Source organism: Phocoena sinus, chromosome 14 (genome assembly GCF_008692025.1).
Source record: "Phocoena sinus isolate mPhoSin1 chromosome 14, mPhoSin1.pri, whole genome shotgun sequence".
NCBI classification, from domain to species: domain Eukaryota; kingdom Metazoa; phylum Chordata; class Mammalia; order Artiodactyla; family Phocoenidae; genus Phocoena; species Phocoena sinus.
This window is the reverse complement of record NC_045776.1, coordinates 50001057-50109141: the sequence shown is the minus strand read 5'-3', so window position 1 is coordinate 50109141 and position 108085 is coordinate 50001057. Positions and strand designations below refer to the sequence as shown.

Genomic DNA, 108085 nt, shown 5'->3' with positions numbered 1-108085 from the left:
GCGCTTGGGGGCGCAGCCTCAGGCCAGGGACTCGCAGACCTGGGCCCCTGAACATATCCGAGAAGCATACTTCTGGAGCTGTCCCAACGGCGTGTGGTTTTGATGGTTTAACTCCTTTCTCCCCTTTTTGTCTTTCCTCGATTGGAGACGGTGGGCGAGGTTTTAGCACATGGGATTGCGTGCGGACTATCTTCCCACTTAAGACCCCACTTCTCAGCGGGTCCAATTAGCACCCTAAGCAAGTTCTCCTTCCAAACCCAGTCACCCAAAAGGAATCCATGCCTGGGCACTTCTAGCAAAGCGGGGGGCGGCGCCACGCAGTGGCCTGACAGTGTTGTGATCCGAGAGCTCCACGGGCAGTGCGTGGCTGTGGACGATGCCTCAGAGCTACCCAATCTCTGTTTTCTGTCCTCTCAGCCCACTTTTGGAAATGCGCTAGAACCGCACCATCTGCTGGCGGAGCCAAGCGTGGCAGGGAATGTGCGGACGTCAGAAGAGCCCGCCACCAGCCCGGGGGGAGGTTTGACCCAGAGGTGGGACCAGAGTCCGTTAAGTTCTAGGTGAAGTGAAGTAACAAAGATAAAGAAGCATCTACGTTTTTAAGTCTTACACTTATTATAATCTTTTTACATTTATTTTTGTTATATGTATTTCTGGTAACATTTTCCTTCCCTTATTAAAACCACTCAAAGCATCAGTCATTTCCATTTTGAAGGTAAGGAAATGCAGGTATGGATCTCTTCTCCGCACAGTGGAAGCCAGTTTACAATGAAAAGACTAAATATCCATCTGTAGCAATGAACAAACCCAGTGAAGGTAGGACCATGATGCAGGTGACATTCCCATCCCTACTCTACAAAGCCTCTGATTCAGTTACCAATTTGCCTCCCCACCTCCTCAGCCCTGAAATGTCCACCTGTCTGGCTGGGCACTGAAACTATAGGGATTCCCTCTGGACCTTCAGCCATGACGACCCCCTGGCCTCAGGCATCTGCTTGCTCTCAGGTGCCTGGTGCTCTCGCTGATGATAAGGTAGTATGCTTCATGCAGAGATACTCAAATTGTTGTCACTGAACCAGCTGGCAGCACCACCACCTGGGAATTTGTTAGAAATGCAAATTATGGGTCCCACCCTGGACCCACCAAATCAGAAAGCCTAGGGGATGAAGCTGCCCTTTTTAGTTTAACAAGCCCTCCTGGTGGTTCCAATTCACATTCCAATTCAAGAACTACCTCTGTAATGTATTCCCTGGATCCTGGTGGGTTAGTTACCCTTCCAATATTAGCAAAGTCCTTATGGGGGAAACAAACAAACAACCTTTACTAAATAATTGACTTGAATAAAGGTAATTTTAAGCACCACATGAAACATTTCTGGGATGGGCAGAAATTTTGATACCCAACAAATTGTCTACTATTCACCAAAATAGTAACTAAAAGATCTTTTAGCTATATATATTTTTTCTGGTTCTGTTTTTTTGTACAGCTTTGACAATATCCAAAAGGCTAGAATATATTTTAAAAATAAACTATCATATTTTGAAGAGAAATTTGTTTTGCTGATAAAGTAATCCATGCTCTTGGTGGAAACTTTGAAAATACACAAGTTTACAGACAAGAATAAAAAAGTCATATATAATTCCACCATTATGGATAATCTATGTCACATCATGGTGTATTTTCTTCTTCTCTGAAAATTGTTTTCACTCATAAAGAAAAAAAAGTTGCCTGCCATCCCAATTCTACAAGGATTAAGCCTTTAACCACTGCAGTTGCTAATGTGTGCACCCTGAGGGGAATTCAGGATGGAGAAAAACTGGAAGTATTCTGTGCATCGGATATACTGACCACTAGGTAGCTAAGATACGTAGCTAAGGAAAAATTTCAGAAAGACCCTAGATTCTTTCATCTTCCCCTACTTAGAAAAGCACTAAAATCATTAACTTGAAATGTCCGTTCTTTGTGATTAGCAGTGATCTTTTTATGCTTGATTACAAGTTTTTTTCCAAGCAGAAAAGTTCACATACATCCTGGTTCCTCCCTTACCTCTTTGGAGCAGTTTCTCAGAGTTCCTGAGAGGCTGTCTCCCAGGCTCTAGTCCTCAGTAAGGTCCCCAAATAAAACTTGACTCACAACATTTACATTGTGTGTTTTTTTTTTAAATATAGATTTATTTGTTTTTGGCTGTGTTGGGTCTTCGTTGCTGCCCATGGGCTTTCTCTAGTTGCGATGAGCGGGGGGTTAAAGGGGCGGGGGGCGGGGTGGCTACTCTTCATTGCGGTGCGCGGGCTTCTCATTGCAGTGACTTCTCCTGTTGCAGAGCATGGGCTCTAGGCGCATGGGCTTCTGTAGTTGTGGCTCAAGGGCTCTAGAGCACAGGCTCAGTGGTTGTGGCTCATGGGCTTAGTTGCTCCGTGGCATGTGGGATCTTCCAGTGTCCCCTGCATTGGCAGGTGGATTCTTTACCACTGCGCCACCAGGGAAGTCCTACATTGTGCATTTTTATTTCAGTTGACACATGGTTGAGGTCCTAAGAGAGACTTTTTGTTTAAATAATACTCAATACCACTGTCATTATAAACACCATTCAGCATTGATTGCATAAAAATAAAGGACCAAACAAGAGGATCAATGAAATTATTACATGTATGCATCTTTATAAATGTGCAGAACCATCCTCCAGAAAACACCTATGTATTCGAAAACATGTACGTGAATAATATATGGATGGGCTTTTTAAACAAGTGGGAACATACGGTATACAGTTTACAGCTTACTTTTTTACATTTAGCAATATGCTTTTCCACCTCAATACTTTTACTAGCTTTATGGATTTCATTGTGTGTATATGACATTTCTGAAGCTAGCACTGTAGGCCAGTCTCAGAGCTGTGCCTAAGTCAGTGAAATAGAGTTCACCACCAAAAAGTATTTCAAAATGACTTAAGCCTCAAAATTGCATTTCTGAAACATGGGAAGGGTTTGTATATCTCTAGTAATATTGTATAAATTCACCTTTCTTTTTCTTATGCCTCCTCACATTCCTGAGCTTGTCTGGATTCCACAAAGCTTTGCATCTTTCTGTGCGCTCTGCTTTCCTCATGGTATTGCATCACAGAAGTCTAAAAGCTATTGGACATTTTCCTTAGGGAGAGAGATGAGAACGTTGACCCAAAACAAATTTCTTTTTACCTAGCAGATGGAAGGGGAAGGCTAGAAATAGTCTGTTAATAGTTTTTGATCCATTACATAATTTATTTAATCAATCTCCTGTTTTATGTTTGGTTTGTCACTTTTGTTACAGAAAAAAGTGATGCAGTGAACATCCTTGTACCTAAATCTTTACAATCATATACAAATAGAACTGTCGGAAAAATGTATATATTGTTGGATCAAACGAAATGTGTATTTTAGTTTTGATTATTGCCAAATTGCCCTCCAAAGAGATTGCAATTGACACCTTTGCTAACAACATATGGTAGTACTTGATTCTACCTCTTTGCCAACACTTATCTTTGCCATTCTGTTAGGTGAAAAATAGTATCTGTGATTTTAATTATTTTGTTTCTTATTTTAAAAAATATTATGATGCTTTAATTTGTATTTTATTAATTATAAGTGAGATTAAGAATCTTTTCATACACTTATAAATTTTATTTCTTTTTCTGTATTCTTCATTTTCTGTTAGTTTTTTTTATATTGATTTGTAAAAACTATTTATTAAGAAAATTCACCTGTTGGTATAGCAAATGCACTGCAGAAACTTTTACTAATTTACTAGCTTGCAGGGTTATAAAAAATTATTCCATGTTTTCCTTTAGAGTTTTAATGATTTCATGAAGATAATGATCCATCTGGAATTATTTTGCTGCAAGGAGTGATGTAAAGATCTGGCTCTCTACCTCCCCCCAGAGCCTCAGCAATCAGATGGACACCTGCTCTTCTTAAAGTCATCACTGGTTTTTGTGTTGCCAAATCAATGACAACTCCTTTGTTCTCATCTCACTTGGCCTCTTAGTAACATTCAGCAGATGATCACATATTCTTCATAAAACATAGTCTTCTTTAACCCTCATTCTCCTGGGTTACCTCATTGGCTAAGCAACCACTGCATCTCATTTTCTAGACTAGGGATGTGATTTGAGCAGGATATTCATGTTAATAAAATTTTATTCCAATAAAATAACTTTGAGTTCTTCTAATATAGAAGCTTTTTTTTTTTTGCTGCTGCTGCTAGTAACTAAATCCTGCAAAGTAGGCAGTGATTCAAGTGGTCAAAGAAAAAAGAATGCCTAACCTCTGCACAGATTGCAAGCTTGCCTAGTTTCTAACTTGAAGGCTGAAATTCAATAATAGGAAATGAAGATAGAGCTGGGCCTTTGGGATACTACTGACTTAATCTGGTGATACCTGAGACCGTTCCTGTTGGACTCAGCATGTCTTCACTTTGCTCTTTTTTTTTCCCCACTTTTCCCTCCTTGTATTAGTCAGCTTAGGCTGCCGTAACAAAATACCATGGACTGGGTGGCTTAAACATCCGGAATTTATAACCCACGGTTATGGAGACAGAGAAGTCTAAGATCAAGCTGCCAGTGAGTTCTATTTCTGGTAAGTCCCCGCTTGCTGGCTTGCAGATGGCTGGCTTCTCATTGTGTGTTCACATGGTCTTTCCTTGGTGAACATATGTGGAGAGAGAAATCTCTCTCTTCGTAGAAAGTCAAGGAATCCTATCGGGTTAAAGTCACACCCTTATGACCTTATTTGACCTTCAGTACCTCCTAAAACCCTGTCTCTAAATAGTTACTTTGGGGGTTAGGGGGACATATAAATTTGGGGGAGGACACTGTTCAGTCCATAGCACGCCTCCTTGTGCTCAGGGCTGGGCTATGACTTTTGTTGGCTCTAAGTGCGTTTGCCTTTGGGGGCCCCTCCCTCCTTAAAGAAAAAACACTTAAAATTATATTTTACAACTGCATTTGGTATGAAGATGGATATAATCCAAGCTAATTTCATTATTATATATTTATTATTATTATATTTTTCTTCTGATTTTAAAATAAATTGATGTTAAAACATTTTATGAGACCTTGAAAGTGTCAGGGGCCCTAGGCACTAGGCCTACTGGGCTTAATGGAGAAGTCGGCCCCACTTTTGTAGACATTGTAAATTTTGCTAACAGACAGCCCCCAAGAAGGTCCAGGAAGAGCAGCTAGAGCTGACTCTAAAAGCACCACCTGTAGACAGTCGGAGGATGACCAGTTCAACACAGGAAACAGGAGAAGGTGACCAGCTCACACCTGTCTCCCTCCGTCCGACTACACACTGCGAACACATTTTGGTGAAATATAGGAGACCTTGAGTTAATACTTCTGCCAAACATCTAGGGAGTTTCAGGTTGAGTGTTTTTGACAGCCTCTTTTTGGTAATAGACTGTTTTCTTTTCTATTAATATATAACCCATATATAAAGTATATAAAACTTGCCTGTACAGTTCAATGAGTTCTTACATATAATATACTTATATTACCTATTACTTGATAACCAATTATCCCAAAATGTAGTAGATTACAAGAAGAAACATTTACTATATCAGAGTTTCTGTCAGCCAGGGATTAGTGTGGTTCTGGGTGGTTTTGGCTTGTGAGATTGTGGTCAAGATGTCAGCTGGGCTACATCATCTGAATGCTTGACTGGAGCTGGAATATTTGCTTGCAAGATGCTGCTGGCAGGAGGCCTCAGTTCCTCTCTGTGTGGGCTTCTCCACAGGGCTGTTGTGTGTTCTCAAGACTTGCAGCTGGCTTCCTCCAGAGTGAGTGATCCAAGAGAGAGCAAGACAGAGCCTCAACTCAGTGGCATGCCATCACTTTTGCCATATTCTGCTGATCACACCAAACAGTCCTGATACAATGTAGGAGGGGGACTATACAGGGACAAGAATTCCAGAGCATTGGGGACCTTCTTGGAGGCTAGTTACCTCAGATCCATGTAGCCACCAACCAGAGGAAGCCTATAGAACATTTTCAGAACCCTCATGCCTTTTCCCAGTCAATATCATCCCCTCCTCCAACCAAAAGATAGCCACGATTCTGACTTCTATCATCATAAATTGCTTTTGCTGTCTCTGAACTTCATGCAAACGGAGTCATATTCTTTTGTGTCTGGTTTCTTTCACTGTGTCTGTGAGATTCATCCACATCACTTATAGCAATAGTTCATCTTTTTGTATTGCTCAGTAACAGTCCATTGTATAAAAATGCCACGGCAGACATTTGGATTGTTTCCAGTTTGGGCTAATAGAGTTGCTATGAACATTCTTGTACAGGTCATTTCTTTGAAATAAGCCCTCAGTTCTTTTGGGTTCTGCAATAGAGTTTTAAAACTCCATACTTAAGCAAGCCAAATTTTACAGACATCTTCATTTAAAATAGCTTACAGACACAACTCATGACTTCAATGTCAGTGGTTTATGAGGGTTCAGGAATGGGTTATTTTTGGTCAGACTTATGGTAAAGTATTACTCACCATACTAAGGATACTTGAATTGGTGATTAATCCAGTCATGGGTTGTGTAGCTTACACTCGCATAGGATGCTATTAGCACGGGGATACCTTGGAACATGGCTGTCAGTGGTTTTCACTTGGCATTCCCTAATCTGGAGGATTCAGTCACATAATACAGTCTCCCTCATCTGGGGTGGCTTTTTTTTTTTTTGCGGTACGCGGGCCTCTCACTGTTGTGGCCTCTCCCGTCGCGGAGCACAGGTTCCGGACGCACAGGCTCAGCAGCCATGGCTCATGGGCCCAGCTGCTCCGCGGCATGTGGGATCTTCCCGGACCGGGGCACGAACCCGTGTCCCCTGCATAGGCAGGCGGACTCTCAATCACTGCGCCACCAGGGAAGCCCTGGGGTGGCTTTTGGTATTATCTTTCCTAAAGTCGGGAGTCTAACTTGTAAACAGAAGACTTTTCTAAGGCTATTCTTTAAAGTTCAACTGCAAGAAATAGGAACAATAACAGCATTTCCTAAAAATTAGAGGGTTAAATTCTAGTGAGGGAGAGAAGAAGAGACCAGCGATGGGAGAAGTCATTCTTTCTGTTGCCAGAGATAAAGCTGACAAGGCATCTAATAAAAACTGAAGATCTTGGGAATTCCCTGGCAGTCCAGTGATTAGGATTCGGCGATTTCACTGCCTAGTTGGGGAGCTAAGATCCCACAAACCTCAAGGCGTGGTCAAAAAAAAAAAAAAAAAAGCCTGAAGATCTTTAACTTCCTTCAATTGTTAAAATGTGACTTCACTTATATTTTTAAATTATCTTAAAATACTGCCAAAAAATAAGGGTAAGTCACTAGGAAAAGATTCTAAGACTTTCCAGGCCCACTAATGCATAAATTATTTAACTGAGGACTAAGTACAGTCAGAGAGCTTGGAGAAAACACCTCAGTTAGTATCTGGCTTCTCTCATTGTGTTTGGTAAGTTAAACAGAGTAAAGAGACAGGCCAGTCTCTCAGTCAGAGGGATGTGAAATAAATTATTCTAAATTTGCCCAGAGAGCAGAGAACATATTTTTTGTCTTATTTCGTTTTGATTTTGGTTTTTGATTTTCTCCGTATTTTGAAGCACATGGGTGTGAGCTGATGAGGGAAAATGGCATGAATCACCATCACACGGTGTGAGTCTGTACATAGCTGGGTCTCAGCGTGGCTCTACATGCTCATTTTTTAGCACCTTCTCACAGTGAGATAGAACTCACTAATTAAGACCAACTGACCAGCATAGATAAGTGTATTTTCTTGCACTTCACCAAGAAGTTAGTAAAACATTAACTCTCAGGCACCACACAGATCCTGCACAGGGTCCCTTGCTGGTGACAAGCAGAGGTAATACATTCTGATGGCTGCCAACAATTCCTAGAAAGTGTTAGGAGTGGTTTCAAAAAACAATTCTACCAACAGAACTAGAATCATTTCAAGTCAACCATTTAATTTATCATTAGCGGCAGGTCCTGACCAGACTCCATGCTTTTCCTCTCCAACACAGGGCCAGAGTTCTTTGACGACTGAACAAGCTCACCAAGGGCAAGGCTGTGCAGCAAAGGAGGTCTGGAATTTTCCGGCCCTAGTGTTTCATGGCCACACACTTCTTCATGGCGTTTTTTGTCTGCTCTCCTCTTCTTGAGACTGTCTCCTCCCTTGATCCACGTTTCACTTCCCACTCCTGTCCATTTCATCTCTTCTCCTCTGCTGATTCCCTTCTTCCTTCTAATTTCCTTCTCAGCTATTTCCTCTCACAAGAGTCTTTCTGGGGGACCTCATTTGTCCCATGACTTTGACCATCACTTCTACGTAGATGATGCCCAGATCAGGAAGAGTCTTGTCCTAAACATTAAGCTGCTGTTTCCAACTGCCTTCTGAAGTCTATTTCACACATTCTTCAAATTGAACGTGTCCAAACTCCCTCTCTCTCTGTCCCCACCCCAACCCTGCTGTTCTTTATTTCCTAGAGAAAATTTCACCATCCTCCATGTAAACCTTGTATGTGGGAAAGACTTAGCACAGCAGACCTGAGACTCCTGTCTATAGAAAGTCTTGCTTACAAGGTTGGCTGCTGGCTGGCATCTGGACTCTTGACTGGCAAATCGTTCCCTGCACTGATAGAAAACTTTCCCTAAGCGATAATGGCTCACGGTGCCTCTGCTGTCTACACAGACAATGTGGTTTATGCTAAATGCCTGATTTCCTTCTGGAATTCTGGTAAATGCTAAGGCAGCGGGTGCCTATGTGACTAGCTCCCAGTTAAAAGCCTGAGTGAGTCTCTAATGAGCTTCCCCAGCAGATGACACTTCGTAATGTTGTCACAAGACTTCTTAGAGGAGAGGACTCTTGGAAGCTTTAACCTGGTTTCCTATATATCTCCATTTCATTTCCCTTTCCCTTTTCTAATTTTGCTGTTTATCAATTTCGCTGTAATCTTAGCCATGAATATGACCATACAATGAGCCTCTTGAGCCTTCCTAGCAAATCACCAAACCTGGGAGTGGTCTTAGGGTCCCCTGACACACCTTAGTATAATTTCTAACTCTTCTTTCTTTTCCTCACCCTCTCTTTTCAATTAATCACCTAATTATCATTAGCTCTACCTCTAAATATTAAAAACAAAAAAAGTCCCATATTCTCCACCCTCACTGCCTTGATGCCATAACCGTGACTCCATCTGGGCACCATTCTCCCCCCTTTCCCCCACTAAAAAAAGCAAAACCCAAAGATCAGAGGGTTTAGCATTGGCCTCATAGCATTGGGAGGTTATTTCTTGTTAAAAAAAAGAATTCAACTGAGTACATTTGAAGACCTATTTGGTTTTATTCAAGGATTCATGGGAATTCCCTGGTGGTCCAGTGATTAGGACTCTGTGCTTCCACTGCAGGGGGCATGGGTTCCATCCCTGGTTGGTTTACTAAGATCCCTCAAGCCATGCAGGGCAGCCAACAAAATCAAGGATTCATGAATTGGGCAACATCCCACCTAGCAAGTAGAAAGGAGCTTTAGGAGCTGTACAAAATGGAAGGTTTTCAAAGGTAGAAAGGGGGTGGGACAAGGAAGTCATAAAAAAGAAAAATGGTTACAGTATTTCAGGCAAAGTCACCTTCCTTTGGGGGAAGGGCAGGGATCTATCATGCAGTTTACCTCACAGGTGCTGATGTGGTAATTCCAGATCGAGGGCTTAAAGTTCACACTCCTAGGAGTAGCTGAAATTGAAATTAAACCTAGGTTTGCTGTTCTGGGGGCAACTGACTCCATTTGGGGCCTGTTGTTTCTTTTTAAAAACACTCTTGGGACTTCCCTGCTGGTCCAGTGGATAAGACTCCTTGCTCCCAATGCAGGGGGCCTGGGTTCGATACCTGATTGGGGAAATAGATCTTGCATGCATGCTGCAACTAAGAAGCCTGCATGCCTCAACTAAGAGCCGGTGCAGCCAAAGTAAATAAAATAAATCTTAAAATAAACAAATCTTAAAATAAATAAATAAATAAACACTCTCAAAGCCCGTTTTCTCAGCTGCAAGATGACGATGACAATCGTGCCTGTTCCACAGGGTTGTTGTCAGGGGTAAATAAGAAAATGCGTATAAACTTCATGAGATTATCTATGTAAAGTGCTGAGCACATAACAATCCTTTAACAAATGTTATCTGCTCTTTCTATTGTTAGTACTAATAATCTGTAGACTCCACTTGTGAGGCTCAGCCGGTTCCAGCACCAAAACCACTTCATAATGAAATTAGGACCTCAGCTTCTCACCCCTGTAATCTGAAGCGCAGGCGCACCCCGAAATGCAGGCATCGCCGTCAGTTTCCAAGTAGCCTGGCATTTGCGGGGTTCTCTTTTCCTCTGAGTAGGTGTCCCAGTGTGGGGTAATGATGAGACATAACTCTTCTGTGGCTGTGAAAGAGGAGGGAGGGGGCAGGGCACAACATTTAAGGGGACTTTCCTAGCGGTCCAGCGGTTGGGACTCTGCACTTCCAGTGCACATGTCGCGGGGCACGGTAAAAAAAAAAAAAAGAATAAATAAATAAGTAAAATAAAATAGTTTATTCCCAAGCTCTCTTAAAATAAAACAAAATAAAATAAAAGAGCAACATAGCTGTTGAGAATACGACAAAAACTGGTTAGAACCGATTCGATCCAAGATAGCGGAGGATTCGAGCTGAACCTCGTCATACGCTCATTGTAATACATCAGCACGTTAAATGACATACTGACAGGCACGCTGACAGTTCTGAGGCTTCCGATAAAAGGCCAAAGAGTGGGCCGTGGCCCAATTCCTGGAAATCCCCGCCCCTTCCCCCAAATAGTTGAAATAATCCTCCCACTCCTCAGACTGTGAAATTACCCAACACGTAAAAACTAACCACCCCATATTTCGGGGCCTCTTGTTTTCTGAGATGGCCCACACTCTGTATGTGGCATGCGTTTCTCCCAGGGCTGCTCTTGCCTTTTGAGACAGACCGCATTCTGTCTATGGAATGTGTATCTCTCTAAATAAATCCACTTCTTACCTACTACTTTGCCTCTCCCTGAATTCCTTCTGTGCTGAGACATAAAGAACCTGAGCTTCATTAAGTCCACGTGACCATTAGACCACGTGTGCAATCTTAATTAAACGACAGGATTCAAGTCCCAATCTGGGTTTTGGCTGGGTTTGAGTTCCATCTGCCTTGTGCGGTTTCAGTTGCAGAGGGTGGATGGAACAGGGGAGGATCCCAGAACGGCCATGGAGTGCTCCAGATTCCTAATGTTACCGTTGCAAATACTTGTTTCCTAAATATGAAGTTGTGCAAAAATCCTCAACTATTGCAGAAGAAAGAGCCAATGCAAAGGACTGAAGAGCCAGGAGCATCATAGATAATACAAATGGATATTAAGACGTTCTCACACACACACACATAAAGATCAATATGTGAGGTGATGGATGTGTTAATTACCTAGCTGGGGGAATACTTTCACAGCGTCTACAAATATCAAATTGTCACGACGTACAGCTTAGAGTTTCATTTTCAGTACCTTTCGGTACCTTTCAGTACCTTTCATGACTATCCCAGGAATTTTTGTTTGAATAAAAAACCTTTTGGGATCATGACAAAAGTTCTCCATGGTAGAAGTAATGAAATCATAAGTCCATAAAGCTTAATCTTTCTCAGTTTCCAAATATCAATATATTTATCAACAGAGCGGAATTATTCACTCTAAAATTCCATACGATTAAAAATCACACTGAAAGAACTTCTGATTAAAAACAAACAGGGAAAAGGAAAAAAAAGGGAAAAAAAACAAAGGAACAAACAGGAAAAATCAGCAAAGGCAGATTGGGTAGTACGTTAACTTTATTTTGAATTATAACATGGAATTTGTCATCAAACAAATGAATGTAATGAAAAACTTTGGGGATTCAATTAAGCAAATAATTTGCATAGGAATTGCTACTTCTAAGTTTTAAGATGCAGAGCACTGAATTGTGAATTAGATTAACATAAAGTAAGAATCATCTACCTGTGTGCAAAATAAATGCAATTTAACTTATTAAAAAAAGTTTAAAAATGCAATTTAATTTTAAATAACAGAACTTTTGTTCAGTCTTTGGTGAGGGATTAACACAATCTTCTTCCCTGCTATGGATAATATTTAGACTCATTTAGACTAAATGTGATCCTTCTAAGCTAGAGACCTCTTACCTACAGTTAAGAAGGCCTCCTTTCAATATTGTTAAAGCTACTGAATTCATTCTTTATGCCCCTAATATTGGTCAAGAACATTATCCATTTTAAAGGATCTAACAAGTAGGCCCAGGACAACATGCTCTAGTGAAAAACATTAAGTTTGTCATTTCATCCCATTTTGTCTTTTGGAACTTTGTTATCAGTACCTATTATACTGTTTTGATTTATATCAGTGATGAGCAAACTTTTTTTTTTTTTTTGGTTGGGGAAAAAATAAAGCACTTCAGCCCACATTATTTTCCTCTTCAAAATGAATATAGCTTTATGAAATTCCCATAAAAGAAGATGTATTTGTACAACTTTGTTGAATAAAAGAAAGCCAGCGCGGAGATGGGCACTGCTTTTTAACTACTAAAATGTTTATATCTGGATGTCTTAGCAATACAGACAGCTTTCTAATTTTTTAATCCAGAAATTAGATTGCAGGCTTGTTGCCTGGGTGGTCGGGTTGTAGGCCTCTCTGGGGGCCCTGTGGATTGCTCATCACTGGCTTTGCTTGTGACATGGATTAAAATAAGCTGATCTTTGTTGGTTGATTGTTTTACTGATCATAACAAACTTTAAAAGAATATCTTCTAATTTCAAAATTATAACTCATTTACTGACATAAAGATAATACTTTTAGTACCACCACTGCAAGTTGGTTAAAAAAAAAAAAAAAAAAAAATATATGGTTTAGAACATTTCCCTCCATCTCAACATAGAACATTGGCTGGAAACCAGAGCAGAACATGAACAAGAAAACTAAAGATGTGTTTAAATAACAAAATGCCATCCGTGTTTATTATGGTAGATTATAGAAAGAAGGTTTAATTTTTGTGTGTGCAGTTAGGCACTGACTGAGGCATTTAGACACCATTGATTATAAAGTGCATTGAGTATAAATTTTGACCCCCTTCAAAGGAATAATTCAACAAAACCCAGGTTTCTTTCTTGGAATCAATCAACCCAAAAACACGCATAGATGAACACTTATTAAATACTAGTAACAGTCTTTTATTACTTATACTTCTGCAATAGTAATAGCAACATATTATATCACATTTTATCCAAGGACTCCAAAGTCATTGTATCAAGCAATTGGTGTTGGAAGCTCAAGATTCCACAGCATATTAAGTCTACTTAGTTACGGCACAGGAAATAGATTCCCAGCAATAGACCCAAAGTAATGGTTCAAAGAGACAAGCCTACATTTCTTGTGGTTTGTAATTTTCTGAATTTCCAAATTTGCCACTTGTATCCTATCATACCTACAACATTGACTCCAGGTAAAAATGAACAATTTTTCTTTTTTTTATAGTTCAACAGTCCATCTTTGAAAAGCACATGGTGGAATGTCAGAAGTGGCTTTTCAATAATATAACTTTATACATTATTGATTCATAGAGGAGAACATTTTACACTGGAATGACATACAAATATATGTAAAATACGATGGAGCCATATCTTTGAGCACACATACATTTAACACAAAAGCAAAAGTGCACCAATTCACTGAAGGTCAGACTTTCAGTCTTTTTAAAGGAACAAAGCTTTCTGCTTCCTTTCTGTTTCTATTTTTAAGACAGAGGGTTTAACTCTATCTTAGAGTTTAACTGAAAGACCCAAGTTGATGTAGTTTAAAACGAGTTTCTGTGGAATCCACGAACATGCCAGGCCCCCTGGAGTGGGGCTACAGGCCAGTGTGAGAAGCCCACTACATGAGAGGAAGGGGTCCCTGAGCTGCTCCGCTTTTGACTCAGGGCACAAAGCACAGCTCTCCTTGGTCAGGGACCCAGCATGGGCATTCTGGGCATTTTCTTTCTTCTAGGAATTTCCAACACTATTTGAAAAGCAATTTCTTTTTGGACAGTATGATTAAGGTTTCTATCTTTCAGTCGAATATGAAACTAAGTTAGTTCTTCCTGTGTCCTTCTTTACTTCGGAGGAGATGCAATATACGTTCATTTTTGGTTAGTTCTGCCGGAAGTTCATTGGCCTGAAAGAAGATAAGATAGGCATGAGTGAATTCCCACAGTTGGTGTGGTTTCAGGGACTCCAAAGAGGGGCCCCTGACCCACACTTGCTCCTCCACTGATGAAAAACCCCACTGGACTCAGCCTTTTGTATCAAGGCATTAAAGGTTTTCTTTAAATATATTTAAATATAAATAGCATCAGTCACTTTCTTATCTCATTGTTAGTTATTTTTCTTTTTACAATTTTTTGGAGTATAGTTGATTTACAATGTTGTGTTAGTTTCAGGGGTACAGCACAGTGCTTCAGATACACACACACACACACACACACACACACATAAACACATATACATATATTCCTTTTCATGTTCTTTTCCATTATGGTTTATTACAAGATATTGAATACGGTCCCCCGTGCTATACAGTAGGCTCTTATTGTTTATTTATTTTATATATGATAGTTTATATCTGCTAATCCCAAACTCCTAATTTATCCTTCCCTCCCTTTCCCCTTTAGTAACCATAAGTTTGTTTTCTATGTCTGTGAGTCTGTTTCTGTTTTATTAATAAGTTCATTTGTATCATATTCCAGATCTGACCTGTAAGTGATATCATATGATATTTGTCTTTTAGAGTGATTTTTCTATCTAGCCATATCCCTTACTAGGCTATAATCTCCAGGAGGCCAGGGTCTATATCTTATTAATCACTGTATCCTCATTTCCAGCACAATGCCTAGCTTATCTAGTATGTTGTCAATAAATAGATTTGATAACTTATTAGTTTATTATATAAGGCAGTCTGGCTGCTAGGGACTTGAGACCCATCTTTTGATGAGAAGGCAGAGTTAGGAAACACCCAGAGCGTAAGACACACGGGGAAGAACAGCTTCAGTGGCCCACACCCCACCTGATCCAGTCTCACTCTATGTCCTTTCTTTTCACAGTGCTGCTGAGACACATTCTGTAAGTGTTTACTTTGTGAGCGAGTCCCTATCTTAAGAAATAGACATTATAGGGCAATGGTTCCCAAACTTCTTAGTCTCAAGACTTCTGTACAATCTTAAAAATTATTGAGGACCCCAAAGAGCTTTTGTTTTTAACTAATCAAAACTGAAAAAAATTTAAGTATATTTATTAATTCATTAAAAATAATAAACCCATTACAGGTTAACATAAATAACATATTTATGAAAAAGAACTAAATTTTCAAAAACAGAAAAGTTAGAAGTGTAGCACTGTTAACAGTTTTGCATATTTCTTTACTGTGTAGCTTAAAAGAAGACAAATGGATTCTTATATCTGCTTCTGTATCCAATCAATTATCTTAAAGCTAAATTGCCATGTGGAATTTGAAACCATATCAATGAATTTTTCTACTCTGTTGCATTAAAATCCATAGGTCTGTCTATCTGCAGGTGGATTTTTTTACCTATGCATGTTTGTAACATCATGTACCGGCCATTTAGAAAATAGTAGCTCACTGAGTTATGCAGATCTTCCAAATGTTGACACATTTTATTATACAATCCTCAAAGCTCACATCATTCATTAATATTATCACTGATTCATCAGAAAAGCTACAGGTATCGGGAAGCTGTCAGGCTCATGTGATGGATACAAGTCCGTTCTTTCAAGTAAAAGTGGAGCTCCCCCCCAAAAGTGGCTGGCTCCCTTTGTAACTCAAACAATTGCACAAGTGCTTTCCCTGAGACAACCATGTGCTTCAGCCTACAGCGGAAGTGCTTGGCGCAAACTTCGAATTTTGTTACATAGTAAAAAGACATACAGCAAGGGTCAAGGTTTCATAAAATTAAAACTGTTTGCTGCTTCATCAAAGATATTCTTAGGTAAAACTGGTATTTTTATAAAATAATCTACAACGTGTAAAATAACTTAGAGGTTTGTAAAATCATTTGCCACTACAGTTTGTGACCCTGCTTTGATGTGTGTTAAGGTGCCAACAGTTTCATCCGCCATTGCCTTTGCACCGTTACGGCAAATGTCGGCACAGCGAAAAAGGGCAAATAGTGTCTCTGTATTACTAAGAATATTGTTTCGACCTATTAGAACCCTTGAAAGGGTTTTGAGGACACCCCAAGGGTCCACGGAACACACTTTGAGAACAGTTGTTACAGATGAATAAAAGGATGTTCTTGGGAATTCAGGGGAGAGGCAATTAAAGGGTAGAAAGGCAACCACATCAGGGAGAGAACTTGGATGTAGTTTTTTTTTTTCCCCTGCAGTTAAACCTGGAACCCCGTCTGCTCTATCTGAAACCCTGATCTTAGGTGAAGCTCCTGCAATACCTACCTTCTAGGCTGGATCCTGCCCTCTGACCCCCACCTACTGGCTGGGACCTCACTTGCTGGGAATGATGAGTTTGCCACAGTGGTCTGCTGTGCAGCATGTCCTGCAGCTGCACTCCTGCCCACCCAAAGGACCCTTGATGCTGGTGCTGGACTGACTCTAACAAGAGGTGCTATTCAATGCTGCCTTAGACCAGAGACCCCTCTGTGGGGTTAAGTCTAGTATTAGCTTAGTTCCTGCAGGAGCAGATGTTGTAGAGGGCTAATGCCTGGGGCTGACAATAGTGCTCCTGGAGAACAGACCTGAGCACCATCCAGTCTCAGAGTACCCTCAGGAAGAACGAACTGCTTTGCATCGGTTACTGGTCCTTCGCGACAGGCTGGCAGGTAGCCAGAGGATCCTCTGCAGTCAGGAAGAGGAGTGGGTCTAAGAAGCTGCACCTCTGTCTACAAGCTCGTTAAGTTACGGTGTGTGTGACCATCTCCATGAATGTCCATATCCATTGCCATTAAAATAGGCTTTATACTCTCAAACTGTGTTGCTTCAGTCAATCACATCGCTGTTCTGTGTGTCATCCATATAGTTTTAAAAACCTGGTCTCACTCCTCTCTCAGGAGGGTCCCCACTGAATTCTCAAGTTGCTCAGGTTATGATGGCTAGCGCCCAGGCTAGCCCCTAAAGGCCATCTTATCCATTATGGAGCAGGACCATAGGTCCATACTCATGACCCACAGCATCACACCACTCTCTGTCCCCGCTGCTCCTGGGAGAAGATGTGTTCTGAGTCCTCAGTTGGGGGTTATCAGGAACATGGGATCCCCACACCCATGGGGATGGCTACGGTGTGGGGAGAGGTTCTCGGCCATTGGTTACCCTCTCCTCTGGCATCTGCCCCAGAGCAGAAGTCCTGGAGCCCCTAGAGCAGAAGGGTGCTTCTGTACTAGCTGAAAAGTGACTCTCTCCAGGAAGCCTTCGATAGCGTTCTTCACTTCCTGCTGACAGCCCTTGTCACTGTGTGTTGCAATTGCTTGTTTAATTATCTTTATTCCCCAGTAAACTCTGAGCCCCATGAAGACAGACACTATGTGAATCTCTTTCACTATTATCTATCTCCGCATAGACAATGCTCACAGCACAGCGCATGACATCTAGCAGGCACTCAATAAGTGTTTGTTGAATGAATGAATAAAGGTCAAGGATACCCCCTCAAGAGTCCTGAGTGGCTGCTGGAATCCCAACACCCTTGCTTCTGGAGCTGCCTCTGAAGAGCCTGGCTTCTACAGGCTGCCTGGTGTGCAGGCGTGCAGCTTCCTGGCAGCTACTCCCGGCTCTCCAAGGGCTTCTGCAGGATGAAACTCCAACACAGGCAGCTACACAGACCCTCCAAAGACCAGCATTTTGGTCACTGGAAATTCCCCATAACCATTATTGCTGAGATTCCACGAGACACACAAGGAATTGCATCTTTCAGTTTCTATGTAAAGAAACTGCCTTAATTCAGTACTGGGTGGCTTAGCAACGAAGACTGATCTTTTTAGGACATCTGTGTCCAAGGTGCAAAGATAAGAGAGCAATTGTGATTTCAGTGGGCTCATCACACAGCCAGACCAGCTAATGGAAAACAAACCTATGTATCTCAGGAAGAAATAAACAGAAATGTTGTCTTCAAGCAGTTTCAATGGTAGGAACAGGGGAAGTAATAATTCCACGTGCTAAGTGGAATGAGAAAAGGTGGCGGCTCTTGGCATGTTGTCTAATTGCACTTCTTAATAGTTTCTTTTAAAAATATCATGAAATGTTATATGATTTTGGTTTTATTATTAATAAAATCTAACACAGTAATAGATGTTTATAAAAATTCAAACACTATCTAAGTATACAGTGAAAGTTGCTTTTCATACCCTCCCTTGTTAATAAGTCCCCACCATACTTCCTCCTTCAAAAGTCAGTAGTTTCAGTGTGCTTCCTCTAGACCTTTCCTAGGCTACTCTCCCACCCTCAGCCTCTACTTGTGACTGCAGATGTTGAGTAGGAGGAAATACAATGACAGTCATTTTTTACTGGGCATCCTCCCACCTCCAAGTTTGGCTTAATTGAAAACTAAGAAAATTTTTGAGCTATGAAAAAATATGGGTTGGTTTTGCTCAACTATACTTCAATTAAAAAAAATATGGGTTGGTTTTGGAACTGTGGGGCAAAGTCCTGTTAACAATATAAAAAGCAACATCTTCCCCATGAGGTCACCAAATAGAGCACAGGCAATTCTCAAGGTACCAGTATCCAACTCACAGAGGATGGTGATTAAACTACCGGAACTTTGACATTTTTAGGACACTTCTCTGATGATAGAACACTTACAACCTTACTCCCCACAACCACTGCCCCCTACCCCCGCCCCACTGTTACCTGAAAATCACTGATAATAGAGGGGTTTTAGTATAGTCCTCTGGGTCCAAATGTACTGCTCACTCATAACCTATGATGACAACATTTTATGCCCTTACTATGCCCAAGGATGAGGAGCGACTGGAGCCAAGATGCTCTCTTGGCTTCAGCAGACGCCGCCTTATCTCTTTGCACAGGCGCCCGATGGAGGGAAAAGATGACTAAGACGGTACCTTGTTTCTCAGGGCTGGGTCTGCCCCTGCTTCCAGGAGCAGCGCGACTGCCTTAATATTTCCGCTGAGCACTGCCACATGGAGTGCTGAGGTCCCATTCTAGGAGAAAAGGACAGTGTGCGTCAGGAGAGAGCTCACAGCCATCAGCACTCGGCCTGATGAGACGGTAATGCTAGAGTCTCACTCATCCTTATCTTCCCTTTTCAAAGTCACATCAGCACCTAGTACAGTGTCCTCAGGGACACCGTGTATGGTCAGTATAAATATTGCCAATAACCTTTTGCAAGTGAAATAAGGCATCTGCCCAGCGGGTACATGATTTCATGCTCACTTGGTCCATTGTAGAGGCATCAGAAGTTGCTGTGGGAAAAACAACAACGCTACGTCAAACTTTTTTTTTCTTAAGGTCTTTGTGCTTTTGGTGAGCACACTTCTGCAAGGCTGGAGGAATAGCCTGCTCACCTATGGGCCGAGTTGTCGACCCAGCTGTACACACTCCACACGCGCAGGTGGGCAGGAGAGTGACTGGGAGCTACACGGCTTAAGAGTAAGAGTAGGTGCGTTGAGGACCACCCCCAACCCCAGCCCTGAGTTGGAGCATTTCTGGGTACTGAGGGGTCTAGTGGATAGGTTGCTGACATTTTATGGAATTTACTGCAAATATTTATTGACATAAGGAAGCAGCTATGCGCAGCGTGTAGCTGGATTCTGGGAGGGGAAAAGAGAATATGACAAACCCAATATAAGAACGATGGGCAGTCACAAGACATCTGTTCTAGAAGGTACATATGTCTGTGAATAGTACCTAAATGCAAGCTTAGTTTTCAAATTAACTACTTCATATATATACGTAAAACACTTTCTGATCTTGTAGGCACGTTAAATATCATACCCAGAGAAAAACTCCAGCAAAGTAGCCGTTTTCCCTGTTTGCTTCACCATGTTTGCCATGGGCAGCAATACACTAACCTTGTAACATTTCACTTATCAAAATCTTAACCAACTTATCGGTGTTGCCGAAGTGCAGTGTGGCTAAGAATAAAAAACTAAGCCTAAAAGCTGTCTGCAACACGACTAGATATCGCAAAGTCCATTTCTGAAGCTAGTTTCTTTTATTCATAGAGAATTCATTTTCACAGACTGTTTATTCTTACTTGCTAAACAAGTTTTACAAGTACAAAGTACAGCTTTTTTGACTCGTAAGCTCATGGAAGATTAGAATTAGTTCCCTGGGGCAAGAGAGTACGGCATACCAACAGCAGCTCTGTATCAGCTGACAGCAACAACGGAGCCTTAAACCCATAAAAATCAGACAGAAGGCATCTAAAGGGTAAGTAGACTTCAGATACATCAATAAATCCAAAAAAGTGCTAAACTACTGTCCCAAGTTTAGAACAGGTTTGGTGTCCTCTATTTAACAAAACACTAGAGTGTATACCAGGAGTCAGCAAACTACAGCCCGCAGGACAAATCTAACTCCCCCCTCCCCCTGCCCCGCCTGTTTTTCTACATCCTGATGAGCTCAGCATTTTAAAATTTAAAAAAGACTATTTTGTGACACGTAAAAATATGAAATTTTAGAAATACAACATCCATAAATGAAGTATGATTGGATGCAGGCACACTTTTTGCTGTTGCCGTATTTTCTATGGCTGCTTTTTTTCTACAATGGCTGAGTGGAGCGGTTCCAACACAGACTGTATGGCCCACAAAGACTAAAATATTTGTTATCTGGTCCTTTATTGAAAAAGACTGCCAACCTCTGGTAGATACTCTAGTTGAGGAATATTTTAATCCAAAATGATCAACTTAAAAAAGGAGTTTTGGGGCTCTGTTTTCTGGAAGACGCAGCCCTCCAGAATGACACATTCTCTGACGTGTCCAGATGTTTGAGGCTTATTTCATTCCACCTAAGGTAACAATGTGGTTCTTTGCCCCAGATAATGAAGAGAAGGAATGTGAGTTCCTATCCCTCATGTTTTCTGGGACACAAATCATGTGTTTCATTTGTGGAGGATTTCACAAATCTTCCAATGATATATCAATATGGGTGATTTCCAATTTAGCAATTTCAGTACTATTGCTTAATTTTTTTTCCCCCTAGAAAACTAGGTACCTACAGACTCCGGTTCGCTCTTTTTATTACCTTCCCATTTCTACCAGTGCCCGGGAATCTCTAACATGGATAAGTTGTAGGCATGTTCTCTCAGTAATACAACTAACCATGCAAATGGTATACCCAGATTCTACTGCAGTCCCCAGTGTGGACTTCTTAAATTTCTATCCTCTCTCTTTTACAGGTTGGTAAAATTTTCTCTGTAGGTCTTACCTTCAAAATACCGAGGGTGGGTGAGAATTTCAGCAACTCTTTTATGACATCATTATACCCTTTGTTGGCTGCCTTCAGTAATGCTGTTGTACCATCCTTTACAGAGAGAGGAAAAGAAAAGTTGATTATTAACATATGTGTGTGTTGGATAATAATGAAATGTTGGTTGAGAACTGGGATGTGCTTGTCAGAAGGAGGCAAAATGTGTAAACTAAAGCAGAGGCCTGCAACGTCTCTTAATCTAAAATCATTTTAGAGCATATTAAACACTTAATTCTGCGTGAAAGAATACCAGACAAAATATGTGACTTACTCCAGTATCTTCAAACCCTGCCATCTGGGAATCCATGGTCTTCTAGTCCCTTAGAATATTGGGTACAGGAACAAGGAGAATTTCAGGAGGATATTCTTAGAACATAGATGGACTAAAGAGGCATTCTCTGCAGTTCATGACTTAGAAATTAATTGTTGAACTTTTTTTTTTTTTTTTAAGTATTTTTCACTGTGTGGCTTGTGGGATCTTAATTTCCTGCCAAGGATTGAACCTGTGCCCTCAGCAGTAAAAGTGCGGAGTCCTAACCACTGGACCGCCAGGGAATTCCCAGTTGAACTGTTTTTAATGATTTAAACAATTGTTGAACTGTATCTACTGTTTTAAATTTTTAAATTGCTTTTCTTTTTGCCTTCCCGTGTATACAGCCTTGCTCTAGTCTGTCCTGGGTACCTGCCTACCTGTGGTAGTGGTGATGGGGGGGAGAGTAAGAAGGGGATAGATTGAAATCTGTTAAAAAAAAAGAATGCAAAGACAAGTTCAAAAATTAATATTAAGCTCTGTCATCCTTTTCTGGCCTGAGAAGAGATTTTCCAATTCCCCCTTCCTCCTACTTTCACGCATCAATTTCTGTATTTGGAGGATTTTGCTCACAGAGTTCTGTAGTAAAGGAAACATCCCAGGCTGCTCTAAAGGTTTAGCTGGAATCAGGAGGAAGATGAGAATAGAGGATTTTTCCTTTCTGACTTCAGAGATTGTGGGAAGGAAAAAAGAGAGAGTGGAAGAGAGGACAGAGAAGTGGTCAGGAATGTGTCTTTTGGTTTCCCCCTTTGTGGGCTCAGACGGGAGAGTGGAGGTGGGTCACACAGGCAAGGTAATATTAAGGGCAAAAAGGCCAGATAGTGTAAAAAAAAAAAAAAATGAAGTGACTCCAACAGAGGCTAAGTGAAGGCCGATGGGGGATGTGGTGCGGGGGCCTGCAGCTCGGGGAGCCGGGGCACCGAGGACCCCAAACCACAGACCCCGCGAGCCAGCTGCACTGTGGCCTGGAGGCCAACAGGAGGCGCAGCGCCAGGCAGACCGGCAGCCGCTGGCGGACATATCCCCAAGGGCAGCGGAGGCCTGAGTCTCCTACCTGGTCCTCCCGGGTCATCCAGAGGTCAGCCCAGGTGGAGGAGGAGCTCAAGGAATTCAATACTTTCCCCTTACAGGGACTGAGCAGCAGTTGCTAGGTTTCAACTGATTCAGACCTTTCCCTTGTTTTCCTGCTGAAGAGCAGGAGGCGGTCGGGAGAAAACCCCGGTGAGCAAGAGACAGAATAAAGCTGCGTCTCCTCCGCACGTTTCGGTTGAGTTAAACTCGGAGGTCAAGGCTTCAAAGGAAGGCGTCCCCATCCGAGCCCGCGCGCGCGGCGGTCTTCGCACTCACGTGGCGGGCGGCGTCGCGGTCTGCTCCGCGCAGCAGCATCACCCGTACCACCTCGCTGTGGCCCATCTGCGACGCGATCCACAGCGGCGCCGTGCCGTCCTGCGGGGAGAGGACACAGCATCCACGGGATGGCGGGTTACGCCCCAGGGAGGGCTCCCAACGGCCCACGACGAGGGTGATTCTGACCCACGTAAGTAAGCTGGCATTGGGCAGTGCCCGGACTACTTGGGTAAGTGCCAGTATTCAGATCTTGGCTTATAAAAGCCATTGCACGGCAAGACCTTTCACGGCCGAGTGTGCTGCGGGGCTCCAGGGAACACGCGTGGGAAGCGGCTGTGTTGCAGGCATACCAAGCAGAACCAAATTCGACAAACCCGGGGAGAGGCCAGCCTGTCCTTATTTTGCCCAGACTCTGCCTGTTTGCTTTACGGGTGGGTTCACACAACACACCCTGCTTCGTGGGGCCCCCTCATTCCTACAGGAGAGGGGGCGACTTCCTCTGAGGCCGGTCTGAGGGTCAGAAAGCTAAAGACGTTGCTCCCACTCTGCTCTTGTGTCCAGAATCCCTCCAAGCCATGTTATTCTCAAGGACCATAATTTTATGCAGGATGTGATACTGTGGGGGCTGCCGCACAGTGCCCACCTACAGCAGATTGATAGTTTTGGTAAAGCCTGCTGTGTATTATGTGCCCAGTGACCCTTTTTCTGTGCACACTGAGCCATGAAGCTGAGGTATGTTGCTCCAGAGAAGAGGTGGAACATCCAGGGGACAGAGAAGGAGTTGACAGCAAGGAGGGTGGTTCCTGCTGGACAGAAAGGAAACTAGAAAACCCTTCTAGTGCAGGAGGGAGGCACTAGAGAGGAATGGGGGAGGCAGGGTCATGAGTGTCTCTGTTTTCCTCCTGCTCTGGGTTGAATCTGGGTTGGGTAAGCTAGGGTGCTAGAAACACCCAGATAAATTATAGTGAATTCCAGATAGGAAAGGATTTTCTCCTGTTCTTGGAATGAAACCCAGGAACACTGCAAGCCCCCTAAGGAGCTCTGCGCTTGGCCAGTGCCTTACAGGTAGAACAGAAATGGCCATGGGAGCCGTCTGGACCCATGTTGGACACGCCCCCAATACCCCGGGCCCACATCCCCCCAGGAGTCCCTGCCTGCCTGCCTGAAGGAAATCAGAAGTGCAGGCTGAACAGTGGCCTGGAGTAAGCCTGGGTTGGGGAGATAAGGCCACGGGACGTCAGGGACATAGATGACGGCAGGGCCCACATATGGTGGACCAGCTGCGCCTTCGGGGACCAATGCAGGATGCTCAGGGACCAGGGAGGCTGACAAGCCAGCACAAGGAGCAGACACGAGCATCCCCATCCCAACTCCAATGCCAGGGTGATAGTCTGACCTCTGAGAACTTGGGTCACCTGGAGAGAAGGTCAGGAAGAGGGAGAACCCAGAACTGACTAACCTTAACCTCAAATGCAATTAAGGTAATGGGACCCAAAGAGACTGCCTTAGTCATGTAAGACTGAATTATTCATCAGTGGGACTGTGGGCTGAAGAGCAAGACGATTCAGGTACAGAAGCTAAAGTTTCACTTTCTGCTGGAGGATATCATTTCAGCCCCAGTGTACCACCTGCAGCAGGAGCAGGGTCACTGCCCACTGCTGTCCTGGCAAAGGGACAGAGGACCAAGACCTTTGAGTGGGGTGATGGCGAATCAGGAGCCTAGAAGGATCTGGGGGAAATCCAGCTGGCTACAGCCCAAGGGCTGTGGGCAGGGCCCGGGGAGACCGGACAGAGGGTCTGGGCTCCACAAAGGATTTTCCGGGGCTCAGATGTGGATGCACTTTCCCCTTCTGCCCGCTCTGGGTTCATTCTGTTCTTTGTCATCGCCGCCAGAGGGCAGGCAAGGAAAGGCAGCCAGCAGGCTGTTCCCCGTGCTTTCCAAGGGTTTGGTTGTCTTTAAATTCTATTAATTGACACTACTATGTGGGAAAGTGCTGAGAGGTGCTGTATCAGCAACAACTATTAATATCATAACAGTTATGTTTCTATATTTTATCAAATGTTATCACCTTAATTGCAATAGTCATAGTAGGTGGAAAAAAAAGTCACCACTTCCTGGTTGTGAGAACTTAGGGAAATCCCTCTGAGCCTCATCGTCCCCTTCTGCAAAAACATTAGCCTCGCAGAGATACTTGTGAAGGAGAAAACATACAGAAATGTGCTAAGCACAAGGAATGGCCAACAGATGCTTAGAAAATGGATCTGAATATTAGTTATCATGAAAAACAGTAAGTAATTTAATTTGTACTTTTGTCTACAAAGCATTCCATGTGCTTTATTTAATTTGATTCTCCCAGTTACCCTGTGAGATAACTGATAGAGCAGGTAGGAACAATTGGGAAAATGAGATTTGGGGGAAACCTGTGTATTTCCTTACCGGTGCTTACTTCTCCAAAGCTGATTTTTGAACCCAGGAAGTTGAATGTGAATTAGAGAACTCTTGTCAGATCCAATTACTTATCAGTTGATTATCTAGTTTGTGAAGAGGACAGGTCTTCCTCTTCCGTACACCTCAATTTCTGCTTTGTCATATATTTTCCTTCTATTACGATAGTCAGCATCTTCATTGTGAAGATGGCTTCATAATAAAAATGAGGGCAATTAAGTCGATTTAGCTTCTTTTTTGTAGAGCTTTGGAGAGAATCGGAGTAGGAAAAACGTCTGAAAATATTTATGTAAGTTTTAAAATACTTCTTGACAAAAATATACAGTTTCTTCTTGTCAAAGAAGTTGTCATGAAGTAGAAGTTACAACCTCAGCTGCACTTTTTTTTTTAAAGAAATAGAACACTTTGCTTGAAGAAGATGGGATTCACCGGGGTTATGACAGCTGTTGTTTACTATTTGTGTGCATGACAAGCGGAAAAAAATTTATTTTGCATACCAAGTGGTACACTGGCTCCACGTAAGAAAGGAATGATAAGGAGGGCGGGTTAAAGACTGAGTGAGCTGATGAGGTAGTAATGAGTTCCCCACGCCTGGAGAGGCTTGACAGTGGCTGATTCCCAATCAGCTTCTAGTACCTGATGGATGGTTAAATAGGGGACTTTTGCAGTTCCTTCCAGCTCTGTTATTCCCTCATTCCATTTGAGATAATATTTTCAAGTCTCCTCTAATGTATTTTTATAGAGAGGTCACAGCATGAGATGGAGTATATGATGTGACTTGTATTAGAGACTAAATTTTATTTGGTCTTATTTAGGCTCCTAAAGATGATGTAGAAAAAAGAATTAAAACCATAAAGCCATTCTCTCCCATGGCAATAAGTGTATTAAGTGGCACTGGCTCTTTGCTTCTACTGCCTTCCGGTACCTATACTTAGGCTACTTCACCTGCAGGTTTGAGCCAGACAGCAAGTGCTGGGGACCAATTCTATTCTAAGTTGGGGGTTCAAGAGATTATAAGGAACCTCATCAGTAACACAGGGGGTTCAATAGGGAGACACTTTGCTACCGGCCCTGGAGCCCATTTCTCAGTACTGGGTCCCTCTACTGTGTGTCCTTGGTCCAGCAAATGAATCTGTAAAAGATGTTAATCTGTAAAAGATGTAAAATCTTTTAATCTGTAAAAGATGCCTGCATTGCCCACACCCTGACCCATTCTCCCAGCCACAAGTGATCAGACTGAGGATGGGCAGGCCAGCCAGTCCACTGTGGCCTGGAGGGCGGGGATGAGCTGTGACAGTGACATGGCTACGCCAAGAGTCTGGGAGTCTGACCTGTAAACTTGGGGACTGCATACAAGATACATAGGCAGAGGAAGCTGATCAAAATGAAAAGGAGTAGGGAGAGAGAAAGAGAGGAAAGAAGGGACTTTGAGATGACAGAGACAACTTGGCTTATTTGGGAAAGAGAGCAGCCTTGATTTCTGATGAGGTAGTAATGAGTTCCCCACGCCTGGAGAGGTAGTAATGAGTAATTCCAGGAAGGCCTGGATGGAATAGAAATGATAATACCATACCTAACATTTACTAGGTACTCGGTTTATACTGGCCACTGCATGAAGAGTTTTGCAGGGATTATTTATTTTTTAAATTCTCACAGTATTCCTGTAGCAAAGGTACCATCATTATCATGGTTTTACAGATGAAAAAAATGAGATTCAGGGAGACAAAGCGATTTGTTCAAGGTCATACAGTTCATGAGCAAAACTGGGACTGTGTTTCATTTTCTTATCCATATCCCTGTAACTACCAAGTTGCTCACTTCCCCCATCTGCAGTCCCAGCCCCGAGACGTGGCTCTGGCTTCCTAGCTGGCTCTTAGAATCCTCCTGTCCTGCTCAGGAGCCCGGGCCCTGTATCGGAGCCTTGTTCCAGTTCCCAGTCACTGATCTCCATGCCCTGCAGCCTTCCAGGCCTTATGGGCACTCTGCCCAGGCCACAGGGTGTCCCCTGGCGGTCAACACGGCTTTTCTGAGAGAAGAGGGCATGCAAGCAGCAGGGCCTCCCTACTGTGGTCCGCTCCCTTCTCAGAACCCTCAGGACACTGCACCCATCTGCTGACTCTATGTTGCCCGTTGCCCACCACTGGGTTGCCCTCCAAGCTTACAACCTGGGAGAAAGGATACTGTCTGGGTGTCAGCATCTCTGCATACAAGTCCAAACCAAGGCTTCTGATAGAGAAGGCATTTTATAAGATGGCGTTTCGGTCAGGCTTCAAAGAAATGCTGATTAGCATATTAAGAGGACTAGACAGAGATGAGTGATGACTGACCAACCTCAGCCCCAGGTAAACCGAGCCCGACCTTCGCCACTCTGTAAAAGCATCATGTTAATGGACTGCGTGAGTTGAGCTGGGAAACGTATATGTCAAAGCATTTTGTTGGTAGGAAAACAGACTAGCCATCTCAGCTAGTGATCAAAAAGGTTTGAGTCATATCAACTCCACTTGGTGAGGACACATAGAAAGAACTGAAAATGAGGTTTTAAATGACTGTGGATTTCAATTATGTCTGTGACTCTTGACCTCTTTATTCAGGACAGCTTAGAAGGGAAAAATTTCAAGTTTCAAAACAGTAATTTAGTCTTTTCAGGGATAAAAAATTAAAAAGAAAGAAAGAAAAAAAAAAGAAATTAGTCATTCCAAAATCTGCCTATGGCTTGCTTTATGCATATGATTCCTTCTACAAGAGTACCAAGAAGGTTTTCAGTTAGTTCTTCAGTGATAGAATTAACAAGGAAAAGTCATTTCTACTAGCGTTCAGGTTCCCTGAAGCTCAGATCAAATGTTAGCCGAATAATTTCAATGCAGCTTCATTCACATCCTGGCACAGTGTACCATAAAATGTCAGGACTCCTTGGAATGGCGAAGCAAAAATTAGAAATCAGATTTATCTAAAAATACTAAGAAATTAAACCAGGCAAATATCCTTGCCCTTATTTTGTAAATTCAAGAATTTTCTGACAATGATTCAATGTGGCAGCTGAGATTTCAGAATAAAACATTGGCTTCCAAATGTCCTACCTATATAACCGTCTACCACGTACAGGCCATTTTAATGGAAACTTTTAATTAGACTTTTTTTTTTAACCTCTTCATAACTTGTGACAAAGTCAGCTGGGGTTGATATCACTTTTGCTATATTTCTGACACTTCTTGTTTTCTTGGAATGGAATTAAACATGCAAAGTTTGGTCTTTTACAGAAGACAGAACTTGGACTAGTCTGACCTGGCTAGATCACCTTTAACTATAAGCTTGTGGTAGTAAAAAGATTATGGTGTGAGGGTACAAAGGGGTTACTGGCACTCTATGAAAAGGAAAAATTTCATCGCTTTTCCCCCCTAAAGCAATTCGTATTTTATAAAACACCTCTCCCTAAATAAAAATCTTTTCAGATCTGGACACTCACAACTCCAAACAGTTGCATTAGATGCAGTTGTTGGAAGGGCATGTCACTTGCTCCTTGAGCTAAGGGTGGGCCCCTCCTGTTCCCAGGCTGGGTTGCCTACTTTGCCCAGGTTATCCTCACTCCTGACAGATGAAATACAGCTGCGGCTTGTTGTGGCTACCACGGCACTGATGGCTCACTCTTTTTTTTTTTTGCGGTACGCGGGCCTCTCACTGTTGTGGCCTCTCCCGTTGCGGAGCACAGGCTCTGGACGTGCAGGCTCAGCGGCCATGTCTCACGGGCCCAGCCGCTCCACGGCATGTGGGATCTTCCCGGACCAGGGCACGAACCCGTGTCCCCTGCATCGGCAGGCGGACTCTCAACCACTGTGCCACCAGGGAAGCCCTGATGGCTTACTCTTCAACTTCTTGGCTTTAATGCCATCACACTACTCAATTTAGGGTTAAATGGACATAATTCAGGCAACATTTGAAATATGATCTGTTATGTCAACTTGGTCTTTTACAAACAGTACCTCAGGCATACAAATAATGCATCTTTACAACCACAGTTCTGAAGTGCCAGATGTACAGAGAGACTTGACCATCTCGATAATCTCTCATTTCTAAATTCACAGTGGTACCCTCAATAATGGCCTCCAAATCAAACTTAAGCAATCTAAAATAAATTCCTTTCATTAATTTTCAAAAATGAAGACTCTGATTCAGAATCAAACAATGATTTCGAAATAAGAAGGACCAACAAGAAAATACTAAATTCCAATTCCCAAATGTCAACATTGGAAGTGCTATTTTTTTCTAAAAGCATCCTTTCCCAGGAGTATTACTGGGGCCATCCAAACCTATAACATCTTTAAAATTCTAAAATTATGATCTTATATTCATAGCAGTGTCTGTCACATGACAAGTGCTCAAGAAATACAGAGTGAACATTGAATAAAACAATTATCAAGGGGCTTCCCTGGTGGCGCAGTGGTTGAGAGTCCGCCTGCCGATGCAGGGGACACGGGTTCGTGCCCTGGTGCAGGAAAATCCCACATGCCGCGGAGCGGCTGGGCCCGTGAGCCATGGCCGCCGAGCCTGCACGTCCAGAGCCTGTGCTCCGCAACGGGAGAGGCCACAACAGTGAGAGGCCCGCGTACCGCAAACAAAAAACAAAACAAACAAACAAACAAAAAAAACAATTATCAAAATTTGGGAACTTGAAGATATTATCAGGATCATTTTGTCCAGCCTTCTAATTTTCAGATAAAGTAACAGAGGTCCAGAGAGGTTAATTTACTTGTTCAAAACCACACAGCTAGTTAGTGGCAGAGTTGGATCTAAAGCTCAGGATTCCTGACCTCCAATCTACTTTGCCCAAAGGCTCTTTCTTTTCTCACGTTCCTTATGCACTTGGATTTCTAAAGTCTGAAGAAGCCTGTGGCCAAGAGCTCAGGCCGACCTTAAGGTTCCTATAGCTATTCACTAATGAGAATACAGGTCTTCCCGTATCAGGCCACATGACAGTGGAAATCTGCCTGCGTGTCATTTACTGGTAAGTTATCAGCTTGACTTTTCCCTAGAAAACTACCTTTAAAGTACTGTTACCTTAATCTGAAATGTTTCGTTAAAAACAAATGGATTAGTGCAGAAATAGTTATGAGAGGCTAATTATAATACCTTACATTTGGATGGCTCTTTACCATTTATAAATGTGGCCTGTATTACCTTGTAGTCCTGTTCCTTTAAGTATCAGTTAATTGATTTGCCAGATAACAACTACTTTTGGTAAATGAAGTCTCAGTGGTGTTGTAATGGTGAGAGATGAAGGTGCAGAACCCAGTAATGATTCCAAGAACATGGACTCCTCTTTGGCTCAGCACAAGAAGTGGTGGGTAAGAGATAAGGCAGCATATCAACAGAGAGACTGAGCAAGGGCAAGGCTACCTGACCCGCCTCTATTTACCTATGTCCCAGGCTAGCCTACTCTCCTGACCCCAGTACAGCCATCATTTATTTGAACAGGAGGTGGCAGAGTATGTACTTGTCCTCAGACGCCAAACATCTTGAATAATGGTGTCAGCCTGATTTCATAGGCTTTCGGGTGAGCCCAAGGCAAAGAACAGGGAAAACCCTAATCAAAGATGAACTTTTTACCCAGAGGCAAAAGGGTTTAGAGACGCCCAGTGCTGACTGGTTATCTTAGGCACGTGCTGCCGCAGGACCGCAGGCCCGCCCCGCCTACCGCCCCATGCGCACGCGCAAACATTACCTGCCTCGGCTGGTTGACTTTTGCTCCTGAGGACAACAGTAATCGAATCACATCCAAATAACCACCTTGGGCAGCTAGGAAGAGTGCGGTGGCTCCATCCTGACAGATAGCAAATTGAAAGTGTTAACAAGTCATCTTTCACATTTATTATAAAAGAAATTAGATTTTTATTTCCTCCCCTCCCCCCTTTTAATATGTGTGGCGTTTTCTTCATTGAAGAACCATTCTAAAACATCACACTAAGTCAGGCTGAAAGGTAAAGTTTAAAATAGACAGTTGTATAAGGATGAGTTACGACATATGTAATGACTGTTTACTCTATAAAATCTTGGTCATACAGCTTATGATACATCTAGCTGGAAAACTCAGGTTTTCCAAATAATCATCATTTTCCTCTGTCTGCATAGGTTTCTCATTAGCTGCCTTCTGCTTTTGTTGCATGATCTCAGAGTCCACCCTCTTGTATTTAGATTTTAAAAACATACACATTTAATACAATTTTCCATTGCAGTCCTTTTGTCACTGAGAGCTAAGTGTTCATGAAAAAACAAAAAAACAGAATAAAATCTGTTAATAGAAAACAAAAAAGAAATCCCTCAAATCTATTTTGTGTGCTCTAATGAACTGGGAATGAAAAGTATCCTTTTAATTAGATATTCCCTACTCCTTTCTCTTTCGTGCTCCCTTATCCATGTTTTCCCAACATGCAGTTCCTCTAAGCTTTAAAACACAAGATGCTTCCAGAATACCCACCCTGGTAAGAATGTCCATGAATTCTCTCCATGCCAGCCCAGCAGACGCCAACAATACCTATACACACAACTAAGCAGTCGTGCATAAAAAGCCCAAAGCAAGTGCTTGTTTCCAATTTTCTTTAGTTTTCTTTTTAACTGGGCCTGTACATCTTTTGGGCGTTTCTTTTTTCTTGAAGACGTATCATTGGTTAATTTCAGCAAGTACATCGGTCAGTTGAGAGCACACCTCCTGTCCAGGTGCTTACTTCACACAGACAGCATTCACAGGACAGAGTGAGCCTCATTACTTTCAGACCTAAGTGGAAAACTACTTAACCCAGCTAATTACCACCCCTCACGGTCAGGAACATTAACCACAGGATCAAAGCACCTTCCCTACAAGTCCAACCAGGCAGAGGGTGCTGAATTTCCAGTGGGGGTCAGCTGAGCTGCCAGACTGCCCTCAACGCAATCATTAAAAAAGTAATCAGCCTGTACAGATTCTTTCTTTGTTTTTGGCCATGCCACTCGGCATGTGGGATCCTAGTTCCCTGACCAGGGATCAAACCCACACCCCTGCAGTGGAAGCTCGGAGTCTTAACCACTGGACTGCCAGGGAAGTCTCAGCCTGTACAGATTTTTAAGCAAATGTTTGATATGGGGATACAATTTTCAGCTGTTCCTTACTGTGTTGCCACAGAAAGTCTTCCCTGCCCTTAGCAGCTGATAACTCTTAGGAATTTTCCAAAACAGATCTCCATGCATTGGATTTTTTTTTTTTTTTACTGTGCTTTACACATTTCTGTTCCTAGAAGTTTTCAAGCATCATTGACACTCCCTGCCCCCTGCCCTGTATTTCAACTGTTTTTAATGGAAACATTTATATTTGGACTGTTTAGGTAAGGGTAAAAGTCTTAATACAAAATGGAAGTTCTGGTGCATGAAATTTCTAGGTTACCTTATAACAGAGAGGAATTTACCATGGGAATGGGATCTCCCCAAACTCTACATTTCTAAAATCAAGTGTTGCTTCAAGGAGCCTTATGGAAGAATGTTATCTAACAGTACAAAATCTATACCCACAGTCAATTTGGATTGCTGACTATTAATGGTAATGCTATGAAAACAATAACCCATTTTCCTTTTCCAAAGACAGGGGCTCTTGCTATTCAACCTGTACATACATATACTCATACACACTCTCAGATACAACTTCACTATATACAGTTGAAGAAATACGGAGCTGCAGACCTCTGTTTCTCAGATGTGGCCACATGTCAGAACCACCTGTTGCCCAAGCTGCCCTCAGAGACTCCAGTTCAGTTGGTCAGGGGTGGGCCCAGGAAGTGGAATTTTTTTAATGCTCCCTGGTTCTAATGGACAGCCAGAGTTGAGAATCACTCCTTCAGACCACAGTCAAGTAGTTTAGTCATTGAACCAGGAATGCTACAGGTTCACAGAGTGGTAACAGATTTTGAAGTGCAAAGCCTAAGGCTAGTTTCTATGGATTTCAGAGAGGCTGGTGATTTGTCAGAGGTATCTGTGTAAACTCTGGAAAGGGTGTTCAAATGGAAAAGTTCACACCTACACATCTCATTACACGTCTATGAAAGTATAGCACCCCTGGGCATAGGGCTCATGTCTAGTGGTACAATAGCGTAAAATATGGTTCCTAGACAAATGGAAGCAGGAATTCTTCCACTCCTCACCATGAGACTGTCAAGTCACTTTATCTCCCCATATTTTATTTTTTCCTCCAAAACAAGAATAACATTTGCCATAAATTCTACGGAATTAGAGTGACCATTAAAAATGCTTGGGTAATGTGCTAATTGCCGATTAGCGGCAAACAGACCCACACTGGCAGTGAATGCCTTTCAGGGTCAATGGCGTGCATGTATTTCAGAGGTCTTCATTCACCCATCCTCACTTCTCTTCCAAATAACTTGATTTCTCCTTTTTTGTGTTCTTCCTCCCAAATAACTCTACAACAGGAGGACTTATGTTGGTTTTCAGCAAGTCCATACACTGGGCTTGACATGTTACAAATAAGTATGTATCACATTATTTTTGAAGCTCTTAATTACATAGGTACATGAAATATATCATATGTGCAAGAGATTTAAAAGGCAGAGCAAAGGTGGGTAAATAAGATTATGGGTTTCTACATAGAAAAAGCTCACCTGGTTAACTCTATCTTTTTCCTTTGATGTCTCAGATGTCACTTCTTTTTTTTTTTTTTTAACCCATATTCAAACTGTTCTTTATTCTGCCTAACATGCATTGATACGATTGTAAGCTGAAGGTCACCAAGGAATATTTTATTGGTTCTTCTGTTCTTTTTAGATCCATGAGATGATCAGACAAGAAATTCTGGAGCAAGTCCTCAACAGGGTTGTTACCAGAGGATCCTCCCCCATCACTCATTTCATAGGTATTGGACTTTGGAAGGGTGGATAAAGTTGTCAGGAACATTTTAATTTAAATGTCATAATGCTTTTGGTCCTGGAAAAAAAATTTAATGATACGGTAGATTGACATCTTTAATGACATCTTTGATTATGATGCCAGTAAAACATAAATGCATTTATACTGTCTATGGTTGTCAAGAAGGAAAGGAGCGTATAACTAATGAGTGAAACTTCTATCTCGCATCAACTTTCTCTGTGTTTTGTTTTAATACTTCTCAGGTGAGTGCTGTCCTTCTACTATCACTCATTGACCTCCCATTCTCTTAACCCTTGACATTCTGACTTCAGTACTGGTCTCTTTGGTGACCTCTGAGGGTTTTGCTCTTTTAATACATATATCCTAATGCCTAAATCCACTGGTCGTATCTTAATCACCAACTTTCTTAATTTCTCTATCATTCTACACTGTTTACAACTCCCCTGAAGTTCTCTGATAACTGCAATAATTTGCATCAGATGCCACTTCCGGAATTTAGACTGCGATGCTATTTGTGATAAGGGAATGAGCAAGTGTCCCCCCGAGAGCCCCCCTGAAACACACTCACATAAAGTTGGTCATGGATGTTGGCTCCGTGCTTCAGCAAGGTCTCCACCACCTTCATGTGCCCATACTGACTGGCGGCCAGCAGGGCAGTGCCCCCGTCCTGTGGTCATGAGAAGTATAAATGCGTTAGAAACAGTGAGGGCACAAATCTTACGAGCAGATGCTCTTCACGTGGTGAGAACTTTGGAAAAGAATTTTCCATACATAATAACAAACTCACTTTTCCTCTTTTCTCTCTTTTACTTTTTCTTTATAATCGTGACAGAGTTCATCTTAAGGGCATCTTTATGTTGTGTACTGGCGTGACTTGCTTGAGATATATTACAGCTATTTGCTAAGTTATTATAATTAATTTAGAAATTTCTCATGTCAAACGCAGAATCATCTCTTTGCCTCTCAATAAAGGAAACAGAACAGGAAGTCTGTACCAATCAGTTGTGTCTTGGAATCACCAGAATCATCTCCTGTGGTCTCACCAGAGACCCAACTGACAAACATTGGCTTCTCCCCGTGGGTCCACCCAGTTGTAGGTCTCTGAGATTAAGGTGTTTTTAGGGAGTAGCCCTCTTGGGCCCCTGCCTTCATGGGACGAAATCTGCATGCACTGAAAGCGGGGATAACTGCAGCCTATTCCATGTGCTTCTCTCTCCTGTTTTGCATTTTCCTTTGAACATGTGCCAATTTGTCCAGACCTCTTTTAAAACGTGGGCGCTAGGACTCAACAGAGCACTGCAAAGTAGATGCGGCCTGATGGGACATTCCTTGGTTCCATCTCCTCTACTTTTATCTCTGTGCCTAAATTAGAATTAGCTTTTAAGCCAACCACACCAAATACTGACTCACTGAGTTTGTGGTCAACTAAAACCCTTTCTTTTTTTTTTTTTTTGGCTGCGTTGGGTCTTCATTGCTGCGTGTGGGCTTTCTCCAGTTGCGGGGAGTGGGGCTACTTTTCGTTGCAGCGCACGGGCTTCTCATTGCAGTGGCTTCTCTTGTTGTGGAGCACAGGCTCTAGGCACACAGGCTTCAGTAGTTGCGGCACACGGGCTCAGTACTTGTGGCTCGTGGGCTCTAGAACGCAGGCTCAGTAGTTGTGGTGCACAGGCTTAGTTGCTCCGTGGCATGTGGGATCTTCCCGGACCAGGGCTCGAACCCGTGTCCCCTGCATTGGCAGGCGGATTCTTAACCACAGCGCCCCCAGGGAAGTCCGTGAAGCCCTTAATGGTTTTTCTCAGGTGCTGGGCTGAGGCTTTCTCTTTTCCCATCTAGGGTTGTTGTGTTGTTTCTTTGGCTCTGTGAATGGGTATGTGGACATTTGAGCCAACTGTAAACAATCGAAGAACGTGGACTCTGGTTCTAAAATACAAGTCATAGATATAAGATAGGGTGGTTTCTAAATTTGGGCATAGACTGTTTATTCAAAATGGCTACCCTCGCAGCCCCACCCTCAGATTCAGTAGGTCTGGAGTGAGCCCCAGAAGGAGGCATTTGACCAGCCATGTGAGGTGACCGAGAGGTGCCAGAGGCAGGTGGGCCTCCCTTGGAGAAACACTGCTGCACATGGTCCCGCATTCACAGGCAGGCAGGGTGCTGGGGGATGCACATGGCTGAGTAAGGCTTCAGCAAGGGCCCGGCTGTGTGGTGGGAAGAGCTGCGTTTTGAAGGGTGGGGAATGGAGGAGAGAGACTGGAGGGCTGAGGCTGGTGGGGGTGGGTGGAGGTGGAGGCGGGTGGGCATTAAGAAGTTGCTTATTAAGCTATTAGCAGCAACGAGCACCAATGTTTCCAAGTTTTGTTGTGTCAATCTTCCCAGCTTTTTGCCTAATGGGTTTAGAGAACAGATAAAACATGATCGTCATAGAAGAGCTGATACCTTTTATTTAAAAAAACACATTTTTGGGGACATAGGTTCAATTACAATGAGAACAGTTGACACAAAGTCAGTTTGTTTTTTTGTTTGTTTTTTTTGCGGTACGCGGGCCTCTCACTGCTGTGGCCTCTCCCATTGCGGGGCACAGGCTCCGGACGCGCAGGCTCAGCGGCCATGGCTCACGGGCCCAGCCGCTCCGCGGCATGTGGGATCTTCTCGGACCGGGGCACGAACCCGCGTCCCCTGCGTCGGCAGGCGGACTCTCAACCACTGCGCCACCAGGGAAGCCCACAGAGTCAGTTTTTTGTTTTTTTTTTGTAGCGGTACGCGGGCCTCTCACCGTTGTGGCCTCTCCCGTTGAGGAGCACAGGCTCCGGACGCGTAGGCTCAGCGGCCATGGCTCATGGGCCCAGCTGCTCCGCGGCATGTGGGATCTTCCCGAACCGTCGCACGAACCCGCGTCCCCTGCATCGGCAGGCGGACTCTCAACCACTGCGCCACCAGGGAAGCCCACAGAGTCAGTTTTGATGACAGGATCATACTAAAACTCAAAGCCTCCTGACACTGTCTTCTTCCCATGGAAAACTCTTGGCCACCTGCAGTTGACCTAATGGAAACATGTGGAACTGCTCGCCCTGGGTCCCATGTTCCATGGATTTCTGGGACAGCACAAACTGGCTCAAAGGCCAGCATTAACTTGTTAGCCAAGAAGAACGAAGCAGCCATGTGGTCACACACGATCATTTGACGTAGTTCAGAGTTGAGTCAGGTTTGTAGAACTTTTTATTTTTAGTTGTATCGCTTTTATAATTAAAAATAAAATGATATTTAATATAAAATATGTGTACACATGTATTTTGGATTACTGTATATTATATTCAGCATGTCTGGAGGCATGTACACGGTCCAACAGTAGGTTTTAGAAAGGACAGAAACCCTTTCTGAAATTCAGATCTACTTAATAGTGTTTTAACAGGAAAAAAAAAACTCCACTGGAAACCTCCTTGATATCAAAATATCACATAGAGTAAATTAAGAAAACCTAAAAGTTTCCAACTAGGGCAAATTTTCAGGAATTTTTTATGACTGAAGCAATTTTTTATGACAGAAATAAGTTTTCAATTACAATGCGATGGCAGTTCAAATTCTTCTACTACAAAGCATTATCATGAAAGGTCATGCTGTGAACACAAAATTTATCTTTCTGCAGCCTCAGTTTTCTTATCCACACGTCAAACATGAAGAATCAATGACTTCTTCAAAGGAAGAACCACAATTCCTTGCCCAACTATATAAACTGTAATCATATATATTTCAGGGAGGACATTTCAGAAAGTAAACTGTCTGCCAAACCCTCCTTAGAAATCTCTCAGATTCACTAGGATTGGCTTAATACTTCCAACAATTCCTATCATAGCACTGGGATTAGCCTTGAAGCAGAAAAAAGCATATGAAAACAGGGAGAGTTATAAAGCACCTGCTACTGTATCCATCCTGATAACAAAATTTAGTGTCCCAGAGTAGAAAGTTACCAGTACAAGTAACAATCTAAGCAATTCCTCCCACCCCGAGTTCTCCAATTGTGAGCCCAAAGTAAAAATGAATTGGATTCCTAGGACTACCCCTGAATCATTACAATTTAACCTTGTGAAACCCACCTTCTTAGGCTTGAAAATCTTGTAAAAAGCAAAGCAAAGATTCATACTATAGATGAAGAGAAATGGAAACTCATGACTGCTGAAATTCTTCAACAAGGTATAAAAGCAAGAAAATTCTCTTACTTTGGTCCTAAATTCAGTGGATGCTCCAAATTCAAAGAGAAATCTCACAACATCATTATGTCCTTGTTGAGCAGCAAAGAACAGGGCAGTTGTACCTGACTGAGAGAGAGAGAGACAGAGGCTGGTTTTAAAAGATATTTGGTTACATTACATTTGATTTATATGCTTGTAAACAAAACAAAACAAAATCCTTGCATATAAACTTCCAGCCTAGGAGGGGGCTATATTTGAACAGACTGTATTCCTTGTTCAGGTAAGTGACCAGTGTGGAGGCTGCTGGGTTCCAGAAATGTTAAGATGTAACAAGGTCTGGATGAGGAAACTGGGCTAGAATAGGAAAACTCTCATCTTTTTTTTTTTTTTTGGCTGCCCTGTGCACATGTGGGATCTTAGTTCCCCGACCAGGGATCAAACCTGTGTTCCCTGCAGTGGAAGCGTGGACTCCTAACCACTGGACTGCCAGGGAAATCCCTCACCTTCTTAATAGACATGAATTTTAGAGACTACCGAAGTGTGCAAATGCTATGTGTCTGGAGAGCAAACTAAAGGAAACAGTGGCAGGTCCATCTTCAGGAGACAAATATTCTGATATTGCAAATTGGATTACAGATGAACCGAGGAAGTCTGCTCTAAGCGTCAGTTCCACAGCACTGCCAGGCACTCTCTTCCAGCTTCCAAAACATGCGGCGTGAGGTCAGGGCCTCTCTTTGGCTATTTTTCCAGACTGACCTGGCTCAGGGAATTCTGGGGTCACCGGGGACCTACATGTCATCGTTATTTGCGCCACACAGGTTACCTCTAAACCCAACACACTTAATTCCTCAAGGGCCACTGTGTTCAATGCACAATAGTTTTCATCACCAAGAACATGAGTTGAGCAGTTGGAACCAAACAGATAAATATAAAGACCATAAAAACCATACTTTGGGTGGAAGTCCAACAAACGTTTCTCTTCTTCTCCCAGCTTCTCTCCGTTTTTCTTAAGAGATTTTTGTGTATGTTGAACTAGCCCTTCACAATAAAGTCTTTGAGTAAGCAGATCTGGACTGTATTGTTTTTATTAGAGAAAATCTATCTTTTCTTTAAAGTTAAAATAAACAAAGGCTGTAAAGCAGAGGGGAAAAATAAAACGATTAGGGAAGTTTTAAAGTCGAATTCTAAAGGGGCCCAAACATCTTCCTTCCGGAAGAAAATCAGCTGCTGAAGTGAAAATGACCTAAAACAATGATTCGGTGTTGTGGAAATTACTCAGAAGGATCTGTCCGGGAGGAGACTGGATGGATTTCCTGTAGTCTCTGTACTGCTCCTCTCAAGGCCCAGGCTTGCTGATCCGGGGCTGTGGAGAACCAGTGTCCGGATGCTATCTATCAAGGGTTATTCTCCCACGGTCCACAGCCAAGGTGACACCCAGAGGGGAGAGGGAGGGACTTCTAGATGCCCCCAGGAAAATGCAGACCTTACACGTGGTGTGTCTTACTTTTCTCCACTCAGGGATGGGGGTCCAGCCTGGGAGAAGGGTGTTTTGCTTGATGAAAGTTTGGTTGGTGAATCATCCTTTCCGAAACACCTGCAGGTCAGGGCCTCTGATAAGAGTGGATCAAGGAAAACCAAGCGCTCCTGTCTGGTTTGGAGCTTGCCCCTGTATGCCCACCTCGGGTCTGAGTCTCTGTGGACTGAGGTCACATTCACTCTAGGCGTGACCTTGGATGTGTCTCCACAAAGGTGAACTCACCAGGCCCTAGACTGGCTTGGAAATACGTGCACCTCCCCAGGCCTGAATCTCCAGCCTCCCACTGCTCCTCTGCATCGGACTGAGAATGGATCCTCTGGCTAGATAGGACTCCTGAGACGGCCCTTGAACGATTGTGTGAACAGGCTCACATTTTAGTCCAATGTTCACCACATGCCTTTCGGAGAGAGAACTTATTTAACTCATGGCTGGTCAGAGAAGCCCTTTGCAAACATGGTTTGGTGAGAATGGCTGAGGTAGGCTAGCCAGTGAGCCTAGCTAACAGTGGGTGACCCAATCCTTCTAAAAATATAATCTCTATGAAAATCCTATACCTTCTATAGCATCTCATCCCAAGGGAAGAAGGAAGAAGTGATTTAGGCTCAGGGCAAAACATATGGGTGTTTAAGGAATGTGGTTGGAGGTTTTGTTATGTCAGATGTAACATGGGCCTAGAAGATTTGTTCAACTGAAGTACAACCAACAGTCCCTCCCTGGGCCTTATTTAGACACAATGCAGTCTGCAACCTGGGCTTTAATGTCATATAGGAAAAAAGCAATGATTACAGTCAGCCCTCCATATCCACAGGTTCTGCATTCATGGATTCAACCAACCACAGAAAGAAATATTTTTAAAAAATTTCCACAACCGCTATGGAGAACAGTATGGGGGTTCCTTAAAAAACTAAAAATAGAGCTACCATATGATCTGGCAATCCCACTCCTGGGCATATATCCAGAGAAAACCATGATTCGAAAAGATACATGCACCCCAGTGTTCAACGCAGCACTATTTACAATAGCCAAGACATGGAAGCAACCTAAATGCCCATCAACGGAGGAATGGATAAAGAAGATGTGGTACATATATACAATGGAATATTACTCAGCCATAAAAAATAATGAAATAATGCCATTTGTAGCATCATGGATGGACCTAGAGATTATCATACTAAGTGAAGTAAGTCAGACAGAGAAAAACAAACATGATATCACTCATATGTGGAATCTAATTAAAAAATGATACAAATGAACTTATTTATAAAACAGAAACAGACACAGATTTCGAAAACAAACTTACACTTACCAAACGGTGGGTGAGGAAGAATAAATTAGGAGTTTGAGATTAACACATACACACTACTTTATGTAAAATAGGTAACCAACAAGGACCTACTGTATAGCACAGGGAACTCTACTCAATATCCCGTAATAACCTATACAGGAAAAGAATCTGAAAAAGAAAGAATATATGTATATGTATAACTGAATCACTTTGCTGTACACCTGAAACTAACACAACATTGTAAATCAACTATACTCCAATAAAATTTTTTAAAAAAAGAAAAATTCCATAAAGTTCCAACTTGCCACGCACCAGCAACTATTTACATAGCATTTACATCATATTAGATATTATAAGTACTCTAGAGATGATTTAAAGTACATCGGAGGATATGCGTAGGCTATATGCAAATACTGTGCCACTTCACATAAGGAACTTGAGTATCTGCAGATTTTGGTATCCACGGGGGGTCCTGGACCCAATCCCCTGCGTATTCGGAGGGATGACTGTACTCTAGTCCTTTTTAACAATTCACTATTGTGAGAACTTCACATCTCTGTCACTGGCGTTATTCTTTTTTTTTTTTTAACATCTTTATTGGAGTATAGTTGCTTTACAATTGTGTGTTAGTTTCTGCTTTATAACAAAGTGAATCAGTTATACATATACATATGTCCCCATATCCCCTCCCTCTTGCATCTCCTCCCTCCCACCCTCCCTATCCCACCCCTCTAGGTGGTCACAAAGCACCGAGCTGATCTCCCTGTGCTATGCGGCTGCTTCCCACTAGCTATCTACCTTATGTTTGGTAGTGTATATATGTCCATGCCACTCTCTCACTTTGTCCCAGTTTACCCTTCCCCCTCCCTGTATCCTCAAGTCCATTCTCTAGTAGGTCTGTGTCTTTATTCCCATCTTGCCCCTAGGTTCTTCATGACCACTTTTTTTTAGATTCCATATATATGTGTTAGCATAGGGTATTTGTTATTCTCTTTCTGACTTACTTCAGTCTGTATGACAGACTCTAGGTCCATCCACCTCACTACAAATAACTCAGTTTCGTTTCTTTTTATGGCTGAGTAATATTCCATTGTATATATGTACCACATCTTCTTTCTCCGTTCGTCCGATGATGGACACTTGGGTTGCTTCCATGACCTGGCTGTTGTCAATAGAGCTGCGTTATTCTTATTCACGTGCAAAACCTGACTTACCTCTCTCTGGAGATTGATGTCAGCTCCTTGCAGGACGAGCTCCCTCACACAGCCTATGTGGCCAGCATAGGAGGGATCATGAGGAGTGTTGTGCCATTCTGGGTGGGGGAGAGACAGATGAGCAGTCAGGCCACGTGACACCAGAGAGGTGGCCTGGAGAAGATGCCGCAGACGTCAGCTCCTCCCAGGACACGTCCGAGCTGAGCGCAACATCTCCCGTAGTAAATAAAAGTGTCTCGTGAATAATCTTATGATGCAGACCAAACAGGAAAAAGCAAAGTGACAAATTGCTGAGGCTGGCATTTTCAATTCAAACATTCACTTACTTCCATTACCCTCAGACACGCAGTCCAAGTGAACCACGGTTACTGCATTTTGAGGCAGCAGTGACGTGGTGGCCTCGTTTTATGATTCCTGAGCCAAAACACTGTTATTAACGCAAAAAAGTGGGTTAAGTGGTACTAGTCGGTTTTCTGAGTTTAGAATTCTTTATTTTCAAACGGATTCAGGTAAAGATGCCACGAGAGACTACAGAAGTGAGAGTCAGGAGCCCCGGGGTCCATCTCTGTCATCAACCAGCAGCGTAACCTGGGGCACACTGCTCACAATTCCTGGGACTCGTTTACTTCAGGTTTAAAATGAGGAGCTGGATGATATGATTGCCAAGGTCCCTGCCAGCTTTAAGATTCAAGGGCTTGAGACGTACCACCTGATATTCCAATTCAAGTGGACTTTTGTGGTTTAATTTACATTTGTTTTCAAGGGCTCGAAACTGTAATCTGAACCACCTCTTCTGTGTGGTCAGCCGCCTGCTTCTGTGGAGAGGATAAGAGAGAGGCAGACGGCTCTGCCTGTGAGGAAGCCTCACGAGGTACGGGGTGGTGATTCTTAGAAGCCTCGTGCTATATATTCAATACGTCTGTGGGATTTTGTAGGAAGGCAGTGTAGTTGAGTGGTCACTGACAGTATGATTCTGGGCCGGTTATCTGAGCTCTCAAAGGCTCATTCACCTCATCTGTAATGCGGACTAGTAAAAGCATCTGCCTGATTAAATTAAATGGGGAAAAGCAATAATTCAGGCGATGTGCTTAGCTTAGTAATGTTAAATATTCAGTAAGAGTTAGATGTTAGGGCTTCCCTGGTGGCGCAGTGGTTGGGAGTCCGTCTGCCGATGCAGGGGACACGGGTTCGTGCCCCAGTCCGGGAAGATCCCACATGCTGCAGAGCGGCTAGGCCTGTGAGCCATGGCCCCTGAGCCTGCGCGTCCGGAGCCTGCACTCCGCAACGGGAGAGGCCACAACAGTGAGAGGCCCGCGTACCGCAAAAAAAAAAAAAAAAAAAAAGAGTTAGATGTTAAAATAATATTATGATGCCTCAGTAAATGTTAGATTATTATTTGGTTTTTGTTGACTCGTGTGAAAGACGATCCTAGTTTGGGGAAAGTCTTGTTTGCTATAAGTAAAAGTACCGGTAGAATTGAGAAGATGATACTCTTCTACCCCACGTGACAGCATTTGGTATTTGAATGTAGGACCTTCATGTCGGCTGTACCACCTATCATTCAGGGGGACTTATTCCTCCGTGTTTTTCAAGATTAGAGTAGCAAACTTGGAGTTACCAACCTCCTCTTGAATGTGAGAACATTTTTATTCAGCATTCAGACAGAAGACTCCTTGATTTAAAGCCAGTCTGAACAGGCAAGCTATGAATGTATCCTTTGCGTGAGAGATGAGAAAATTTTTTCATCATGGGTCACACTGGTCTCAAAATACAAATCAATCATGAGCTACAGGAACCCCAGAGCACTTAACTTGGATATTTTAAAAAGAAAATAAAAAACAACAGGCTCATCTATTTTACAGTAAGGGAAGATGAATGAAACAAATAACCAAAATGCTCCTTTACACATTGTATTTCACTTCCACATCATGGTCGACTGAGGAGAAGTCAGAGGTTGGGACAAAGGAGGAATAGAATACAAAGCCCGCGCGCCTAGAGCCCCTGCTCCGCGACAAGAGAAGCCACCGCAATGAGAAGCCCGCACACCACAACGAAGAGTAGCCCCCGCTCGCCGCAACCAGAGAAAGCCCGTGCGCAGCAACAAAGACCCAACGCAGCCAAAAATATAAACAAACAAATTAATTAATTTTAAAAAGAGGAGGGATCTGTGGATGTATTAAGCTACACAAAGCTGGAATCAGGAGAAGGTCATAGGGGGTGTCTGAAAAGGGGTGACTTTAAGAAAAAGGAGTAAAGTGGTCATCAGCATGGTCAGTGGGTGAGGCCACAATGGAAACAGGCATTCCCACTCCAGTTCTGTCCAGTGTGGCACTGCTGCCCAGCGAGACCCAAGTAAGACCCGACGACCAGTTCACAGATGCCCAAGACCCCATATCAGTTTGGGTCCTGGCAAAGAACAGATGGTACATTCAAACTGGGATAACTGGACGAAAGTTTAATAAAGAGACTATTTATAAGGCTATGCTCTGGATGTAGGGAAACTACAAAGAACAGTACTGGGAGCGAGTAACAGTGGAGCTGCACTGCTAGCCCAGGCCCGAAGGCGTGAGGGACAGGTGGTGGCTCCCAGGACGGAGAGGGTGAGAGTCCTGCTGCCAGACAGGATGGGGGGGGTCTAGACTCCCCAACATCCCTGTCCTCCCTCCCTCTGATTCCTGCCAATGCTCCCACTGGCCAAACCCTACTGGAGGCCAGAGGGAAGCCAGTCCCCTGGGGCAGGCCAGACAGCTCCAACTCTGGGACACAGAGCAAACTGGAGAAAGTTACAAGTGGGTCTGGAGGTGCACCCCAAGCTGTCCTGCACTGAGGCCCGGTGGCGGGGGGGGGCAAAGTGGAGCAAATTTTGATACCTCGCTTGGGCTGGTGGCTGACATCACCTACCAAATTTGCGCAATAAAAAATGGAAATGGCACACCCTGTTATCAGGAAAACAGGAAGGCTCCTGTGCAAACATTTCTATTTAATCCCTAAAATCAAAACATCTCCTCTCTCCTCATCTGAGGTCCTCTTAGTCCCCAGAGACGCGACATCCTGCCGAGAACAGGGAAATTGCCGCCTCTAGCTGGGGAAGGAAGGGCTCTCGCAGTGATGCCTGAAAGTAGGCGGGAGGACCTGTTTTTATTTCCCCTTCATTGCCGATGAGGGTATTGGTGTTTGCCAAGGTAAGGAAGGGATAAGAGGCTGGGTGGAGGCTTCCATCTCTCAGTAGAAAAAACCCAACTCCCACATCCGCGGCAGCCCCCTTCCGTTCTGAATCATCTCCCCCTTTTCTTCTTGGACTTGGCCGATTCTGATTCCCAGTGACGTGTCTCTTCCCCTATTGTGGCCCCTCCTGTTTTATGCAGGTAATGGCTTTCCCAGTATGTTTTTTGTTTTTTTGTTTTTTGCGGTACGCGGGCCTCTCACTGTTGTGGCCTCTCCCGTTGTGGAGCACGGGCTCTGGGCATGCAGGCTCAGCGGCCATGGCTCACGGACCCAGCCGCTCCGCGGCATGTGGGATCTTCCCGGACCGGGGCACGAACCCGCGTCCCCTGCATCGGCAGGCGGACTCTCAACCACTGCGCCACCAGGGAAGCCCCCCAGTATGTTTTGAAGTTCCCCGTGGTACTTCGGACTTTTTGAAAAGGATGAAGCAAGCAAACACATGGAAAAGCAGACAAGCACTGTGAAGGAAGGGTACTCGGCAGGCGCTCTCATGCCAGCGGGGGACGGCGAGCTCCCAGCATGCGTGTACCGAATGGACCGGTCCGTACACTGTCCCTGCAGTCCACGTCCACTCGGCCACTGTTCAGCAGCAGCCTGAGCAGGGCCAAGTTGCCCCTCCTCGCTGCCCAGAACGCCGCGTTGGCAAGTGGGGTTTCCTTCTGCAGAAGCAAAACAAAACGGAATCTTAAAATCGATCTTCATTAACACGACCGCTTCCACGCAGGTACGCACTACCATTCAAAAGGGAGACCTTCCAGATGTGTCTGATCATTTGAAAGAGTGCTCCTCCGGCAACAGGTGATTGTCGTGTACTTGCTTGTTTATGGGATGCAGATACCCGAGCCATGGGGCTGTGATGAAGAGCCGTGTTGTTGATTACACAGCACTATTAATACCCTATTTCCCACCAATGTCCTCACTTTCCTGCCTCTGTTCACAGTTTCCTTTTTGTTTGAAATGAATTTTCCCCCATCCTTCACGGCCAAGGTTCTGCTTAAAGGTTATTTCCTCCCTGAAGTGTTCCCAAATCTCTCTTTGCCTCTAAGCAGAGGGAAATCTCTCCCAATTCTGAGTTTACAGGTATCTTTTCTGTGACCTCAATACTTTCTACCTGGTTCCAGCTGCCTGGGTAAATGCCTCACTTTCCCTCCACCAAATTTTCTCTGTTTCAGCTGGAACTTGACAGAGGTTTCTGCTGAGAACAAGGAACTCTGGGCAGAAAATGTTGCTGTGAGTCCTTTAAGAAAAAGGAGTAAAGTGGTAATCAACATGGTCAGTGGGTGAGGCCACAGTGAAAACGGGCATTCCCACTCCAGTTATGTCCAGTGGATCCTTCACTCCACTCCTGGGTTATTTTAAAGTTGCTAAGTTAACGTTGGAACAACTACAGAAGGAACAGAGCTGGAGAACAGGTCTCCTGAATCAGAGCTGCAGAGTTGACTGTAGTACCACCACCTTCTCTAAAACAGATCAATTTGAATTTGCAGAGAACAGTCCCTGGTGGGGGTGAGGGACAGACAGAACCAGACAGCTCAGGGTTTCCACCCCAGCCCTGGGCAACGGACTTGGCCCCGCTGAGGCCTGGGTTCCTCTTGCTCAGATGGAGATCACATTACCCGCCTTGAAGTTTATGGTAAAAATTAAATGATGCAGGTTAATTGGCTAATACGGTGCCCAGCACATCATACATGCTTACAAATACTAGTTTCTTTCCTTCTGTCCACTTTCTTTCCAAAGTTAGAATCAACAGGCACAGTTGAACTCAGAGTATTGGTACTAATAAAGAATTCTGCTGGTCTCAGGAAATTTTCTAGTATTCAAATTGTTGAACAAAAACACTTTTTGGGGTGGGCTCAAAGCACATATCTGCCCCAGAGGGTCTTTTATGCAATACGTCTTCTAAGTGTATGTATAAGGTATTACATACAATAGCTAACTCACCGATGCTAAGTTGAAAACACCAACAATTTCCGCTGCTCCACAGAACCATCACAAGTGAAGGTCCAGTGGCAGCAGAGCGGTGGCCGCACCTGTGGGTGTGAGGATTTAATTTCAGGAGCTCTTCAGCACATACACAACTTACTGTTCCTGTGCATTCTTCGACAAGAGCGTGGCAAAGTGGGGAGTGATAAGCAGATTACAAACATACTTGGAATGCTTTCCTGGCTCACTTAGGAGGAAACAGATCACCTTAAATTCCAGGTGAATAATTTGCTTCCCCTGAAGGTGTAAGCTTTACTGTCCCAGGAGTTTTCACACCCAGTGTCTGTGGTTTTTGCACCAGGCTGGGTCTGATGTTACAGTTGTTAGTAAGTGGGTGAAGCAATGGCAAGGCTGGTTTGACTTATATAATAAATCATGAAACAATGCCCCTTTAATAGAGAGATTGCACAAGGCCAAGATGAAGTTTGGGAGAGTGAATCAGGAAGACAATTTAATACGCACCATGGAACAGCTCTGTTGGCTTTTCTGGAAACATGAAACCTTGAGAGTCATAAAGTGTAAATCATTTTCAGTGATTTTGTTGTTTCACTTTAACCCCAAATACCTTTCAAAAAACCATTCGCAAACCACAAACTTCTATTGCCATGACAAGCTCTCCAGCCAGGAGCCTCTCCTGCCTTTGGGATGGCCTCGGGGATTCCTCTCCTGCACGGGCTACACATCCTGGTTTCCTACAAGGTTCTAGAAACTGAGCTTTGGGAAAAGGTGTAAATCCTTCTTTTTTCCCTCAAGAGCTTGATATACTGGGAGGTGGAGGCATGATAGAGTAGTTGATTTGGGGTGAGAGAGAGCTGAGTTCAAGTCCTGGCCCTGCTACTTCCCGGTTCTGGGACCTTGGGCAGGTTATTTAATTTCTCTCTGCCCTAGGAAAGTGAGAATGATATTAATAGTGGTAGTATAGTCAGTATCCTTGGGGGATTGGACCCCCTGCGGATACTGAACTCTGTGGATGCTCAAGTCTCTTATATAAATCGGCACAGTATTTGCATATAACCTATGTATCTCCTCCCACGTACTTTAAATCATCTCGAGATTACCTGTGATAGCTTACACATGTAAATGCTATGTAAATAGTTGCCAGTGCAGGTCAAATTCAAGTTCTGCTTTTGGGAACTTTCTGGAATTTTTTTTTTTTTTTTTTTTTTTTTTTGCGGTACGCGGGCCTCTCACTGCTGTGGCCTCTCCCGTTGCGGAGCACAGGCTCTGGACGCGCAGGCTCAGCGGCCATGGCTCATGGGCCCAGCCGCTCCGCGGCATGTGGGATCTTCCCGGACCGGGGCACGAACCCGCGTTCCCTGCATCGGCAGGCGGACGCTCAGCCACTGCGCCACCAGGGAAGCCCCTGGAATTTTTTTTCTGAATACTTTTGATCTGTGGTTGAATAGGCAGATGTGGAACCTGCAGACACGGAGGGTCAACTGTACCTCTGTCGTGGGCTGTTAGAGGATAAATGAAGTAATACATGCAAATGCACTTTGACAGCAAACGCTCAAGAGATGCGAGCTCTAGATGCACAGTCCTCACAGCCCTTTAAAAGACTTGTCCAGGAGAATTCACTTGCTTGGTTGCTGGCATGTGCTCAGGAGAGTGGCAATGGCCAGGGGCTAGGACTAGAGGTACCAGTCAACCTTGATCTGTGCTCCAATGGCTTTATGGGCCAGTAGGAAACGAGCATCCCAGGCATGCAGAGTGCTGATGCAATGACATGGGGGCATCCTGGGAACCGTCACTAGCTCAGAAGGGCTGGAGTGAAGGACGTTGGGGGGAGAGAGGGCAGGAGATGCTGGAGGGCAGGTAGTCAGTGCTATGTGATGGAGCTTGGCCTTCATCCGGTGGGTACTAGGGAGTCAAGGAAGGTGGGGAGAGACCACCAGTTTTGCATTTTAGAAGGTCCCCGTGGCAGCCTCAGGAAGAATGGACTGAGGACTGGAGCCAGACCGAGATTAGTGTCTACAAGGTTAGGAGACACTGTACAGACAGGGAAGAGATGGTGAGCTGAGGCTACGATCGTTGGGACAGCAGGATGAGACAGACGGGGGAAATTTCAAGGAGCTAAACCGAGTAGTCTCGGTGTATGACTGTCTGTGCAGGAGCGGAGGGAGAGAAGGAGCCTGGTGGATGTGGTGCCACTCATGGAAGTCGGACGCTCCGGTTGAAAGGCAGATTATGGGGGAAAGTGATGAGTTCAGCTTTGCACATGCCGAGTTTCAGATGCCTATGGGGCATCTAAGTGGAAATGTCTAGCAAAGCAATGCGTAAGTTCTCCTATCACACTGCGGCCAACCCATTTTACTGGAGTGCAGGAGTCCTGAGCTAATACTTACCAAGTGCTTATTCCGAACCAGTGGCACATCCTCTTCAGACTAGCTCATCTAAGGCTCATCTCAGCTCAGGGAAGTGGGTGCATTATTATCCCACTGCTCAGGTGACGTAAGTGAGAAGCGAGAAGCAACAAGGCAGGCTTCAGCCCCAGGCAGTCTGGTGCTTGAGGCTGGGCTTTCAGTCATCCTATCGTCCTGCCTCCTGCGGAATTCTCCTCCAGAGACAGCAAGGAACAGGCAGTGTGGACCCCAGTGACCTCCTTCCTACCCTCATTCCAAGTCCTCTTCTGCCAAGATGGAAAGTCCACCGACCTTCTTTCTCTTTGAGGTCTACAGACCACATTGCCTGGTGAACTTCCAAACCTCCTCTGGGTACAATCTGCACATAATCATAAAATGCTGTTTACATAGGGCAGCCCTTTAAGTCTTTAAAGGAGCTGATGCACGTGAAAATGCTTCACACAAATCTTAAGGCACTTCGCCAATCGTGTGATTACTATTTAACCTCTTCCTTGGTTTTTTGGGTCTCTGCAAGCAGGCTGTTGGCTGTGACATTGTCATCACAGCAGTGACAACCTATGTTGGGTTCTTGCTCTGTATCAGGCAGTGTGCCGAGTACTCTCACTGTTCTAACGCTTTTAATTCCCAGAAAAACCCCATGAGGTAGGTGTTACTGTTCCCATTTTTAAGATGAGGAAACTGAGGCACAGAAGTGACTTACGTAAGGTCATCCAGCTAGGAAGTAACGGGATTCAAACCCAAGTCTGTTTGGGTCCAGAGTTTGAGATCCTATATCTCATCCGCTGTGAGAAAACCTGAGTATAACCTTCCACATATGCTGTCTTCCCTTCTCTTTTTCCCCCCTATTTACTGCCAGAATTTTGGCTCACACAGTGGTCATTAGCACACTACCAGAAATTAAATACAGGAAGGAAGGGGAGAGAAACACAGAAGGGAAGTTGTTACTTGTACAGAACTGGAATTCTGATTAAAAGCTAAGAGGGGGTAGAGATCTAAACTACTCGTTTAAAAAAGGGTTAAGAATAATGTGGATTTCATTTGTATAATTAATCTAATCAAGAGAACATTAGCTTTGTTCAACGATGAATTTCTCTGATGTTCGAAGCCACATTAAACAGGGGGATAAGGAGGGTTGAGAGACCACGGGCAGGAGGAGGTTTTTGATATGTCACCATTCCACTTCCTGCTAAATGGCTGAAATTTACAGAATTGCTTAATAAACGTGAACTGAGAATTAACCCTGTGTTGTAAGTATCATTACACTTCTGTAAGCGATAGGAAACCTAAGAGCAAAAAGTAAGTGATTTATTCACCCAGGCATTCTGCCTAAGAGGTAGGCCTGTATAACACTGGCGTTTCCAAACTCAGAACTCAAGACCACGTTTAAAGTCTGTTTGACACATATATGTTCCGAATAGGCCAATCGATAGAGGTAGAAAGTAGTTTAGCAGTTTTCTGAAACAAGGATGTTTGGAGGAATACAGTCATGCTAAGAGGTATATAGTTTCTTTTGGGGTGATTAAAATATTCTAGAATTGATTGTGCTAATGGCTGTACAACTCTGTGAATATGCTAAAAACCACTGAAACGAACACTTTAGCGGGGGTGAACTATATGGTATGTGATCTGTATTTCAATAAAGCTGTTAAAAAAATACATGGCTTGTTAATTTATTCTCCTGTGGCTCATCCAAAAAATTTCAGATGATTGATGAACTGGAGTTGATTTTGAGATAATTACATACCTTCAGAACACAGATGGAACATACAAGTTCCTGTACGTCTGGCCAAGACATGAACAATTTCCATCACCAAGATGAAGCCTGGAATTGAGATGCTTTATCCTCTTGGGTAAGACAGGCTCAAGAAAGACCTAGGTATTATCCTTTATCTAGTGATGATTCCCCTGGGATGGTGACCTCCCTCATTGGGTTAGGGTCTAACCCCAAATTGTGCCAGACTTTTGGCAACCTCAGCCTGGAGAAATAGCTGTTATAAAGACAAAAGTTAATGTACTGAAATCCACGAGCTTCATTCCACAAAAAGACTCAGACCTGCACTTTGAGTTTGCTTTTACTTTAAAAACAATTCCAACAAACATGTATCTCTTTTCCCAACCAGAACAAATTGGGAGTTGCCAAGGGTGAAACAGGAAGTTTACTGGAGAGGCAAAGCGCTACCAGCAAGAAGGGACTGCTGACAGCATAATGGACAAAGGATAAAAAAGGGTGTCCACATGGTTCAGAAGCAAATAGCCCTACAAGTGGTGACTCAGTCATCGAGAAGAAGCGAAATTGTGGTTTCTAACGCTCTGTTGATCCTCCCACAGACTCAGCCAACAATGCTGGGTCTTTTCAATGCAGGCCTTGGAGATCCAGGGCCTCGGGGCTACAAGCCTTTCAGCTGCCGATGAAAATGAAACAGTTAATCTATGGCTCCAAAATCAAAGTTAAACGAAAACATCATTCAGTATGTACGAAATGTAACATGTGGTCAAACTTTACTAATTGCTAAAATTGGTATTCATAAAATACCGCTGACACATGTACATAATCGGCAGGGCTGATTTTCTCACTAGACAAGAACTACTGAATTGCAGAAAAATCCTGGACAAATGTAAATTAAATGTTATTTGTTGCTAAATAAGTTAAAAAGCAATAGCATACAAAGCCTTCCAAAAATGTACAATAAAAGTGCTTGTGGGATCTTAGTTCCCCAAACAGGGATTGAACCTGGGCCCCTGGCAGTGAAAGTGCTGAGTCCAAACCACTGGACTCAGTCCAAATTCCCTGGCCAGGGAATTCCCAAAAGTTGCTATTCTCATTGTGGGCTGAGGGTACATTTTAATATGTTTGGTATGATATGAGCTGGGGCTAGTGCAGGGTTAGTCACCGGCCTGTGACTCTGCTCCCCTCCCCCACTCCCCCTCAAGCCTTCCCTCTGTGCCTTTTGGAACTCCTCCACTTGCTGGAAAATCAACCATCTTTCTCCTTCACTTAGCACCGAGCTTCCTCTGCCTCCCTGGTGGAGGCTGGGCCTGCTCTCACCCCAGCCCTAGGGTGAGGAAGCCTGACCTGGCTTCCAGACACTGCCCTTCTCACCAGGTGTACATCTCTGCTGCTTCAAGACTCAGGCCATCCTACCTTCTCATCCTCTGCCTCACCTCAAGGTAGTTGTCGCCTCCTGACATTTTCTTCACTGAAAATGAACATTTTCTTCACTGGAAATGTTGGCACCTTCCTTTCTGCCCACCCCAAATTCTGACCGCATCCTGGCCTTCACTGTATAACACATCAATATCTCTGCCCCTCCCACCTCCTGAGAACTTCAGCACTCAGCTCAATCACCCCCTCCATGTGCAAGCCTTCTCAGCACTCCCTGTTGTCATCTTAAAATACTTTTTTATTGAGATATAATGTACATACTATAAAATTCATCCTTTTAAAGCATATAATTCAGTGGTTTTTAGTTTAATCTCAAGGTTTCACAACCATCACCACTATTCCAGAACATTTTCATCAACCAGGAGAAACCTCGTACCTATTAACAATCACTCCCCATCACCCCCTTCTTCCCCCAGTCCCTGGCAACCACTAAGTTACTTTCTGTCTCTATGGATTTGCCTATTCTGGACATTTTGTATAAATGGAACCATGTAATACATGGCCTTCTGTGTCTGGCTTTTTGCACTTAACATAATGTTTTCAAGGTCTATGCATGTTGCTAGGTATGAGTGCTTCATTCCTTTCGTTGGTTGTATGATATTCCATTATATGGATATACCATGTTATGGACTGAATGACTGTGTCCTCCCCCCTCCAAGTTACTATGTTGAATTCCTAACCCTCATTGTGATGATATTTGGAGGTGGGGCATTTGGAGATAATTAGGTTTAGATTAGGTCCTGAGGGTGGAGCCCCCATCGTGGGGTTAGTGCCCTTACAAGAAAAGGAAGACATTAGAGCTCCTTCTCTCCCCTTTCTGAGGAGATAGCCAGAAGGTGGCTGTTTGCAAGGTAGGAAGAGGGTTCTCACCAGACACTGAACCTGCCAACAGCTTGATTGTGGACTTCCCAGCCTCCAGCACTGTGAGATATAAATTCCTGACATATGTTTTCATTTCTTGTGCATATACACCTAGAAGCAGAATTGTTGGGTCATATGGTAGCTCTATGTTTAACTTTTTGAAGGATGACTAGACTGTTTTCTATTATGGCTGCATCATTTTATATTCCTACCAGTAATGTATGAGGGTTCCAAATTCTCCACATCCTTGCCAACACTTGTCATTGTCTGCCTTGTTGACTGTAATCATCCTAATGGGTGTGAAGTGGTATCTCATTGTGGTTTTGATTTGCATTTCCCTGTTGGCTAATGATGTAAAATATCCTTTCAGTGGCTTATTGGCCGTTTGTATATCTCCTTGGGAGAAATGTCTATTCAGATCCTTTGACCATTTTAAAATTGGGTTGTCTTGTTTATTGTTGAGATGTCTATTATCATTTAAAGATGCTGAAGTCTCTACCATTTTAAAGCAAACAAACCCTTGGCCAAGTCTGGAATTCCTGCTGCAGCCACCGTTCCCGCAGAATTTTTTGAGAGAGTTCTCTCCACTTGTGGTTTCCACCCACTCTCTTTTCAAGCTATTACAATCTGGCTTCTGAACTCAACATTGCATTAAAACTGCTCTCAGCAAGGTCACCAGAGCCTGTTTTGTTACAAAATTCAAGAGGCACTTTTCGATTCTAAGCTTGTTTGATTTCTCTGTGGTATTTAACTCTGCAGCCCTCTCTGCCTTTGTGGAAAGACTACAGATTCTTGGCTTAATGATAGCACACGCTTCTGATTCTTCTCATACACTTCTGTCTGCTCCTCCATTTTCTCAATGGGTTTCCTTTATTCTGCTCATTCTTAAAATCTTGAGCTTCTTTAAGATTTTGTCCTCAGTCCTCTTTTTTATTTTTTAATAAATTTTATTTATTTATTTATTTATTTTGGCTGCATTGGGTCTTGGTTGCTGCGTGTTGGCTTTCTCTAGTTGTGGCGAGCGGGGGCTACTCTTCGTCGCGTTGCGCGGACTTCTCATTGCAGTGGCTTCTCTTGTTGCGGAGCACGGGCTCTAGGCTCGCGGGCTTCAGTGGTTGTGGCACGCGGCCTCTGGAGCACAGGCTCCGTAGTTGTGGCACACGGGCTTAGCTGCTCCATGGCATGTGTGATCTTCCCTGACCAGGGATCGAACCTGTGTACCCTGCATTGGCAGGTGGATTCTTAACCACTGCGCCACCAGGGAAGCCCAGTCCTCTTATTTTCTACCTTTACGTGATCTCACTGGGCAATCACATTCATCCCCAAGGGTTCAATGACCACTTAACACTGCTCACTCCTAAATCTCATCTCTATCTCCTGCCTAGACTACTCTCCTGGGCTCCCGGTTTGTACATCTGTCTAACCAACATCTCTACTTGGACTCTTATCCATCCTTAAACTTGACATGTCCCACCCCAAACATTTTATCTTTACTCCTCTGGCCTTCCCTAACTCAGTGAATAACATCAATTACCGAATTCTGCTGATTAAAAAAAAATTTTGTCACACATTTGTCTGCTTCCTCCCATCCTCAAAACCTGTGCCCTAGCCTGGTACCATTTAACAAGATGACCCCAGCATCATCCTGACTGGTCTCCCAGCTCCATTCTCTTCTCCAAACCGTAGCCAGAGATCTTTCTAACATGCAAATCTCACCGTGTCATTCCTCTGCTTACACGAGCTACTGTAAGAGGTGGGATTACACTGGCTTTGGAGCCAGACACACCAGGGTTTCAATCTGAACACCATTCACACACTGGCTGCACGGCTGTGGGAGGAGTTATTTAACTTCTCCATGTTTTAGTTTTCTTATTTGGAAAAAAAAAAGTCGGGGGCACCAAAGTACCATCTCGTGGGTCCTCCTGAGGATTCAGAAGATGCTCCATGATGCCCTTGGTTCAGAGTCGGGCACATTTTATGTGCTCAATACATCTTAACTACTATTTTTATTAAAACCTTCAATAGAGGCATATCAGTGACCTCATTTTCATCCTAAAATGTGGGTGTTAAATGAAATGACTTTAATAACCTCTTTGGACACTGAAGTCTGGTAATCAATCGCAGCTCCACTCTGCGCTCGTCACTCAGCTTCAGGGTCAAAAAAAAGTCCTGTGGGTAGAAGGCAGCAGTGGTGCGGCTGGCGTTCGGGAACGCGGACGCAGGATCGGGCATCGGTGCCGCAGCCCTGGTCCCCGCGAGGGGCGGCCGCACAGGAGCGCAGACCCAGGGCTTCTTCCCCGCCCCCCCGCCCGGACTGTTACCCCGGCGACAGTGCTCGCCGCCCCTGCGCCCCGCGGCCGGGCTCACCGCACCTGCAGCCAGAAGTACTGAAAGCCTTTCGGGCAAACACCGCACCCCTAGACCACAAACCGCAGGAGCCATCCAGGCCCGGTCGCTCCCTCCCGTCCCCCGCCAGCCCCGCCGGAACGGCGGCCACCCCTCCCTGCGGGCCCGCGGCGGCTCCGGGCGGACGGGTGGGTGCGGGCCCCGCCGCCGCAGGTCTGCCGCCCGCCCGGCGCTCCCTCCCGGAGCCCGCGGCGCTCACCTTGAACGACATCCTGCACATGTCCGCGGCCGCCCCGCCGGGACCGGTGCGCTTCCGGCCCGGACGCCCGGCCCAGCCCTCCCCCGCTCACCCGCCGCCTTCCGCAGAGGGGCGGCCTTCCCGGCGCCGCGCGCTCTCGCCGCAGCAGACGGCGCCGGGGCGGGGGGAGAGAAGAGGGGAAGGAGGAGGGGCGGGGGGCTGACACGCGACCGCCCTCCGCGTACCTACCACACACACTCCCAACTCCGCATGCACTGTGCACACTCTACACACACACAGGTTCGTACATCCACCACTGCACGCTCACAACCTCACATCACTCTTCACACATCCAGGCTCACTCTCTCCCACTCCATCCCACTCCAAACTGTACACCTCACACTGTGCACACTTTCCAGGTTACACACACTCAACCCTAGCCCCACGTTTTAAACCTACTTGATACTCCGTGACAAAGTTGATTTAAGCTAACTGCATTCATTCACAGGAGAAATAAGCATATTAATGATTCAAAAGTTGGATAAAAATGTTTTCTATTGTAGTTCAATGTGCTAACATCTTTATATGTCATGTGTTATGAACATTTTTCGTATGCACTAAAAACTTAATTTAAAAAAATTTTGGTTCAGGAGGAAAAGAAAAAGACACACCCACACCCCTCACACACCCACCTTCTCTCTCATGCACACACTCCATGCACATCCACAGTCCTCACGCACATACACTGCAGTCTCTACACAGACTCTACATTCCACGCACACAGGTTCACACACAATACATAATTCCAAACTCACATCCATGTATACACAGTACACACACATCCACACACACATCCACACACACCCACATCCTCCAAAAGGGCATGGTCTTCATCAGATGACTCTTAACCTTCATTACAGCACAAATATGATGATGATGGAAATGAAACATAAGAAAAATATTCACCCATCATCCCACCACTCTTTCAAATAACCATTTTCAGTTTTGTTTCTGACCTTCTAGGTTTCTTTTCTTTTTCTTCTTTTCTTCTTTTTCTTTTATAAGAATCTGGGATTTTTCCTCCTGGGGAAAGAGCTGGGAAACAAGCCTTTTGACTGAAGGAATGATAAGTGGTATTTTCCTTTTTGAAGGTGGAGGGCACAGTTTGAAATAGACACATATTCCTCTTTTTACCACACCGACCACCTTCTCCCCTTGGCCTTATCCTGCACACCTTGCAGTATCACAGGAGCTGTCCACTCCCTCGAACGTACTGCTTGCTAATTGCCCAGGGTTGGTCTGAGGGGAGTAAAAGTGGGAGAGTCGTATTTTTTAAATTAAAAAATATATTATTTTTAAAGTATAAACAGCAATAATATCCCTTCTAGAAAATTCGAACGCTAAAGTAAAAGTGAACGTCTCACACCCTCACACTACAGGAATCCATTCATCCTCCCCCTCACCTCTGTTTGAGCCTCCTTCTTTTTTCCAATGAATTTGTAATGATTTTTTAATTTAAAAGTTAAAAAAAAACTACAAATTAAAGTTCATAAAGAGCATAAAAATATTTATCTTGTATGGATAAATTGTATTACTTTGTGTTTAAAACAATTTTAAGGAAAAAAGTTCTAAAATTTGATAGGAATTTCTAATTTTTAAAATCAAGATAGACTCAGGGACTTCCCTGGCGGTCCAGCAGTTAAGACTCCGCCCTTCCACTGCAGGGGGCGAGGTTTTGATTCTTGGTCGGGGAACTAAGATCCCACGTGCTGCATGGTGCTGCCAAAAAGTAAAAAAAAAAAAAAGACTCAAAACTTTTCCCCTGCCCTGGGTGTCTACGGATGAGATAGTTTTGAAGTAGCTACATGACATTATTATATAAAATCAAGCATTGGAAGTTTTGCTTTATTAATAGTTTTGAAAAAAAGAGGAAGGGAAAGAATTAATATTTTGAGTGCTATGTACCAGGAGCTTCCCTTGTAAAAATGCTATGAGGTGTGTATTATGCTCAGTCCACAGCTGGAAAAAACTCTTTCTGAAAGATGAAGTAATTTGCTAATGAGTGGTCAGCCTAGACCTTTAATTAGGTCTTTCTGTGGGCTTCCCTGGTGGCGCAGTGGTTAAGAATCTGCTTGCCAGTGCAGGGAACACGGGTTCGAGCCCTGGTCTGGGAGGATCCCACATGCCGCGGAGCAACTGGGCCCATGCGCCACAGCTCTTGAGCCTGCACTGCAGAGCCCGTGAGCCACAACTACTGAGCCTGCGTGCCACAACTGCTGAAACCCGCGCACCTGGAGCCGGTGTTCCGCTGTGGGAGAAGCCACCGCAATGAGAGGCCCGTGCGCCGCAGCCAAGAGTGGCCCCGGCTCGCCGCAACTAGAGAAAGCCCGCGTGCAGCAATGAAAACCCAACACAGCCAAATAAATTAATTTAAAAAAAAAAAAGTCTTTCTGGCTTCAAAGCCTGTTTCCTTTCCACTCAGACTTGTTTTGGACATTGTCTCTGGCCAGGCTGCTGATGGGATTCTTGTCAAAGGAAAAAAAGTGCCTGAATACAAAGTTTAAATGGTTAAAAAAAAAAAAAAAAGAATGTACACCATCCCATACACGTGGCTCAGCTTGTCTTCATGAAAAAGCCCCCAAACAGAGCAAATCTCTCATGACCACAGCCAGGCACCTCCTTCTAAGGTCTTCTACTCTGGAACTTAGCAGGAACCCACCAGGCCTAACACAGGAAATTCAATCCCTGTAGCCCCACCCTCCATATTCAAATACTTTCTCACTCCCCCAAAAGAAGGGCTCCACACTTGTCCTAGGCATCTCCTTATTATCATCCTCCCTCCCATCCCCATGGCTCGCTCGTGTCTTCCCTCTTCTGTCTGCCCTAAACCCAATCTTGACCTGGCGGAGTTACTCCCAGCTCAAGTCCCTTCCTGCGTCCTGCCCCTCAGCCATCTCTCTCCCAACTTTGTTGAGTTCTTGCTGTAATTCTGCTCTGCACCACATCCGTTAGCCCGAGGTATTCCTCTAGACTTTGCTTCTGTTACTTTTGACTCCTCCAGCGGAGTCTAAATTCTTCAAAGTCAGACTCTGAGTCTTATAATATGTCTTTTATTTTTTTTTCAGGGGTTAGTTTACGGCTGGAGATATGGTAGGTGGTCGAAATGTATTTATTGTTGATTGAATAGAAGATTCAGGAATTGTATTCTCCACATCTACACGGTCAGAAAGCCCACCACTCCTTTGCAGACACCCATGGCACATAAGCGCAGCCATCTGAGTTCATTTCAAATGAGGCCATGTTTGTTATCACCGCGGTTTATACCAGCACAGACTGTAATGTGTTTATTCTGGGTTTTGCACTCTCAGTTTACGCCCTAGCAGGACTTGCTCTAGTCGGTCCGGCTGGTCTACAAACTTTCTTACCTAAGCTAGTGACAGTGCTTGATTTGGGGGTGAGCGTGTGGCACATTTTGGTCTCTGAGACATGAAAGGAGGTGTGCTGGGGGCTTCTGAGAAAGATTTCCTTGCTTCTAAGAGACATACCCAGGAGGAGAAAGTCTTTTCTTCCTTGTAATGCTGTCCTGAATGGATGTGATGCCTGGAATTGCTGCAACCACCTCGTGACCATGAGGGGAGCTATCTTCTGAGGGTGGCAGAGCAAAGAGATGGTGTCACTAAGGTCTGTGTTGACCAACTGGGGCTGCCCTGTCCCAGGACTTCTTGCTGTTTAAGCTACTTTCCATTGAAAGTATTCTGATCCTGGGTGAGAATGAAAGCAAGGGGTGGGGGGCAAAGGGTCAGGAACTTAATCCATATTGATTAATGTCCATTATTTGCTGGCATTTTAAATGTGTCATTAAATTTTACTCTCATTCCAGCTTTATATGAAAGCGTTCTTGATGATGAAACTGAGACTCAGAGTGGATGAGAACTTGTTTATAATCACAGGGACTAAAAGTAAGAAACTGGTATTTGAATCCAGGCAAATTTGAGAGTAAGACTCCTGCTCTCTCCACTATGCTATCTTTCCAGGTCTGTATATAACAATGATATATATATAGTATATATATTATATATATAATATTTATATATAATATATATATATAAACATATATATATAAAATAATGATAATAGAACAATAATATATGACAAAGATATATAACAATGACCTTTAATATAAGTTCCTAAAGTTATCAGTTGCTAACTATGCCCCGATCTTTTAAAAAGCATATAATAACATAATTGGAATCACGTGTATTCTGCTTTTTTACAAACATGCTAAAGAGGACACTTTCCTCTGGCATAAAAATTCTTTGAAAATCTTGCTTTTAATGATTGCATTTAAAATTGAGGTATACTATAATTGATTTAACCTTTATCCTATTACAAGACCTTTCATTGCTTTTAGTTTTGCTATTAAAAATAATCCTAGAATAATTATTTCATACCTAAATTTTATCCACACCTCCCACTATTTCATACTAGGATAAATTTCTAGAATTCCAGAGCCCAAGCATGTGAACATTGTAAAGGCTGGTAATTCATATCTACCAACTGCTTTACAGAAATTCTCGGCCAGATTTATACCTCCATCCAGGCTGATTAAATTATTATTTTGGATTTTTCTGAATGCTGACTGTGTAGGCAAACATTATATGCACTAAGCTTTCTACTTATTTGTTTGCTTATTTATACCCCTGCCAGACATTATTTAAATTCTCTTCAAGAATTGCATAGAATAAAACAGGGTAAAAATAAAATAAGAAATAAGAAAAAATGGGACAAAGAGAAATTGAAAACAAGAAAGATAACACAAAGCCAGGAATAAGAGAGAACACAAAAGGGGAGGCAGGAGGGACACACTTGGCTTTTCAACAACCAACACAGAGCCGGGACACCATCATTTTTATGGTTCATGAGTGTCCCTAAGATCAAAACTCTCCAGTTGCCCCTGAAAGGGTCAACTATTACAGGCAGAAATAAAACTATACAGAGCAACGCACAGCTTCCTCAGCATTATCTTTATGGTAAATGCATTGGTAAATTTCACAGAGCTGATGTGGGGCTATTCCTTCATGCAGGCTGACAACCTAACATCAGAGGAATTCAGGAGAACTCAAAACTGCGCAGCTTAGGTATAGCATCTGCTGGGCTGGCTTCCAGGAGGTTGGGGGGGACCACAGACCCTTAAATGGTCCTCTGTAAATACTGTTCTTCTCAAGTCATTGAATGGCTCAGTTTGAGGTTCATTTTCCAGCTGGTACCTGGAGCGCAATGGCTTAGGCATGGAGTTAAATCACGTAAACATGGAAATGAGAGCTGCTTTCTAATAATAGCTCAGAAACCTGACATGAACTTAAATGGGAGACTACCCACCCAGCCAGAGAGTAGATAAAGCCCTGGACGAACCCAAGATGGATGCTACTGAGCCCTGGTAAAGACAGAGTGCTTGCATGGACATCAAGTATCAATATGGCCAGAACTTTCCATCATGAGCTAGGTTCTGTCATAAGCTTGGGCAGACCCAGCAATAATCCATCAGAAGGTGGAAGTGGTACATCTGAGGTTGAGTCTGAGCAGGATCAGAGGGCACAAGCAAACCTGTACGACTGTACCTCTCGGCTTACACTTGCTGATCTGTGGGGAAGCCCTTTGGCCAACCAGATGCATCAGAAATGAGCTGAAGCAGGGGTCTTGGCCTGCCTGGTAGGATGGGGGATGTATATGTGTATAAGCTGATATGGATGGTGGCTGCACTGTAGCCCCATTCAGAGGTGGCTTGAAAAACAGAACTGCCGGTGGAGGACACGGTCATCCACTTTGCATGGAAAGAGAAGTGGCCCAAGGTGAGTCTATCTATGACTCACAGCAGAGGAGAATGGCTGGACCTGTAGTCATGTCCTAGGAAGAAGAAGTGTTGGAGGACTGGGGAGAAGGAGCTCTGGAGGAGTCCTGTGGGTGACTCATGGGTGTGGGCAGAAAGTAAGAAGAGATTTGTAATACACATTAATGCTCAACAGAGAGCATTCCCCACAAGAAAGGCACTAAATGACCAAACAGAAAAAATAACTTACCAGCTGACATCAACCAGCCTCTATCATTGGCCTCCCCAGTGCTGGCATGACGGGCTTGTGAGCGATGCAGCTGTGGTGGCAGGGATGAAGGTCATTGAATGGGCCCAAGGGTATGGGATCCTACTTACCAAGCCTGATCTAGCTACTGTGGCCACTACATGGCAAATAACAGGCCTCAATACTGAGCCTCCAGTATGCTGTCATCCCTTGAGGAGATCGCCTGGCCATTCGCTGGCAAATTGACTATATTGGACATGTTTCATCCTAGAAAGCCAATGATTTCTTTTGGTAAGAATAGACACATTCTAGGTATGGGTTTGCCATTACTCCTGCCTGTGGGGTGTCAGCCAGCACCACTATCTGGGAGCTTATGGAGTGTTTGTTGGACTAGTAGACTAGCACAGGATCCAGAATAATGTTATGTTAAACCAAGAGACCCACTTTACAGCAAAGGAGGTACCGTCATGGGCTGAAGCCCATGGCATTCACATTACCCAAAGCTGACACACATTTCAGTGTTGGGGGTGGCTTGTTGAAGGCATAGCTGAAGGACCAATTTGGAGATGGTATTTTACAAGCATAGGGTACCATCTTCCAGGACACAATATACAGTTTGGATCGAAGAGCTGTCAATGGCGCTGTGTCCCATAGAAAGAATATGAGGGTCTGCAGACCGGGGAGTGGGAAGTGGGAGTGGCCCCATTTACCATCACTCCCAATGATCCACTTGTGTTTCCTGTCTCTGCAACTCTAGGCTCTGCCAGTTTCCAAGTTCTGGTTTCCAAAAAGGGGAAGACTTCTACCAATGGGCATAGTAATAGTTCTATTGAACTATAACCTATGGCCACTGCTTGGGCACTTTAGGTTCTTTGTGTCCAGGGGCAGCAGGTGAGAAGGGGAGTCACCATCTTGGCAGGTGTAATTGACCACAGTCATCAGGAGGAACACGGGCTGCAGTTATACAGTGGGGCAAGGGGAATACTTAAGAAATTCAGATGCTCTACCTGGGTATCTCTTGACCATTTTTGGATGAAAAATGGACAAAAGATGAAACTCCAGCCTGAGAAGTCTTCAGGACGGGCAGAAATGCTGGCTGAGGATGAGGGGAATCTGGCACAGATGTTCGAGGAGTGAGATGAGGAGTCTTAGCTGCAGTCCTGAGACCAGATGCAGCAGCGGGGGCTGTGATGCGTCCCACCAACTTTCCTCTTCCATGTTTCCTCCCAGGAAGAGGGGCCCCCCAGAATCCTAGAGGAGCTACTCGGGGCACTCGTATGAAGTGGTTCTGAGTGTACAAGGTGGGGGCCTATCTGGGACATGTGTCTCCCTAACTGGATTCTTCTGCAGAGGGACTTGTCACCCCAGTTATTCAAGTGCTGTCGGCAGATAACTCTCAGCTGCTAGCCCTCCGGGACTGCATCAGCTACAGACAGCCACCTTGCTAAGGTCATGCTGTCTTCCTGGGGCCCACATCTCATGACACTGACATGGGAGTATAAAGACCCATCCTTCTTACCCCTACTCAACTCTACTCTGACCCAGCGGACTAAGTGCTGGGGTCGAAATGCCAATCCAGGAGCCTTCATCCCTTGGTCAGATGTCCAGATTTTCCTTGAAGTGTTTGATTTTTATTTTATGTCTAGCATTATCGTGTAACTCTCTCAGCTGCCTCAGTTCCCAACATTTGTTTAAAGAGAGTCTGGGTTAGTAACTGGCAAGTACTCTATCACTGGGCTGGTAATCTGGCCCTTGGTGATAAAAGCACCTATTATGGGTGGGCCCAGAGGAGGTGCAGCCTAAGTGAAGCTGTCTTCAGCATTCCACTGAGGCTTTGCAGTACCATGCAAAGGCTTTATTTTTTAATGTTTGGAGGACCCTGAATGCTGATCAGCTGAAATCTCAGTCCTTACATTTTATTACCAAGTTGTTAAACCCATAGGGGCAAAAGTGCAGCAGAAATGTGCACACAGGTTAAATTATTTCCAAAGTTGGGACTGATTTCACTTACTCTTTATTATTTATTTATTTACTTATTTAAAAAATAAATTTATTTATTTTAAAAATAAATTTATTGATTTATTTATTTTGGGCTGCATTGGGTCTTCATTGCTGCGCGCTGGCTTTCTCTAGTGGTGGCGAGCGGGGTCTACTCTTCGTCGTGGTGCACGTGCTTCTCATTGTGGTGGCTTCCCTTGTTGTGGAGTGCGGACTCTAGGAGCATGGGCTTCAGTAGTTGTGGCATGTGGGTTGAGTAGTTGTGGCTCTTGGGCTCTAGAGCGCAGGCTCAGTAGTTGTAGCGCACGGGCTTAGTTGCTCCGCAGCCTGTGGGATCTTCCCGGACCAGAGCTCGAACCTGTGTCCCCTGCATTGGCAGGCGGATTCTTAACCACTGAGCCACCAGGGAAGTCCCTCACTTCATCTTTAATTGAACCAAAACCATTTAAGAGAAGCCAAAAAGGCTGAGTTCAGTCCTCAGGGAAGACGGACTAGAAGACTCGCTTGCTATGGAAATTCTCTCACAGTCTTACACGGGAGCAAGTGTGGACTTCAAGTTTACTTTTGTTTGTGGAGATAACAGGCTGACTTTTGGAGCCCTTGTTTGGCAATTATATAGTAATGTACTAAACTGTGTCTTAAAATTGTGCAAGTTTCGAGTGTGGCAGGAGCTTCATTCTTTTTTTTTTTTTTGCGGTACGCGGGCCTCTCACTGTTGTGGCCTCTCCCGTTGTGGAGCACAGGCTCCGGACGCGCAGGCTCAGCGGCCATGGCTCACGGGCCCAGCCGCTCCGCGGCATGTGGGGTCTTCCCGGACCGGGGAACGAACCCGTGTCCCCTGCATCGGCAGGCGGACTCCCAACCACTGCGCCACCAGGGAAGCCCCAGGAGCTTCATTCTTTCAGTGCAGATTCCTTAGTTGGCTTCTCACAGCTTAGAGGTAAGTCTAGGGTTACGCTGCAAGGCAGCGTAAGGTCACAGGAACTTCACTGAGACTGAAAATTAGACGCTGAGCCACGTTAAATCAGAAACCATATTTGCCTCATTCTCTTTGTAGCTCCAATGTCAAGTCCAGGCCCTGGCACATAGTAGGTGCTCACTGAGTATTTTTGAAGGAATTCTCTCAGATTACCTGAGGATCCACGAGCTTCTCAGATACAGAATCAAAGCTTCTGATGCTCTTTTCTCTAATGAGATTTGGAGTCTGTGTTTGTGAGGTTCTTATCTTACTCAGGAATCTAAGGCATGTAGCTAGTAGGCTGTAAGGGAGGCCATTGGGCAGGCAAAAAAAAAAAGTCCTATTTTTGCAGTAAGGGGCTGTGATTCCATCTTTGTGTGTGTCTGTGTGTGTTTAAATGAACTGATACTCCATGTATGTGTATGTGTGCTCTGTGCGTGTAAGTGGGGGTGTGCTCTGGAATTTTGAGTTGAATGAGGGACCTTGTGCTGGTATGGGACACTCCCATCACCCACCCCCGCTCCCTGCAAGGTACAGCTCAAACAAACTTAGGTCATAGCCCCTCACTGGCCACTGCTGGCTTCGATGCCTTTTATGCAGGTGTAGGATTCTCACTTCCCCCAGAAAGTGGGATGGGGCTGAAGAAGGAACCCTAAACAAAAAGTGGTAGAGTGTGTGTGGGGAAATCCAAAGGATTTCATTGGAAAGAGAAATGTCAGCAGAAGTTCCCAGGAGAGCCACGATCAAACATAGTTTCTAGACAAAACGGGTCTTGTAATATCTGCCTTCAGTCTTGTGCCAGCATTCTGACCTGGGGGTGATGTACCAAACCTAGGATGGGACCAAGACCTTGACTTGTTGCATAGCAAGTCCTGTCAGAGCTGGGGCTCTGCAGGTGGCCTGAGGGCCAGGCCACTCTGGCTCAATCCCAGGGCTAGTTGGACTCACTGAGGGGGCAGGGATCCAGAAGCTCCCAACAGAAAGTAAAGAAGCCTGGGGACCAGTGCTGTGTCCTGGGGAATCTGGGGGCAGACAGTAGGTGGTCGGCAAGGCAGAACAGCTGACCAGAGGATCCTAAGGCTGTGAGAGCTTCCATAGGACTCCTGACAGCCCTCTAGGATGCTGGGGCTCTGGCAAGGTAAAAAGGGCAGCAGCAGAGGTGGTCAGCAGGTAGAAGCACAAATGCAATCGCTAAGGACTGATGCTTAATGGCAAGAGCAAAGAAAGCTTCCAGGTTCTGAGAAATCAGGATCCTAGGCAGGCCCTGGGACAGATATGCAGACACAGTCGGTCAAAACTTGTTTCTGGAACTGGGCGTAAAATAACAATAGCTGGCTTAATTCGAGGCATGCTATGTGCTGTCATTGCTTTTGACCCTTGAGAAGGATATGACTTCATTCAATAGTCACAAATCTCTCACCATGGGTAAAATTTTTCAGATGAAGGAACTGAGACTTAAAAAGCCTAAATAACTTGCCCAAAGTCATGAGGTCACAGAAGCCAGTAGATGGGGGAGCTGGGGCTTAAACCCAAGTCTAGAACTCTGCAGTTTGTGGGCTTAACCACTACACTGCACTGCATGGTGAAAGCTTGGTCGGGGAGTAGGGGCAAGGTGAAGGGCGAATAACAGTGAACTCCAACTGGGGCCGGTCCAGCGCTGCCGCAGACGCGTTCACACGCGTTGTATCATTTACTCTTTACAGTGCCCTTGTCCTCATTTAAAAAAAAATTTTCCAATGAGTGATCTGAAGCACATAGAGACTAAGTGGCTTGCCTAAAATCCCACAGGAAGGAGGCAATAACCCAACTAATGGGACTGGGGCACAGGTCAGAGCAAAACCAGCAGCAAGGCTGCCCTGAAGCTGATGTGCTGTGGAGAAGGAAGAGACCTACACATCAAGAATGTAATACCTGCTGTGCATTCAGACCTTCTTAATCCAGAATCTGAGTTAGTAAAGATCCCCTAGGATAGGGAGTGATTTTAAAGACACACAACTTCAAGGAGTCTGACTTCCTGTACTAGGTGTAAGGAGTGGCTTTCACTTGATATAACCCAATGATGCATTTATTCTTCATAAGGAATGAGTCATGGATTTAGTCCTTACATTGAGCTCGACACCTTATACCATCTCCCTGCTCAAAGACAGCTGAATCAGTCAGTGCTATTATGGAGTCAGTGAAAGCTAATTTTAACTTTAGCATATGTGTCCTTTCTTTTGAGTTCTCTAAACTTGGGTATCATTAATTAGTCATACCGAACCAAGAGAATTAGGCAGGTTATTTCATGCCCTTTTAAAAAAAGTTTGTAAAACTCTGACTAAAACAGTACATTTGTCGTATGTACTGTTTAGTGAATGGTAAAGATTTAACACAATATTAGAGCATCATAGGATTAGAAACTACCCATCAGGTAACCATCAATCAATCAACAAATGTTTCTTAACTGCCCACTCTGTGTCCCACAGTGTTCTAGGCCTGAGGCTGGAAGGTCACTTGGAGAGATCATTTAGACTAGTGCTTTTTAAACCATCCGTGAAGAAAGACCATTAAAAAAAATTCCGATCCATCGTTGACCAATATTTTGCAATACACAATAAAACTGGGTTATGAGAAAAACGATCACATGTCATGGCAATATGAAATTGCTAAAAACGTTTATAAGCACTCTCAGTTTTCGTACTTTTTCTCATTGCAATAACAGTTCATGGACTGGAAGTGGTCCACAGACCACGCTTTGATCAGTCATGATTTAAACAAGGCATGACCATTCTGAAACCATCCAACAACTGAAAAACGAGCTTTTGCTTTTTCTTCCAGTTTTAGAATTCTTTATGCTTATCATGTTAGTGGACTTTCCAATGCTTGATGAACCTATTAAAGAAACTATTATTCAAGGTAAACCACACTTTTACCAACTGAGAGATAAGGGAGAAATAGTTCCTTTGGAGACCAACCTATGAAAGGTACATAAAGAGTGAAAGAAGGAAATATAAAATATAAACCCAAGCTGAGGGGAAAAAGGGAGGCCAAGGTCTCACAAATGGTAAAAAGTCTGCTTTCACAGAAAAACTATGACTTACAAGATAGCTGCTAAAGGAGTATCTGACTGTGTGGAATTCACATAGATATAGAATGAAGAAATCTATTTTTATAGAATTGTCCTTTCTGGCACAGTTCTTGATGCCGTGGCAGAAATCATATTCACAAGAATTTTTTTTTTTACTTGGAATGAAGTTAACAGAACATTTTGGCAAGAGCAAAAAACAGGGCATAAAATTCATGAGATCAAATTTTTCTTTTCCCTAGATGCTTACCCAGGGGCAAAAGCCAGGAAAAAAATAAGAAGAGATAAACTTAAACTTAATTTGTCTTAAAGACATCAACTACATAGAAAAAAATTCTAAATGCAAAAGTCAAATTCTAGAATCTCAGTTTCCCAGAAGTGTCTAGAAATAAAAACATTCTCACTCTAATTGGAAAGAGTATTCATATTTTACTTTTAATGCTAACTCAAGACACTTAAGAATAGAACCTGCAAGTAGTAGGTGATACTGATCAGCTCACACTGATGAATAAGAAGAGACAAATTTCTGACTATTGTGGTTGTCTACTGTTGTGTAAGAGACCATAAGCCAGTGGCTTAAAACAACAACTCTTCATTTGTTCATGATTCAGCAACCTGGGCTGGAATCAGCTAGACAGTTCTGCTGGTCTCACCTAGGATCTCTCATGCAGGTGGCTTGATCTGATGGCTTGAATCGGTCTTTTAAGACCAAGCTGGCTTTGCTCACATGCTTTGTATGGTCTCACATATTCAGAATCTCTCTCTACGTACCTTCTTTCTCCAGCAGTATGGTTGGACTTCCTTACAGCATGCAGTCTATGTTCCAAGAGGGAGAATTCTAAGATGACAAGCACTTATCAAATCTCTGCTTGCATCAAACTTGCTAATATCTCATTTGCTAAAGCAAGTCACTGGACCAAACTCAGACTCAATGTGGGAAGGAACAACACAAGGACAGGAGTTCTGAGAGGCATGGTTCATTGGGGGCCACTGATGTAACAGTTAATTATAAAATAAAAAAAATTTTAACTAAATTATGTTTAAAATTTATATAAATACAAATTCCATTTTTCTGAATAAGGCAGAATTACATTACTTGGAAAATCCAGCTGATGTTCTAGAGATTGTAAAATGGCATCAGTATTTGGGAACACTCTTAATGGCATGAAGGACTATAAAAACTCACCAGATTACACCAACCAAGCCAACCGATCAATAGTATTTACTGAGCACCTATTAAGTTATTATCACTATGCAAGGTGGCATGGAAGACACATTTTCCTTGCATTCAGGGTACCTACAATGGAGCTGAATACAAACAATATTTAGCGTTGGAAACAGGGTAAGACAATATAACCACGTGTTAAACTGTGCATATAGACCACAAAGCAGTAAAGAATTTCAGACTTTCGGTCATCTCCTTTCAACATAGGAGATATGGTCTCAGAATTGGAACAATCCATTACTAATCCAAGTCTGTGCAGGTGACTACAACACCTGTTTGGCTCTACTAGTACTCCTCTCCGGGGTGGAGGACACTGGTTTTATGAATGCAGAGAACAAGGGCATTCAGACGCTTAAAGAAAGGTGGTTATACATTCTCAAGGCTGAGTCCTTGTCCTTTCAGAAGGCAGGTGCCTTGCAAGTCAATTTGTCAGCATCTTCCTGGTTCTCCTGTTTGTTAGTAACCTACAGTCTGGCCACAGGGCTACGTTCAAGTGCACTGGGAGGGGATAACAGCTGGGTAGTTATGCCAAATGGTGGAGAATGTGACGGCATTTGGAGCAGCGGAAGAGCAGGGAAGAAAGAACACTGATTCTCCTCTAGGCACCTACTTCTGTTCCAGACACTCTGCTAGACTCTGGGGATACAAAGTGAATTAAACCTGGTGCCTGTCCCCAAAGAGCTCCCTGTCTCATAAGTAGGCAGATCTAAATGCTCCATAGAGGTGTGGATAGTGTGCTGTGTGGGCACAGTGACAGGAATGGCCAGCTCTGAGAGTAAAGGGAGAGTCCTGGGTAAGGCTATGGAAAGTCTGCTGAGAAAGGTGATGCTTGAGGTGAAGTTTCAAGAGCAAATTGGAGTACACTTGTCACCTAGGTGGAGAAGGACATTCCTGACAGAAGATATAGCCGTGCGCAAAGTCATGGAGACTCACTGAGGAACAGGAAATCGTTCAATAAGGCTGAAGACTATGGTCCAATGCAGGCAAGTAATAAGGAGATAGGGCAGAATGGAAGCTTAGGACCAGCTTATGGACCAACTTACCAACCAACCTACTAAGGAGTTTAGACTTTATCCTAAGCAATGAGAAACATTAAATGTGTTAAGCAGGGTAGAGACATGATCAAATTTACATTCTAGTAACAGCACTGCCCAAAGGAAATTTCTGCAGTGATGAAAATGTTCTATAATCTTCTCTGTTTAATATGGTAACCACTAACCACATGCGGTTATTGAGCACTTGAAATGCAGCCAGTGTACTGAGGAACTAAATTTTTAATTTTTAAACTTAAATTTAGATAGCCACACGTAGCCCTTGGCTACCATATTGGACATATCAGCTTCAGAAAAATCCCTCTGGCAGCAGTGTGCAGGATGGATTGGATGTGGACATGACTGGAGGGAGTTGGAAGACTGTAACAACTCAGGTGGGAGAAATGTGGTCTTGAATTAAGGCTGGGGCCATGGAAATGCAGTTGAGGCAACCAAATTGAGAACTGTTTAGGAAATGAAATGGACAGAATTTGGTATCTTATTTGACAGGAGGGAGCAGCCCTGACCATGAGAAGAAGATGGGCACTCAAGGGTAGGGACACATAAGTCCACTTAGGAGGATGAGGCCAAATCCAGCCTGTGGAGCAGTAGGAAGTTGGGCAACACCTTGATCTGGCACATATGCTGGTCTTCCACTGTTATGCAAAATAGATTGTAAGAGAGAGAGACTGGAGGCAGCGAGAGCAGCAGGGTAGCTGCTCTTGGCGTGGCTGAGGGTGGTCTGGATAAATAAGTGAATTCAGGTGAATGGTAACCAATGTCATTTAAACATAAGGGATCATGGAAAAAGAATAATCCATGAGAAAGCCATGTTTTCCAGTCTGACTGAGGAAAGAAAAGGGAAAAGTGAATGAATGATTGTTAAGCATCTATTAATTTGAGCTATGGTATATACGTTCACAAAAATTTTTCTCTGGGATACTAGACAAATTGGTGTTGGCACTGATGGAAATGGATGGGCCAAGAAGGGGGCATGTTGGTAGGTCCCACTGCATATATTTTGAAAATGAGGTATATCCTAAGTGGAAGACGTTTTTCTGTGTATGTTTGTTGAGGAGGTGAGAAAAGACAATTAAGGATGTCTAAACCATAGGATTAAAAAAATTATGAACAGTTTTAAGAGATTTCTTTGATAGTGGGTAGTTTCAAGGTAACAGATCTGATACTATTTTATTTGCTGGCCCACATAAGTGGAAATAGCTAAAAGGACTTTGGCCTTCAGAGTTAATAGGAAAATAAAGCATGTTAAGCATAATAGAGTGCAAGCAACAGGCAACAACTAAACCACACAGGTGTTTAATGTTATTGGTCCAGCTAAACCCAAGTGAACCCAGTTCAATATTCCAACATAATTTTAAAATAAAACAATAAGCTACTTAGTTTGTGAGATGAGAAAACTGGAGTCACGACCCATGTGATAACTTAGTTGTAAGGCCTTAGATAGCTTCTTATTTACCATGGAACATTTCATTAGGAGGGTCTTCTTTCTGCTCCCGTATATGTAAAAATATTACAACAATAGTAATTCAGATGTATTAGTTAAGGTAACACTACTTTAACTTCATAAAACCCCCCAAATCTTGGTGGCTTAATTTAATGAAGGTCTGTTTCTCATTTATAAGAGTGCAGTGTGGGTGTGTAGGAGGCAGACTCCCACATGCGACCCGGGCTCCTTCCATCCTGTGGTCCTCCACCTCCTAGGGCTTTGGAGCCCTGGGCTTCCAGGCAGGAAAAGAGGTAAAGCATGAAGGATCTGCAAGAGGATTTTATGGACCACTTCTCACTTTTTCATTGGTTCAGAATCAGTCAAGGACCACACCTAGATGCAAGTCGGGTGGGAAATGTATCCCTGGGGCCACCAGCCACTTCACAGAACAACTCTACCCTATGGAAAGAGAGAACCGATCCTTGGTGGGCAGCTAGTCATTTTATCCCACCAGACTAGATTATGTTGAGAGTTCCCATGACTCTTTGGTGTTTCTTTTCCTCACCTCTTCGTATTATTCACGTACCATTGACCCTGTCCCTCCCTCATCTCCTCCCACCTCCTCAGAGCCACGCATGAAGTTCACTCATATTTTCCAGTTGATTTATAGGCCTGGCTATCTAACCAGCCACCCTCAGAATCATCCATGAAGAACGCAGTGTCTGAGATAAGGAAATAGCTTGTGAGTTCCATAAACGTCATTCAGTACTCTACTACAAATCTAGAGTAAAAAAGTAGAGAAATCAGCAAGTTGAATCTACATTGACTTCTTAACAAGTAAGTATTGTATCATATGATATCACCTATATGTGGAATCTAAAGAGATGATACAAATGAACTTATTTATAAAACAAATAGACTCACAGACATAGAAAACAAACTTATGACTACCAAAGGGGATAGCGGATAGTGGGGGAGAGATAAATTAGGAGTTTGGGAATAACATATATACACTATTATATATAAAATAGGTTAACAACAAGGACCTACTGTATAACACAGGGAATTATACTCAGTGTCTTGTAATAACTTATAATGGAAAAGAATCTGTAAAAAAATATATATGTATAACTGAATCACACTGCTGTATACTTGAAACTAACAAAACATTGTAAATTAACTATACTTCAATTAAAAAAAGTATTGAAGTTAGCACCCCAATTTGTTCTGTGAACTACTCAGCATTAAGAGGGTTATTAAAGAGATGAGAGATTTCAGTGATTATATGGTTACAAAATTACCTATTAACCCTGTGTTCTAGGGCTCAAGTGAAATTCATTCCATCTTGGTAAATTTTGACAGGTATTTACCAACCTGCTGCTCTGTATAAGGTACTCCTATAGAGATCTCAAAGGATACCAAGAAAAAATTCTTTGGGCCAGCCTCTGACCACAAGAGTTTTCATCTTTTATTGTGAAATAACCTTTTATTGGATCTTTTGGGCAAATTCTTACCAAAATACATGTCTCTGAAGTTAGGTATTTTTTTTTCTTCTTAATTTAATTTTTATTTTATATTGGAGTATAGTTGATTTACAATGTTGTGTTAGTTTCAGGTGTACAGCAAAGTGATTCAGTTATACATATATCCATTCTTTTTCAGATTCTTTTCGCATTTAGGTTACAATCAAAAAGGACCTACTGTATAACACAGGGAACTCTACTCAATATTCTGAGATTCTTTCTACATGGCAAAAATTCTTGCTGGTCTTCTCTGGGTACCATCATTGGACTGAGCTCCAATCATTTTTTTATTTAATCCTTTTCAAAGTGAGGTATTTTGGACATGGAAACAAAGTGCAGTGTGGTTGAACATTGCCAGTAGTGTTGCCTCCTGTGGTCACAGAGATAATTCAACTGGGTTCAAGTCCTTAAACTTAGGGTGGCCCAAAAGGAGAAAATGTGAAAATGACTCAAGAAGATAACTTAGAGGCTGCTTTCTAATTTTCACTCAAAATCTCTGCCAGATAAGTTACTTAACCTTCATGTCAAGAGAATGAAGGCTCCATTTCTTAAATCTCCACTTAGCCTGAGCCAGATGATTTAATTACTCAATACCTTATTTTCACTCATCCACAGAATGAGAATAATAATAATGAGAATAATGGCCCACTTACCTTTCAGGGTTAGCTCTGGGCTGATAGGAAAACATTTCATTGTAAAGAAAAGGTACTGCTACCTAGGTTTAGCCTTTCTTTTATCCTAGCACTACTGCTTGTAGTAACACACACTTGGGGTGGAAAAAGGAATCCTCCTTAATAACAAATGTATAAAATTACCTGCTCTGCCCAACTGCATATTTCACATAAAGGCCAAACTGGAGTGTGTGTAGCAAGAGCTGGAGAGGAAATTCATGTAATTGGAATGTGAATGCTTCACAGGGCCTTTGGTGGAGCTAACTACCAGAGAGTGCCCTAATGCAACGTACCAGTGTCAAGGTTCCAACCGAAGCTGGGTTCTGCCTGCAGTGAGCAGAAACATTGGATACTGAGACTTCCGCTCCACTTTGGTTAACACTGGGGTTTCTGAGCTGAGACGATGAATCAGACCCAGGCCATGTGCCAAGGGAGCATCACTACTTTACAAGGAGCCATTAGATTAGGGGTCCGGAGCAGGGGGCCCACCACAAAAGGCAGTGGGGGTAAGGTGTGCTGTAATCCCAGGCAGGCACAGGCTGGGCTCTGGACACCATTTTGTGGTAATGAGGACTTGGTCAAGTCCCTTAACCTTGACTTCTGATCTATAAATAAAAGTGGGTGGTGTTAGATTCGTGTTTTCCAAAGCCCAGGGGTCTAGGGGCAATTCTCAGTTCCAAAATGACCAGCAGAAACCCTGCCTTTATTTAGCAACACAGGCGGATGGAAGCTCACTTTCTCCACTTTGAGCTGGAATGATTAAAGCTCAGCGTGGTCATGCTAATTACTTCATGATAAGCCAAAGCCTATATTGACAGTTATATAGATCTTTGGTAACATGGAAAATACTTAAGAAATACAGTTTGTGAAATTCTTTCCAAGCAGGAGGTCATGGGAGAAGAGTAATAAAAGGATATTAATATATATCCTTATATTCCTATATTTTATGATAGAATGGTTGGGTTCCAAAAGATGCTCTTGATCTTTGGGTTTGCAGTGAAGCTGGCCAGTTGGACAGCAGAACTTCCCTCATCGTTTAGTTACCCCTGGTTTTCAGGGGGAGCTCTCGCCAGGCTCTTGTGTGGTATTGCAAGAAGCAGTAACACCTTCTGTTTCTCTGTTTTGTTTGTATTCTTTTCACTGCTGTTGGTGACCCACAGACTGCTGTTGGTTTAGAACGATGTCATTGTTTTCTCTACGAAGTGATGATACAAGAGGAAAAGTGCAACTTGTTTTTAAAGTGAGACCAACCAATGGTAAGGTGTAGTTTAACAATACAATTTTAAGAAGAACAGTAATAATAAGCAGGGCCCAGGATTTATATAATCCCAGTTCATATTCCTAGGATGACTTGGGAGGGCAGAAGGAAAAGCTGCCATATTGGGGAGGGGGTAGAAAAGAAGGAGAAAGAGAAAATCTATGCTTTCACCTAAAGAAGCATCAGTCATGAGGATAATGTTAGGCCCATCACTGTATTAATGGGACATGATCGAGTCTGACTATGCCCTTGCAAGACAGTGAGCTCACCACCCTTGCGTGCCTACATTCTTGATTCCAGGGAAATTCTTTGCGACAATGGCATGGCAAGTTGCATTTCTATCTTAAGATCTCAAGGACACAGCTATGCATGAATCACTACTGAAGTATTGAGAGGTCAGCCAAACCCCAAATTCACTGTGTTAGTTTGGGTTTGTTTACACCCAACTATGCATGTCTGTCGCACCCACCCCTCTAGAGCTAAGTAAACCAATAGCTCCTCTTGTGCTTGGGACACTTCTGAAGCCTTCACACCTCACATGGGCCTCACCCAGGTGGCTTTCCCCCCCACCCCCCGGAGTCCTCCTAGGAGCATGAACTGAGAATCGGAAGCCATGGGTCCTGCTTATTATTCCTATTTTTCTTAAAACATGGGCAAGTCATTTAATTTCTTCAAGCATCATCTTTCCCCATGAAAACATAAGAGCCCCATTTTGCCTTAAAAACACAAGTGTGCCTTCTGTTTGCTGCCTTAGTGTTTAAAAGCACTTGCTCAAAGCAGAAACTAACACACCATTGTAAAGCAATTATACCCCAATAAAGATGTTTAAAAAAAAAAAAAAAAAAGCACTTGCTCATACATTTCTTCATTTAAACTTCAGAGCAGCCTATCTCCCCTCCCCCAACCAAAGTGTCAATATTCCCATCATATTTCCCGTATCTAGAACCACGGAGGGTCAGTGCTCCCGGGATGTTTGTTTTGGATACATAGCCTTTACAGAGAGAACTTTACTAACAAATATGAACTTCAGATATGTACCTTTTATTTGTTCGTCTTTAAAGCTATTCTCAATGGGCAAACACACCTGTTGTGCCCTGACTTCACAAAGTTATTTCTCAATTGCAATGATATTATATACCTTCTGACTAGGGAGTGTAATAAAACATACCAAAGAGAAATGTTGTCATGTACAATACAGCAATTTTTATGTCATGCTTGTAATTTTTGCCTTTTGGAGCAAAATGCGAAGTTCTATGAGGAAGAAGCATTGCTGTGAATCCAGAGATGGTCAGTTCTGCTGCTGAGGATTCTGACACCAGAACCTCTCAGTGAACAGGCCTGGCAGCGTGGGGAGTTACTGGCTGGGTCGAGAACAGTTACTTCAATGTAGACTTTACCTTCTTTTTTTTTTTTTGCGGTACGCGGGCCTCTCACTGTTGTGGCCTCTCCCGTTGCAGAGCACAGGCTCCGGACGCGCAGGCTCAGCGGCCATGGCTCACGGGCCCAGCCGCTCCGTGGCATGTGGGATCTTCCCAGACCGGGGCACGAACCCGTGTCCCCTGCATCGGCAGACGGACTCTCAACCACTGCACCACCAGGGAAGCCCTTCGCCTTCTTATCTGCCTATTGATAAAATAATTTTGGAATCTTAGCTGTTTGTTGAACGTTTTCCTGCAAATGATCTTGTCCGGAAGGACTTTATAAAAAGAATGTAAAATCTTTCTCACTTTTCTGCAATCTTCTTTCATCAGTTTAGATAGGACCATACCACCTCTGCAGGACTATTCCAGGTAGTGCTGGGCACTCGTTCAGTTGCTTTATTAAAATATGAATGTTCTTATTAGGGCAAAGCAGTGTAGGTTCATGACTAGTTAGTTCTCTCTTCTTTCAACTGTTCCCCTTCAATTCCCATCTCAATCTTTGTTCAAGCAGTGCTCTCACACACTCCCTCGATTTTCCTTCTCCGTCTTTCGAAGCTCTAGTCCTTCTTCTTCTGGGGCACTTGTGTCCGTCCTGGCCTGCAGCAATGACACCCCCCTCTAATTGTTAGAGGCCTCTGCGGGCTCCGTTTTGGTGAGATGTCCTGCGTGCAAGACCAAGCCTCAGCCCTGGGAGGTGGGGGGTTCGCATCCTTTTCCCCAGAGGCCGACGTGACAGCTCGAGTAATACACTCGATGTCTCTGTTCACCTGTAAAATATAGCAGATGGGGCATCTGAAGAATTTCCTCCAAAGTACCTTTACCTCTGGGCACACTACAACTTGCACTAGTGGCTGTCTTTAAATTGTGTACGTTCTGTCACTCCCAGTTCCCCAGAGCTCCTTTGATCTCACACTCAGTACGCGTGTGCAGTGCCATAGGTATCGTTGGCGCCCAGGGTCTGAGAATTGACGGGACTTGTCCTTTGACAACTGAAACTCATCTGGGAAACCACAGTGTCTTTGGTGTAGGTTCTGCAGGCAGTGGCAGTTGCCTCTGCTGTCTCACCCCATTCGCCGCGAGCCTCCTTCCCGCTAGTCCGAGATCCACCGTGAGGCTCTGGAGAAGAGGACTCTCGGATCTCAGCCCCGGCCGTGGGGAGGTGGGGCGGTCCAGGTCCCCGCCTCAGCCGCGGGGGTGGCAGCCGGAGACACGCCTTTTGCTCTCCCAGCCGGCGAAGCTGGCAGCGCGCAGCGCGCTGGCGGAGACAACGTCTGCGGGCCGAGGCCGGGCGCTGTCAGTTCCTTATCCGGCGGGTGCCAGCTGCGGCCGCAGCACGTTCCAAACCCGAGGAGCCGCCCCCTCGCCGCGGGCTCCCGGCGCGTGGGGGCGCGGGCGCGCCTCCGCCGACCCCGCCCACACTCGGGCCGCGCTCGCTGGTAGCCTGAGGATCGTCCGCCGAGAACGCGGTGTCCCTGAGCCCCTTCGCTGGCCGCCGAGGCAGGAGGACCGCGCGCGGCGAGATGGCGGCAGCCGGGCGGGCTCGGGGCTGGGCACCGCTGTCAGTGCTGCCACTGCTGCCGCTGCTGCCGCTGCTGCTGCCGCCGCCCCCCGCCGAGTGCGCGACCTCTCGGGACCCCGCGGCCCCGGCGCGGCGCAGCCTGCACCCGCCCTACTTCAACCTGGCCGAGGCGGCGAGGATTTGGGCCACCGCCACCTGCGGGGAGCGGGAGCCCGGCGGCACGCGATCCCGGCCCGAGCTCTACTGCAAGTTGGTGGGGGGGCCCACCGTCCAGAGCAGCGGCCATACCATCCAGGTAAGGTCCCAGGTCCCTCCCGGGCGGGCTCCCTCCCCGCGCGGGCCAGCCACCTTGGGCGAAGGGGTCGGGCCTTTTCCCCGCACTCTCGGGACCCGAGGCGACCGGGAAGAGCTCCCCCAACCCCTGCGCGGGTCGGCGACCCCGGGAGGAGGTGGGCGCGGTGTCCCCCGGGAGTGGTACTGGGGAGCACCGCCTCCGCCGATGCGCCGCTCAGGGCCGGGATGGGTATGCTTTGCCCATCCCGAGGTGAATGCAGGCTGAGGTTAAGTTTGGGCTTGCCCAGGAGAAAGTGCGAAGCTGCGCTCTCGGGATGCATTGAACTGTGGTCCTGTCCTGCCTCCGTCACCGAGGTAGCGCCTGGCCAGGGCTTGAGCCCCCCTGGGCTTCACCGGCGCCCCTCCTTCGAGGCCCTTCATCTCCCCGACCTTATGCAGAGAAGCGGGTAGCAGTTAGATTCCGTGGTGTATTTAAAGAGAGAACTTTTAGATTGTATCAGTAGTACCACTCCCATCTCACCAGAAAAACGCACCTCACCCCACAGCCTGAAGTGCCACCATCCAGAGCCATTAGGCGCGAGTGGACAGAGACACGGTGCTCAGAGTCCATCGGACTCCTACTGCGAACACCTGTGTAAATGCTAGTGTCGCTGGCGCTTCATCAGCATCTGGAAATGTGCCAGGTCCTTACACACGAGCCTCACAACAGCGCTGGGCACTGGATCAGGTGACCAGGTTAAGAAATGTGCCTACGTCATCATGGAGGACATCTGGATTTGAACCCAGTCCTGACTCCAAATCCTCTTTACACTAAGACGTCGTTGCCTCCCTCCCTCTCCCGGGAAGTATTGCTGAGGAAATTGTTGCCAGAAGAGGGAGTAATTTTGGAGTTTGGGCTCCCAAAGCGAAAGATTATCATTCCGAGTCTAGGTCAGTCTTTTAGAAAGTCTTTTGACTAAGCACTCCCATAAATGACAGGCTGTTGAACATGCAGTATATTCTTATGCGATAGATGCTAATTTATTTATAAATTACATGCATGTATTACTTTATTAATTTGTGTGTACTATAAAATATACAAAAATAGAAATAAAAAGAATAATGATGAAAATGCTTTTTTCTTTATTAAGAGCCCCAGATAGGGCTTCCCTGGTGGTGCAGGGAAGAATCTGCCTGCCAATGCAGGGGACATGGGTTCGAGCCCTGGTCTGGGAAGATCCCACGTGCCGCGGAGCAACTGGGCCCGTGAGCCACAATTACTGAGCCTGCGCATCTGGAGCCTGTGCTCCACAAGAGAGGCCACGATAGTGAGAGGCCCGCGCACTGCGATGAAGAGTGGCCCCCACTTGCCACAACTAGAGAAAGCCCTCGCACAGAAACGAAGACCCAACACAGCCATAAATAAATAAATTAAAAATTGCAACCTCCCTTAAAAAAAAAAAAAACCCCAAATAATTTTGCTTTCTTTAAATGTTTTGTGACTTTGTATAACCAGTTATAAACAAATATTCAAATGTTAGTCATATATATAATTATTTTTGACAAGTGTAGTTTAGCACATATGATATAGCCATTCATAGTTAGTTTTACATTAATACTGGAATTTAGTAGTTGTCATCACTGAAAAAATACCTCAAAAATATGTAAATTCAAATGAAAGAACTGCATTGACTCCTGAGTTCCAGAGCCAGCTGCATAATTTACTGTCTATTGCAAAATGAAATGGAGCTGCTTGTTCAAAAATTATGAATTTCAAGATGTGGGGATAGCAGAGCATTAAACTAAGTGAGGGGCCTTTCTAGGAGTGGGACCCTGTGAGAATTTCCTAAATTGTGGTACTCATACTTCTGCTCCATCCTCCAATTATTCTAAAAGTTTTTTTTAAGTAGAAACTTGGCCAGTATATGTTCATTTTTCAAGTGGAATTCAGTACTTCCTGATAGAAAAGTGTTGTGTTTTAATGCTATAAACAATAGATTCAAAGTTCACTCTTCATTTGGAAAAATGTTACAAAATTCTGTTTCCGTGTTTTTAAAATGTGCAAATATAAGAACTTTTAGAGTAACACAGTTCCATCTTTTCAGCAACAAAAGATGACACATTTCCAAACATCTGTTTTACGAAATGGTCTTTCCAAAGTTTGCATTTCTTTAGAACAGTATTTACTTTTTCACACTTTTTTTTTTTTTGCGGTACACGGGCCTCTCAGTGTTGTGGCCTCTCCCGTTGCGGAGCACAGGCTCTGGACGCGCAGGCTCAGCGGCCATGGCTCGTGGGCCCAGCCGCTCCGTGGCATGTGGGATCTTCCCAGACCAGGGCACGAACCCGTGTCCCCTGCATCGGCAGGCGGACTCTCAACCACTGCGCCACTAGGGAAGTCCTTTTTCACACATTTTTAAAACAACACCTTTTCTTTGATGGAACAAAGTACTTCCATTATTTTGTAAATATCTATCAGGTAGTATATTACTGGCAGTCACTTGTCATCCCAGCAAAAGTCAGCCAATTTGGAATTTTTGTGAAAAAAAAATGTATAACTCATCTTTAAATTTAAGAAGTCTTTTAAGTACTTTTCCATGAGAAAACCAGTGAGCCTGTGTAGTCAAAAGTATTTCATAATCACTCCCTATTTCAGTACAAGGTTTTAACTGTTCTGCTATTTAGGAGAATAGAATCCACATGTCCACTTTGCCAGATGCACTTACGCTTCGTGTGTCCTGGTCAGCTGATAGCCTGGTGAAACGTCTCCTCTCCCCTTGAACAGACACTCAGGACTCTTGTGACCTCCTAACTTGTGGACTGGATGAAGGCCTTTAGGCAATCTGTATATTAAGTATTAGAAAAATTGAATTTCTTCACTTTAAGTAAAATAAACAGTTTTAATATTCCCTTCTTGCACCCCACTAGATTGCCTGGCACACCCAACTTTGGAGAAAATTGTTCTAATTGTGGGGAGAGTAAATGTAAGGAGAAGGAAGTCATCAAGGAAATTTTCAGCCGTCTCTTCTCCCCAGATTTGCCTAGAAATGGGCCAACTCTTATTCTCCTCAGCTGGAATTTTTATTAAGTGTCATAAGTTGGCACTACTGTTTTGGGAAGTCCAGAAAAGTCACGTTTCTTGTTCCAATTGAGTTTCCAGAATAGGTGCTTAAACCTGGGTCCACAGGCCTAGATAGAGTAGGAAGTGCCTTTCTGAACTCACTCAACAGACTGCACTTCTAGGCCAAGGTGTAGCCTGCAGGAAAAGGATGCTATCTGGTGTTTTGCCTTATTCTTTCTATAAAAACTGGGGATGAACAAAAGTGCTTTCTGCGTTCAGAGTTGAGGGCCTGAGCAGGTGCACTGATTGCTGATGTGAGAGGTTCTCATGTAATGAGGAGAGAAGCATGTTGGAGACAAGAAGGAGAAGGCAAATTCCAGAAGCTGGGCTGTTAGACACTTGTTCTAGCCCAGTGTTGGCAGCAGCTGGTGCAGACCTGCCTTTCAGAAAAGTGGGTGTGGTGGGAGACAGGTGGAGGAAAGGAAGAGAGCTTATGATTAACCATGTGGCTGTACCTGAGTGATGATCATTTTGAATCTGCTCATGTACAGCTCAAGATGGGGAATGGAGAAGAGTTAACAAAAAAAGTTCTACTTCTTTGAACTTTCTAAAAATAGATCTTTGGGAGCCAGCCAGAGTTTAGAATTTCAGGCCAAAAGGATGCAAGAAACGTAAAAAAATGGATAAAAGTCACATCTTAGAAAAAAACCCAGGGTTTATGGTCCCGATTCTATAATAACAATGCTGATACTTGAACGGTAGCGTGTATCAACAGGCAGAGCATTTAAAAAGTCTGCATTTTGTTTGTTGGGTGAAAAATGTTTGCTGTGGTTTCTCTGGACTTAAGATTCATTAAATAAGATTTTATATACCTGCTACTGCTCAGACATTAAGTTTCTGGTGTTTGAGAGCTCTGTGATTCAGGGATCCTATCTGTCTGGTTCACGGCTCTCTCTCCAGTGCTGAGCACAAAAGCCTGGAACAGAATAGGTGCTTGGAAAATATTGAATGAAAGGATGGTGGAGTGAAGGTACAGTTGAAGTTAATATAAAGAGGAAACAAGAAAAGTATGCAAATTAGTTCTATCCTGATGAAAAGTAATTATAACCGAAATATGTCACAATTTGCACTTTAACTTTAAATGTTTACTTACCTATGGGGTGTAAAGACATTATTACAGTCGGCCCTCAGTATCCTTGGGTTTCGCATCCACAGATTTAACCAACTGTGGGTCAAAAATACTCGGGAGAAAAAAAATCCAGAAAGTTCCCCAAAGCAAAACTTAAATTCGCCCTATACTGGCAACTATTTACATAGCATTTACATTGTATTAGGTATTATAGGTAATCTGGAGGTGGTTTAAAGTACGTGGGAGAATGTACGTACGTTATATGCAAATACTATGATGCCATTTTATACAGGGGACTCAAGCATCTGCAGATTTTGGTATCTGTAGGGTTCCTGGAACCAGTCCTTCACAAATACCAAGGGAGGACTGAATTTACTGACATCTGATAGAGGTGATGATAAAATGGAAGTGGAAGGCTGTGTTGAAAGCCTTGGGTTTGGTTTAGCTTGACATAAACACTATGCTCACAAGAAATGACCTGCACGTATTTACCAAACATATGATCTTTTTTTTTTCTTTTTTCTGGCCACGCTGTGCCGCTTGTGGGATCTTAGTTCCCTGAGCAGGGATCAAACCCGCAGCCCCTGCAGTGGAAGTGCAGAGTTACCACTGGACCGCCAGGGAAGTCCCAGCAAACATATGATCTTGATTTTGTACATCGACAGTTCAACATATTTTTATAAGTTCTTTCAGTGCACTTTGATCTATGCATAAGAATTTGTATTTAACCTAAATGATATTGATAGAGAAGTACACTCACCTGAGTTATGGCTAAGAGCGAGCATGCTTGCCACAAAGCAGTCCCGGTTGTGTGTTTGTGTAACTTGCACTAATAGCCATAAAGGAAACTCAGCTTCACTAAGGCTCTGTTTACAGAACTATTGTGAAAGAGAGCCATTTGTTAACTTCAACAAGGGCCTTTTCCTTTGTGATACAGATGTGAAAATTTGGGGGAAATCTAAAACATTTACTGTGTCCATTGATATATTTGTAACAATTATTAATAGAGTTATTTCAAAACTTCAAATGATTACAGGCAGCAGTTGAAGGACAAATGCTTCTTTTTTTTAAATAAATTCATTTATTTATTTTTGGCTGCATTGGGTCTTCGTTGCTGCGCGTGGGTTTTCTCCAGTTGTGGCAAGTGGGGGCTACTCTTGGTTGTGGTGCACGGGCTTCTCATTGCGGAGGCTTCTCTTGTTGCAGAGCACGGGCTCTAGGCATGTGGGCTTCAGTCGTTTTGGCATGAGGGCTCAGTAGTTGTGGCTCGGGGGCTCTGGAGTGCAGGCTCAGTAGTTTTGGCGCACAGGCTTAGTTGCTGTGTGGCATGTGGGATCTTCCCGGACCAGAGCTTGAACCCGTGTCCCCTGCATTGGCAGGCAGATTCTTAACCACTGTGCCACCAGGGAAGCCCCGAGGCATAATTTAAATACCATAACATGCAACCATTTTAAGTGTGAATTCAATAATTTTTAGAAAGTTTATGGAGTTGTGCAGCTATTACTAGAGTCTAGTTTTAGAACACACATATATATATATATAGAAATCCATTCTGCCAGTCTCTGCTTTTAACTAAGTCTAATCCATTTACATTTAAAGTGATTATTGATAATGAAGGACTTATTTCTGCCATTTTGCTATTTGTCTTATATGTGACAAATGTCTTATATATGTCTTATATATATATGCATTATATATTTTTTGGTACCTCAGTTCCTCTATTACTGTTTTCTTTTGTGTTTAATTAAATTTTCTAATGTGTCATTTTGATTTCCTCCTCATTTCCTGTTCTGTTAATTTATTTTTTTTTAATTTATATTTTGGCTGTGCCATGCGGCATGCGGGATCTTGGTTCCCTGACCAGAGATTGAACCTGTGCCCCCTGCAGTGGAAGCTGGAGTCTTAACCACTGGACTGCCAGGGAAATCCCCTGTAAATTTTTTTTTTTTTTTTTTTTGTGGTACGCAGGCCTCTCACTGCTGTGGCCTCTCCTGTTGCGGAGCACAGGCTCCGGACGCGCAGGCTCAGCTGCCATGGCTCACGGACCCAGCCGCTCCGCGGCATGTGGGATCTTCCTGGACCGGGGCACGAACCCGCGTCCCCTGCATCGGCAGGCGGACTCTCAACCACTGCGCCACCAGGGAAGCCCCCCCTGTAAATTTTTAAAAGTAATTTTCTTAGTGCTTACTCTGAGGATTACAATTAACATCCTAAATTTATAACAATCCAATTTGATTTGACATCAACTTAATTTCAATAGCATCTAAAACTCTGCTCCTATATAGGTCTGTCTCCCCTTTTATGATGTTATTGTCACAAATTACATCTTTACACATTGTTGCCCCTTGGGATAAAAACATAATTATTGTTCTATGCATTTGTGTTTTAAATCATATAGGAAAAAAAGTTACAAACCAAAAATACAATAATGCTGGCTTTTAAATTTACCTCTGTAGTTATTTGTACTGGTGTTCTGTATTTCTTTGTATGGCTTTGAGTTACTGTCTAATGTCCTTTATTTCAGTTTGAAGGACTCCCTTTAACATTTCTTGTAGGGCAGGTCTACTAGCAACAAACTCCTTCAGCTTTTCTTTGGGAATGTCTTAATTTCTCCTTCATTTTTGAAGAATAACTTTACCAGGTATAGAATTCTTGACTGACAGTTTTTTTCTTTCAGCACTTTATTGTCTCACTGCCATCTGGCTTCCGTGGTTTCCAGTGAAAAATAGGTTGTTAATCTTATTGAGGATCCCTTATATGTGATAAATTGCTTCTCTCATGTTGCTTTCAAGATTTTCTCTTTGTCTTTTGACAGTTTGTTTATAATGTGTCTCAGTGTGGATCTTTCTGTAGATGACTAGCCTTTTTATGGCCCAATTTTCTTAAATGACGAGGGAAACTCCTGTGAGGGAAAATACAACATCATCTCACTGTAGATATTATCAAACTACTCTCACTTAGAGATGAAGAACTCTGGCTCTACAATCATGTAGACCTGAGTTTGAATTCTAACTCTACCAGCTCTCTGACCTTGGAAAATTGCAAAATCTCAGTTTTCTTATATATAAAACAGGATTAATAAACCTGTGTATCTCACAGGTTTATTTGGAGGATAAAAGCACTTAGTATTTTTCTTGGCACATAGTTAGTGCTCAATAAATGTGTTTTTTCATGGAGAGAAAAAATTCTTTTTAAGACTTCTGAAGTGGTAAGCTACAAAAATGATTTATCACAATAGTCATTTTAAATTTTTGAGTAAAAAGTACTTTTAATGATGACGTCTACAGTGCATTATACACGGAACACATTTGGCATGCTGAATAATCCACAGGCATAAAGACATTTATAGCCTTCTATAGAATAGCAATGTTGAATTGTTTTGGTAATGCATTAATAACTAGTTCAGATATTATTTATGTAGGGACTTCATTTATTTATGTACTTTCTGGTAACACAAGATGTTCCAGGGTCACTTTTAATTTTCTTTGCTCCAGCGTTGGAACTAACTACTTTTCCAAAAATCTCTGTTTTTTTTTTTTTTTTTTAAATTGAGTGTGGTATGTAGAAACCAAGTCTGGATATGAGGTGTGCTCATTGTTACTGGTGTGTCATTGCTTCTAGACCCTTTCAGGGGACAGAGCTAGGAGTTATATGTATATCTACTAATTCCTATATACACCCACATCATATATACACACACTTTTATCAGCTAAACTAACATTTTTGGGGAGGTATTAATTTTTTAAGGTGAATTTTGGTAGCACTAATACATTCTCCCAGATCATAAATTTATTTCCCGTTGTGATTTAGGCTTTCACGAAACCTGTGTTAACTTTTGCTCAACATTGTGGAACCATTTGCCTAGTGAGGAAAAGATTTATTAAATGGTACCTCAGTGGTCTTAGTCAATAGAACTGCCTGTGTTGTGCTGTATACATGGGCTCCTGGCCAAGGGGGCTGAAAATCCAGCCCGGGCAAGGCTGTATCTGCTCGGAGGCAGGGAGCCTTTTTCTGCTTCTCAAAAAAGAGCTGTTTGCATGAGCTAGCAGATCCTTGATTAGATCCCTCCTGCCAACAGGGTGGAACCTGCCCTAGGGAGAGCCAACTCATTGAGTCCCATGTGTCCTGCCCGTTTCTCAATATCATAAGCATATTGTATTCTCTTGGTTTTCCCATCCTAGATGTTTAGAAAATACATGTGGAAGTAATAAATGAATATTAGCTTGAGAGAAATATAGGTTTTAATTAGATTATCTATGCATATCTTAACTGTGGGGTATGATGTAATTCTCCATTACTTTCAAGTTGCACTATATACTGTGTACAGGAGTGATACCAAATTAAGGGGGGGCGGGCAGAATGGGGAATAGGGAGAACAGCCTAGTAACCAGGAGACTTGCTCCCCTGTTGTTTTTTTCTTTTTTTGGTTCAATAGCTCCCCTATTTAATGTGGAGTATTAATTTAACACTTAACCGGTACCTGGCACTGTTCTGAAGCCCCTTTCACAAACTTCTTCATCCTCACAACAATTTATAAAGGAGGTACTCTTAGCACACTCAATGTACAAATGAGGAAACTGAAGCACAGAGAGGTTAAGTGATTTGTTCAAGGTCACGCAGCTAGTACGTGGAAAAGCCAGGTACTCTGGCTGCAGAGTTGTGCTATGCTGTGCTATGCTGCCACTGCCGAGCCAACTCCTCTTCCCTCCGAGTTCCAGCCAAACTCTGTGCCACCTCCCTAACTCCATTCATGGCCTTGGAGCCATTGATTTTCATGTCTGTATCCTTATTAATTCATGAGCTTCCTGAGTGTGAGGCCACATTTTCCTGCTGTTTGTCTTCCCTGCGGCAGCTTATCACAGACACTTCATAGATGCTTTTTGGAGAAATGTGCAAAGGGCAACACCATCATAGAACTTTCCTACTAGAGCAACACCTTGATGGAAGTGCTGTTTGACAGAAAGAATACCTGACTTTCAACAACCTGCCTCTGGAAGACAGTTGTGGCCCTGGTGTGTTGAATTTCAAAGTAATGCCTAATGTAGTGGCAGAGACCAATGACTAGGACTGGACCACCAGAAGCTGGAAGAGGCAAGGAAGGATCCTTCCTCTACAGGTTTCAGAGGGAAAAGGGCCCTGCCAATGCCTTGATTTCAGACTTTCAGCTTCCAGAACTGTGAGACAATAACTTTCTGTTGTTCTAAGCCACCCAGTTTGTGGTACTTTGTTACGGCAGCTCAGCTTAGTCCGTTTGGGCTGCCATAACAAAAAAATAGACTGATAGCTCATAAACAACAGAAATTTATTTCTCACAGTTCTGGAGGCTGGGAAATCCAAGGTCAAGGTGTGGGCAGATTCAGTGTCTCGTGAGGACCCACTTCCTGTTCGTTGATTGCTGTTTTTTCACTGTCCTCACAAGGTGGGAAGGGTGAGGGATCTCTCCAGGGCCTCTTTTATAAGGGCACTAATTCCGTTCATGTAGGTGGAACCCTCATCCTAATACCATCATCTAGTGGGTTAGGTCTTAACATATGAGTCTGGGGGAGGGACACAGATATTCAGTCCCTAGCAGTAGCTTCAGCTTTAAGCCAGGTCACCAACCTCTCGGTCAGTCAGCAGTGTTTAATGGACCAGCGTGTGAGTTATCTGTGTATGGGAGGGTGGAAGATGGGGGACTACATGAAGCTCTTGGGTGGTCCTAGGGTCTCTGCTTTTGAGACTTTGCAATCTGATATTCATAATTAGTCCCTGAACAGAATAAGGAGAGCTCTTGGTTGAACAAATATTTAGGGATCACCCATATTGAGAGTAATCCTTAAATATGAAGAATATATCAGTGGGGCATAAAATAAGGATTGCCTAATAACACGGGTGGGGTGGTGGGAGTCTGGGGGCTCTGGACACAGTGAGCTGCACAGAGCCCAGTGGTTGGGTGATTCCTTTACTAGTGAGGGCTCTGGGGGCTGCATCAGGGGAAGGATGGGGTGGGATTGTGAAATGAAAGGCCCAGCTCCTTGTTTCCCAAGATTGGCTCTGCAGAGACTGAATATGGCTGAGGATTTGTGTGTACAAAAGACATTGGTGGCAAAGATTCTATGCAAGGTAGTTTGCCTAATGATTTGATGAGAACACAAAAATTTTAGACTTTCAAACTTTCCTATATGTCTTTTTTTTTTTTAAAGGAACTGAAGCTTTTTTTTTTAACATCTTTGTTGGGGTATAATTGCTTTACAATGGTGTGTTAGTTTCTGCTTTATAACAAAGTGAATCAGTTATACATATACATCTTATCTGTTTCTAAGTGATGTTCCTATTTCATTGTGACAGCTGATCACTTAATGTATCTTTAATGTGACATTGAATTTCGAATGTTTTTAATGTACCAGAAAAAGTAGCAGAAGTTGCTGAGAGACCTCTTCAGGAAAATCTTTTAGTAAGATTGCCACAAACTAGTTGATTTTTTTTTCCCTCTTGTTTTATTTCACTATCTTTTAGGTCAAATAGTAGACTTTTATTTAAATAAAAATATACCTTGAAGGCACTTTTTCTAATAGAAATACCAGGACCTGATAAAGTTTTCATTCCCTTTCTCTGAGCACCATGCTGGTTTTTTTTTTTTTTTTTTTTTTTTTTTTTTGCGGTACACGGGCCTCTCACTGTTGTGGCCTCTCCCGTTGCGGAGCACAGGCTCCGACGCGCAGGCTCAGAGGCCATGGCTCACGGGCTTAGCCGCTGCGCGGCATGTGGGATCTTCCCGGACCGGGGCACGAACCCGTGTCCCCTGCATCGGCAGGCGGACTCTCAACCACTGCACCACCAGGGAAGCCCCACCATGCTGGTTTTGAAGTAACACTTCATACCCCTCACATACTTGGTGTTACATGCAGCCGCCTTTTTCTTTGATCCGTTGCTTGCCTTGGTTCTGGAGTGTGGTTTTTCCCTAGCTGTAATAGATAGCAACTGTCACTGGAGCTTAGGAAGACCATAGCTGAAAGAGTAAATCTGCTTGATTAACCACAAGGAAGATGAGGCCAAGGGCCTTCACAGTCATGATAGGGATGTTTGTAACCAATGGTTCTCCATCTTCACTGAACACAAAATACAAAGGGTGGTGTAGCTTTGCAGAGCGAAGGATTGAGTTCAGCTGTGGAGAAGGACTGCCTCCAGTGCACTGCACCACTGAAAGGATTTTCAGAGAGGAGGGCGAGAAGGCTGTCTCCAGGTCAGAATCGTCTGTGTGATTTTAGGTTGCATCATAGGCAATCCAAAGGCTTTAATTGGGGCCTAGCAGGGGCCTAGCATGGGCAGCTGCCCTCCCCACACCAGTGCCTTGCAGTTTTCTGGAGGGAGCTGCAGTCAAGGAGTCAGGCCCCCGTGGACCAGCCATGCTCATATACTTATCTAAATTCTCCGCCCTGGAGCCTCTGTTCAGAGGCCTCCATTGAGACTCCTTTTTGGGGTGCTATCAGGGTGCTACGGGTGAGGCCCTTTCCCCCACTTGGACTTGGTACTGTTCTACTCCTCTCTGCATCCCCCTCCCAACTCCCTGGGTGCATAAGAAGGCAGGAGCCTTTTGTTTGGGGTTCCTGGGCAGTGTGCTCATTCCCCTGTCATCTGACCCTTGCCTGGTGCCCTTCCATGGGGGAAATGGAACCCTGGGGAGTTGGCACCTTTCTCCTTTGCCTTTTGCCTGCACAGTCAGGCACAGGAAGTGAATGGTCTTGATTGCTGCTTTCAAATTAGCCCCTTGTCCTCCTTGACCACCTAACACCTGGCAGCTCACCCAGATCTGTCTTTTGTGGACGATCCCTATTGTAGCTTTTTTATCACCTAGGGAAGGAACTGCCACCTGGAAGCATGCATGTACACATACTTGTGTGCAATATTCATCCACTACTATATTTAACAAATATTTATTGACATCTCTGTGCCAGGCACAGAGGACAGGGATATGATGGTCTGGGAGTACAATTCCTAACAAGGCAGAAAAAAGGTCCCTGCTTATAAGCAGCTAACCTTCTATGAGGAGACTGTAACCAGTGAGCAAACTAATATGATAATTATAGATTGTTATTGTGTCTTGGAGAGAATAAATGGGATTTTGCGATTGAGATTAAAGAGGGAAGCTTCTATAGGTCAAGTAGATGGAGAAGCTTTTCTAAGGAGTGTTATTGGTATGGAAAGCTGAGGGTTGAGAGGAAGCCAGCCCCAAGGAAAGGCTGGGAAAATGTGTTCCCAGCAGAGGACCAGCAGGTGCAAGGGCCCTGAGGTGGGAACATGTTTGGTGTTTCTAGGAACTCAGAAAGCCACGCTGCCCTAGTTTTTATATGGTTTGAATGTTATCTCTGAGTGAGGCCACTTTCCAGAATTTATAAATACTTCGTTTTATTTTTGTATGTATGTATTCCCTTTCTGGCTCTCAAAAGAATTTAGGTGACTGATAAAATTTTAAAAGGATGAATGAAAGAGTTGAGGGCATTAGGACAATGAGAAAATAAAGTGGTAAAGAGTGTAGTAGGGCTTCCCTGGTGGCGCAGTGGTTGGGAGTCCGCCTGCCGATGCAGGTAGTTATTTCATAAGGAGATTAATAGCTGAAATGGAATTGAGAGGGAAATATTTGGTTTGAGGAATGCCTCAGGTCCAGGTCAGACTCTCTCCTGAGGACAGTATCTGGCCCTTAGCAGGTCAATAGTTGACGGTTGGATGAATAAACTGTCAAGGCAGAGCTGCTTTTGTAAATCTAGGCTTCGGGATGAAGCTCTAAAGCCACCAGGGAAGCCCGAGACTAAATAATTTGACTAACATTTTGAAGCTGTGACTGGTAGAGGCAGGATTTAGACCTCCATCATTCTACTCCAAAATGCATCTCTTTGAAACAAATTAAAAGAAAAACCCTCTGTAATTTAGCCTGAGTGGACACAGTTTTTGAGTAATAGGTATACATTTTGCAGGTGTTTGCTTATCTGCCTGAAAAAATACATACCTGGGCTTCCCTAGTGGCACAGTGGTTAAGAATCTGCCAGTCAATGCAGGGGACACGGGTTCGAGCCCTGGTCCGGGAAGATCCTACATGCTGTTGAGCGACTAAGCCCGTGTGCCACAGCTACTGAGCCTGCACTCTAAAGCCCGCCAGCCACAGCTACTGAGCCCACATGCTGCAACTACCGAAGCCCACACGCCTAGAGCCCGTGCTCTGCAACAAGAGAAGCCACTGCAATGAGAAGACTGCGCACCACAAAGAAAAGCAGCCCCCGCTCGCCACAACTAGAGAAAGCCCGCACGCAGCAACGAAGACCCAACACAGCCAAAAATAAAGAAATAAAAAATAAATAAATTAAAATATGCGTACCTGGAACCAACCTGGAGCCCCTTGTTTGGTCTCTCAAATCCCTTGCTCCAGGAACCCGGCACACTAGAGGGCAAAGCGCCCCCTTCTGGTGGGGTGAAAGCTGTGTGTGGGCCGCAGAGCTGGGTGCTCTCCTGGGCTGTGTGATCGCCCTTCACCCCACTCTGTGCAGACGTTTAGGTGCTCAGGACATTTACAAGATGCTTGTCTTAGCTGTAGGTAACCACGCCCATGTGCTTTGTGTCTCTCAGAATGGAGAACGTTCTGAACAAGGTTTTGGTAAAGGAGGAATCCCAAGTTTGGAATGGGCACACTCCAGAATGTTCTCCACATCAGGGCTCCAGCTGGCTTGGGTCTGGCCACTTGAGACAGTGCCTTTAAGGCACATAACCTCAGGAGCCTCGGTGAGTGATGGTGAGGAGGAGGGTTCGCGGTAGCGCAAACGTGGTGATCGTGAAACAGGGCTGTCGATGGGTGAGCGTGGTTAGATCTTGCCGTGTTTTCTGTGCCTGCCGCAGGGCACGGCTGCAGCTAAGCTTCTGTCAGATGGGGTTCTCTCCTCAGCTGGATCTCTTCCCACACATCTGGTCGTGGGCAGGTGTTTGGAAAATCACATAATTGCTATTGCAGTGCGGCCTCTCTCCATCCAAATCTAAGACGGGGCTCTTTGATGCAGCTTCCAGAGCAGCCAGGCCAGGATGGAAAGCGTTCTGAGCTCTAAGGACTGTGGCCAGACCCACACACGGGTCCTGGTTCCTGCACATCCCAGCTGTGTGGTTTTGAGGTGAGCCCCTTCACCGCCGTGAGCCTTCACTTCCGGGTCTTTAGGTCCTGATTTGATACGCATCTGAGAATGTGGTGAAGATTCGTCAGGGGAGGCGTGGCATGTCTCTCCTGGGCTCCCACGCCCCACACGCTCGCTTGATCCCAGCCCCTGGTGGTGACATGTTGCGTTTGAGTTACTTGTCTTCTATCCCACTGAATTTCTTCCGGGGCCGGGTCCAGCTCTTAGCGTTTGTTCCTTTGTTTTTACCCCAGCGTCCAACACAGTGCTGCACACACTGGTGGCGATTTGGAAAAGCTGAATAAATGAATGACTGTTCAGACAATAAAAGAAGTCGTGTTAGGGAGTGGTGCTGTAATCAGCCTCCAGTTTCTTAGAACAAGACAGTGTTTATGCTGTGAATTCAGTTGCACAGTATTATATATGAGAGGCTTCTGGTTAAGGAGAATCATCAAAAATGTGAGCAACTAGGACAGACTATTTTTTTTTCCCCCATCTTTCTAAATGAGGGTAGGTCACTCCGTGGGCTTCTGGGCAAACACTAGCTTGTCCTCTGGGGACCTCCAGCCTTGGATCTCTACTCTCTTTTGTTGTTTATTTGAACAATTTTGTCCCCTTTCCTTCTAGCCCCTTCTATTACATTTGCTGTTTTCCACACGACTAGGCTAATAGTAGCTTTGACACAATTCAGAGCGTGAGTCCCGTGTCTTGTTTATCTTTCAACATTCTCATCTCTGTCTGGAATAGCTTCTGATACAGAGCACAGGGTCAGGGCAGGTTTGTTGCCTGGATAGATGAATAACTGAACACAAGGATGTAAGAATCCTCTCTGTTCTCTGTCTGTCCCCCTCTTCTCTGACTTCTACCAGTTTTTGTCCTGCTTTTATTTATGGTTATTTAAAAAATATTTGACCTCAGGTGCAGAATTAGATTAGATTATGGATTGTTCATGACCCTCAGTTTAAGACAAGCTTTCATCATTGGTCCTTGCATGATAAGCCTTAATGTGTATGTGGATGGATGGATTTAAAATAGTATAACAAGGGACTTCTCTGGTGGTCCAGCGGTTAAGACTCCACCCTTCCACAGCAGGGGGCATGGGTTCGATCCGTGCAGTGCAGCCAAAAAAAAAAATTTTAATAGTATAATAAGCACCCATGAACTTGCTACCAAAACTCAAAATAGGGCCTTAGCAATAACTTATGTCTAACCATATGATTTCTCCACCTCCCGTCTCTCTTTTTCTCTCAATCTGGGGTAACCATCATCCTGAATCCTTTATTAATTTTTCCTTTGCTTTCCTTTCTATATAGTTTTTTTTTTTTTTTTTTGCGGTATGTGGTATATATATACCACATCTTTATCCATTCATCTGTTGATGGACCCAATGTTCTTAATTTTAATGTAGTCAAATCTGTCTCTTCCTTTGTGGTCAGTGCTTTCTGAATCTTGTTTAAGAACTCATTCCTTGCTCCAAGTTCTTATTCACCTTTATTTTCCACTGAGAGATTTAAAACTTTTATTTCTAATGGTAAGTCCTTAATTCATCTATGACAACAAAAAAGGAACATCTCCATTCCTCATATCTATACTCTGGAGATGGAGATGAATGTAGATTATAAGCATCCACATCCTTGGAGGAGATTTGCTTCTATCACATGTAAGTCTTCTAAACTTCAAGAAATAATAATTTAATTCCCTCACCAAATAATTAAACTGGTAAAATGATTTCTAGGGAGAAAATGGGAAAAATAAAAATCATTAAAGGGCAAAATACTCATAAATGTTAATAGGTCCTAGCTTAAATAGTTATCAATTATACTTATTATAATAATAAAATTTTGTAGAAAGGACTCAAACAATTTTTTGAAAAACCCTAATCTGCCTACTAAAAAAGAGTAATTCAGTAAGAAGATGAGATGATATCAGTAGAATCAGAATTCAGTAGAGATGATAATATCAAATAAATACCACTCCAGGATTCCCACTTACCTACTAAATTAACTGCCGACTTCTCACTCCAGTACCCACAGCCCAGCCACAGCTCCCCCGCTTACCTTTCAAGTGTAGTTTTCCATTACTTATGCTCTTGTTCAAATGGACCAGCTGGTCTCTGTGCCTTTGCTGCTCATTCCTCCACCTGGAACACCTTCCTTGTTGACTGCTCACTGACACTTACCAACCTCCTCTCCATCCTCACAGGCAGCTGAAATCCCACCTCTTCCACCCTGCCTTAGACCCAGCGCTCTATACTCTTGCCAAACCTACTTCCTGTATGGTTACTTGTATGCTTATCACCTCCACTGGGGCTGTGAGCAGGGATCCTCTTTGTATCCCAGGGCTTGACACAGAGCTTGCAGAGGAGGATGTAAACAGCAAAAAGGATTTGCTGAAGGAGAACATCATTGCATCTCAGGCACTACAGGCTCTTCTTAAAGTGTCATACAAGACAAGAAAAACATAGCTCTAACTGATGGAAGATAAATATAATGTGTATCCTAGAAACACGATAAACAGAGGTATAAACAGGTGATATGGTTTAAGACTGAACGAAAAAGAGAAAGCCTTACTACTGTCTTCAGAAAACATTATGATGAAATTCAATAGCTGAATTCTCTAAGCTATAGAAAACAGTCTTTGTTTCAATTACCTCTTCTACTAAATTGATAAGAAAAAACTACTTGACAATGAAACAAGAGCTTTATTATTTCAGGGCCAGTTCTGTGACTATTGCAATTCTGAGGACCCCAGGAAAGCACACCCCATCACCAACGCAATTGATGGATCCGAACTTTGGTGGCAAAGCCCTCCTCTCTCCTCAGGCACGCAATACAACAAAGTCAACGTCACCTTGGATCTGGGGCAGGTGAGTTGGGGCATTTCATCTGGAATGAGGAAAAATTAGTTTGGATCATTGTTTCTGTGGTTATTTCTTTCCTTACTTAATTTTTTATTGGAGTATAGTTGATTTACAATCTTGTGTTAGTTTCTGCTGTACCGCAAAGTGAATCAGTCATACATACACATATATCTTCTGTGGTTATTTCTGATAAAATAATGATTATTTTAAAAACAAACTTCAGTTTCAGTTCACTAATCACTGTGAAACCTGTTACATTAATATTTGTGTCCCTTGTCACCCAGCACAGTGCGTGTCACGAGGCAGACACCCATACCCATCTATTAAATGAGTTAAAAAATAGTTGTAAGTTGTATCATTGGCAAAGGTATTTTTGGCAGTGGTAGAGTACATATAACATAAAGTTTAACATATTAGCCTTTTTTTTTTTTCTTTGCGGTACGCGGGCCTCTCACTGTTGTGGCTTCTCCCGTTGCGGAGCACAGGCTCCGGATGCACTGGCTCAGCAGCCATGGCTCACGGGCCCAGCCGCTCAGTGGCATGTGGGGCATGTGGGATCTTCCCGGACCGGGGCACGAACCCGCGTCCCCTGCATCGGCAGGCGGACTCTCAACCACTGTGCCACCAGGGAAGCCCCTCCTTTCTTTTAAAGGCTGAATAATATTCCATTGTATGGGTATCACATTTTGTTTATCCATTCATCCATCAATGGACACTTGGGTTGCTTCCACCCTTATGCCATTGTGAATAATGCTACTATGAACATGGGTATGGCAGAGATGTTTTTATAGCATTCTCTTTCCTGGAAATTCTGACTCTGTGGACACTGACTACCATAGTTTTTGTCCTTGTTTGGCCAGCTGGTCCACGAGGGTACCTGACTCAGACCTGTCCTCCTGTGGTAGGCTAAGATGGTCCCCACAATGCTTCACTCCTTGTGTACATGGCCCTCTCTTTTGACTGTGGACAGCACTAGAAATACGATGGATGTCACTTCCGTGATAAAGTGGCATCATATGACAAAGATGAAGGGATTTTGCAGATGCGTTTAAGGTCCCAAGTCAGCTGCTCAAAAGGGAGACTATCCTGAGGGACCTCTCCTAATTAAGGGAGCTCTTAAAAGTGACTGAGCCCTGGCTTCCCTGGTGGCGCAGTGGTTGGGAGTCCGCCTGCCGATGCAGGGGACACGGGTTCGTGCCCCGGTCCGGGAAGATCCCACATGCCGCGGAGCGGCTGTGCCCGTGAGCCATAGCCGCTGAGCCTGCGCGTCCGGAGCCTGTTTCTCCGCAACGGGAGAGGCCACAGCGGTGAGAGGCCCGTGTACCGCAAAAAAACAAAAACAAACAAACAAACAAACAAACAAAAAAAGTGACTGAGCCCTACCCCAAGGAAGAGATTTGAAACATGAGAAATTTTCCTGCTGACCTTGAAGGGGAAAGCTGCCTGTGGTGATGGCCACATGGCAAGGACCTAAGAGTGGGTTCTAGAAACTGAGAGAGGCCCCAGCCAACAGCCAGCAAAAAAAGCAGGAACCTCAGTCCTGCAACCATAAGAATATGGATTCTGCTAACAACATGTGCAAACTCGGAAGTGGGTCTTCCCAGGCGTTCGGTGATTATCTTGATTGCAGCCTTGACCCTGGGCAGAGAACCTGGCTGCATCATGCCCAGACTCCTGACGTAAAGAGCTACAAGATAATAAATGGTGTTGTTTTATGCCGCTAAGTTTGCGGTAATTTGTTAAACAGCAACAGAAAATTAATGCACCTTCTTTTTCCCTCCTTCAGACCAGGCAATGCCTCCCATATATTTCATCCTATTCCTTCAACAAATATTTCTTGAGTACCTGCTATGTGCCAGGTACTATTCTTGGTGTTTGGGATACATAAGAAATACAAAAGGGAAATGCATCCCACAGACTGGAAATCGAATGATACTGAGATTCCTTGAGATTCCTTCCAATGAACGTGCTATCTTCAGTTTGGTGATAGAAGGGTTTTGCACCTCTTCTGCCCATATGTTTTGTTAAATCAGGCCTCTCCTGAGAATATTTTCACCATCAGTTTGCATCTGAGATAATTCAGGGAGATCCGTCATGGTGTGAAAGACTCCGTAACCCCAGTTTCAACTGAATTAGTCTTATCCTTCTAGCATTAATCAGTAGAGATTTTGCCTATAATGACTAGGATTTACCTGTCATACCACTTTTTAAACTGAGGATTTCTGTAGTTAGCTGGGAATTTTAACCCATTAAATGATGTTTACTGAACATACCAGTGCCTTGTGGATTTGCTCTTCTTCCCTTAAGGCTATTTTTTTTTTAAAAACCTACCTTTTGGGCTTCCCTGGTGGCGCAGTGGTTGAGAGTCCGCCTGCCGATGCAGGGGACACGGGTTCGTGCCCTGGTCCAGGAAGATCCCACATGCCATGGAGCGGCTGGGCCCGTGAGCCACGGCCGCTGAGCCTGCGCGTCTGGAGCCTGTGCTCCGCGATGGGAGAGGCCACAACAGTGAGAGGCCCGCGTACCGCAAAAAAAAAAAAGAAACAAAAAACCTACCTTTTAAAAGTACCCTTTTGATGTATCTAAAAATCCTTAATTAAGATAGATGAATTAATAAAACACCAGCGTAGGAGCAGTTTAGTAATTTGCTGGTTGCTGACAGACATGAGCCATGGTAAACATCTTCATGAAGACTGTGCCCACCCACCTCCATCCTGGCTGGGATGCTCCTCTGTAGGTGGCTGAGAGTGTGGGTCCTAGGGTCAGCCCACCCCGGTCCATGCCCCGATGCACTGCTTACTCTCTGTGTGACCCTGAGCCACAGACTTCACTGCTCTCTCTTGCAGTTTCCACATTTATAAAGTGAGATGATACTAGTGCTCGCCTCATAGGATTGCCGTGAGGTTTGAATGAGTTGACTACTTTGTTTTTAAACCTCTTCAGGCTGGTGGTTTTTAAGTAAGTTTTTATTTAATAAAATTAAGTGAACTTTAGTAAACACTCATTATTAAAACAGACCGACTCCTAACTTCTGCTCCTCTAGAAAATACTGTATATAATCCCGTAGAAAATACTCTAGAAAAGTCTAGAAGCAGGGAACGCAATATACATTATGTCAGACTGAGGATGTTTCTTTTTCCTTGTGTTGGAGCAACAGTGCTTTAACAAGCATGTTTTATCTTGTAAGCATCATATTTTATGCCCCAGTAGTGGGATCTGTATTTTCTCCTTTTTGCTGGAATTAACCAGGAAAGTGTCACCGAGAGATTAGATTTCATAATTGAATAGCGACCTACAGACCTTAGATTTAGGAAGTGCAAATCTTTCTTTTTCTTAGTTTTTTAAATTTATTTTTTAATTGAAGTATAGTTGATTTACAATGTTGTGTTAATTACTGCTGTACAGCAATGTGATTCAGTTATACATATATATACATTCTTTCTTTAATATTCTTTTCCACTATGGTTTATCATAGGATATTGAATATAGTTCTGTGTGCTATACAGTAGGACCTTGTTGTTTATCCATCCTGTATATAAAAGCTTACATCTGCTAACCCCAACCTCCCGCTGCATCCCTCCCCCAACCCTTTCCCACTTGGCAACCACCAGTCTGTTCTCTATGTCCATGATTCTGTTCCTGTTTCATAGATAGGTTAATTTGTGTCATATTTTAGATTCACATATAAGTGATATCATATGGTATTTGTCTTTCTCCTTCTGACTTAAGGAAGTACAAATCTTGATGCATGGTTGGGAAATAAAATATAGGCCATGAACTTGTTATTACAGAACCACTTTTTTCTAGCTATTGAGAACTGGAATTTGACTTTGATGTGCTGCAGTCAGTTTGACAGCTTACGTTGTCACGAGGTGGTTACTTTTCTCTGTTGTGTTTTGGACTGCTTGGTGGTTTTCATTGTTATTTTTCTTGGCCAACACAGTTTGACAAGTGAGAACATTGCCTTCAGGACTTGATATGGAAGGGCAGTTTTCCTCCTTACAAGGTGGCAAACGTAGGAAGGTTCTGCAATTCTCCAGGGGCAGTGGCATATTCTGGGGCTGTTCAAGTTCATTACATTATATATTACTAATCAGTTTCAGGCTATAGAATAAGAACAGCATGTGTTACTGGAAACTTTCATCTTGTCTGGCCAAGTATAATGAGTTTATTTTGACATTTGAAGCAAAATGTGGATGTCCGGTTTTTAAAAGGGAATTTTTGGAATGTAGGGACATTTGTTTCTTCCTGGTGGGGCGTGACCTCTGGCCATCCTCCCCTGTGAGATAAGAAGGTGTAGCAATGGGCTTGAGTTACGCTCCTGGATTTCCTTCAGAATCACAACGAATCTTACTCTGTGGACTCCCTATATTCACTCTGCTTTTCCTCCCCCAGGGTGAGATATAAGGAAAAACACATGAACGTGGGTGAGGCAGGGGTTCTCATGGTCCCTTGAAGTCAAGGTGGCCGGGAGGTTGGGAGGGGCTGGATCTCAGGTGGGAAGGAAGAGGGGGACCACCACAGGGGCAAGATAGGATCCCCTGCAGAACAAGCTTGACTCATGGGTTCCAGGGAACAACAGAAAAACCATCTCAAGAAGAATTTTAAGGCTTTTACACAACTTGTCATGCCCTCAAGAGTACTGTTTTTAACCTATTAGTAGTAGAAATAAACAAAGACAAAGCAAACAAACACCCCTCCCTCCCCCCAACCGCAAAAGGAATGAATGTTTGCCTTAGAGGCTGGAGGTATGAAAAGATGCCTTTGCGCCCTGTTCTGCAGGGTTGCTGGGGAAAGGGACCTGGCTGGATAAGACCCCTTATCTTATCTTACCGTAGATAAGACAGTCCTTTGGGCCTTGTTAGAGGCAAAGGCTGTGAGGCCAGACCCTGCCCTCAGCCCTCCAGGACCTCTGAGTGGGCAGCCCGGACCACAGCTCCTGTGCCCGTTCACACATGTACCATCTCCAGGGCCTCCACCTGACTCCCTGCTTCCTGCCTGAGGGCTCTTTCCAGGCCCTGGGAGTTTTCTTAGCCTGTGTTTAGAATAGCTAGCCGTGAAGTGCAGGATTTAATGCCCCCAAGGCAACCCTCAGCCCAGAAGAGACAGGAGTTGGTGGAAAATCCCCTCATTTCCCTGCCTCTTCTTGGGACAATTCCGAGGAGCTTTCTTCACAGTTCTTCAGAGTCTCCACCAGGACGGAGCCCCAGTTGGCCCTGGTGGAATCTGCCTATTAACACCTCAGTCATTGGCTTTTCTCCCTCCTCTGTGTCCCTCTCCCAATTTATACTTCGTGAGATCAACTCCCAGATCAACTACCTGTACCCAAGTCTTTATCTCAGAATTGGTTTTATTTATTTATTTTTTAAAGTTATTTATGTATTTATTTTTGGCTGTGTTGGGTTTTTGTTGCTGCGCGCAGGCTTTCTCTAGTTGCGGCGAGTGGGGGGCTACTCTTTGTTGCGATGCGCGGGCTTCTCATTGTGGTGGCTTCTCTTGTTGCAGAGCACGGGCTCTAGGTGCACAGGCTTCAGTAGTTGTGGCACGCGGGCTCAGTAGTTGTGGCGCACGGGCTGAGTTGCGCCGTGGCACATGGGATCTTCCCAGACCAGGGCTCAAACCCGAGTCCCCTGCATTGACAGGCGGATTCTTAACCACTGAGCCACCAGGGAAGCCCCAGAATTGGTTTTAGAGAGGACCCAAACTAAGACAGGGAAGAAAGGGGCCAAGACTGAGGTCCAGAAACCCCACTAGGCGTCCACACAAGGAAATACTATGAACAAGTTATTTAAAATGCAGTAAGTAGAAAATCCAGAAAAATGTTTCTAAAGCTCTCAGATTAAGAGTAACGAAGGAAACAGCATTATAACTTTTAAAGAAAAAAAATAGGTCACAGAGAAATTTCCCATTAGTCTACCTATTTTTTCATGAACTCAGCATAGACTGTGAACTCCTCAGGGTCCAGATACATCTGAGAGTGAATTTAGTATTCAGATGCCTTCTACGAGCTTTTTTTTTTTTTTTTTTTTTTTCCCCTGGTCCTCTTCAACTTTTATGAGACTTTGGTGGATGAATCCAAAACATTCTTTGTAGCCCTTGTCAGTTCTGACTCAGATGGGAGGAAGGCCTGGGCCACTTTCTGATTCTTCCTGAGTGTGTGGGTTTGGGGGATTAAATTGGTTCTCGGGTTGCCTGGGTCATTAAGAGTCTGACTCAGTTGGGTCTCTGGGTGGATACAGTTCAATCCAGAAAGTGGATGACTATTGGATTTGACTCAGTCTACTAGAATTTCTAGAATTTCTAGGAATTCTCTAGCCTGTAAGCTTCAGGAAGCGAAGGACAATGTCTCCTTGTGTTCACTACATGATATTCTGCTCCCAACATCTTGCATAGTGTTCAGCACATAGTAGATGCTCAATAAATATTTGTCAAGTGAATGTAGAATGAGCCAAGGATGACTCAGGGTCGGTCTGAATTTCCCGGGCATGTAGTACCAGTGGAAGCATATTGCTGTGAGACCAAATCTCTGGGTGGGAGTGGACCAGCATTGGCCCTGTAATTAACTAGATAATTATAATACTTGGGTCTCTTTGCAACATCATTTAAGTATTTTAGAGGAATAACACAAGATACATGTCTTATTCAGAGCAAATTTATAATTAATAAATATTCTATTAATGAACATATAATCATGAGACTCAACCCTTGAAAGCAAATAATTTGTTAGTGGGTAGAAAAATAGGGACTGATAAAATCTCCTGAGCTACTAGGGATGCAATTTTATCCTTTATGCTACTGTAATAACCTAAAAATGGCAATTTGCCTTTGAAGTGCTTTTTAAGGAACTTTCACATTAGGAAGAATCTGGCAGTCTGGCAGTTTTCTTTTTCTTTCTTTTTTTTATTTTTTTGCGGTACGCGGGCCTCACCACTGTGGCCTCTCCCGTTGCGGAGCACAGGCTCTGGACGCGTCAGGCTCAGCGGCCATGGCTCACAGGCTCAGCCGCTCCGTGCCATGTGGGATCCTCCCGGACCGGGGCACGAACCCGTGTTCCCTGCGTCGGCAGGCGGACTCTCAACCACTGCGCCACGAGGGAAGTCCTGGCATTTTCTTTTTATGTATAAAAAACCCAAAGAAGCTAAGTGGATCCACAGCAACAGAATAGAATCCTGAGATGTCAACTTTGCTTAGTTCTCTGAATCACTATCCCAAACAACATTGGTAATGTATGTCTGTGAATAGATTCCAAGATCTTTAAACACTACGATAGAAAATGATGCCTGGGAAATAGTTTCTGACCTAAAAACGGTGTATTCTCTGGCCATGTTGGTTGTTTTCAGTATTTTTTTCCTCAATTGATGTATTCTTTTTTCTCAATATATTTTTCCACCATCTACCCATTTCCTCAAGCCATAAAGTTGAATTAACATTTACTCCATGTATTACTTAAGATTATTACCTAAGGTTACTTAAGATTGAAACAGATAAATCTGATGCTAGTGGCTAAATACAATGCTAGTTTATTTCTCATTCATGAATAGTTGAAGCGTAACCGATCCTGGCCTGGTCACCCGCTCCAAACAATGGTTCCAAGACGTAGACTGACTAACTACAGAGAAGGCAGGAAACGTAGTCTAGCTGTTGCTCTAGAAGGGAAGCAAGCTCTCTAGTCAGCCAGGCAGTCTCTTCTGTGTGCTGCAGGTGGCTCCCACCTGTGGTGAAAGCTGAGATTGTGTATCTCTTCCCAGCTCTGTATCCACTGACATCAGCCGTGGTGGGAGCATTTACACCACAGGAATCAGCCAATGTTACACATCAAGGCTTCTTTCCAGGAGCCAGTACCAGCATATGACTCACTGAGTCTCTTCCACATTCCTGCATTTCCCCCTCCTGCCACTCCTTACCATCTGATTATTACGTCTTGATTCTTAATATCCTGGAGTCCCGTTCCTTCTCTCATCAATACCGTGCTACCCTAGTTGGTCCTTTGACAGCTTTACCTGTGATTAGTCCACCAGCCTTCTAACCCCCCTCCCAGCCTCTGCTCTCAGGTCCCTCCCCTAGTTCTGCAGTCACTCATGGTGCAAATAGATGAGCTGAGAAACAGTAGAGATGACTGAGGTTGGCTGTTTTCCAGGCATCTACCTGTCAATCTTTCTCACTGCTTCCAGAGCGAAACAAAGGTTTAAACGTGTCATTCTCCCTGATGAACATCCTCTAGTTGGCTCCCCATTACTTTCAGAATAAAGTGCAAGTTTCTTGGCGTGGCATATAAGTCCCCTCACGGTCTAGTTCCTGCCTTTTCACCAGCCTCTTTTCTAGATGCCACTTTCTCCCGCAGACCCTACGTCACATCAGTAGGGACCTACTGGTAATTCCCTGAACACTCCGTGACATTTCCTGCTTTGTGGCCTTGTTTGGGTGCTGTTCATGCTCACCACCTGGTCTGGCTACCTCCTTCCCAAGGTAACTCAGGTTATCGCCTGCTGGAAACCTTCCCTGACTGCTTGCTTCCCTCCCTTCTGTTTCTGTTTACTCTGAGGCAGTTGCTATGCTCTGTCACGAAGGCTTGGTACACCGTGAGCTCCTTTAAGGTCAAGGAGCGTACCATAGTCTTCTTTTTCTCCATGGGCCTTAAAAGTCCTGGAAGGGGGCTTCCCTGGTGGCGTAGTGGTTGAGAGTCCGCCTGCCGATGCAGTGGACACAGGTTCGTGCCCCGGTCCGGGAAGATCCCACATGCCGCGGAGCGGCTGGGCCCGTGAGCCATGGCCGCTGAGCCTGCGCGTCCGGAGCCTGTGCTCTGCAATGGCAGAGGCCACAATAGTGAGAGGCCCATGTACCACACACACACACACACACACACACACACACACACACACACACAAGTCCTGGAAGGTCCTACATCCTCAATACATGATGAATTAAATGGAAAGAAACATTTCAATACTATTCTTTTTATAGTATCCCATTTGATTTTGTGTCTTGCTCTAACCATGAACAGCTGGGCTCTATTTTTTAACTATCCCTATTTACATTTGCTAGTTCCCACATAACCAGCACCACAAGTATAACAGACATAACAGAAAATGAGTTAAATATGTTTCCTTCCAAAACATTCAGTAGGCTGTAGTCAGACAACATAAAACCAAGAATCAGAAGCAGGGATAGGAATTGTACGGGGAAGCAGCAACATTTTTCTACTGGAATTTCCTCCCAAACTCTCTGTGAATATATGTTAATATGCTAAAGTGCTAAACAAAGGTCACTGTGACTTTCTTGGGACTCTTACCAGGTCACCCTGAGTCTCACATCATTGTGACTCTGGTGTTCAGCTGTGTGCCAGGATTAAGGCCATTGCGGAGTGGTCAGAGGGATCTTTCTTGTCAGGAAGGGTGATAACCAGGGTTTGGCCTCCCATGGGAGGGTGAGGTCTGCAGTCCAGGAAGAGGCACTAGAGGGGGTAGCTCCCCAGCTGTGGGTCGGCCCACATTGAATTCGTCTCTCAAAGAGCTAGACGGCAAACATGCACCGGGGTTCATTTCTTGAAAACTCCCTGGATCATGGCTTATGCTGCCGAGAGAAAAATAAACAGAAACAAAGCCCTTGGTACCTTCTAGAAAAGGTTAATCCTCTTTCTTTGAGGACCGGCCATGCAGTTAAGAAGATAGGAGGAAGATGGCACGCCAAGGCACCGGTATTGAGTTCTGTGGAACTGGGAATTGACCAGAAGGAGAGCCACTTGGTTTCTTGGGAAGGACCCAGGCTGCTGTACCAGCCTTTGGCCCCAGCGGGGTGGTCAGGGTGGAGAAGAGACTGACTGAGGCATAGAACCCGGGCAGGCTGGGGTTGGAGTGTCCTGGCAGGCCCTCCCCCGTGTGTGTGGGGAGGACTCCCTGCTATGGCTGGAGACGCTTGTGGACAGTGTTGGTGAATGTGCTTTGATCCTTGTGAAGCACTAGGCAGACATAGACTAGTGCTGTCATTACTTAGAGAAATTGTCATTGACACCCCTCCTTCTCTCCTTTTCTAGGCTTCCAATAAGCTTACACTGCCTTATCTCTTCCAAGTGGGTGAAGGATCTATAAATATATTCACAGTAAAGTTATGGAAGCTCAGTACTGATGTTATGTCTTCCCAGAATGTTTGCATCTTAAAAAATTATTATCTACGTTTGCCATGGAACTAGTACTTCTAGGAATTTATCCTAAGGAAATAATGAAATAAGTGCTTAAAATGTTTGAGCAAAGATATTCTTGGGAGCATTGTTTATAATTATATAACGTGGGAAGCCATCTCACGTCCAGTAAAAGGGGACTGATTCATTGAATGGATTAATTGGCAACCATTGGAAGGATGCCACAGAGGGGGTCTTTGTTGATCTGACGTATGTTCGTGCTATAGTGTGAAGGAAAAAAAGCAAACTATATGTAAGCTGTATATATAGCGTGGTATGATTTCCTTTGTGTGTATAAGCAAAGCAAAAAGTCAGGAAAGAGGGAATCTAAAATGCTGAGTGCTTTTTCTGGATGGAGCAATTATTGATTTTTACTTTCTTCTGTGAATCTATTTTACAGTGTGATTCAGCTGCATGGCTCTGGGTTATTACATAGGTACAAATCTGGCTCCAGAACTTTCCAGCTGTGTGACACTGGGCCCTCTTAGTTAATGTCTCGGGGTCAGTTTCTTCTTCTGAGATTTGGGGATGAATCTAGAACCACCCTCATAGGGTTGTTGTGAAGAATTAATAAGGTCATACAGAAGAGCTCTTAAAATTATGCCTTACGCACTATGAGAAGTCAGTCCATGTTAGCTATTATATCTGTATGTTTTTCACTGAACATGTATTACTTTTAGAGTTAGAAAGACAGTAAAGACGATTGGGAAAATCTCTCCTTTTGGGGAAAGAAGAAGAATTCAATACAGAGAGGGCAAAAGGCACAGTTATTCCTGGTGGGATTGGAGGTATTGATGGAAAAGCTTACTTGGAGCTTTCCTGATGCCCTCCATCCCCCAGATATGACCATTTCATCCCTCAATGAGGTTGGCCTGCTAGAGATCTTTAAATGCCAACAGAATCAGAGAAATGCCCAGTAAATGGAAAATTTTTTTAAAAGAGCCTCTTTTATTCTTTAGCTAATCTTGAAAACTGTTTCTTCCCTTGTGAAACTTTCGTGATTTCAGGCATATTTTAGCTTTAAATCATGGAAGTTTTCCTATTACTATTAATGGCAAGCATATATAAGGAAAAACTGAATTTCATGAATTCTTCACAAGGGTTCCAACGAGAGCTTGTATTAAACGTAATGTCTCGGGGCATCCCTGGCCCCGGCGCCTTCCCTCCTCTGCCTGCCGTCCTCCAGGGCCCGCACCAGAGCCTCTGCCCCTCTTTCCGCTGGTGGCCCTGGAGCCTTCCTGTGCCACGAGACATTTTCCTTTACTCTTTTCTTCCTGAAGCCTCTCCTTTCCCTAGTCCTGTTTCTGTGCTTTTCACTTTCCATTCTTCCATTGCATTT

At 43.9% G+C, this 108085-nt stretch overlaps 2 protein-coding genes across 2 annotated transcripts in view; one reads left to right on the top strand and one right to left on the bottom strand.

Moving 5' to 3' along the window:
* Positions 1 to 12156: 12156 nt before the first annotated feature.
* ANKRD29 (ankyrin repeat domain 29) lies at positions 12157 to 57075 on the bottom strand. Its single transcript, XM_032602944.1, is given in 11 exon segments — positions 12157 to 14250; positions 19157 to 19255; positions 21486 to 21581; positions 23185 to 23283; positions 31347 to 31445; positions 35097 to 35195; positions 38743 to 38841; positions 42752 to 42825; positions 42828 to 42849; positions 46525 to 46635; positions 56952 to 57075. Coding segments are annotated over 11 exon segments (903 nt in total). The 5' UTR covers positions 56973 to 57075; the 3' UTR covers positions 12157 to 14166.
* A 21801-nt stretch (positions 57076 to 78876) lies between these two features.
* LAMA3 (laminin subunit alpha 3) overlaps positions 78877 to 108085 on the top strand; it is a 245134-nt gene continuing 215925 nt past the window's right edge. Inside the window, 2 exon segments of the mRNA XM_032654433.1 lie at positions 78877 to 79414; positions 96426 to 96578. Coding sequence (XP_032510324.1) covers positions 79121 to 79414; positions 96426 to 96578 — 447 coding nt within the window. The 5' untranslated portion in view covers positions 78877 to 79120.